The sequence below is a fragment of the Oncorhynchus keta genome, chromosome 19 (genome assembly GCF_023373465.1).
Source record: "Oncorhynchus keta strain PuntledgeMale-10-30-2019 chromosome 19, Oket_V2, whole genome shotgun sequence".
NCBI classification, from domain to species: Eukaryota; Metazoa; Chordata; class Actinopteri; order Salmoniformes; family Salmonidae; genus Oncorhynchus; species Oncorhynchus keta.
In genome coordinates this window covers 70,481,762-70,586,448 of record NC_068439.1, presented here as the reverse complement: position 1 = coordinate 70,586,448, position 104,687 = coordinate 70,481,762, and the positions used below count along the sequence as shown (strand labels likewise).

The following is a 104,687-nucleotide window of genomic DNA, read 5'->3' as shown; positions in this document are numbered from 1 at the left end:
GAAAATAGCTGTGCAGCAACGCTCCCCATCCAACCTGACAGAGCATGAGAGGATCTACAGAGAAGAATGCGAGAACTTCCCCAAATACAGTTATGCCAAGCTTGTAGCGTCAAACCCAAGAAGAGTCGAGGCTGTAATCACTGCCAAAGGTGCTTCAACAAAGTACGGAGAAAAGGGTCTGAATACTTATGTAAATGTGATATTTCTTTTTTTTCTTTAAAAAAAAATGGCAAAAATTGCAAAAATGTCTAAAAGCCTGTTTTTGATTTGTCATTATGGGGTATTGTGTGTAGATTGATGAGGGAAAAAATAATTGAATACATTTTAGAATAAGGCTACAATGTGGAAAAAGTAAAGGGGTCTGAATACTTTCCGAATGCACTGTGTCATCAATGATACTATGTTGCATTTAGATGACAACTAAACCCAAAATCTGACATTGTTTTTCCATTGTGCCCAGTATGTGTGGGAATGCAGGGAATTATTTTCAGATTTTCTGATGATTTTACCATCTTTATTTCCAACTATGAAATGATTTATATTTTGTTCTCAGAATACTTGGGGAGCCAAATAAAATCACCACTTTTTGTGGAACCCTTCCTTCCCTCTGTAGTGCCCTAAGGGCCTTGGTCAAAAGAAGTGCCCTAAATGGGGAATAAGGTACCATTTGGGACGTAGCCTCTATTACCCTCCGTCAACACGAGGGGACAGCAGCTTGTGACAGCTAACCTCTGGCCACAGAACAGACTCCTACCGCTGTGCCTCCTGCAGCAATGACACACGGACACACGCCGTAAAGATGATTGGGTACAAGACCCTATTACCCTCGCAGCTAGAGAGGGAGAGGGAGAGGAAGGACGAGTGTGTGTGTGCGGGGGGGGGGTGCAGTAAATGAGTAGTGTGCATCCAGCCGTAGCGAGGGGATAATGGGAAAGCAAAGAGGATCATTATCTCTGACAGCCTGCGCTGCCATGCACCTTATTCCCCTCCACAACTCACAGGAAATAATGGACTGGATGTTTGTGTATGGTGTTGGTGGGAATCTGAACTCCCTTTTCACTTTGTTAATCTTCTCTAAGTCTCCTTTACAGACAGTTGAAGTTCTACACATTCTTTTAGGCATAAGCTTTGGTAACTATGTTTCAGTAACTACTCTGCATTCCACTGAATTATTTAACAAGCTACAGATAATTAGCATGCAAAAAAGACTCAATATCAATCAGCCCGTTTAGCTTTGGAAAATATAATAGATTATTATTTTTTGTCTCACAAGGCAAATGGGTTCTAAAAGGACACAAGATAGCAGAGAATGGCTTTTTCCAGACATATCGACGCTATCTTACTATGCAATCGTTCTGATGGCTTATTATTAGCAGCTAGTTATCATCAGCACTTTTTTTCTCATCGAAACCTTTGGTATGGAAAAGCCTCCGCATCAGTTTTTAAAGGAACTTGTCACAGGACTGACAGTACTTGCGCTGTGTTTGTGCATTTTTATGGCACCTCTACTCTACCCTACCCTTGTGTCTTTCCGCCCACCACAGCAGCAGTCAATGAGGCATTTGCCCCAGGAATCTGGATCCACAAGCTGTCTTTCTCCAATAGTTTGGGAATACCTTTACTGCTTGTGCTCGCAGTAGCGAGAGAGAACAGATGAGAGGTGGCGATAAGGCTGTCAACGTCATTAGCCTCCTCCCTCCCTCCCTCTCTTTCTCCCCTCCACTCTCTCCCTCCTCCTCCTCCCATCCTTCCTCCCCCTCTTTCTCCACTCTCTCCCCTTCACAAGGCAGCCAGTAGAATGTCCTCAGGATTCTCCCCCCACCCCACTAACAAGAATAGGGTTTAGGGATAAAACATATTAAACATAGTCCTGCAGGCTGTAACCAGCCCGGGTGTCTTTTGGAGGGACTCTGGATGGAGAGTAGAACTGCTGCGTTCCCTTGTCTTCATGTAGAGGCTTCTCCTGCTGGATGTCGTCAGCTGCTTGGACCTTACCCTGGGACCCTTTGTCAACCCACTGTAGCTGCTCTTGGCTCGACTGCTCATTAGGCGACGTCTGCTGTTTAAAGTCCTTCTGCTCCCGTTGCTGTTGATCGTGCTGCATCAGGTCACAATGTATCAGGTCGCGCTGCATCAGGTCACACTGTATCAGGTCGCGCTGTAGTTGCTCTTGGTTTATCTGCTGCTGCAGTAGTTTGTCAGGAAAGGTGGTAGAGGTGGAGGTCGAGGTGTAGTCTCTTTTTCCGGGACACGACAAACAAAATATGACCCCACCGGCAAGCAGGAAGCCGGCAGAGACAAAGGTCACGTACACGGCCCCCCCAGGCTCGTATTTACTGCTCTCGGGCACGTTGGAGTCCAGGAAGGTGGTGATGACCTCGTTGGTGAACCAGGAAGCGGGCACCAAGCAGAGAATGCCAGCCAGGATTAAGCAACCCCCCGCGGCAATGGCCGCGTGCCCCTTTGCCCGGTGACTGCCCCCCCAGCGGGTGCACTTCAGCCCTAGGACGGCAAGACAGAGGCCCAGGCAACCCATCATGCACGACAGAACCATTGTCGTCCTGGCGGTCTGCAGGTAGGCGGGCAGCGACAGCACGGAGTACTTCAAGGTGCAGCTGAACACGCCGGTGCTGTACCAGGTGCAGTCCATCCACAGCCCCTGCATCTGGGAGATGGCAGTCATGATGTTGGAGCCCACGTCGGCACTCACCTTCCAGTTGGGCAGCAGCGTGGCCACGGTGGCGCCCAGGACGCCCAGCAGCGCCAGGGCAAAGGCGAGGATCTGCATGGTGGAGGACGCCATCGCCGAGTTGCGAGTCCCCTCCTCTCCGGCACAGCGGCACCGTCACCCTGTGGTGGCCCGAGCCTGGCTCCCTGGCTCCGTCTCTCCCTATCGCCCCTGTGCAGCCTCAGGTCCTGACAGCAGATAATTCCTCAGTGCAGGCTTCAGTGGGCTGTGATAAAAATCGAAATGAGAATTGAACTGAGCGAGCAAGCGTGACGATCAGACGGAGGAGACAGGGGCTGGATAAGGCAGGTGCTGTATGAGGCAGGGGCTCTTTTTTTCTCCCTCTTTTTAGGGGGAAGCGTGTGTGAGTGTGCGCTTTCTGTTTGTCTGCATTTTAACTCTGCATCCCTGGCTTTGTGTGACTGAGTTTTGTGGTGTTCATTTAAAGACTCAATTATGTGCATTTAAAGCTGCAGTGTCCTTCCTCTGAAAGAGGGTTACTCTTTTACAGCAGGCAGCTACTTCACTTCACTTTAGCTATGAGGTACATGCTGCCTCTGTACATAAACTCAATTTACAATATATGTCATTGCAGCATATATAAGCTATTTCAATAATCTTTTAGAATAATTAGTAATTTCTCCTATTCTTTAGTTTGTCTTCTATGGTGGTGACATTCTGACATTAAAGACAACATAAATGCATTGTTAAAGTGAATCGTTTGTTTGTAATTGCAGTGTTTTGAGAAAAGAAGCCTCCTTACCTTTTGTGTGTCTCGGACAGTGTGCCGTGGTGCGTCAGTCTCTTCTCAATGTTTTCTGGGCACAAAAGAGATGGAAAAAACACCTAACAAAACAATAGGCTAAGCAGCTCAGTGATTCGCACCTCCTCCGTCCTCCTACCATCTCCTTAGCAACACAACATACAATTCCATCCTTTTCAGTGTCCAGTAGAGACATGGCAGTCGCACATTCTTGTTGCCTGTGAGCTACAGTACCTCTAAGGAGAACTAAGTGGTGAACTCAGAGAAATACTGCAAAACTGAGCAGCAATGTGCTGTGAGAGTGGTTAAACAACTGGACTAGTATAACCTGAAGGTCATTGATTCAGATGAACAGCCGCAGAGCTAATGTCCTCTCAGCAAATGAGTAGTAATGATAAAAGACAGCAGTAAGCCAATTTTCTTTATCACGGCATATTTAAATGTCTGACTGAAATTTGCAGTTGAAGATATTGTTGGTCCCCTTTAATTGGTTCAATATATCATTTAGACAGCCAAGAGTTTTGAGGTTTGATTTGTTATTGGTGTTCGTTCGATGGTGGCTTTTTGCGGTGTTTTGATGGCGTCACTCAGAGCACAGTATAAACGGAAAGATGGCGAGGACCTGCATCCCCATCCTTTAGCCTTGCAGCTGAGAGGAAGGTGCCGCCTTTCAATTGACCGCATGAAGTATGGCCGACTGCAACACACAGATAAGACAGTGTGAACCGCCCCCTCCATTTGTAGAGATGGAACACACACAGCGCTGGTATCCCAACAACAGTCACAACCTATCCTTGAAGTAATCCTCTATCTATATATCCACACACTGTGACAACAGAGGGGAAAGCACCCCATAGTGGCAGACCTGCCCCAACAGGAACGATTACCAGAGGGATAAACAGAAAATATACATTTTCCTACCCACTCCCCCCCTATCCGACTCTACCAAACTGCCTCCTCCATTCCAACCCCTCATTTTAGGAGAGAAAGACTACATTCATTTGAAAAAAGGGGGAAATATTACTGGAAGAGAAGAGATCATTTGACCTTAGCCAGTCTGCCTACTCCCATTAACCCATTACCATGATATTTTCCAGCCCAGACGATGGCAGGCAGCAGGCTCCCTCCCAGGCCTATACCTACCTAGCCACCCTCTGAGGGAGGGAGTATAGAGGGGAAATGCCACTGTGGTTATTACACAGCTGTAGTCCTCATTAGGAGACTCTTAGCTCTATGTATACACCCCTCCATCCATTCCTCTGCATCCCACCTCTACTCAGCAGCATAAAGAGGTCATTCTCAGCATCCCAAATGACACCCTATTCCCAACATTGTGTACTAAGTAGTGCACTATATAGGGAATAGGGTGCGATTAGGGACACATAATAGATCCCAGAATACACTGCCCCAAACAGCAGAAGCATCCGGAAGTGAATGACAGCAGGAGTGACAGCAGGAGTGGGTTTAACTCACGACCAATTTTGGGCTTCCCCCCTCAGACAGACAGTTACATTGAAGTCATTAAAATTGCAGAATTGTAGGCTGTGTGTGTGATGTGAGAGGACATGGCTGGCTAATATAAGCGGTGCTCCATGCATTTGTTATTTCTTCTTCCAGGCACACAGAAGTTGGGCTTTGATACAGAGCCGGTCTACTTTTAGTCTCAAAGGAAAAACAGTCTTGTGAATTTTACACACTGCATCTATCACACTAGTGTTCCTTATTGCTTTGTACAAAAAGTATATGTCTTTTACTACTCAAAATAGTAATATCAGGAAGTAACAAAGATCTCTTTAAGACCTGACCAGATAATCAGTTTTATCACCATCATTGTATTACCCAGTATTAGACAGTTATTTAGACCTAGAAAAAAATACTTGGATTTCAGTTTAAATCAGTTTCTTCCCAATTCTCCTCTATTATGTTACCAAGAGTTTACTATGCAAGCTACACAGGCAGGTAAGGTCATGTACTTTTTTTTTTCGGGAGAGTGACCCTGAGGAAAAGAAAACATACAACAAACTACTAACAGAACATCACTGAACATCTCTCATATGAATGGTATGTGATGTCTGGATATAATTCATATCTTTGAGATTGATGTCCTTTACCAGCCTGTTGAGTCATGGGACTAGACCAGTGTATGTGATGTAGTGTTTCTGGTGCATGGTTAGCTCTGAGAAGCAAGGGTAGCATGGTGAGAGGAGGGCTGAGTCGCAAATGGCCCCCTATTCACTTTAGAGTGCACTACGGGCCTTGGTCAGAATTAGTCCACTATAAAGTGAATAGTGAGTCTCGAACACAGCCAAGGAGGGAGATGGGAACCAATGCAGCTCTAAGAATAGTAGAGTTATTCTAGCTCTGTGGTCTCCACTAGAATAGTAGAGTTATTCTAGCTCTGTGGCCTCCACTAGAATAGTAGGTTAGTGTTATTCTAGCTCTGTGGTCTCCACTAGAATAGTAGATAAGTGTTATTCTAGCTCTGTGGTCTCCACTAGAATAGTAGATTAGTGTTATTCTAGCTCTGTGGCCTCCACTAGAATAGTAGATTAGTGTTATTCTAGCTCTGTGGCCTCCACTAGAATAGTAGAGTTATTCTAGCTCTGTGGTCTCCACTAGAATAGTAGATTAGTGTTATTCTAGCTCTGTGGTCTCCACTAGAATAGTATAGTGTTATTCTAGCTCTGTGGTCTCCACTAGAATAGTAGATTAGTGTTATTCTAGCTCTGTGGCCTCCACTAGAATAGTAGAGTTATTCTATCTCTGTGGTCTCCACTAGAATAGTAGATTAGTGTTATTCTAGCTCTGTGGTCTCCACTAGAATAGTATAGTGTTATTCTAGCTCTATGGTCTCCACTAGAATAGTAGATTAGTGTTATTCTAGCTCTGTGGCCTCCACTAGAATAGTAGAGTTATTCTAGCTCTGTGGTCTCCACTAGAATAGTAGATTAGTGTTATTCTAGCTCTGTGGTCTCCACGAGAATAGTATAGTGTTATTCTAGCTCTGTGGTCTCCACTAGAATAGTAGAGTAGCGGCTCCGGCGCGGGACGTGGACCCCACTCAGTAAATGTATTAGTCCCCTTTCCTTGCGTCCCTAGATAGTCCACACTCGCCGCCAACCATGGCCTAGTATTCCTCACCCAGAACCCCACTAGACTGAGGAGCAGATCGGGACTGAGGGGAAGCTCGGGACTGAGGGGAAGCTCAGGAGTGAAAGGAAGCTCAGGAATGAAAAGAAGCTCAGGAATGAAAAGAAGCTCAGGAGTGAAAAGAAGCTCAGGAGTGAAAAGAAGCTCAGGAGTGAAAAGAAGCTCAGGAGTGAAAAGAAGCTCAGGAATGAAAAGAAGCTCAGGAATGAAAAGAAGCTCAGGAGTGAAAGGAAGCTCAGGAGTGAAAAGAAGCTCAGGAGTGAAAAGAAGCTCAGGAGTGAAAAGAAGCTCAGGAGTGAAAAGAAGCTCAGGAGTGAAAGGAAGCTCAGGACAGAGGGGCTCTGGCGCCTCTGGGCTGAGGGGCTCTGGCGCCTCTGGGCTGAGGGGCTCTGGGCTGAGGGGCGCTGGCGCCGGACAGGCGGGAGACTCCGGCAGCAGCGCCGGACAGGCGGGAGAATCCGGCAGCAGCGCTGGACAGGCGGGAGACTCCGGCAGCAGCGCCGGACAGGCGGGAGACTCCGGCAGCGCAGGAGAGGCGAGGCGCACTGTAGGCCTGATGCGTGGTGCTGGCACTGGTGGTACTGGGCCGAGGACACGCACAGGAAGCCTGGTGCGGGGAGCTGCTACCGGAGGGCTGGGGTGTGGAGGTGGTACTGGATAGACCGGACCGTGCAGGCGCACTGGAGCTCTTGAGCACCGAGCCTGCCCAACCTTACCTGGTTGAATACTCTCGGTCGCCCTGCCAGTGCGGCGAGGTGGAATAGCCCGCACTGGGCTATGTAGGCGAACCGGAGACACCGAGCGCAAGGCTGGTGCCATGTAAGCTGGCCCAAGAAGACGCACTGGGGACCAGATGCGTAGAGCCGGCTTCATGGCATTTGGCTCGACGCTCAATCTAGCCCGGCCGATATGCGGGCTATGCACCCGCAATGGGAACACCGTGCGCACCACTGCATAACACAGTGCCTGCCCGGTCTTTCTAGCCCCCCGGTAAGCACAGGGAGTTTGCGCAGGTCTCCTACCTGGCGTAGCCATACTCCCTGTAAGCCCCCCCCCCAATACATTTTTGGGGCTGATTCCCGGGCTTCCATCCGCGCCGCCGTGCTTGCTTCGCCAACCTCATTCTCCTGTAACCTTCCGCACACTGCTCCATCGAATCCCAGGTGGGCTCCGGCACTCTCCCTGGGTCGACCGCCCACCTGTCTATCTCCTCCCAAGAAGTATAGTCCATACTGTACTCCTCTTTGGGCTGCTCCTGTTGCCTCTTCTCCTGCTGCCCCTTTGGGCGGCTACACTCCCCTGGTTTAGCCCAGGGTCCTCTCCCGTCGAGGATTTCCTCCCATGTCCAGAAATCCTTAATACGCATCTCCTCTTTGGGCTGCTCCTGCCTGTTGACACGCTGCTTGGTCCTAGGGTGGGTGATTCTGTCACGGTTTTCATGTGGTGAAGGAGAGTCGGACCAAACTGCAGCGTGTATATTGCGATCCATGTTTAATCACACAACGTAAACACAAATAAACACAAACACTACAAAACAATAAACGAAACCCGAAAACAGCCTATACTTGTGTCAACTAACATCGAACAAGGACATCAAAACACCCAGGACAATCACCCACAATACAACCAAAGAATATGGCTGCCTAAATATGGTTCCCAATCAGAGACAACGATAAACACCTGCCTCTGATTGAGAACCACTTCAGACAGCCATAGACTCTCTTAGAACACCCCACTAAGCTACAATCCCACTAAGCTACACACCACATACAAAAACCCATGTCACACCCTGGCCTGACCAAATACATGAAGAAAAACACAAAATACTTCGACCAGGGCATGACAACGAGAATAATAGATTAGTGTTATTCTAGCTCTGTGGTCTCCACTAGAATAGTAGAGTAGTGTTATTCTAGCTCTGTGGCCTCCACGAGAATAATAGATTAGTGTTATTCTAGCTCTGTGGCCTCCACGAGAATAGTAGATTCATGTTATTCTAGCTCTGTGGCCTCCACTAGAATAGTAGAGTAGTGTTATTCTAGCTCTGTGGCCTCCACTAGAATAGTAGAGTAGTGTTATTCTAGCTCTGTGGCCTCCACTAGAATAGTAGATTAGTGTTATTCTAGCTCTGTGGCCTCCACTAGAAGAGTAGAGTAGTGTTATTCTAGCTCTGTGGCCTCCACGAGAATAGTAGAGTTATTCTAACTCTGTGGCCTCCACTAGAATAGTAGTTATTCTAGCTCTGTGGCCTCCACTAGAATAGTAGAGTTATTCTAGCTCTGTGGTCTCCACTAGAATAGTAGATTAGTGTTATTCTAGCTCTGTGGTCTCCACTAGAATAGTATAGTGTTATTCTAGCTCTGTGGTCTCCACTAGAATAGTAGAGTAGTGTTATTCTAGCTCTGTGGTCTCCACTAGAATAGTATAGTGTTATTCTAGCTCTGTGGCCTCCACGAGAATAATAGATTAGTGTTATTCTAGCTCTGTGGCCTCCACTAGAATAGTAGAGTAGTATTATTCTAGCTCTGTGGCCTCCACTAGAATAGTAGAGTAGTGTTATTCGAGCTCTGTGGCCTCCACGAGAATAGTAGAGTAGTATTATTCTAGCTCTGTGGCCTCCACTAGAATAGTAGAGTAGTGTTATTCTAGCTCTGTGGCCTCCACAAGAATAGTAGAGTAGTGTTATTCTAGCTCTGTGGCCTTCACGAGAATAGTAGAGTTGTGTTATTCTTGCTCTCTGGCTTCCACTAGAATAGTAGATTAGTGTTATTCTAGCTCTGTGGCCTCCACTAGAATAGTAGATTAGTGTTATTCTAGCTCTGTGGCCTCCACGAGAAGAGTAGATTAGTGTTATTCTAGCTCTGTGGCCTCCACTAGAATAGTATATTAGTATTATTCTAGCTCTGTGGCCTCCACGAGAAGAGTAGATTAGTGTTATTCTAGCTCTGTGGCCTCCACGAGAATAGTAGAGTAGTGTTATTCTAGCTCTCTGGTTTCCACTAGAATAGTAGATTAGTGTTATTCTAGCTCTGTGGCCTCCACTAGAATAGTACATTCGTGTTATTCTAGCTCTGTGGCCTCCACTACAATAGTAGATTAGTGTTATTCTAGCTCTGTGGCCTCCACTAGAATAGTAGATTAGTGTTATTCTAGCTCCGTGGCCTCCACTAGAATAGTATAGTTGTGTTATTCTAGCTCTGTGGCCTCCACTAGAATAGTAGAGTAGTGTTATTCTAGCTCCGTGGCCTCCACTAGAATAGTAGATTAGTGTTATTCTAGCTCTGTGGCCTCCACTAGAATAGTAGATTAGTGTTATTCTAGCTCCGTGGCCTCCACTAGAATAGTATAGTTGTGTTATTCTAGCTCTGTGGCCTCCACTAGAATAGTAGAGTAGTGTTATTCTAGCTCCGTGGCCTCCACTAGAATAGTAGATTAGTGTTATTCTAGCTCTGTGGCCTCCACTAGAATAGTAGATTAGTGTTATTCTAGCTCTGTGGTCTCCACTAGAATAGTATAGTGTTATTCTAGCTCTGTGGTGTCCACTAGAATAGTAGATTGGTGTTATTCTAGCTCTGTGGTCTCCACTAGAATAGTAGATTAGTGTTATTCTAGCTCTGTGGCCTCCACTAGAATAGTAGAGTAGTGTTATTCTAGCTCTGTGGCCTCCACAAGAATAGTAGAGTAGTGTTATTCTAGTTCTGTGGCCTTCACGAGAATAGTAGAGTTGTGTTATTCTTGCTCTCTGGTTTCCACTAGAATAGTAGATTAGTGTTATTCTAGATCTGTGGCCTCCACTAGAATAGTAGATTAGTGTTATTCTAGCTCTGTGGCCTCCACGAGAAGAGTAGATTAGTGTTATTCTAGCTCTGTGGCCTCCACTAGAATAGTATATTAGTATTATTCTAGCTCTGTGGCCTCCACGAGAAGAGTAGATTAGTGTTATTCTAGCTCTGTGGCCTCCACGAGAATAGTAGAGTAGTGTTATTCTAGCTCTCTGGTTTCCACTAGAATAGTAGATTAGTGTTATTCTAGCTCTGTGGCCTCCACTAGAATAGTACATTAGTGTTATTCTAGCTCTGTGGCCTCCACTAGAATAGTAGATTAGTGTTATTCTAGCTCAGTGGCCTCCACTAGAATAGTAGATTAGTGTTATTCTAGCTCTGTGGTCTCCACTAGAATAGTATAGTGTTATTCTAGCTCTGTGGTGTCCACTAGAATAGTAGATTGGTGTTATTCTAGCTCTGTGGTCTCCACTAGAATAGTAGATTAGTGTTATTCTAGCTCTGTGGCCTCCACTAGAATAGTATAGTGTTATTCTAGCTCTGTGGTCTCCACTAGAATAGTATAGTGTTATTCTATCTCTGTGGTCTCCATTAGAATAGTATAGTGTTATTTTAGCTCTGTGGTCTCCACTAGAATAGTATAGTGTTATTCTAGCTCTGTGGCCTCCACTAGAATAGTAGAGTAGTGTTATTCTAGCTCTGTGGCCTCCACTAGAATAGTAGAGTAGTGTTATTCTAGCTCTGTGGCCTCCACTAGAATAGTAGAGTAGTGTTATTCTAGGTCTGTGGCCTCCACTAGAATAGTAGATTAGTGTTATTCTAGCTCTCTGGTCTCAACTAGAATAGTAGAGTAGTGTTATTCTAGCTCTGTGGCCTCCACTAGAATAGTAGATTAGTGTTATTCTAGCTCTGTGGCCTCCACTAGACTAGTAGATTAGTGTTATTCTAGCTCTATGGCCTCCACTAGAATAGTATAGTGTTATTCTAGCTCTGTGGCCTCCACTAGAATAGTAGATTAGTGTTATTCTAGCTCTGTGGTCTCCACTAGAATAGTATAGTGTTATTCTATCTCTGTGGTCTCCACTAGAATAGTAGATTATTGTTATTCTAGCTCTGTGGTCTCCACTAGAATAGTATAGTGTTATTTTAGCTCTGTGGTCTCCACTAGAATAATAGAGTAGTGTTATTCTAGCTCTGTGGCCTCCACTAGAATAGTAGATTAGTGTTATTCTATTTCTGTGGTCTCCACTAGAATAGTATAGTGTTATTCTATCTCTGTGGCCTCCACTAGAATAGTAGATTAGTGTTATTCTAGCTCTGTGGTCGCCACTAGAATAGTATAGTGTTATTCTAGCTCTGTGGCCTCCACTAGAATAGTAGAGTAGTGTTATTCTAGCTCAGTGTACTCCCACGAGAATAGTAGAGTAGTGTTATTCTAGCTCTGTGGCCTCCACTAGAATAGTAGATTAGTGTTATTCTAGCTCCGTGGCCTCCACTAGAATAGTATAGTTGTGTTATTCTAGCTCTGTGGCCTCCACTAGAATAGTAGAGTAGTGTTATTCTAGCTCCGTGGCCTCCACTAGAATAGTAGATTAGTGTTATTCTAGCTCTGTGGCCTCCACTAGAATAGTAGATTAGTGTTATTCTAGCTCCGTGGCCTCCACTAGAATAGTATAGTTGTGTTATTCTAGCTCTGTGGCCTCCACTAGAATAGTAGAGTAGTGTTATTCTAGCTCCGTGGCCTCCACTAGAATAGTAGATTAGTGTTATTCTAGCTCTGTGGCCTCCACTAGAATAGTAGATTAGTGTTATTCTAGCTCTGTGGTCTCCACTAGAATAGTATAGTGTTATTCTAGCTCTGTGGTGTCCACTAGAATAGTAGATTGGTGTTATTCTAGCTCTGTGGTCTCCACTAGAATAGTAGATTAGTGTTATTCTAGCTCTGTGGCCTCCACTAGAATAGTAGAGTAGTGTTATTCTAGCTCTGTGGCCTCCACAAGAATAGTAGAGTAGTGTTATTCTAGTTCTGTGGCCTTCACGAGAATAGTAGAGTTGTGTTATTCTTGCTCTCTGGTTTCCACTAGAATAGTAGATTAGTGTTATTCTAGATCTGTGGCCTCCACTAGAATAGTAGATTAGTGTTATTCTAGCTCTGTGGCCTCCACGAGAAGAGTAGATTAGTGTTATTCTAGCTCTGTGGCCTCCACTAGAATAGTATATTAGTATTATTCTAGCTCTGTGGCCTCCACGAGAAGAGTAGATTAGTGTTATTCTAGCTCTGTGGCCTCCACGAGAATAGTAGAGTAGTGTTATTCTAGCTCTCTGGTTTCCACTAGAATAGTAGATTAGTGTTATTCTAGCTCTGTGGCCTCCACTAGAATAGTACATTAGTGTTATTCTAGCTCTGTGGCCTCCACTAGAATAGTAGATTAGTGTTATTCTAGCTCAGTGGCCTCCACTAGAATAGTAGATTAGTGTTATTCTAGCTCTGTGGTCTCCACTAGAATAGTATAGTGTTATTCTAGCTCTGTGGTGTCCACTAGAATAGTAGATTGGTGTTATTCTAGCTCTGTGGTCTCCACTAGAATAGTATATTAGTATTATTCTAGCTCTGTGGCCTCCACGAGAAGAGTAGATTAGTGTTATTCTAGCTCTGTGGCCTCCACGAGAATAGTAGAGTAGTGTTATTCTAGCTCTCTGGTTTCCACTAGAATAGTAGATTAGTGTTATTCTAGCTCTGTGGCCTCCACTAGAATAGTACATTAGTGTTATTCTAGCTCTGTGGCCTCCACTAGAATAGTAGATTAGTGTTATTCTAGCTCAGTGGCCTCCACTAGAATAGTAGATTAGTGTTATTCTAGCTCTGTGGTCTCCACTAGAATAGTATAGTGTTATTCTAGCTCTGTGGTGTCCACTAGAATAGTAGATTGGTGTTATTCTAGCTCTGTGGTCTCCACTAGAATAGTAGATTAGTGTTATTCTAGCTCTGTGGCCTCCACTAGAATAGTATAGTGTTATTCTAGCTCTGTGGTCTCCACTAGAATAGTATAGTGTTATTCTATCTCTGTGGTCTCCATTAGAATAGTATAGTGTTATTTTAGCTCTGTGGTCTCCACTAGAATAGTATAGTGTTATTCTAGCTCTGTGGCCTCCACTAGAATAGTAGAGTAGTGTTATTCTAGCTCTGTGGCCTCCACTAGAATAGTAGAGTAGTGTTATTCTAGCTCTGTGGCCTCCACTAGAATAGTAGAGTAGTGTTATTCTAGGTCTGTGGCCTCCACTAGAATAGTAGATTAGTGTTATTCTAGCTCTCTGGTCTCAACTAGAATAGTAGAGTAGTGTTATTCTAGCTCTGTGGCCTCCACTAGAATAGTAGATTAGTGTTATTCTAGCTCTGTGGCCTCCACTAGACTAGTAGATCAGTGTTATTCTAGCTCTATGGCCTCCACTAGAATAGTATAGTGTTATTCTAGCTCTGTGGCCTCCACTAGAATAGTAGATTAGTGTTATTCTAGCTCTGTGGTCTCCACTAGAATAGTATAGTGTTATTCTATCTCTGTGGTCTCCACTAGAATAGTAGATTATTGTTATTCTAGCTCTGTGGTCTCCACTAGAATAGTATAGTGTTATTTTAGCTCTGTGGTCTCCACTAGAATAATAGAGTAGTGTTATTCTAGCTCTGTGGCCTCCACTAGAATAGTAGATTAGTGTTATTCTATTTCTGTGGTCTCCACTAGAATAGTATAGTGTTATTCTATCTCTGTGGCCTCCACTAGAATAGTAGATTAGTGTTATTCTAGCTCTGTGGTCGCCACTAGAATAGTATAGTGTTATTCTAGCTCTGTGGCCTCCACTAGAATAGTAGAGTAGTGTTATTCTAGCTCAGTGTACTCCCACGAGAATAGTAGAGTAGTGTTATTCTAGCTCTGTGGCCTCCACTAGAATAGTAGATTAGTGTTATTCTAGCTCCGTGGCCTCCACTAGAATAGTATAGTTGTGTTATTCTAGCTCTGTGGCCTCCACTAGAATAGTAGAGTAGTGTTATTCTAGCTCCGTGGCCTCCACTAGAATAGTAGATTAGTGTTATTCTAGCTCTGTGGCCTCCACTAGAATAGTAGATTAGTGTTATTCTAGCTCCGTGGCCTCCACTAGAATAGTATAGTTGTGTTATTCTAGCTCTGTGGCCTCCACTAGAATAGTAGAGTAGTGTTATTCTAGCTCCGTGGCCTCCACTAGAATAGTAGATTAGTGTTATTCTAGCTCTGTGGCCTCCACTAGAATAGTAGATTAGTGTTATTCTAGCTCTGTGGTCTCCACTAGAATAGTATAGTGTTATTCTAGCTCTGTGGTGTCCACTAGAATAGTAGATTGGTGTTATTCTAGCTCTGTGGTCTCCACTAGAATAGTAGATTAGTGTTATTCTAGCTCTGTGGCCTCCACTAGAATAGTAGAGTAGTGTTATTCTAGCTCTGTGGCCTCCACAAGAATAGTAGAGTAGTGTTATTCTAGTTCTGTGGCCTTCACGAGAATAGTAGAGTTGTGTTATTCTTGCTCTCTGGTTTCCACTAGAATAGTAGATTAGTGTTATTCTAGATCTGTGGCCTCCACTAGAATAGTAGATTAGTGTTATTCTAGCTCTGTGGCCTCCACGAGAAGAGTAGATTAGTGTTATTCTAGCTCTGTGGCCTCCACTAGAATAGTATATTAGTATTATTCTAGCTCTGTGGCCTCCACGAGAAGAGTAGATTAGTGTTATTCTAGCTCTGTGGCCTCCACGAGAATAGTAGAGTAGTGTTATTCTAGCTCTCTGGTTTCCACTAGAATAGTAGATTAGTGTTATTCTAGCTCTGTGGCCTCCACTAGAATAGTACATTAGTGTTATTCTAGCTCTGTGGCCTCCACTAGAATAGTAGATTAGTGTTATTCTAGCTCAGTGGCCTCCACTAGAATAGTAGATTAGTGTTATTCTAGCTCTGTGGTCTCCACTAGAATAGTATAGTGTTATTCTAGCTCTGTGGTGTCCACTAGAATAGTAGATTGGTGTTATTCTAGCTCTGTGGTCTCCACTAGAATAGTAGATTAGTGTTATTCTAGCTCTGTGGCCTCCACTAGAATAGTATAGTGTTATTCTAGCTCTGTGGTCTCCACTAGAATAGTATAGTGTTATTCTATCTCTGTGGTCTCCATTAGAATAGTATAGTGTTATTTTAGCTCTGTGGTCTCCACTAGAATAGTATAGTGTTATTCTAGCTCTGTGGCCTCCACTAGAATAGTAGAGTAGTGTTATTCTAGCTCTGTGGCCTCCACTAGAATAGTAGAGTAGTGTTATTCTAGCTCTGTGGCCTCCACTAGAATAGTAGAGTAGTGTTATTCTAGCTCTGTGGCCTCCACTAGAATAGTAGATTAGTGTTATTCTAGCTCTCTGGTCTCAACTAGAATAGTAGAGTAGTGTTATTCTAGCTCTGTGGCCTCCACTAGAATAGTAGATTAGTGTTATTCTAGCTCTGTGGCCTCCACTAGACTAGTAGATTAGTGTTATTCTAGCTCTATGGCCTCCACTAGAATAGTATAGTGTTATTCTAGCTCTGTGGCCTCCACTAGAATAGTAGATTAGTGTTATTCTAGCTCTGTGGTCTCCACTAGAATAGTATAGTGTTATTCTATCTCTGTGGTCTCCACTAGAATAGTAGATTATTGTTATTCTAGCTCTGTGGTCTCCACTAGAATAGTATAGTGTTATTTTAGCTCTGTGGTCTCCACTAGAATAATAGAGTAGTGTTATTCTAGCTCTGTGGCCTCCACTAGAATAGTAGATTAGTGTTATTCTATTTCTGTGGTCTCCACTAGAATAGTATAGTGTTATTCTATCTCTGTGGCCTCCACTAGAATAGTAGATTAGTGTTATTCTAGCTCTGTGGTCGCCACTAGAATAGTATAGTGTTATTCTAGCTCTGTGGCCTCCACTAGAATAGTAGAGTAGTGTTATTCTAGCTCAGTGTACTCCCACGAGAATAGTAGAGTAGTGTTATTCTAGCTCTGTGGCCTCCACTAGAATAGTAGAGTAGTGTTATTCTAGCTCTCTGGTCTCAACTAGAATAGTATAGTAGTGTTATTCTAGCTCTGTGGCCTCCACTTGAATAGTATAGTGTTATTCTAGCTCTGTGGCCTCCACTAGAATAGTAGATTAGTGTTATTCTAGCTCTGTGGCCTCCACTAGAATAGTATAGTGTTATTCTAGCTCTGTGGCCTCTACTAGAATAGGGCAGGTGTCACGCCCTGACCATAGAGCTGTTTATTCTCTATGTTGTTTGGGGCGTGATAGTGACTAGGGTGGATCATCTAGGTGATTAATGATTTATGTTGGCCTGGTATGGTTTCCAATCAGAGACAGCTGTTTATCGTTGTCTCTGATTGGGGATCATATTTAGGCAGCCATTTCCTCATTGTGCTTTGTGGGATCTTGTCTATGTATAGTTGCCTCGTAGCACTGTTAGCTTCACGTGTGGTTTGTGCTTTATTGTTTTGTTTGGTGAGTTTCGATTTATTAAAATATCTGAAACTCTACGCACGCTGCACCTTGATCCAATCATTCCAACGAACATGACAAAAGATCCCACCACCAAAGGACGAAGCAGCGTGGTCAGGAGGAGCAGGGATCCTGGGCCCAAGAGAAAAGTGAGTGGAGGACATCATGGACATGGGAGGAAGTTATGGCAGGGGACAAGACCCTGCCATGGAAGCAGGCAAAGGCAGCGAATGAGGATCAACGGCGACTCCGAAGTTCACGACCACGATGGAAGCCCGAGAGGCAGCCCCAAAACATTTAGGGTTGGGGGAACACGTGTTGGTCGGCGAAGCCGAGGGACGAGCCTGAGAGCGAAGAGGAATAATGGGATAGACTGAACGAGGAGTATTGTGAGATAGTTGAGGCGAGTGGTGAGGCAGAGTGGATGTTTTGGTGTCTGGAGGAAGACAGTTGCCATGAAGAGCGTATGGACTAGTCAGGAGATACGCAATGTGTCTCCAGGGCGCATCCACAGCCCGGTGCGTTCTGTGCCAGCTCCTCGCACTTGCCTTGCCAAAGGGAGCATCTAGCCAGGACCGGTTGTGCCAGCTCAGCGCTCCTGGTCTCCAGTACGTCTCCTTGGTCCAGGATATCCTGCGCCGGAACTACGCATTGTATCGGCAGTGCACACTCACAGCCCAGTGTGTCCTGTGCCAGCGCCCCGCACTTGCCGGGCTAAAGTGAGCATCCAGCCAGGACGCGTTGTGCCAGCTCTAAGCTCCAGACCTCCAGTGCGCCTCCACGGCCCAGTATATCCTGCGCCGGCCATACATACTGTGTCTCCACTGCGCCTTCACAGTCCAGTACGTCCTGTGCCTCCTGTCCGCACTCGCTCTGAGGTGCGTGTCATCAGCCCGGTGCCACCTGTACTGGTCCCACGCATCAGGCATCCAGTGTGCCTCCACAGTCCAGTAAGTCCTGTGCCTCCTCCCCGCACGTGCCCTGAGTTGCGTGTCATCAGCCCGGTGCTACCTGTACCAGTCCCACGCATCAGGCCTCCAGTACGCTTCCACAGTCCAGAGCTTCCGGCGACAGTTCCCAGTTCAGAGCTTCCGGCGACAGTTCCCAGTCCAGCGCTTCCGGCGACAGTTCCCAGTCCAGCGCTTCCGGCGACAGTTCCCAGTCCAGCACTTCCTGCGACAGTTCCCAGTCCAGCGCTTCCGGCGATAGTTCCCAGTCCGGAGCTTCCGGCGACAGTTCCCAGTCCGGAGCTTCCGGCGACAGTTCCCCGTCCGGAACCTCCGGCGACGTTTCACGGTCCGGAACCTCCGGCGACGTTTCACGGTCCGGAACCTCCGGCTACGGTCTACGGTCCAGACCCTCCTGAGACGTCTACGGCCCGGAACCTCCTGAGACGGTCTACGGCCTGGAACCTCCTGAGACGGTCTACGGCCTGGAACCTCCTGAGACGGTCTGCGGTCCGGAGCCTCCTGAGACGGTCTGTGGTCCAGAGCCTCCTGAGATGGTCTGCGGTCCGGAGCCTCTAGCGACGGTCTGCGGTCCGGAGCCTTCAGCAGGGGTTCTCAGTCCATAGCCTCCTGTGACGATCTACGGTCCGGTTCCTCCGGCGATGATCCATGGTCCGGTGCCTCCAGCGACGTATCTGTGAGCGGAGTGGGTACTTCGCCCCGCACCAGAGCCGCCCCCGACGCCCTATGTCATCCATCGTAGATGCCCACCCGGACTCTCCCCTATTGAGTCAGGTTTTGCGGGTGGAGTCCGCACCTTTGGGGGGCGGGGGGGTACTGTCATGCCCTAACCATAGAGAGCTGTTTATTCTCTATGTTGGTTGGGGCGTGATAGTGACTTGGGTGGGTCATCTAGGTGATTAATGATTTATGTTGGCCTTGTATGGTTCCCAATCAGAGACAGCTGTTTATCGTTGTCTCTGATTGGGGATCATATTTAGGCAGCCATTTCCTCATTGTGCTTGTGGGATCTTGTCTATATATATAGTTGCCTAGTAGCGCTGTTAGCTTCACGTTTGGTTTGTGCTTTATTGTTTTGTTTGGTGAGTTTCGATTTATTAAAATATGTGGAACGCTACGCACGCTGCACCTTGGTCCAATCATTCCAACGAACATGACAGCAGGAGTGTTATTCTAGCTCTGTGGCCTGGCCTCCACTAACTGGAGTAGTAGCCGTTGATGTGTAGGCTAGTTCTTATTGTCGCATTCTACTACTCCTTGGTTCCATTAACTTTGTGGCTTGTTTGCGTTTCACTCCCATAATTACTAAGGGACAGTAGTACCTGGTACTGATTAGATGTTGTTATCGCTCTCCCTAATATTGCTCATCAAGTTAGAAGTTCAAGTGTCAAGTTGTATTAGCCGTATGTATAGGATACACATGATACACACCGTCCTACGGAATACTCCTACATCATCACCTCAGGTTCATTGAAAGAGAGCCATTGATAATGTTTAACGGTGGAGGAGATGATAACTGAGGACTATTGTTTAGCGGTAACAGACTGTTATTCTGTTGTCACTTCCAAGGCAGAGTAAAATTAGATATCCAGCGATAAATTTGTAATGATGGTTTAAAAGGCGGCCCTACCCAGAATTATTTAAATAAATTTGTAATGATGGTTTAAAAGGCGGCCCTACCCAGAATTATTTAAATAAATTTGTAATGATGGTTTAAAAGGCAGCCCTACCCAGAATTATTTAAATAAATTTGTAATGATGGTTTAAAAGGCGGCCCTACTCAGAATTATTTAAATAAATTTGTAATGATGGTTTAAAAGGCAGCCCTACCCGGAATTATTTAAATACATTTGTAATGATGGTTTAAAAGGCGGCCCTACCCAGAATGATTTATATAAAAAGTTATTGTTAATGTCAACTGGCGAGCACAGTTCCAGCTTACAACGTTTTCACTGCCTGTTTAAAGTTTGTTTTAAAAAGAAATGTTGAAATTGGTCAGACAGCCAAGGAATTTTTATTGTGTTGTAATGAAAATAGTCATACAGTAAAACCGGGCAATTTAGAAGCGTCATTAGTCTGTTATTCATTACAGGTTGCTATTGTGCTTGTTGTTCCCTCTTTAAAGCCTTGTACATACAAGCTCATAAAAAACCTGTGTTGAGCTCATTCAGCAAATCTATTTTTAAAGGGAAAAAGCTACAGTATGAGCAGCCGGCAGACTAACAAAGACCCAGTAAAGTTTTTTTGTGAATTCACTGATGTTTACTGTGATGACAAGCTGTCCAGCAATGAGAAATGTTGCATTGTAGTGCTGTTAGAATACTAATGTGTGATACTACAGATTTAGAATCTTAATTTGATTACTCTTTTGTTGCTGAGGATTTTCCTGCACGGCAGGAAAGGCAAACTTGTAGTGTATTCAAAGTTTAAAAAGGCTTCTAAAGTTTGTAATTTACATTTTAAAATGTCAGACTTGATTTGCCATAATGAAAAATGTATCAACAATTATTCTTCACATAATAATTCCAGGCCCCCAGTGTCCAGTCTGGAGCGTGAAGCCACCAGCTCTGCTGGTCGGCTACTGTGTAGCAACCTAGCGCTGCCAAAAGCCCTGGTCTGCCCTAGGAAGCTGATGTAAAGTACGATTGACAGAACGGTCCCCAAAATAAAAATAGATGGCCGTTTTGGGCTCTGAAATGTGTTTATTATGATCAAGTTTGATCTTGCCAGTGCATTATTTTGAAGTTCCCTACAAATGGAGATATTTTAATTCAATAGTAATCCATTTGAACTACTACATCTGTTGTCATGCAGGACCACGTGCTTATACAGACCAATCACAGGCCGGCAGGCTACCAGGATTACATCGACCATGATCCTTTGCTAGTTATGGTCACTTTCACCATGATCCTTTTTTTGGTGCCATTCGGCCCCATTTAGCAATATGGTATATATACATATACTTCATGCGCCATCGGGAGTTTTACAAAGGAATATGTGTCAGCGCTATCACCATCTTCTGGTTTTAATGTCTATTAATAATTCACATTTCCTGTTGCCGCAGGATTATTTTCCTGCTGTAGCAAACTGGCTCAAATTAAGATCCTACATCTGTAGGCATCTATTTCTTGTTACTTTACATTTTCATTGCCTCATATGAAGTTAGAATAGCAAAACTACATGACCAGAGAAGGGGAAAAGGTAACATCTTATGTAATAAGGATTAGTTAAAGGTTTCACCCTACCACCTTAATGCAATAGCCAGAACACCAGGAGAAATGGAATTTCTGAGTTGAGAGTTCATTCAGTAGGCTGAGATATTTTTGCATGAGTACAGCCAGGAGGCATCAACCCTACCTAAATCATCAAACAGACAGGAATATAAATGACCTATTTATTCCCACAGTCAAGAGGCAATGGCTTCGCTATTACCTGTCAGCAGTTGGATTGATGCAGTTTTTTCACCACTAAGGTACTGCCATGAAATGATCAATGACAGGTTCCTAAGGTAATTGACTATTTTTACACAGCCTAATACAATCAATGTGGATAGTTAAATAACTAGCTGTTTAGGAATGATATTCTTTCTGAAAATGTTATTAATTGTCATGACATCCGAGTAATGGAATGAGGAGGTAAATGATGGAAACCATGTCCGGCTCCCTGATTGGATAAGCCATAATGCGGGAGGAATTTTGGTTAGAATGGGGAGTGCAAATAAACAACCTGTCAACAAAGTTCTTAGAACAACGATGATGGAAATCTACCCTGTTTTTTGAATCATGTCCAAATTGCTAACAGATGTGGTAGAATACACAAACTGTCACACATAGACATGTCTCAGTCCAACTGTAGATTACTGTAAATAGCTGTGGTTCATCTAACAACATCTACCTAATACGTTTTAATCAACCTCACATGACTTAGAGAAGAAAGAGGGAAACACTTTCAGCACGCACTTACCGCTATTCTATCCATCCAGTGTTCATCCAGCAGCACAACTCACAATGGAACCACATTTCTCCTGTGTCTGAGAGATTGTGTTAGTGTGTTTGCACACACAAACACATGTGTGTATGTGAGTATGTCACCTCAGCGAATGCTAGTTGAAACTTGGACAAGACAAGCCATCCCAGGTAGAGGGGGGGGACTTCAGCCCCAGGCGTGATGAATGTCCGTTGTTGAATGCAGTCCTGAGGCAACCAGCTCTCTGCCCTTTGACAGTATCCCAGTATCACACCACACCGTCCGTCTGTGATGGAGCTAGACTCCCTGTTCTCTATGTCTCTCTCTCTCTCTCGTTCTCGCTCTCTCTCTTCCTCTGTCTCTCTTCCTATCTCTCTCTCTCTTCCTCTGTCTCTCTCTTCCTCTGTCTCTCTTCCTATCTCTCTCTCTCTTCCTCTGTCTCTCTTCCTCTCTCTCTCTCTCTCTCTCTCTCTCTCGCTCTCTCTCTCTCTCTCTTCCTCTGTCTCTCTCTTCCTCTGTCTCTCTCTTCCTCTGTCTCTCTTCCTATCTCTCTTCCTATATCTCTCTCTCTCTCTCTTCCTCTGTCTCTCTCTTCCTCTGTCTCTCTTCCTATCTCTCTCTCTCTCCCTCTTCCTCTGTCTCTCTCTCTTTCTCTCTCTCTCTCTCTCTCTCTCTCTCTCTCTTCCTCTGTCTCTCTCTTCCTCTGTCTCTCTCTTCCTCTGTCTCTCTTCCTATCTCTCTCTCTCTCCCTCTTCCTCTGTCTCTCTCTCTTTCTCTCTCTCTCTCTCTCTCTCTCTCTCTCTCTCTCTCTCTCTCTCTTCTCTCTCTCTCTCTTCCTCTGTCTCTCTCTTCCTCTGTCTCTCTCTCTGTGCTGTAGATCAAATCAAATCAAATGTTATTTGTCACATGCGCCTAATACAACAGGTACAGTGAAATGCTTACAAGCCCTTAACCAACAATGCAGCCTCCAAGAGTTTCTGAATGTCCTCTTCACTTCAGTTTGCTCCTCAATTTATGCACCTTGGTTTGAGAACGAGGTAGCGGCAGTGTTCCCTTCCCTTTGGACTGATGGTCCAGGAGGCCCCAGGAGGATCCCAGTCATATCATGGGTGAATGGCAGGCAGGAGTCGGCTGAGCCAATAACGGCTGAAGAGACCCAGCTGCTGTGCTGGAACACCCCAGAGAGGAGGGCACGGCAGCCTGCCTGTCTGTGAATGTTGCTGCTGTGCTGTGGTCTTTGTGGAGCTGCAATCCCCCTCTATTGTTCTGGGTAGAGAAAAGAGCACGAGGCTGACAGACAAGAGAGTCTAGTGGTACTGGAGGCACTGACTAGGCAGAGGGAGAGGGAGCTCTGAGAGGAGGAGGAGGAGGAGGACCCAGGCACTGCTGACTCTTCTGTGATGACTGCCTTCAACAGTGTGTCAGTGGAGCTGCTGCCTGCAGGCTGTAGCCTATGTGTGGTCGCCAGAAACTGCTAACATCCGATTTTCAGGGATACAATATTTTCAACCTAACTTTCGTTTCCCCTGAAAACCAGATGTGGGGACTCAGGTCGTCTTTTTACGCCTGCTACGTTAGGTTAGTGGGCTGTGGTATCTGTGGAGCCCAGCTTCCAGTCCTCCTGCAGTCTGCCCCAGAGATAGATCCAGCCATTCCTCTGTCATCCACTCGTCATCTAATCCCCCCGTTGCTGAGACCAACACTTCAGTCTCCCTTCCAAGCCCTTTTTCGTGAAGAGTAGGCAGTAGACACATTGAAGTGTGTTCCACCTCTCTCAGGCTCTCAGGCAGCAGTGTGTTCTCTCTCTCCTCTCTCAGGCTGTCAGGCAGCAGTGTGTTCTCTCTCTCCTCTCTCAGGCTGTCAGGCAGCAGTGTGTTCTCTCTCTCCTCTCTCAGGCTGCCAGGCAGCAGTGTGTTCTCTCTCTCCTCTCTCAGGCTGCCAGGCAGCAGTGTGTTCTCTCTCTCCTCTCTCAGGCTGCCAGGCAGCAGTGTGTTCTCTCTCTCCTGTCTCAGGCTGTTAGGCAGCAGTGTGTTCTCTTTCTCTCTCTCAGGCTGTCAGGCAGCAGTGTGTTCTCTCTCTCCTGTCTCAGGCTGTTAGGCAGCAGTGTGTTCTCTCTCTCCTCTCTCAGGCTGTCAGGCAGCAGTGTGTTCTCTCTCTCTCCTGTCTCAGGCTGTTAGGCAGCAGTGTGTTCTCTCTCTCCTCTCTCAGGCTGTCAGGCAGCAGTGTGTTCTCTCTCTCCTCTCTCAGGCTGCCAGGCAGCAGTGTGTTCTCTCTCTCCTCTCTCAGGCTGCCAGGCAGCAGTGTGTTCTCTCTCTCCTCTCTCAGGCTGCCAGGCAGCAGTGTGTTCTCTCTCTCCTCTCTCAGGCTGTCAGGCAGCAGTGTGTTCTCTCTCTCCTCTCTCAGGCTGTTAGGCAGCAGTGTGTTCTCTCTCTCCTCTCTCAGGCTGTCAGGCAGCAGTGTGTTCTCTCTCTCCTCTCTCAGGCTGCCAGGCAGCAGTGTGTTCTCTCTCTCCTCTCTCAGGCTGCCAGGCAGCAGTGTGTTCTCTCTCTCCTCTCTCAGGCTGCCAGGCAGCAGTGTGTTCTCTCTCTCCTCTCTCAGGCTGCCAGGCAGCAGTGTGTTCTCTCTCTCCTCTCTCAGGCTGCCAGGCAGCAGTGTGTTCTCTCTCTCCTCTCTCAGGCTGCCAGGCAGCAGTGTGTTCTCTCTCTCCTCTCTCAGGCTGTCAGGCAGCAGTGTGTCCCCTCTCTCCTCTCTCAGGCTGTCAGGCAGCAGTGTGTTCTCTCTCTCCTCTCTCAGGCTGTCAGGCAGCAGTGTGTTGGAGTGGCAGTAGGTTCAGGGGGTGGAGGCTTGTGTGTGTGTGTGTGTGTGTGTGTGTGTGTGTGTGTGTGAGGTGGGCTGTCTTTATGGTCCTTCACACAGGTGTTACTGTGGCAACAGGAAAATAACTGGCTTGCCATCACACACAGTCTCCTGTTTTCCCTTTAAAGCAATCTGTTACTCATTATGCTAGTGTACACACCTTACCCCCTCCATCTCCCCACAGTCTCTGTCTGTTTCTGGTGTGTGTGTGCACCCATTCGCCTGTCTGTCCACTGTCCGTCCATCTGTCCATCTGTCTGGCCCAGGGATACTGTGTCTCATCCTTTAGATCCACAGTGACCAACGACCAAACTAAGAGGAAAACATATTTTCCCCCTGTAATGTCTACTACTCCCTTTGTTCCTTTTCATGTGACAAAGACTGGCGGACACCCCACACCCACACATGATTAACATCGCCCACAGACCTGTGAACAGAAAGACCTAGAGAGAGGGCCAACAATTATGAATCATTGTGTTGGTGGTGCTGAGAGACTGAATAAAATAAGCTCCCCCCTCTCTCTCTCTTTCTCTCTCTCGGAGGGGGGGGGCACAGGCTCTGCAGATAGCATATGAACAGGTCATAAGTCATATCTAAATGTTTAGAATGACAGGAAATTTAAAACGGAAAATGTTCTCTCAGACACATGGCAAAATGTGTAGAACAGTAGCTGTAAAACTGCTAAATGTGTAGAACAGTAGCTGTAAAACTGCAAAATGTGTAGAACAGTAGCTGTAAAACTGCAAAATGTGTAGAACAGTAGCTGTAAAACTGCAAAATGTATAGAACAGTAGCTGTAAAACTGCAAAATGTGTAGAACAGTAGCTGTAAAACTGCAAAATGTGTAGAACAGTAGCTGTAAAACTGCAAAATGTGTAGAACAGTAGCTGTAAAACTGCAAAATGTGTAGAACAGTAGCTGTAAAACTGCAAAATGTGTAGAACAGTAGCTGTAAAACTGCAAAATGTGTAGAACAGTAGCTGTAAAACTGCAAAATGTATAGAACAGCAGCTGTAAAACTGCAAAATGTATAGAACAGTAGCTGTAAAACTGCAAAATGTGTAGAACAGTAGCTGTAAAACTGCAAAATGTATAGAACAGTAGCTGTAAAACTGCAAAATGTGTAGAACAGTAGCTGTAAAACTGCAAAATGTGTAGAACAGTAGCTGTAAAACTGCAAAATGTGTAGAACAGTAGCTGTAAAACTGCAAAATGTGTAGAACAGTAGCTGTAAAACTGCAAAATGTGTAGAACAGTAGCTGTAAAACTGCAAAATGTGTAGAACAGTAGCTGTAAAACTGCAAAATGTGTTGAACAGTAGCTGTAAAACTGCAAAATGTGTAGAACAGTAGCTGTAAAACTGCAAAATGTGTAGAACAGTAGCTATAAAACTGCAAAATGTGTAGAACAGTAGCTGTAAAACTGCAAAATGTGTAGAACAGTAGCTGTAAAACTGCAAAATGTGTAGAACAGTAGCTGTAAAACTGCAAAATGTGTAGAACAGTAGCTGTAAAACTGCAAAATGTGTAGAACAGTAGCTGTAAAACTGCAAAATGTGTAGAACAGTAGCTGTAAAACTGCAAAATGTGTAGAACAGTAGCTGTAAAACTGCAAAATGTGTAGAACAGTAGCTGTAAAACTGCAAAATGTGTAGAACAGTAGCTGTAAAACTGCAAAATGTATAGAACAGTAGCTGTAAAACTGCAAAATGTGTAGAACAGTAGCTGTAAAACTGCAAAATGTATAGAACAGTAGCTGTAAAACTGCAAAATGTATAGAACAGTAGCTGTAAAACTGCAAAATGTTCTTGCGAAGCTGTGGTATGCCACTGTCCACTGTCTGAAGGAGGAGGAATCTGTGTGAGTCACACATAACACTGAAACTCAGGGACAGGATACTCAGCTCCTGATGCCTGCGGTGTGGCTGTGGTTGTTGTGTCTAGCTCTGGTCCACAGCCCCACAGTCTCTGTGGTGTGGCTGTGGTTGTTGTGGCTAGCTCTGGTCCATAGCCCCACAGTCTCTGTGGTGTGGCTGTGGTTGTTGTGGCTAGCTCTGGTCCACAGCCCCACAGTCTCTGTGGTGTGGCTGTGGTTGTTGTGGCTAGCTCTGGTCCATAGCCCCACAGTCTCTGTGGTGTGGCTGTGGTTGTTGTGGCTAGCTCTGGTCCATAGCCCCACAGTCTCTGTGGTGTGGCTGTGGTTGTTGTGTCTAGCTCTGGTCCATAGCCCCACAGTCTCTGTGGTGTGGCTGTGGTTGTTGTGTCTAGCTCTGGTCCATAGCCCCACAGTCTCTGGTGTGGTGTGGCTAGCTCTGGTCCATAGCCCCACAGTCTCTGTGGTGTGGCTGTGGTTGTTGTGTCTAGCTCTGGTCCATAGCCCCACAGTCTCTGTGGTGTGGCTGTGGTTGTTGTGGTCTAGCTCTGGTCCATAGCCCCACAGTCTCTGTGGTGTGGCTGTGGTTGTTGTGGCTAGCTCTGGTCCACAGCCCCACAGTCTCTGTGGTGTGGCTGTGGTTGTTGTGGCTAGCTCTGGTCCACAGCCCCACAGTCTCTGTGGTGTGGCTGTGGTTGTTGTGGCTAGCTCTGGTCCACAGCCCCACAGTCTCTGTGGTGTGGCTGTGGTTGTTGTGGCTAGCTCTGGTCCACAGCCCCACAGTCTCTGTGGTGTGGCTGTGGTTGTTGTGGCTAGCTCTGGTCCACAGCCCCACAGTCTCTGTGGTGTGGCTGTGGTTGTTGTGGCTAGCTCTGGTCCACAGCCCCACAGTCTCTGTGGTGTGGCTGTGGTTGTTGTGTCTAGCTCTGGTCCACAGCCCCACAGTCTCTGTGGTGTGGCTGTGGTTGTTGTGGCTAGCTCTGGTCCACAGCCCCACAGTCTCTGTGGTGTGGCTGTGGTTGTTGTGTCTAGCTCTGGTCCACAGCCCCACAGTCTCTGTGGTGTGGTTGTGGTTGTTGTGGCTAGCTCTGGTCCATAGCCCCACAGTCTCTGTGGTGTGGCTGTGGTTGTTGTGTCTAGCTCTGGTCCATAGCCCCACAGTCTCTGTGGTGTGGCTGTGGTTGTTGTGGCTAGCTCTGGTCCACAGCCCCACAGTCTCTGTGGTGTGGCTGTGGTTGTTGTGGCTAGCTCTGGTCCATAGCCCCACAGTCTCTGTGGTGTGGCTGTGGTTGTTGTGGCTAGCTCTGGTCCACAGCCCCACAGTCTCTGTGGTGTGGCCGTGGTTGTTGTGGCTAGCTCTGGTCCATAGCCCCACAGTCTCTGTGGTGTGGCTGTGGTTGTTGTGGCTAGCTCTGGTCCACAGCCCCACAGTCTCTGTGGTGTGGTTGTGGTTGTTGTGGCTGGCTCTGGTCCATAGCCCCACAGTCTCTGTGGTGTGGCTGTGGTTGTTGTGGCTAGCTCTGGTCCATAGCCCCACAGTCTCTGTGGTGTGGCTGTGGTTGTTGTGGCTAGCTCTGGTCCAGGGCTCCATAGTATTAGGGCTCTATATCCTACTCTAGCTACTGGATGGAGCACGAAGGAGGAAGTGGAGGAATATTTTGCGTCCTACTTTATGCTCTTCTTCTGTAAATTACTGCTCACAATTTCTAATATATTCTCTCATTCAGCATGTATTAGTGCCGTTGCAAAACATTGTTCAACAAGAATTTCTTATTGGACAAGTTCAGGTAGTCGCTCCCCGTTTAGGTTAATTTTCTTTCATTTGGTGTCTAGTGGATAAGACCTGGATGAGCTAATAATGTAATAACAAAGCATCTATTATTTATCAATCAGGACAACTCTAGTATAAGAGACTGTTTTTTTATTCAACATTACAGCATTTTACCTTACCTGTACAATTTGTGTTTATTGAACCCTTATTTCACCAGGTAAGTTGACTGAGAACACATTCTCATTTACATCAATGACCTGGAGAATAGTTACAGGGGGGAGGAGGAGGGGATGAATGAGCCAATTGTAAACTGGGGATGATTAGGTGGTCATGATGGTATGAGGGCCAGATTGGGAATTTAACCAGGACACCGGGGTTAACATCCCTACTCTTAAGATAAATGTCATGGGATCTTTAGTGACCACAGAGAGTCAGGACACCCGTATAAACGTCCCGTTTAAATGAAAATAATAAACATTTGAGAATAAATTACAGTTCAGATACATCTGAATAATGATAAAACATTTGAACAATTCTTAAAGTGATACATCAAATCACTTGAAACAAGAAAGAGATTTAAAGCTTTGAACTTAATAAAATCAATTAAATCGAAATGTGACACTTAGTCTTTGTTTTTATGTGGATATTAACACATGAACAAAATAATATTAAGACAAAATATAAATAGAATTCAGGCAATTCCAATTTTTAATTAACAACTGCGTTTGCTAAAAAAGACATTAAAATGTAATGTTTGTGATTAAGATACTGCATCATATTCACAAACAAGAGTAAGGAGGAATGTTATTGAACATAGGCAACTGTGCTGAGAGCTTAAAGAGTGAAGCAAAACAAAGGACGCTCATACAGTGCATTCGGAAAGTATTCAGACCCCTTTCCTTTTCACACATTTTGTTACGTTACAGCTTTATTCTAAAATTGATTCAATTGTTATTTTTTCTCTCACCAATCTACACACTGGCCTCCATCATTCTTAAATGGAAGAAGTTTGTAACCACCAAGACTCTTCCTAAAGCTGGCCACACGGACAAATTGAGCATTTGGGGGAGAAGGGCCTTAGTCAGGGAGGTGACCAAGAACTCGATGCTCCAGAGTTCCTCTGTGGAGATGGGAGAACATTCCAGAAGGACAACCATCTCTGCAGCACTCCACTAATCAGGCCTTTATGGTAGAGTGGCCAGACAGAAGCCACTCCTCAGTAAAAGGCACATAATAGCCATTTGGAGTTTGCCAAAAGGCACCTAAAGGACTCTCAGACAATGAGAAACAAGATTCTCTGGTCTGATGAAACCAAGATTGACATTTTGGCCTGAATGCCAAGTGTCACGTCTGGAGGAAACCTGGCACCATCCCTATGGTGAAGCATGGTGGTGGCAGCATCATGCTGTGGGGATGTTTTTCAGTGGCAGGGACTGGGAGACTAGTTAGGATCGAGGGAAAGATGAGCGGAGCAAAGTACAGAGAGATCCTTGATAAAAACCTGCTCCAGAGCACTCAGAACCTCAGACTGGGGCGAAGGTTCACCTTCCAACAGGACAATGACCCTAAGCACACAGCTTGAGTGGCCCAGCCTTAGCCTGGACTTGAACCCGATCGAACATCTCTGGAGAGACCTGAAAATAGCTGTGCGGCAACGCTCCCCATCCAACCTGACAGAGCTTGAGAGGATCTGCAGAGAAGAATGGGAGAAACTCCCCAAATACAGGTGTGCCAAACTTGTAGCATCATACCCAAGAAAATTCAACGCTGTAAACGTTGCCATAGGTGCTTCAACAAAGTACTGAGTAAAGGCTCTGAATTCTTAAGTAAAAGTGATATTTCAGGTTTTTTTAAAGTATACATTTCATAAGATTTTGAAAAACCTGTTTTTCTTTGTCAGTATGTGGTATTGTGATGTCATTGTGGAGTATTGTGTGTCGATTGATGAGGGGAAAAAACAATTTAATATATTTTAGAATAAGGCTGTAACATAACAAAATGTGGAAAAAGCGAAGGTGTCTGAATACTTTCCAAATGCACTGTATATACTGTCACAGTGTGATCTTGAGGCCTTTGCTCCACTAGGAGATAAAAGGATAAAGTCAAGTAACTGTGATCAGAGCTCAGGTCTTCAGTCGTAGCCTACTCACCAGTCAGAGTAAACACATTAAGGAGATTCATCTTCTAGTCCATAGTACCTTGACCAGGCACTAATGTAGTCAGTGTGATGAGGGTTGAGACAGGTACAGGAGTGTACCTTCTATAGTGTTCATCAGCTCTCCGGGTGAAGTTTCCCTTGGTACAGATCTAGGATCAGCTGTCCCCCAATCCTATTGTTAACCATTAATGGGGAAAACTGACCCAAGATCAGCGTCTAGGGGCAACTTCTAGGGCCCCTATAGTGTTGGAATGGCTGCCTTCTGGATCCCCATAACTGTGTCATAAAAGCAGTTCTCATTGACCACAGAGGTCAGGCTCTGCACACTGAAGTCCCTCCCCAGCAGGGCATTAAGGTCCACACACTGGGGGTCATTATCCTGCCCTCCTGGACCCTGCAGACTGCTAGCCCTCCTCTGGGCAGCAGGATGGGGCTGGTGGGGCCCCGGTCTGAGGTGCTCCTGCTGGGACGCAGCACTCCTCGGCCCGGCCTCCTCTGTGAAGTTGAGTCTCTGGAGCTGGGCCTCCAGGGTGCTGGTCAGGGAGCACAGCCGGGCCCTCTTGCCCAGCGTGGCGCCCTCCAGGCTGGGGAGGCCCATGGTGGAGCGGCTGTGAAGCTGGGGCTCCGAGTGGGTGTCTCCCGGGCAGGGTTGGGTTGCACCACTGGACACACTGCCGTCATCAGAGTGGTGCTGGTGGCCTGCAGTCCTCATGGCCTGCAGTTCCTGTTGTCTTCTCCAGGAGCTGGCTCTGACCGGTGCAGGCTGGGTCCTACGGAGGGAACCTAGGTACTCTCTAGAACCTCTCTCTGATAGGAGGGGCCTACAGGTCCAGTCTCGAAGGGAGCGAAGAGCTTTCACTACACTGGCCTTATTCTCCAAACCACTGGAAAAGACACATATAGATCCATATGAGATCAAGTCAATTAGGCACTGCCATGTTAATTCCAATGTATATATTTTGTTCTTCTGGCTTTTTCATGACAGATAATACATTCATTATCTCTGTCATTTTCAATGTCACCTGCTGCAGAGCTGGAACACGGTCTCTGGTCTCCCCTCCACCTGAGACTTGGTATGGACCAGCTCCCAGATACATGGGCTCTCTGTTCCTGCTGCGTTCCCCAGGCGGACCTGCACCGCCGACACAGGGACGAGCCAGCGGAACTTGAAGGCCTCCAGGTCCCCTGAGCGTGACGTGGTCTGGAGCACATTAACTCATTAGAACTCCAATGACGTCATATCACATGTATACAGCATGAAGTCACCAGTACAGTTTATCAGACGTGTTTGAGACTCACCATCCTCTTTCTCATCTTGCTGCGCTCACGGTACACCAGGATCACCGCTCTCTTGAAAACTGAGCAGAGAGGAAGGAGCAACTCGATTTTAAGTCAGATATTTTTGATTATTGTAATAAACACACATTTGAACATATTTGAACACCATATCATCCAGTCAGTAATTCTGGTTCAACTCTTCATTGTAAAAAGTCCCACTCACCAAACAGCATTAGCTCAGGATGTTTCCTCATGCGACCCAGGGAGGGGAGAGGGTTGAGCCATTTTAATGAGGAGTGGATGAGGAACTCTCCCATGGAGATCTCTGTAACCTGGAGAGGAGAGAGGATGACACAGTCTGGGAGGTTAGTGGTTTAAAGGGTTCACTCTGTGATTCATGTAATTGTATAAAAATACTATAATATAATGTATATACACTACATGACCAAAAGTATGTAGACACCTGCTCGTCGGACATCTCATTCCAAAATCATGGGTATTAATATGGAGTTGGTCCCCCTTTGCTGCTATAACAGCCTCCACTCTCCTGGGAAGGCTTTCCACTAGATGTTGGAACATTGCCGCAGGGACTTACTTCCATTCTGCCATAAGAGCATTAGTGAGGTTGAGCACTGATGTTGGGCGATTAAGTCTGGCTCACAGTCTGCGTTCCAATTCATCCCAAAGGTGTTCGATGGGGTTGAGGTCAGGGTCTGTGCATAGAATGTCATTGTATGCTGTAGAATTAAGATTTCCCTCCACCGGAACTAAGAGGCCATCTACTTTGTCTCACAGATCACATGTCTCACAGATTATTTCACATACACTCAGAATTTTACATACACTAAATTGACAGCTTGGAAAATTCCAGAAAATTATGTCATGGCTTAAGTAGCTTCTGATAGGCTAATTGACATCATTTGAGTCAATTGGAGGTGTACCTGTGGATGTATTTCAAGGCCTACCTTCAAACTCACTGCCTCTTTGCTTGCCATCATGGGAAAATCAAAAGAAATCAGCCAAGAAGAAGAATTGTAGACCTCCATAAGTCTGGTTCATCTTTGGTAGCAATTTCCAAACACCTGAAGGTACCACGTTCATCTGTACAAACAATAGTACGCAAGTATAAACACCATGGGACCAAGCAGCTGTCATACCGCTCAGGAAGGAGACGCGTTCTGTCTGCTAGAGATGAACGTATATTGGTGCGAAAAGTGCAAATCAATCCCAGATCAACAGCAAAGGACCGTGTGAAGATGCTGGAGGAAACAGGTACAAAAGTATCTATATCCACAGTAAAACGAGTCCAATATCGACATAACCTGAAAGGCCGCTCAGCAAGGAAGAAGCCACTGCTCCAAACCCGCCATAGAAAAGCCAGACTACAGTTTGCAGCTGTACATGGGGACAAAGATCATACTTTTGGAGAAATGTCCTCTGGTCTGATTAAACAAAAATAGAACTGTTTGGCCATAATGACCATCGTTATGTTTGGAGGAAAAATGGGGAGTCTTGCAAGCCGAAGAACACCATCCCAACCGTGAGACACGGGAGTGGCAGCATCATGTTGGGGGGGGTGCTTTGCTGCAGGAGGGACTGGTTCACTTCACAAAATAGATGGCATCATGAGGCAGGAAAAGTATGTGGATATATTGAAGCAACATCTCAAGACATCAGTCAGGAAGTTAAAGCTTGGGTCTTCCAAATGGACAATGACCCCAAGCATACTTCCAAAATTGTGGAAAAATGGCTTAAGGACAACAAAGTTAAGGTATTGGAGTGGCCATCACAAAGCCCTGACCTCAATCCCATAGAAAATCTGTGGGCAGAACTGAAAAAGCATGTGCGAGCAAGGAGGCCTACAAACCTGACTCAGTTACACCAGCTCTGTCAAGAGGAATGGGCCAAAATTCCCCCAACTTATTGTGGGAAGCTTGCGGAAGGCCACCCGAAACGTTTGACCTAAGTTAAACAATGTAAAGGCAATGCTACCAAATACTAATTGAGTGTATGTAAACTTCTGACCCACTGGGAATGTGATGAAAGAAATCAAAGCTGAAATAAATAATTCTCTCTACTATTATTCTGACATTTCACATTCTTAAAATGAAGTGGTGATCCTTACTGACCTAAGAAAGGGATTCTTTACAATGATTAAATATCAGGAATTGTGAAAACCTGAGTTGACATGTATTTGGCTAAGATGTATGTAAACTTCTGACTTACACTATACAGTTGATGTCATTTAGCAGACTGCTTTACTTTTATCCCAAACGATGTATAAGCAACTTACAATCGCATGATTGCATACATTTTCATATGGGAGGCCCCAGCGGGAATCAAACCCACAACCCAGGCGTTGCAAGCACCACGCTCTACCAACTGAGCCACAGAGAACCTATATCTTTTGTAATATCACTCATATAATGGTATGACTGGTGGCTATGCTCTACCTCTTTCTCAGGACCACTCTGCTCTGCCACCAGCTGGTCAAACACAGTTCCGTAATCCTCGTAGATCTTCTGCATCTCATTGATGTGACTGGCCACTTTCTCCATGGCTCTCAGAGCCTCTGATGGAGAGAGAGAGAGATAGAGATAGAGATAGAGATAGAGAGAGAGAGAGAGAGAGAGAGAGAGAGAGAGTGTTACAGCACACACCAATAGAGCTCAAGCCTAGCACATCAGACAGACCTGGCAATGGGTGTGTGCTGTGTGTCTTGTGGTTACATACATCCCTGTATGAGTCTATGCATGCTCATACATAAGCCCTGTCATATGTAGTCCTACCTGTGAGGTGGCTGTGCTCCTCACTCTCTGAGTCGGTCAGGGAGACCAGCTGTCTGAGCAGCAGGGGGTACTTGAGCACCCTCTGGACTGGCTTAATGAGGTAGGACTCCAGGGTGGATGAGTGCTGCTTGGTGGGGTTTCTCGCCTCCAGGAACTGCTTGAAGGCCCGGTCCGTCTTCGCTGTAAACCGGAAATTAGGACTTAGGCTAAGTGTGTGGATGAATCGCAAAAGCAGGTATTGATTCCCTGTCTTTGCACTGGCTTTTCAGATGGAATTTATGATTAACTGAGTAGACGGGATATGTTGGTCTAGTGTAGATGAGAAAGCAGGCTTTTGATCCTAAAAACTTTCACTAACTTTTCACTTAGATGGCATTTTCTAGCCTATGGTTGAACAGGGTACTACTGTAAGTGGGATGTTCAGATCTAATGTACATGAGGTAGCATAGCTATCAGCCTTACCTCGTTCCAGAACCTTTTGGACTTTGATGTGGTTGGCACAGAAGCCGCTGTAGAGCTTGAAGTGGTCGGCGTAGTAGAGAAAGGAGCCCCCCAGCGAGAGAAGAAGTTTCTGGATGCAGAAAGAAAAAGAAGAGAGAATACACAGTCACTTCCTGTAAACATCCAACAGGCCTACCTCTGACTAACACTGCAGTCAGTAGGCTAAGTAACATCCTGTTAATGAAACGTGAAGCTTTCCCACTAGACCTTCAATATGTGTTCCAAATGGCACACTATTCCCTACATAGTGCATTACTTTTGACCAGAACCCTATGGGAATAGGGTGCCATTCACACATAGGGAGGCGATTCACACATATCACCAGACTTGTTGTGGATATACTGTACCTTGAATTGTTCCGGGGTCTCCAGGGAGCTGAAGTTGGGGGAGGAGGCGATGCGCTCCTCCAGGGTGTGTAGGAACACTCTCTGGAAGTCCAGCATCTCAGGCAGACTGCCAAACAGAGACTCCATCTAGTGGAGGGAGGAGATGACAACAGTTAGAAACGAACCAGAGAACAGAAGATTATTGATCCTTAGAAAGTCTTTATGGGCACCATTTAGCTACTGTACATACACTACATAGCAAACTAAAATGCTACAAAAGTACAGAATAGAAGATGGAACCATGCTCATGTGATGGATAGACTTGTCTGAGATCTGAAGACTTGAGTTAACTCCCTAACACCCGGGTTCAAACCCCGGTTGTCACACTAACATACAGCTTACTAACAAGTCATAATCAAATAAGCACATACTGTAATGTAATGTTATTGTATTTGACATGTGCTTAGACATGTAAAATTGCCTATATTTAGACATTTTACATGTAGGCTATATTTTTTATATTGCCTACACCCATCTGTACTGTACCTCATCGTGGCTGAGGAAGGTCTCACTCTGTAGAGGCGTTAGGTAGATGTCAAACAGAGAGCCCAGGTCCTGAGGGACAGAGACAGAGAACAAACTTCATTAGACTGTGACTTCACCACTAACCGACAATAACATCATCACTATCAGAATAAAACATAATCACTATCAGACTGTGACATCATCACTATCAGACTATAAGATCATCACTATCAGACTATGACATCATAACTACTAGACTGAAACCGCATCATTATCCGGCGATGACATCATCACTATCCGACTGTGACATCATCATTATCCCACTGTGACACCATCACTGTCACATCATCACTGTCAGACTATAACATCATCACTATCAGACTATGACAACATCACTACTAGACTGAAACATCATCACTATCCGACGGTGACATCATCACTATCAGACAGTGACATCATCACTATCAGACTGTGACATCATCATTCTCCTCAGCCTGACACATGGCGTTAAAGAAGAGGGTAAGTAAATATGCATTACACTAAATGCTACTAGAGATCATTAACAAATAGCCACTTAGAGACCATTCATTAACGGGCAGATCATTAATAAAGAGAGACCATCAATTATAAACCCCCAGAGAGGATGTTCCAGGATTCTCTTAGATAGGGCAGCAGAATGTGAGGGACCCGTGTTCATAAAGTGTATCAGAACAAGAGTGCTGATTTAGGATCAGATCCCCTCTGTCCATTCATTACTATCTAAAAGGCAAAAGTGATCCTAGATCATAACTCCTACTCTGATACGTGTTGTGAATAGGCCCTGACCTCTCTTTTGTGTAGAAGTGCTGATCTAGAATCAGGTTCCCCTTGTTCATATCATCTATTCATCCTTATCTAAAAGGCTAAATGGATCCTAGATCATAACTCCTACTCTGAGACACTTGGTGAATAATGGGCCAGGTATGTACCTTGACGTAGGACTTCTCTGTGTCCACCAATTCCTGTATGACCTTACAGAGCCTCTCAGAGATGGACATGTGTCTGGGGCAGGGGGGCTTCAGGGTCTGGGGAATGGGGGGCTCCATGGAGTAGGGGTTCCTCTGGCCCTCCACCACCACTGCCCCCGCTGCCCCACGGCCCTCTGGGAAGGTCTGGTTCAGCGAGCACACCGTCTCAACATTCTGAGGAAACAGAAGAGAGATGAGTCAGGAGAGATTCTCATTTCAGCTCTGAATATCAAATGACTGCCCTTTACTCTGGGGAGTTAAGTTACAACTCAGCCCTGAATCTACTGCGACAAGCACCTAATCATAATGCCAGTTAAAATCATCGACCCCTTCTGTAGTTCCGAGAGCATGTCTGTCAAACCTCTGTATTTGGAGAGGCAGAAAGTGCACAGAGAGCCAGGTCTATATCCTAAATTACATCCTATTCCCTAATAGTGCACTACTTTCGACGAGGGCCCATGGGTTTAAGCCAGGCTGCTGTATCATGGGCAAAACAGGATCAGAGAGATTTGGACACTGTGGGTAAACACTGCTATTAAGTTTTTCATAAGACATGAGACAGAGCAATTAACAGCATGATATCTGATACATAACCGGGAGTCTAGTTACTGAAACAGCATGTCACATCATATACTTCCATCCATCCACATTGACACCATTTTCACTCAAAGATGTTCAGTAGATTTGCCAAAGAAAGGCAGCACAATCGGCGGTAAACACACACACACACACACCAGGCAACCCCCGGTAGCAGGAAGGATCCCGAGCCAGAGCTTTGCCCATTTGTCATCATAATTTCTCCTGTCAGGCTATAATAAAGTGCTGACAAACTGATAAATCCCTCTGGTTAGGACTGTTGTGCTGTGCTGCAATCCAGCTTTAAAATACCCTCTAAAATAGAAGCAAACGTGGACAAAGAAGGTGAAAATAAGCATGAACATTTATGGGCTTATTATTTCCTGTAACATGTGTTCTTTGTGTATCTCTCAGGAGCGTGTTGCCTATGTATCCTATAAGTTGTACCTACAGTAAGACCTGAACAGTAAAAACTCTCCTTCCCAAGCAATAACACCAGAACAACACTAGCTACAGTACCAATGCATAATCAGTGCAGTACAATACAGCAGGTCAATTCAAATTGAAGTCAGTCAATTCAGGAAATAAACTCAAATTCCAATTCAGTAATTGCATCTGTTTTCAATGATTTCTCAATAAACTGAAAAGGAGAAGCTAATTATTTGAAATGTTTTTTTGAATTTGAAATGTTTTAACTCAAATCACTTCCTGGATTGAGTGACTTCAATTCGAACGGACTCCAACCCTGCAGTAAAGTAACTACAATAGTGAGAGGCATTACATTACAGCAGCTACAGTAGAGAGAGGCACAACATTACAGCAACTACAGTAGAGAGAGGCACTACATTACAGTAGCTACAGTAGAGAGAGGCACTACATTACAGTAACTACAATAGAGAGAGGCACTACATTACAGCAGCTACAGTAGAGAGAGGCACAACATTACAGCAACTACAGTAGAGAGAGGCACTACATTACAGTAGCTACAGTAGAGAGAGGCACTACATTACAGTAACTACAATAGAGAGAGGCACTACATTACAGCAGCTACAGTAGAGAGAAGCACTACATTACAGTAACTACAATAGAGAGAGGCACTACATTACAGCAGCTACAGTAGAGAGAAGCACTACATTACAGTAACTACAATAGAGAGAGGCACTACATTACAGTAGTTACAGTACAACCAGCAGAGTGATGCTGTTGGCTGCCTGCTCGCGGGCCACACAGGAGATTACCTCATCCAGCAGCCCAGCCAGCATGTCCTTCAGGGACTGTCTGAGAGACGGCAGGGAGAAAGTCCCAGGGATGTCCCCCACCCCCACATCATCCTCCTGGGACAGAACCCAGCACATAGCCCCGCTGGGGGAGCTAGATAGAAACAACATGCTACACGCCTGGCTGGGCGTTCTGACCTCCGCTGGTAGCCATTCATCCCCGGAGTTTGTCGAACCTGAGCCAGTACTCTCCTGGCCACTCATCTCATTTTAGCAGGTGCTCTGATCACCAACACAGGACACGGCATCAAACACACCACTTGCTGCTCTTAACCTGAGACACACACACACACACACTCCATCTCACCTGGCCGAGCTGCACCGTCCCATCAGCGGGTTGTGGTTGTTGTGACAGCTCCTGAAAGGGAGACGTTACAGAGCATTCTGGAAGCTCCTGGGGCAGCAGCACATCTGAGAGATAAGCAGACAGGACAGTATGATTCAAGATGGGCCAGAATGCTTGTGCACAAACACACACACACACCAACACACACACACATACAGGTGCTGAGAGGGAATTCCTGGTTTAAAGCACTGGAGGCAGTTTTACAGCAGTCCGTTGGATGAATGGTGGATGTTCTGTACTGGCGGGGAGGTTAAGTGCACCTGACTGGTGTCAACCACCATCGATCTGGCTTCACTACAAGCCCAGCAGGCAAGAGCAATTCATTTGGCCTCACACCTACTCTCGCAGGGGTCTTATACAGCTTACTTGGCCTCACACCAACAGGAATAAACAAGTTTTTATCATCTGTTTGAAACAGAATAGAGACTATCATTATACACTGAGTGTACAAAACATTATGAACACCTGCTCTTTCCATGACATAGACTGGTGAATCCAGGTGAAAGCTATGATCCCTTATTGGATTCCTTATTGATGTCTCTTGTTAAATCCACAATCAGTGTAGATGAAGGGGATGAGACAGGTTAAAGAAGGATTTTTAAGCCTTGAGACAACTAAGACATGGATTGTGTACGTTGTCAAGAACTGCAACGCTGATAGGTTTTTCACACTCAACAGTTTCCTGTACCTCAATATTAGGAAGGTGTTACCTAATGTTTGGCACACTCAAGTGTAAATTCAGTATCAGTTTTTCAACAATATATATAAACTTTGTTTGTCAGTGATTTAACGATGGCCTATGCTCATGCCAGTAATCAGTGATCTAATCAGATACTATTGCATGATGTAATGAAGACAATAATGATCCTAGCTAGCTCCATCATGGAGTGACCGTGCTGCGCTGCCCAGACCAGTCAGACATGCCAGCTGTCTTCACATCCTCTTAATTGAATCAGCATGAGGCATTTGAATGTCTCCAGCCAGGCCTAAACACCCTGTAGAATTGGCTGGGCAGCATGGCATTCCCCTCCACAGACACACTGGCTGATTAATGATACTGCTGCCTGAGGCCCTCTAGTGCTGAAAAATGAAAACCTACCGGTAGAAGACACTGAATGCCCTCCAGTAAACCAAATGTTGAGTTAGTTCAAATAGGTTAAGAAGTACCCCAATGTCAATAATAGTATCTGTATGAATATGAGGAATGTGAACTTTAGAATCTTTAGAACAAGAAGTCCCGTTTTAAAACGTAGTCAATAAAGCGTTGAATTGGGAGCTTTAAAACCTGTTGGGGATAGGGCTGTCTACTGCCCCCGCTGGAGTAATTGCGTGCTCATAGTAAACATAATATTTTTTTGTCAAAAGTTGCAAATAAAAAAAAATATTATTGAATAGAAAACACTCTAAAGCTTCTAAAACCGTTTAAATTATGTCTGTATGTAAAGCAGAACTCTCAGGGCAGTCATTCTCCCAAACTCTCTCTTGTCATCAGAAAAGTTGGCCCAACTTTGACGTCATCGCCCCCACCCTTCCCAAGCACTTACAGGTCTGGGAACAGTCTCTCTGTCTTCAGCGCGATCTCAGCTTTCAATGGGGCTTCTCATTGTGAGAATCGCGTGCTCACGAGAGTTTTGGCGGGCCGAAACCTTTCGGTCACGTGAAAAAACAGGTCACTTTTATGCGCGCTCTGCTCCGGTCCTGTCTTTTTTCCAAGATCGATTATACAATGCATGCGTTTCTGTTCGTCCTCACGATTGCTGTACACCTTTATAACATGTTTAAAGCTTGATTATGAACTTAGTTTGATAAGTTTAGTCGACATATAATATGTAAGTTTGACGTTTTGGTGCGCATCCACTTGACTTTTGGCTACATTTCAACCGAAATGTGTCGTGTTTGAGAACCGAAAGACACAGACTGCAAAACTAAACGCTGTTTTTGGTAAGTATAATTCCTTCCAGGTCTTCTGATGGAAGAACAGCAAAGGTAAGGGAATATTTATGTGGTAAATTTGGGTTTCTGTGGACTCCAAGATAGAGGAGCCATAATGCTACTTTTTGAACGCCGACTCATAGTATAGCCTAGTGAACGAAACCTGTAACGTTAAAAATAAATGTAACACAGCGATTGCATTCAGAAGAAGTGTATCTAACTATATATATGTAGAACATGCATATTTAGTCAAAGTTTATGATGTGTATTCCTTGTTAGCTGACGTTATCTGCCGGAGCTATCGTCATTTTTCAGGACATTTGAGTAGCATTTTTTGAACGATGCATCATTGTAAACAGAGATTTATGGATATATATAGCATATTATTGAAAAAACATAAATGTACTGTGTAACATGTTATATTACTGTCATCTGATGAAGATTTCAAAAGGTTAGTGCATTATTTTTCTTTTAATCCTGCGTTTGTTGATTGCATATTTTTTCAACTTGGCTATGCAAATTAGCTGTGTCTTCGGTGGTGGTTTGACATAAATATGTGCTATGTTTTCGCCGTAAAACATTTTAGAAATCTGACTTGCTGGGTAGATAAACAAGGTGTTTATCTTTCATTTGAGCCATTGTACTTGTTAATGTGTGGAGGTTAAATATTTTTAGGAATTTTTTTGCGTTCCATGCGCCACCTTCCAGCTGAACGTGGGGGGGGGTGTTCCCAAATTGGAACCCTAGTCCCCTTCTGGTTCAGTGTGAGGGCCTTCTTGTTCTATACTAGTATTCTTTATTAGCCCAGCACCTATGTTTTTAAGGATGTGCGTATGACCACAAACTTTTCTATAGAATGTGCTTTCTATACCTGTAGGCCAGGGGCCACAGTGGCTGGGTGGCGGTGGTGCTGGCTGCCAGGGGCCACAGTCTGACCAGACAGAGGTATGGTCCTCAGTGGTCGTGTCCTCTCGTCTGAGCAACAGATGGAGGGTCTGGTGGCTGAACAACAGGTGCGCCAGACCCATGTCCAGGGAAGACACACTGGTCCCATTCAGAAACAGGATCTCATCCCCCGCTCTCAGACCTGAGGGAAAGAGACATTACTAATCAGGCTGTTAGTGTTTGTCACTAGGTAAGATACATCATCTGTATTGTGTGTTCTATTCCTGAAATAAAGTCTGTTTATTTATGTTAAATAATGAATTGAATTAAACTGCCTTCTTGAACCACCTTTACTATTGCAGTTTTACATTCCTAGGACAGTAGTGGTCCAGACAATTTTTTACATCTTGGTCAGAGCGCCAGCACACCATAACTATGAATTGACGTACCTTCAGTGAAAGCCAGTCCCTCTGGAGTGACCTCACTCACATAGACATGGCCTTTCCTGGTTCCGTCTACATGGCCCATCACAGCAAAGCCTACAGGTGGGATAGGTCAGAGGTTAAAACAGTAACACATGATATTATACTGTAATAAGGTAACCGAAGTGTAAATAAGCATTTTTTTGCAAACACACACACACAGACACAAACAAACGCACACACACAATCCCCACTACACACAATCCCTACTCACCAAAGTCCACTGCTGTGTCTGGGCGGGACAGTTGTATGGTGAAAACATTGAGCGGAAAGACCTCTAGCTCATCATACACCTTTCAGAAGAAGAACATAGAAGAGTGAAGAAGAACTCATCAACACATAATCAATGTACTTCCTAAAGGGGCAAGAAATGTTGTCTCTGAAACAAAATGATAATAATCCTGGAATTATGGTTTAATATTGAAATGTATTGACTCCGAGATAACACAATAAGTGACTGAATAAATCAATGAATGCTTACCAGTGAATTGCTACTGTATAGCTGGGGCCTTACCAGGTCTCGTAGTGGGTCTGTGAGTGCTGGGGAGCTGGTCTCCGTGTCCTGACCCACCAGCCTTCTCACACGCAGGCAGTGCTGGCTCGGGTCCAGGTGCCTGTCCTAGTTCAAGACCCAAGTGAATGAGTCAATGTGTGACCCAAGTGAATGAGTCAATGTGCGACCCAAGTGAATGAGTCAATGTGCGACCCAAATGGCTCCCTAATCCATATGTAGTGACCTACTTTTGATCAGGAAACAATGAGGCTACGTCCAGAATGCCATATTATTCCTTATGTTGTGCACTACATTTGCACTACACCACTGCACTACTTTTGACCAATACCCATAGAGGGCTGTATTTAAAAGTAGTGCACTATATAGGGAATAGGGTGCCATTAGTGACATCGCCTCAGTGTGTCAGAAATGTTCAGTGTCTTCAGCTACGGTAGCTAGCTACACTCCCGCACAATCACTAACACTCTTCATGTTCCCAATCAGCTAAAATGATGCTGTAGTGAATGAACTTTCTATGGAGAGAAAGCATGAATTATTGAGGAATCCAGAGCAATTAAACTAGTAGCTGTTCTGTACAATTCTCTTCTATCATTCCCGGTTTGCCTTTAACATCCATATCAGTCACTGGAGAATTCACCGCAAAATGCTGACTTCAGAGTTAGGAGAGTGTTTAAATGTATTAATAATGAGGCGATAGATGCATTATGCTTACCTTACAGGCCAAAGATAGCACATCTGATACGAGGAAATCGGGTTTGATGTGCAGAGTAACTGTTTGGCTTTCGGGCATATTCACACAGACTGGAGGTTCCAAACTGCTGAACCAAGGGTTTCCTTTAGGTGGTGCTATCAACTGCACTTTGGCAAGAGCGTCCAATCTCTGTTACGGAGAGACAAAGAGGGAGGAGTTCATTTAGGTTTCTTAACTGATAATAGGTATTTTATAAATAGGTGTTTTATATTTAAATAATTAAATCAGGTATAAAACATCTCTCTTGGCATTGTGGTGAAAAGTTCTGAATTCTGTGACTTTTGCCACAAGATATTATTCTTATAATATTAATACACAATGACAAAAAAAAACTCACATTAACAAAATCTATCAATCGTAGATGTTTAATTAAAACGCCAACAGAAATGTGTGTTTTCATGCCAGTCTCAGCTGACCTATGTGTCTATCGAACTAAAGCCAAAAGACATTGAAAGCACACAACAACAGGTCTGTGGGGGGGGGTCCCATTCTCTGGCCGTACAGAGGGCTGTCACTAGGTGACTATGGAATTCTCCGTCGGCCTAACCCCCCCATCCCCCAGACCCTCGAAGGGCTCTTTGCCCTCCTCACGCCTGCCTGTTTGCATGAAGCAGGGTCAACATACCAGGATGCTGCTGTGACAGCTGTGCTAACCCCGACCCCGTGTGAATAGAAAGCCCCCCTCCATTCCTCCATCCCACCCACCCTCACTGTCCCCCATTAGGCTGAGATTGATCAACAACAATACTCCTCGACTCGGTCCCAAATGGCACCCTATTCCCTATATCGTGCAATGCCCATAGGGCTCTGGTCACTATGTGCCCTGGTCAAAAGTAGTGCACTATATAGAATATAGGGTACCATTTTGGATGCACTTCTCCCTAACACCTGGTTCTAGAGCAAACATAGGGGCAGTATTTGGAAACTTTCTTCAACAAAGAGGAAAAAGGTTGATGTATCAAATGTATCCATGACAACCTAAAGTTATTGAATAGAATATTGCAATGTGGTTAGCTAGTGAAAGATGAAGTGTTCACATATTTCCACTGGTTGCAGAAATGATGAGTTAACATGTTGGAAAATGTTTTCTGGACAAAGTGCTTGCTGTACCTCAGAGCTGCTGTGGTTGAGGACATGGCCAGTAGGCACTCCAACACTTTGTCCTTCAACAACCTGCAACATGGAAAACACACACATTCATAAGTGACCAAGGAGCAGAATGCACACTAAAAATAACTACCTGGTCTATATTTACATATCTTTTAAAATGATCTCTCTAAAACCAAAGGTTTTGATACTATTCAGATCCAGACTGAGACCTAAATCAGCCTCGGGAGGATCTATGGGAAGAAATAATGGGTTTGGTGATGTTGAAATTACAGGTCTGGGAGTCAGGCAGATGGAACGGCCCTCATCAGGCTGGCGGGGATGGAGACTGTCTCCCCTACACCAAGATACCAGTCTGCCCTCAGCAGAGATACCTCTACCACCACCAGCAGCAGGCAGGACCACCACAGAGACAAGATACCTTACCTGTGTCAACAAATGCCAACAGCTTACTGGAACTAAACAACAATCGCAGTACAAAGGACTCAAAATGCTTGAATGAGCATTCAGTCATTTTACATCTGTACCTTTTCTGACTGGCTGATTTGACTCGCTGACATTACAGCTCTCTGGAAGCGATTACAAGGCTCTTAAAGTGATCAACCCCCAATCACCATACAATAAAATCAAACTGCTGTGCTAGCAGAGAGAAGGGGGTAGAGTAGATCCCCTTTGGTAAATGTGGGGCTGTAGGACGTTTAGTGGGACAGCACGGCGGTTTACACAGACCATCTGTTTGTCGCCATTGGGCTGGCATGCTGCAGCTGACAACAATTAACCACATGTGGCTTCTAATGTCTGTTCCATCTCTGTTCCATTGAGTGGTCGAGCTGGCCTCTATAGTGAGATTAAGCTTTCTCTGACTCAGCCTCATAACAAAGAACTTCACTGCTGGGAGATTTCTTCCTATCTGCCCCATGACTACGGAGGGAATCATGTACGGATTTGGGCACTACTGTACGTTTGACCTGTGTACAGAGATCAGAGGCCGTCATGTTATACACTGAGTGTACAATACATTATGCTCTTTCCATGACAGAGACTGACCAGGGGAATGCAGGTGAACGCTATGATCCCTTATTAATGTCACTTCAATCAGTGTAGACCAATGGGAGGAGACAGGTTAAAGAAGGATCTTTAAGCCTTGAGACAATTGAGACAGAATGTGTATGTGTGTCGTTCAGAGGGTGAATGATCAAGACAAAAGATGTAAGTGCCTTTGAACGGGGTATGGTAGTAGGGTGCCGGGCGCACCGGTTTGTGTCAAGAACTGCAACGCTGCTGGGTTTTTCATGCTCAACAGTTTCCTGTGTGTATCAAGAATGGTCCACCACCCAAAGGACATCCAGACAAGTTGACACAACTGTGGGAAGCATTGGAGTCAACATGGGCCACCATCCCTGTAGTCACTTTTTACACCTTGTAGAGTCCATGCCCTGACGAATTGAGGCTGTTCTGAGGGCAAAAGGGGGTGCAACTCAATATTAAGAAGGTGTCTTTAATGTTTGGTATACTCAGTGTATGTGTGTGTGTATTATATTACATAGTGACCATCTATTACCGTGATAGTTCTGATTACCCAGGCACCCCTGGGCATTACCAACGTATGCTGCCTGGATCAGCAGCATATGGACATGTGAGTTAACAGACTCCAGGTGTGACTGTGAGATGTATCTTTCAGAATGTCAACACAGAGCATGTGCAAGGGGGTGAAGTGGGCTTACTATGTACATCCTATCATCATATTATACAAGTCAATCTGTCTAATGTAATGTCCCACTGACTGGACAGAACTAAACAATGATGGTGGGGCAGAGAGGCCCAGTGTGGCTTGTCCTTCACAGGAGTCCTAAGGATAACAGATCCTATCAACATCCCAAAATAGACCACTCTCTGAAGGCTAGCTGTTTATCAGACAGAGACAGAGGGAGATGCAGGCACTAAAGCTGGGATATGGGCTGGGGGCTTGGACAAGGACAGTGGTTGGGGCTGCAGCAGGGGCTGGAGCTGGGGAATAGTGCTGGGGCTGATGCTGGGATAGGGGCTGGGGAATAGGGGATTGGGCAGGGACTAAGACAGGGGCAGTGGCTGGGACAGCTGGGGGCTGGGACAGCTGGGGGCTGGGATAGGGGCTGGGACAGCTGGGGGCTGGGATAGGGTCTGGGACAGCTGGGGGCTGGGATAGGGGCTGGGACAGTTGGGGGCTGGGATAGGGGCTGGGACAGCTGGGGGCTGGGATAGGGGCTGGGACAGCTGGGGGCTGGGATAGGGGCTGGGACAGCTGGGGGCTGGGATAGGGGCTGGGACAGCTGGGGGCTGGGATAGGGGCTGGGACAGTTGGGGGCTGGGATAGGGTCTGGGACAGCTGGGGGCTGGGTTAGGGGCTGGGACAGTTGGGGGCTGGGATAGGGGCTGGGACAGCTGGGGGCTGGGATAGGGGCTGGGACAGCTGGGGGCTGGGATAGGGGCTGGGACAGCTGGGGGCTGGGATAGGGGCTGGGACAGCTGGGGGCTGGGATAGGGGCTGGGACAGCTGGGGGCTGGGATAGGGTCTGGGGCTTGGACAGTGGTGTTGGAGAGTACTGACTTGACTTCAATGACTGATGATGAGAATTTCAGCAGGTTGCTAACTACTGCCCCTGACCGGGGAAAACAAAACAACTCCCTCAATCATTGCCTCAGTTTGGAATGTTCCCAAACGACGTACAGGAAAGATAGCTTTACGATGAGCAGGAAAATGTTGCAAGTTCAACCCTGTTCGTCTGGCTAATTTATGGGTTGGCGAGGAGTCAGTTAGTGCTTGAAACACATTCCACTTCTTCTCTGCTGGATTTATCAAACATGCTCTCTGTTCAAAAAGCCTCCAGAAACGTGCTGTCGGGTCCGGAGCCAAGAGGTCTCTTGTAAAAGATTGTTTATACAGGTGATAAAAAGGAGAATCGGAAAAAAGGCAAACATGGGCGCCGCAGCAAATGGGGTAGCAGGGGGTAACCCGCACAGATCTGTCCCAGCTGACAGGTTATGGGGTTGCAGGGGGTAACCCGCACAGATCTGTCCCAGCTGACAGGTTATGGGGTAGCAGGGGGTAACCCGCCCAGATCTGTCCCAGCTGACAGGTTATGGGGTAGCAGGGGGTAACCCGCACAGATCTGTCCCAGCTGACAGGTTATGGGGTAGCAGGGGGTAACCCGCCCAGATCTGTCCCAGCTGACACGTTATGGGGTAGCAGGGGGTAACCCGCACAGATCTGTCCCAACTGACAGGTTATGGGGTAGCAGGGGGTAACCCGCACAGATCTTTCCCAGCTGACAGGTTATGGGGTAGCAGGGGGTAACCCGCACAGATCTGTCCCAGTTGACAGGTTCAGTTAACCTAATAAAGGCTTTGCGAGGGTAATCCAGAGGTTTATCGAGTACAGAACATTATCTGCCTCCTCAATGAGTTATTCTTTACTTTGACCACTCACGTGGGAGTGGGAGGTTCTTGGGAGGTTGTAGGAAGGTTGTTGTGAAGTTGTAAATAGGTTGTAGGGCGTTTGTAGGGAGATTGTAGGCAGATTCTAGGGAGGCTGTAAGAAGGTTGTAGGGACGTTTTAGGGAGGTTGTAGGAAGGTTGTATAATACCTGGGACATGGACTGCCTCTTCTCCTTGCTGCGTTTGGTCAGGGTGTCCAGACCCTTGAGGGAAGAGAAGATACCCCTCTTGTTCCGTGTCTCCCGGGAAAGAGATTGGCAACGCCTCCGCAGGGTGGCCTCGTCACGGGTGCAGATCTGAGAACAGACATTAAAAGACATCACTTCTGTGGTTAGAGACTTATTTTATCTGTATAAAAAATCTGACCAGAGAACAGGCTGATGTTTTTTGATCATAATAAATATATGTGGAAGGACCACCAGAGGGCAGGCTGGGCTCATGGATAGTAGCCCAACAAGGCATGGGAGACAAGGTAACCAGAGGCAATTAAGCACAGCTGACGGTACTAATGACATACTCTCCTTCCCCTATAAGAGAGAGAATGGAACCAGCAGAGAGAGAGGGAAACTATCTCTGGAAGATGGCCACCGAGAGAGAGGAGCTATCCAGGAAGAACCACTAAGATGGTGACAATCCCGTGACTTTTTGTTGTAGCTTAAAGATAATCCTATTGTGTTCCTGTTTCATCTGGAGAAGAAGATAGTGACGCCCAATTACTTGGTCCGCTCACATTGGTGGAGGATGCGGGCATTAGGTGGACGAGTGACACAAGGATAAGTGAGTAAATCAAGTTTCTTCCAGTAGACCCGGAGGAACCATTCAAGAACGATGGATAACGCCCTACTACAACAATTGATCACGGCACAGCAGACGACCATAGAACTCCTGCAACAACAGCTGAGCCGACGAGAAGACGAGAAGAGTTAAGCCAAGAGCGGCTGCTCACGCCATCTTACCTCGTCTCTCCAAGGAGGATGATATTGAGGTCTTCCTCATGACCTTCGAAAGGACAGCCACCTTGGAAGAGTGGCCGCCCACAGAATGTGCGAGAGCATTAGCCCCTCTTTTGACCGGGGTGGCTCAGGAAGCCTATTTTGACCTGGATTCCCGCGAAGCTGCGGACTATGGGCGACTAAAAACCGAGATCCTGTCCCGGTACCAGCTGACTGCCAGAGATAGGGCTGTAAAGTTCCATCAATGGACCTATACAGCTGATCAACCCGTCCGTGCCCAGATCTTCGCATTAATACGACTGACGAAACTGTGGCTAGAACCTGGAAAGGGAGTAGGACATGTGATAGAGACTCTCGTAGTGGACAAGATATTGAGAGAATTACCCAGTGACTTAAAAAGGGTTGTGGGGCAAGCCAACCCGTTGTCAGCCGACGACATAGCCCAGGCGGTGGAAACATATCGGTCTACAGGGGAGTTGTTAAAAAGTGACAAGGAGGAACGGAAGGACTCTTCCAATCCCGTACCACGACTCACCCCGGCGCGCCCGCCACCGAAACGTCCAAGCCCCCCCCGGAGGTGGGAGAAGTCAGCCACCACACAGCAGGGTCGGTGTTATAAATGTCAGTCTCCCAACCATTATGCCCCACAATGTCCTAGCAAGGATGAGCCCATGGTCACGGAGTCATCACTGCCTACCTCCACACATCCCGTTTTGAGGGGGCAGGATCAACACTGTTGGTTAGCAGAGATAGCCCCAGCCTCAGAGATTCCGGTGCGAGTCGAAGGACAAGATGTCGTAGCTATTCTCGACTCGGGAAGTATGGTTACGTTAGTAGAGGAGCGGATGGTGACCTCCGCAACACTGCTACCAGACAAAGTAGCCGTATCCTGTATCCATGGAGACACCCACTATTACCCCACTGTGAATCTGCCTATTCTCACTCCAAAAGGAAGGTGTACAGTCAGGGCAGGGAAAGTGCCGCAGCTGAAGGTGCCATTATTGATCGGGAGAGACTGTCCCCTATATAAGGAGCTTCGGCAGATGACGTTATGCACGGGAAGAAGGGGGACAGGAAAGAAGAGAAAATCCAAGCCCGAGGTAGTAGTCCTACAAGGAGACGTAGCCGCGTCCTCGTCCTCTGCAGCAGGGGAAGAAATAGCGACCCAACGTTTACGACAGATATTCCAAGAAACCACCGATGAAGACACATGTGAAGGGCTATACACAACGCAGGAAGGAAGGAGCAACCAGGCGCTAAGGGATATATTTGAAGCTCCATCCGAGGAGGGAACCTGGAAGGGATTCTCCTCGGTCACCCCTGATGGGGATGTGGAACAACCTCCACATCCCTCTACCGAGGTCGACCTGCCCCAGGAATTAAAGGGACAGTTTGGCACCTCTCAGCATAGAGACCCAGACCTAAGGGAGGCCATGAGGAAGGTGAAGGTGATCGACGGGAGGAACGTCGACGGATCAGGTGAGCCCCCTCTTCCTTACTATGCAATCAGGCGGGGTCTCTTATACTGGGTCGTACGACGAAGGGGGGAAAACCAGGAATTACTAATGGTGCCTAGGCCATACAGGGATACAGTTCTACAGTTAGCCCATTCCCACGTCCTAGGAGGACACCTGGCACGAGACAAGACTATTGACAGAATCATGCAGAGATTCTATTGGCCCCGGGTCACCCGGGATGTGGCCAGGTATTGTAGGACGTGTGATCAATGTCAACGTACAGCCCCACGGCCACACCTACGTAACCCTTTGATTCCTCTCCCCATCATAGAGACTCCCTTTGAACGCATAGCTATGGACCTCGTAGGACCCCTCCCAAAATCCGCCAGAGGACACGAGTACATCCTAGTGGTTATAGTTTACGCTACCAAGTTCCCGGAGGCCATACCCCTGCGTAACATGTCGTCAAAGGGAATTGCCAAGGAGTTATTCCTGATGTTCTCTCGTGTGGGCCTCCCCAAGACTATCTTAACTGATCAAGGAACCCCGTTCATGTCCCGGTTGATGAAGGACTTGTGTCGGTTATATCAGGTTCAACAGATACGTACAAGCATATTCCACCCTCAAACAGACGGGTTGTGTGAATGCTTGAACAAAACGATTAAAAGCATGTTGAGAAGAGTGGTGTCCCGAGACGGAAAAAACTGGGACATGCTTCTCCCACACTTAATGTTTGCCCTGCGAGAAGTACCCCAGGCATCCACTGGATTCTCTCCGTTTGAATTGCTCTATGGCAGACCCTGTCGAGGAATCCTCGACTTAGCCAAGGAGACCTGGGAGACCCAACCATGCCCCTTTCAATCCACAATAGAACACGTTACCCTGATGAGAGACCGCCTGTCAGCAGTGTGGCCCATAGTCAAGGAGCATATGGAGAAGGCCCAAAGGACCCAAGGCCGGGCCTATGATAAGTATGCGACCCCGTGAGTTCACCGTGGGAGAGAAAGTGATGGTGCTTGTGCCCACGGCCGAACATCGCTTGCTGGCGCAGTGGAGGGGGCCCTACGAGGTAATGAAAAGGGTCTCACCGGTCAATTACCTCATCAAGCAACCTGACAGGAGGAAGAAGGTCCAACTCTATCACATAAACCTGCTGAAGACGTACCATGGACGAGAGGAGGAGGTGGCTTTGATGGCCCTGGAGGGCAAAAGAAAAGAGGAGGCTCTACCACAGGTGCGCCGTGGCCAAACTCTCCTACCGGAGCAGTCAAGACAGCTAGACAAGCTGATTATGAACTTTGGTCTAATATTCTCTCCATTCCCAGGACAAACAGATGTCCTGTTCCACCATATCCACACTGAAACCGGCAAGAAGGTGCATATCCGCCCTTACAGGATTCCTGAGGCTCGCAGAGTCATCGCTAAGAAAGAGGTGAGGGAGATGTTGAGGATGGGCGTGATCGAGCCCTCGACGAGTGAGTGGTCCAGTCCCATAGTCCTGGTCCCCAAATCCGATGGTAGTATGAGACTCTGCAACGACTTTAGGGCCGTGAATGCCATCTCTACATTCGATGCGTATCCCATGCCCCGTGTGGATGAACTCTTGGAGCGCTTAGGAAAGGCCAAGTTCATCACTACCCTGGATTTGACGAAGGGATATTGGCAAGTGCCGGTGGCTCCAGAGGATCGCCCAAAGACTGCCTTCGCCACCCCAGAGGGGCTTTTCCAGTATGTGAGGATGCCCTTTGGACTGCACGGTGCCGCTGCAACCTTCCGACGCCTCGGATACAGGGCTTGGGGCCGTACTAGCTCAGGGTAAAGGTGAAGCAGAGAAGCCGATTCTCTTCCTTAGTAGGAAGCTCAGCGATCGGGAACAGAGGTATGCGACCGTAGAGAAAGAGGCCTTAGCCATCAAGTGGGCCCTCGATTATCTCCGGTACTACCTACTGGGTCGGAGGTTTGCATTAGTTACTGACCATGCGCCCCTCACGTGGATGGCTGGTAAGAGAAAAAATAACAACAGAATAGCCAGATGTTTTTTGTCTTTACAACCGTTCTCTTTCCATGTCATCCACAGGGCCGGATCGAGGAACGGGAATGCAGACGCGCTGTTCCGACGCGACCAAGACGGTGCGTCTGGCGCCCGACCCTCCGGTTCGGTCCTGGGGGGGAAGGTATGTGGAAGGACCACCAGAGGGCAGGCTGGGCTCATGGATAGTAGCCCAACAAGGCATGGGAGACAAGGTAACCAGAGGCAATTAAGCACAGCTGACGGTACTAATGACATACTCTCCTTCCCCTATAAGAGAGAGAATGGAACCAGCAGAGAGAGAGGGAAACTATCTCTGGAAGATGGCCACCGAGAGAGAGGAGCTATCCAGGAAGAACCACTAAGACGGTGACAATCCCGTGACTTTTTGTTGTAGCTTAAAGATAATCCTATTGTGTTCCTTTTCATCTGGAGAAGAAGATAGTGACGCCCAATTACTTGGTCCGCTCACATATAGCAGCATTCAATAACATTCTTAATCGCTTTCTTAAATGGGGATAAATAACGAGTTTTCAATGGAACTGTTCCAGAGAACGTGTGAAATGTTAATGTCCCAAGTGGAGGGTTGATATGGGTGTAAAGCAGTAGATCACCAGGGCATGAAAGGAGGAGACAGAGAAGATCCCCAGGCGTCCCAGGGTGGTTTTGGAGGGCCGTCCGGCCACGGCCAGGAGACTCTTAGGGTTGGGGAGCTCACTGCCCTGCAGGCTGGCCAGGTAACAGCGCATCCGGAACAGGTCGATGTTGAACTTCTCCAGGTTCTGCTCCCATTGCTGGATCTGGGGAGAAACAGACAGACAGACAGACAGACAGGGTCACATCACAGTACACAGGGTTAGAGTCACTCTCAAGGTGACAGGATGACTTCTCCACCCTCTTATTGACAACGAGAGACCAGGCAAGGCAAAAACACATGCTCACAGTCACACCCAGAACCATATACAGTACATAGAGAGAGTTTGGCCAACTTTGACACAGTTCACCATGTTAGCAACCTTATTTCCAAAACTGTTGGTGATGTGACATTACACAAAGCAAAACAGCAGCGAAGGGTAGCCTAGTGGGTAGCCTTGTGGTTAGAGCATTGGACTAGTAACCGGAAGGTTGCAAGATCAAATCCCAGAGCTGACAAGGTAAAAATCTGTCGTTCTGCCCCTGAACAGGCAGTTAACCCACTGTTCCTAGGCCGTCATTGAAAATAAGAATTTGTTCTTAACTGACTTGCCTAGATAAATAAAGGTTAAACATTTTTAAAACGTTTTTAGTAATGAGATGTGGCTCTGGTCCCACCATAGCACACAGAGGGCGACGAGGTGACTGAATGGCATCAGGCAATCAAAAGGGGCGTGTCTAACTGCAGAACAAGTCACATGGCTCATTGGAGCTATGCCACATAATCACATTAAATCGCCCTTATCCAACACACCCAGGGAAGAGGAACGATCATCTTCATTGGTGTGCTACAGAATAAAACGTCCTCCTCATCTTCATTGGTGTGTTACGCAATAAAACATCCTCCTCATCTTCATTGGTGTGCTACGGAATAAAACGTCCTCCTCATCTTCATTGGTGTGTTACGGAATAAAACGTCCTCCTCATCTTCATTGGTGTGCTACGGAATAAAATGTCCTCCTCATCCGCATTGGTGTGTGTTACGCAATAAAACATCCTCCTCATCTGCATTTGGTGTGTGTTCTGCAAAATGTCCCCCTCATCTGGGTTTCCCATTACAACAGACTTCTATGTGGAGTGGACCGAATGTGTTGTACTAGTCTGTTAGACTGAGAACATCTGGAATACAAATGACTTTCCTTATGTCATCTTGCTTGGGTCTGAAAGCATAAAACCCCAGTTTCAACAAACTCTGCTGCCAACACATCTGGGCTCATGTCAGTATGTTCCACAACCACAAGGAACGGTGTAATAACGTAATGATTTCAGCCATTACATGAACGTTCTAACTCGCAGGCTATGCGGACAGAAACAAGAAGATGTCATGCAGGTGTATATGTGTGGCTCTTCAGAGGGAGAATAGTCTGGTTTCCATGGAGCTCAGACACTGATGACTTAATAGGCCAATTTAACTAACTGCATGTTTGAATGGCTAGGACTAACAGTGGCCTCTGATCTTGACACACACACACACACACACACACACACACACACACACACACACACACACACACACACACACACACACACACACACACACACACACACACACACACACACACACACACACACACACACACACACACACACATCCCAGTGCCTCACCTGGCTCTTGATGGCCTTCCTGTTCCTCTGGTCACTGATGACAGACAGCTGCAACTCAGCCATCTTCTTCATCTTGCTGTCCATGTCTATCTTCTGCAGCAGGGTGCCAGTCTGGCTCCTCAGTAACCGCACCGTGTCCTCCTTCCCCTGTCTCTTAGCCAGCAGAGAGGCGCTTGCAGAGTGGATGGCTGTCACCCAGTTCTCCAGGTCTGTCTGATTAGCAGCCTGCGGGGAGGAATGAGGCCAGATGACACAGTGCCATGGGGCAGGGGAACATGGGGCCAGGTGACACAGTGTCAGGCTAAGGGAAGGGCAGGGGAACATGGAGCCAGGTGACACAGTGTCAGGCTAAGGGAAGGGCAGGGGAACATGGGGCCAGGTGACACAGTGTCAGGCTAAGGGAAGGGCAGGGGAACATGGGGCCAGGTGACACAGTGTCAGGCCAAGGGAAGGGCAGGGGAACATGGGGCCAGGTTAGCAGTGCCAGGCTAAGGGAAGGGCAGGGGAACATGGGGCCAGGTTAGCAGTGCCAGGCTAAGGGAAGGGCAGGGGAACATGGGGCCAGGTTAGCAGTGCCAGGCTAAGGGAAGGGCAGGGGAACATGGGGCCAGGTTAGCAGTGACAGGCTAGGGGAAGGGCAGGAAAACATGGGGCCAGGTTAACAGTGCCAGGTTAAGGGAAGGGCAGAGGAACATGGGGCCAAGTGACACAGTGCCAGGTTAAGGGAAGGGCAGAGGAACATGGGGCCAAGTGACACAGTGCCAGGTTAAGGGAAGGGCAGAGGAACATGGGGCCAAGTGACACAGTGCCAGGTTAAGGGAAGGGCAGAGGAACATGGGGCCAAGTGACACAGTGCCAGGTTAAGGGAAGGGCAGAGGAACATGGGGCCAAGTGACACAGTGCCAGGTTAAGGGAAGGGCAGGGGAACATGGGGCCAGGTGACACAGTGCCAGGCTAAGGGAAGGGCAGGGGAACATGGGGCCAGGTGACACAGTGCCAGGTTAAGGGAAGGGCAGGGGAACATGGGGCCAGGTGACACAGTGCCAGGCTAAGGGAAGGGCAGGGGAACATGGGGCCAGGTGACACAGTGCCAGGCTAAGGGAAGGGCAGGGGAACATGGGGCCAGGTGACACAGTGTCAGGCTAAGGGAAGGGCAGAGGAACATGGGGCCAGGTTAACAGTGCCAGGCTAAGGGAAGGGCAGAGGAACATGGGGCCAGGTGACACAGTGCCAGGCTAAGGGAAGGGCAGAGGAACATGGGGCCAGGTTAGCAGTGCCAGGCTAAGGGAAGGGCAGAGGAACATGGGGCCAGGTGACACAGTGCCAGGCTAAGGGAAGGGCAGAGGAACATGGGGCCAGGTGACACAGTGCCAGGCTAAGGGAAGGGCAGAGGAACATGGGGCCAGGTGACACAGTGCCAGGCTAAGGGAAGGGCAGAGGAACATGGGGCCAGGTGACACAGTGCCAGGTTAAGGGAAGGGCAGGGGAACATGGGGCCAGGTGACACAGTGCCAGGTTAAGGGAAGGGCAGAGGAACATGGGGCCAAGTGACACAGTGCCAGGCTAAGGGAAGGGCAGAGGAACATGGGGCCAAGTGACACAGTGCCAGGTTAAGGGAAGGGCAGAGGAACATGGGGCCAGGTTAGCAGTGCCAGGCTAAGGGAAGGGCAGAGGAACATGGGGCCAGGTTAGCAGTGCCAGGCTAAGGGAAGGGCAGAGGAACATGGGGCCAAGTGACACAGTGCCAGGTTATGGGAAGGGCAGGGGAACATGGGGCCAGGTGACACAGTGCCATGGGGAAGGGGAACATGGGGCCAGGTGACACAGTGCCAGGTTAAGGGAAGGGCAGGGGAACATGGGGCCAGGTGACACAGTGCCATGGGGAAGGGGAACATGGGGCCAGGTGACACAGTGTCAGGCTAAGGGAAGGGCAGGGGAACATGGGGCCAGGTTAACAGTGCCAGGCTAAGGGAAGGGCAGGGGAACATGGGGCCAGGTGACACAGTGCCAGGCTAAGGGAAGGGCAGGGGAACATGGGGCCAGGTTAACAGTGCCAGGCTAAGGGAAGGGCAGGGGAACATGGGGCCAGGTTAGCAGTGCCAGGTTAAGGGAAGGGCAGAGGAACATGGGGCCAGGTGACACAGTGCCAGGTTAAGGGAAGGGCAGGGGAACATGGGGCCAGGTGACACAGTGCCAGGCTAAGGGAAGGGCAGGGGAACAGGTGACACAGTGTCAGGCCAAGGGAAGGGCAGGGGATCATGGGGGCAGGTGACACAGTGCCAGGCTAAGGGAAGGGCAGGGGAACATGGGGCCAAGTGACACAGTGCCAGGTTAAGGTAAGGGCAGAGGAACATGGGGCCAAGTGACACAGTGCCAGGTTAAGGGAAGGGCAGAGGAACATGGGGCCAAGTGACACAGTGCCAGGTTAAGGGAAGGGCAGAGGAACATGGGGCCAAGTGACACAGTGCCAGGTTAAGGGAAGGGCAGGGGAACATGGGGCCAGGTGACACAGTGCCAGGCTAAGGGAAGGGCAGAGGAACATGGGGCCAAGTGACACAGTGCCAGGTTAAGGGAAGGGCAGAGGAACATGGGGCCAAGTGACACAGTGCCAGGTTAAGGGAAGGGCAGGGGAACATGGGGCCAGGTGACACAGTGCCAGGCTAAGGGAAGGGCAGAGGAACATGGGGCCAGGTGACACAGTGTCAGGCTAAGGGAAGGGCAGAGGAACATGGGGCCAGGTGAACAGTGCCAGGCTAAGGGAAGGGCAGAGGAACATGGGGCCAGGTGACACAGTGCCAGGCTAAGGGAAGGGCAGAGGAACATGGGGCCAGGTTAGCAGTGCCAGGCTAAGGGAAGGGCAGAGGAACATGGGGCCAGGTGACACAGTGCCAGGCTAAGGGAAGGGCAGAGGAACATGGGGCCAGGTGACACAGTGCCAGGCTAAGGGAAGGGCAGAGGAACATGGGGCCAGGTGACACAGTGTCAGGCTAAGGGAAGGGCAGAGGAACATGGGGCCAGGTGACACAGTACCAGGTTAAGGGAAGGGCAGAGGAACATGGGGCCAGGTGACACAGTGTCAGGCTAAGGGAAGGGCAGAGGAACATGGGGCCAGGTGACACAGTGCCAGGCTAAGGGAAGGGCAGAGGAACATGGGGCCAAGTGACACAGTGCCAGGTTAAGGGAAGGGCAGGGGAACATGGGGCCAGGTGACACAGTGCCAGGTTAAGGTAAGGGCAGAGGAACATGGGGCCAAGTGACACAGTGCCAGGTTATGGGAAGGGCAGGGGAACATGGGGCCAGGTTAGCAGTGCCAGGCTAAGGGAAGGGCAGAGGAACATGGGGCCAAGTGACACAGTGCCAGGTTATGGGAAGGGCAGGGGAACATGGGGCCAGGTGACACAGTGCCATGGGGAAGGGGAACATGGGGCCAGGTGACACAGTGCCAGGTTAAGGGAAGGGCAGGGGAACATGGGGCCAGGTGACACAGTGCCATGGGGAAGGGGAACATGGGGCCAGGTGACACAGTGTCAGGCTAAGGGAAGGGCAGGGGAACATGGGGCCAGGTGACACAGTGTCAGGCTAAGGGAAGGGCAGGGGAACATGGGGCCAGGTTAACAGTGCCAGGCTAAGGGAAGGGCAGGGGAACATGGGGCCAGGTGACACAGTGCCAGGCTAAGGGAAGGGCAGGGGAACATGGGGCCAGGTTAACAGTGCCAGGCTAAGGGAAGGGCAGGGGAACATGGGGCCAGGTTAGCAGTGCCAGGTTAAGGGAAGGGCAGAGGAACATGGGGCCAGGTGACACAGTGCCAGGTTAAGGGAAGGGCAGGAAAACATGGGGCCAGGTTAGCAGTGCCAGGCTAAGGGAAGGGCAGAGGAACATGGGGCCAGGTTAACAGTGCCAGGCTAAGGGAAGGGCAGGGGAACATGGGGCCAGGTGACACAGTGTCAGGCTAAGGGAAGGGCAGGGGAACATGGGGCCAGGTGACACAGTGCCAGGTTAAGGGAAGGGCAGGGGAACATGGGGCCAGGTTAGCAGTGCCAGGCTAAGGGAAGGGCAGGGGAACATGGGGCCAGGTGACACAGTGCCAGGCTAAGGGAAGGGCAGAGGAACATGGGGCCAGGTTAGCAGTGCCAGGCTAAGGGAAGGGCAGAGGAACATGGGGCCAGGTTAGCAGTGCCAGGCTAAGGGAAGGGCAGAGGAACATGGGGCCAGGTTAGCAGTGCCATGCTAAGGGAAGGGCAGGGGAACATGGGGCCAGGTGACACAGTGCCAGGTTAAGGGAAGGGCAGGGGAACATGGGGCCAGGTGACACAGTGCCAGGTTAAGGGAAGGGCAGGGGAACATGGGGCCAGGTGACACAGTGCCAGGCTAAGGGAAGGGCAGGGGAACATGGGGCCAGGTGACACAGTGCCAGGTTAAGGGAAGGGCAGGGGAACATGGGGCCAGGTTAGCAGTGCCAGGCTAAGGGAAGGGCAGGGGAACATGGGGCCAGGTGACACAGTGCCAGGTTAAGGGAAGAGGTACATGGGGCCAGGTGACACAGTGCCAGGTTAAGGGAAGGGCAGGGGAACATGGGGCCAGGTGACACAGTGCCAGGCTAAGGGAAGGGCAGGGGAACAGGTGACACAGTGTCAGGCCAAGGGAAGGGCAGGGGATCATGGGGGCAGGTGACACAGTGTCAGGCTAAGGGAAGGGCAGGGGATCATGGGGGCAGGTGACACAGTGCCAGCCTAAGGGAAGGGCAGGGGAACATGGGGCCAGGTGACACAGTGTCAGGCCAAGGGAAGGGCAGGGGAACATGGGGACAGGTGACACAGTGCCAGCCTAAGGGAACTGCAGGGGAGCATGGTTGTCATTGCTCTGCTTTCTCTCTCCATTCCCAGATGGGGATCCTTAAGTGCCAAACAAAAGCCTCTTGACACATTCATCACTTTCGCTATAAGGCTTCACTCCCTCAGTGCCTCAGTGCAACAGGCCAAGGTTTCCCCGTTGCCATGGTGATGTTGGGTAGATACAGCCCTGCGGTGTGATTTGTGTGTCTGGTAAACACTTGGTAACTGAATCAAATGAATGTTACTCTCTGGGAAAAAGAAGGTGCTTTCAACGCTCATAAAACTGAGTGTAATGCACATTCAAGAGAAAAGACATTCCCTCTCGAATGTGGAAAAATGAGGCAAACAACCCTATTCCCAAACAGACACACTGGATGCATCCAAAATGGCACCCTATTCCTAACATGCACTACTTTTGACCAGGGCCCACAGGGTACTATATAGGGAAATAGGGTGGCATTTAGGATGCTATCTGTAAATAGCACACCCAACTACCTCATCCCCACATTATTACTTACCCTCTTGCTCTTTTGCACCATAGTATCTCTACTTGCACATCATCTGCACATCAATCACTCCAGTGTTAATGCTAAATTGTAATTATTTCACCTCTATGGCCTATTTATTGCCTACCTCCCTACTCTTCCTCATTTGCACAAACTGTACATAGATTTTCAGTTTTTCTTTTATTTTGTGTTATTGACTGTACGTTTGTTTATGTGTAACTCTGTGTTGTTGTTTTTGTCGCACTGCTTTGCTTTATCTTGGCCAGGTCGCAGTTGTAAATGAGAACTTGTTCTCAACTGGCCTACCTGTGTCAAGACTTCTGCCGAAGTCGATGCCTCTCCTTGTTCGGGTGGTGCTCGGCGGTCGACGTCACTGGTCTTCTAGCCATCATTGATCCATTTTTCATTTTCCATTGGTTTTGTCTTATCTTCCTACACACCTGGTTTCAATCCCATTCATTACCTGTTTTGTATTTAACCCTCTGTTTCCCATCATGTCTTTGTCAGAGATTGTTTTATGTTCAGTTCGTGTTGTTTTTGTATTTGGTGCACGACGGGTCCTCGTACCCAGTTTGTTTCATTTGTATTTATGGTTTTGGAGTTTTGTTTTATTAAATTACTCCAGTTACCAAGTTTAATTCTCCTGCGCCTGACTTCCCTGCTACCTATACACACGATTGTGACAACCTGGTTAAATAAAGGTTAAATAAAAATTTTAAACATTTAAAAATCATACACGATTAGTCGACTCAGATCAGTCAGTAGGGAGGTTTTTCCCAACACTGCCATTTCACCCTCTTATAGAACATACACTGTAACAATGGAGCTGTAAAGCTGACACTACACCCAGACAGGACATAACCAACACCAACGCAGTCATTACCAAGCAAAAACAACAGCACAGCAAATCCTAAAAAGCAGATGTCCAGCCTAGTCCACACTTGTGCTTGTCCCATAGCAGGAGCTGTTACAAACCCTCTCAACAGACTGCAGTCTGAGTTGAAAGCACAACCCTGTCAACGGGGCCTGAGAGACAGGAGCAGGAAATACAGCAGAAACCCATTAAACCCCCCAAAAATGTTTCCTCTCAGCCATTCACACTGTGCTCTAAGAAAAATAGAACATCCTACAAATAAACAAGAGACAAGCTCAGAGTGTTATAATGTCCTATTTGTAAAGGCTAAATCAACACGATGATGTACTGCAGATTCAAACATTGACGGCACAACCGTCTGTGTGGAACTAACCTCATCCCCAGGCTATTGTGCAGAGTTCACAGTGCATACGATAGCGCAGGGGTATTCCATTACTATTTTGAGAAGGTCCGGTCACACATTTCCTAGGTGGCAAAGGTCCAGATGGATAATGTCATTTAACAGCGTGGTAACAAACCCCCACCTCACAATCCACGCGACCCCAAACTGTTCACACCCCTCTTGTTGGCGGAGAGAAAATGTTGCAGTTTTAAAGCTAATTTAGCTAGCTAATAAGCTAATAAGCAATTCTACACATTTTGCTATGGGACAGAGATTATTTTTTTCTGTTTTAAAGCTAATTTACTGCAATTATATGCAATCTTCCCTGTCTTATGTGTGTTTAAATGATACCAGGGGTCGAAGCCTGACCGAGCAAAAAATAAAATATGTATATAATAATAATCTTTTTTTAAATCACCCTGTTCTGGGTCCAGATCCGCTCTGCGGTCCGCTAGCTGGGTGTGGAGGCTATAGCTCATATAGCTCCTGTACATCCGAGCTTGGAGAGAAATCTGTGTGAGCCTCGGGTAGAACGTACCTGCAACAGATAGACATCTCCGTAGCCGTTGCTCAGGCAGAAGACGTTCTCCTTCTTGGGGTGTTCAGGGATCGCCTGGACTATGCTGTCCTCAGCAAGCAGGGTGTAGCACGAGGACAGCTCCTGCTCGAGACAGCTACTTTTCCCATAGGTCTCATAGAGCAGGAGGGTACACCCTGTATGCACCAGGGAGGAGAGGAGGCTTCAGCTAACACACAGCTTTAATGGGGAATACCTACAGAACATATATCTAACAACGTGCATGCAACCTTTATTTAACCAGGTTGTCCAATGGTGGTCAGAAGACTTCTTTCCCAAGGGAGACCTAGTCAGCATCCCAAATGGCACCCTATTCCATTTATTGTGCACTAGGGCTCTGGTCAAAAGAAGTGCACTATATAGGGAATAGGTTGCCATTTGGGATGTACCCCTATTGTCTGTATGTATTACAGGTTATTTCCAGTGTGTGTAGGTGGAAGGCGGAGGGAGCCCTACCTTTGAGCGTGACCCAGTACTGCCGCCACTTCCTGCGGGCCACAAGCTCCAGCTTCCTGTCCTTATGCAGGGTGAGGAGGGGTTTGATGGAGAGCCAGCCGGCCCTGCGTACCACACCTTGCTCCTTCTCAAACAGCAGGTCCAGCTGTTCCAGAGAGCCCAGGGAGCCACTGCCACTACTCTCTCCCTGTTCCCCCACTCCTATTCCCCTTGCTCCTCCCATGTCCTCCCGCTCTCCATCCTCTGAGGGCTCTGTCCGCTCCGTGCCGCTGTTGCCTCCTGTCTCCAGCTCCTGCATGAAATTTTCATAGATGTTCTGCCGCAAGGCGTCACTGTGGCTCTGTTGGACCCTGGAGGCCCCAGAGCGGACTGACAGGGTCTGGGTGTGGAGGGAGTTCCATACTGGACCAGTTACCTGGGACCTGGAGTCACCTAACCTAGGATTCACTCCAATGATAAAGCCTTCACTGGCCTCACTACCATAAGGCTCCTAGGGAGAGAGAGAACGAGAGTAAGAGAGCGAGAGAGAGAGTAAGAGAGAGAGATCAGGATGGTTTTGAGGAGGAAAACAAGTCTGAATAGTTAACTAACTAGACCTTTGTGTGTAAAGTTAAACGATAATCTTACAATAGCACAAGATCAGGGACACAGAAGAGGCACATTTTCATCTATTTCTCGACTACCAATTCCTGAACAGTAGGCAATTGTTGTCTATTTATATTAGAAAACAATATGAAATGTATCGTGAGATACTCTAACATGATATTGTAAAATATTTTTGCAACAATCAGTCCCCTATAATAACAGGCTGGAATTTCCCTGGTACGGGTAACATTCTCGTGACTTGCCCCGCCTAAACATGTTAAAGGATTCTTGTGACCAACAAAATAACAAAACCAGGAACTAGTCTTAGATTGCGACCCAAAAGGAATCAGGCCCACAGATGAAAGGGTAAAATAGTTCTAGTGTAGGTATCTTTGGGTGTGAATGAGTACTCTCGAGTCTTGACCCACTGACCTAAAGCTCTTACATGCTGTATCTATTAATTCATTTCCATTCCTACTGGAACAAGACAAAGCCCATCTTAACATCCCTGGTTCAGTAGAACGGCGACCTTAATCTCTCATTAATAGCGAACAATAAACACTTTCTCCTGTCAGAGAAAGGCTCCTCTTACATAGCCAGGAGGTGGGGTCTCAGCCTGCTATACAATACAGAGAAAGGTAGAGGGCTCCTCTTACATAGTCAGGATGTGGGGTCTCAGCCTGCTATACAATACAGAGAAAGGTAGAGGGCTCCTCTTACATAGTCAGGAGGTGGGGTCTCAGCCTGCTATACAATACAGAGAAAGGTAGAGGGCTCCTCTTATATAACCAGGAGGCGGGGTCTCAGCCTGCTATACAATACAGAGAAAGGTAGAGGGCTCCTCTTACATAGCCAGGAGGCGGGGTCTCAGTCTGCTATACAATACAGAGAAAGGTAGAGGGCTCCTCTTACATAGCCAGGAGGTGGGGTCTCAGCCTGCTATACAATACAGAGAAAGGTAGATGGCTCCTCTTACATAGTCAGGAGGTGGGGTCTCAGCCTGCTATACAATACAGAGAAAGGTAGAGGGCTCCTCTTACATAGTCAGGAGGTGGGGTCTCAGCCTGCTATACAATACAGAGAAAGGTAGAGGGCTCCTCTTATATAACCAGGAGGCGGGGTCTCAGCCTGCTATACAATACAGAGAAAGGTAGAGGGCTCCTCTTACATAGCCAGGAGGCGGGGTCTCAGTCTGCTATACAATACAGAGAAAGGTAGAGGGCTCCTCTTACATAGCCAGGAGGTGGGGTCTCAGCCTGCTATACAATACAGAGAAAGGTAGAGGGCTCCTCTTACATAGTCAGGAGGTGGGGTCTCAGCCTGCTATACAATACAGAGAAAGGTAGAGGGCTCCTCTTACATAGTCAGGAGGTGGGGTCTCAGCCTGCTATACAATACAGAGAAAGGTAGAGGGCTCCTCTTATATAACCAGGAGGCGGGGTCTCAGCCTGCTATACAATACAGAGAAAGGTAGAGGGCTCCTCTTACATAGCCAGGAGGCGGGGTCTCAGTCTGCTATACAATACAGAGAAAGGTAGAGGGCTCCTCTTACATAGCCAGGAGGCGGGGTCTCAGTCTGCTATACAATACAGAGAAAGGTAGAGGGCTCCTCTTACATAGCCAGGAGGTGGTTCTCAGCCTGCTATACAATACAGAGAAAGGTAGAGGGCTCCTCTTACATAGCCAGGAGGCGGGGTCTCAGCCTGCTATACAATACAGAGAAAGGTAGAGGGCTCCTCTTACATAGCCAGGAGGCGGGGTCTCAGCCTGCTATACAATACAGAGAAAGGTAGAGGGCTCCTCTTACATAGCCAGGAGGCGGGGTCTCAGCCTGCTATACAATACAGAGAAAGGTAGAGGGCTCCTCTTACATAGCCAGGAGGCGGGGTCTCAGCCTGCTGTACAATACAGAGAAAGGTAGAGGGCTCCTCTTACATAGCCAGGAGGCGGGGTCTCAGCCTGCTATACAATACAGAGAAAGGTAGAGGGCCCCTCTTACATAGCCAGGAGGTGGGGTCTCAGCCTCCTATACAATACAGAGAAAGGTAAAGGGCTCCTCTTACATAGCCAGGAGGCGGGGTCTCAGCCTGCTATACAATACAGAGAAAGGTAGAGGGCTCCTCTTACATAGCCAGGAGACAGGGTCTCAGCCTGCTATACAATACAGAGAAAGGTAGAGGGCTCCTCTTACATAGCCAGGTGGTGGGTCTCAGCCTGCTATACAATACAGAGAAAGGTAGAGGGCTCCTCTTACATAGCCAGGAGGTGGGGTCTCAGCCTGCTATACAATACAGAGAAAGGTAGAGGGCTCCTCTTACATGGCCAGGAGGCGGGGTCTCAGCCTGCTGTACAATACAGAGAAAGGTAGAGGGCTCCTCTTACATAGGCAGGAGGTGGGTCTCAGCCTGCTATACAATACAGAGAAAGGTAGAGGGCTCCTCTTACATAGCCAGGAGGCGGGGTTTCAAACTGCTATACAATACAGAGAAAGGTAGAGGGCTCCTCTTACATAGCCAGGAGGTGGGTCTCAGCCTGCTATACAATACAGAGAAAGGTAGAGGGCTCCTCTTACATAGCCAGGAGGCGGGGTCTCAGCCTGCTGTACAATACAGAGAAAGGTAGAGGGCTCCTCTTACATAGCCAGGAGGCAGGGTCTCAGCCTGCTATACAATACAGAGAAAGGTAGAGGGCTCCTCTTACATAGCCAGGAGGCAGGGTCTCAGCCTGCTATACAATACAGAGAAAGGTAGAGGGCTCCTCTTACATAGCCAGGAGGCGGGGTCTCAGCCTGCTGTACAATACAGAGAAAGGTAGAGGGCTCCTCTTACATAGCCAGGAGGCGGGGTTTCAAACTGCTATACAATACAGAGAAAGGTAGAGGGCTCCTCTTACATAGCCAGGAGGCGGGGTCTCAGCCTGCTGTACAATACAGAGAAAGGTAGAGGGCTCCTCTTACATAGCCAGGAGGCGGGGTTTCAAACTGCTATACAATACAGAGAAAGGTAGAGGGCTCCTCTTACATAGCCAGGAGGCGGGGTTTCAAACTGCTATACAATACAGAGAAAGGTAGAGGGCTCCTCTTACATAGCCAGGAGGCGGGGTTTCAAACTGCTATACAATACAGAGAAAGGTAGAGGGCTCCTCTTACATAGCCAGGAGGTGGGTCTCAGCCTGCTATACAATACAGAGAAAGGTAGAGGGCCCCTCTTACATAGCCAGGAGGCGGGGTCTCAGCCTGCTGTACAATACAGAGAAAGGTAGAGGGCTCCTCTTACATAGCCAGGAGGCAGGGTCTCAGCCTGCTATACAATACAGAGAAAGGTAGAGGGCTCCTCTTACATAGCCAGGAGGCAGGGTCTCAGCCTGCTATACAATACAGAGAAAGGTAGAGGGCTCCTCTTACATAGCCAGGAGGCGGGGTCTCAGCCTGCTGTACAATACAGAGAAAGGTAGAGGGCTCCTCTTACATAGCCAGGAGGCGGGGTTTCAAACTGCTGTACAATACAGAGAAAGGTAGAGGGCTCCTCTTACATAGCCAGGAGGCGGGGTTTCAAACTGCTATACAATACAGAGAAAGGTAGAGGGCTCCTCTTACATAGCCAGGAGGTGGGTCTCAGCCTGCTATACAATACAGAGAAAGGTAGAGGGCTCCTCTTACATAGCCAGGAGGCGGGGTTTCAAACTGCTATACAATACAGAGAAAAAACGCAATGTCATATAACACCATCGTTATCACCTGATTACATCCTCTTGTCCACTGTCGACAAATAAAGGCTGTTCACGGCAGTATTTTAACTCAAGTAATGCTGGAAAATGCTTGGTCATGTGTGACTCTGGCCTAATTTAACGTTCTCCGGCGACAAAAGAAGCAGGGAAGATTTCCTTTCTGACCTTTGAAATCTTTCCCCTCAAATCCGACACAAAGCCTTAAGGAGACGTACATAACATCTGTCATAATGATGGAAGGTTCTGAAACGTTTGTTAGTATTTAACTGTCATAGGATGATGTTTGACAGAGAGATATTCCTGTGACACTGCAGTGTTCTGCTTCATCTGATTGGTTCTAAGAGCCAACGGCCATCAGCCAATCACGTTGACCAAAACAACCTGAACAATGAGATTACCATCACACATAGTCAGCCTGCAGTCTCATGTCATAGATAACTGGCAACAGGTCATCTGATAAAGAGTTTACAGTACATGTCCAGTCTTACTCCCTTTCCCCCTTCACTATGTACCCTCCCCTCCTCCTTCCCTCTCCCCTTTCTTCCCCTCCTTCCTAACCTGTAGTCTTCTCTTCTTCCTGCTTAGACTTCCTGTCCAGTCGCTGAGGCGCCGAATTCGGCTCTTCAGGTTGTCCTTCCTGCTGTTGCTGACGACGATGGCGGTAGGCTCGGTGACGACCCTCCTGCAGGGCAGCGTGTGACTGTGAGCGGAGGAGTAGCACTGGTCGCCCGACTCTGAGCTCTCCTCCTGGTCGCCCACATCCAGGGTCAGCACCGAGGCCAGCGACGCCCGGCGCTGGGGGATGTCCTGGAAGTGAGGGGTGGGGTATGTAGCCACCATGCTGAGGTCAGATAGGGACACGGGAGGGGAGATGAGGCTAAACTGACTCTGCTCCGGGTAGAGAATCATAGAATCTCCGATGCCACTGTCCTCAGTGCGGCCCAAAGAGCAAGAGTTATACCCTCGGCTTGCATATTGTCCATTACTATCCATGGTCTGGAAGAGGAGGTTGGGGTTGAACCCCGGGGACATGTCCTCAGTACGGGCGGATGAGAAGGTGTTGTAGTCGCAGCCCGTCTCCTCAGTGCGCGTGGAGGAGTAGGTGGTGTAGCCACTACTGTTGTCCCTCGTTGCGGTCTGACTACATGTGAACACATTATCGTTGAGCTCTGTGGTGTTCCCCCAAGGAGAGTCGTACCAGGAGCCCTCGGAGCTGAGCGAGCTACCCTTACTGGTCCTAGTCAGAGAGGGCTCTGGGGCTGCTACTGCATTGTGGCTGTGGCCTGACAGACCCTGGGGCTCCAGAGGCATCCTCCTGGCATTGGTGAACTCCACACGCATGCTGCCGTCCTTACTGAGGAGCACCTTGGGGCTGCAGCGGCTCTCTATTGGCTCACACAGAGAAGTCATCTCAGGGGTGCGCTGCCCGTTAGCACCGAGACCGTTCACATTCTCCCCGCTACTCTCCAGGAAACCATAGCCGTTATGACCTCTGCTTTTCCTGGTCACTTGGGAACTGTCCCCTCCGCCACAACACTGCGGAGAGCTGGACTTCAGCTTGGCTCCTGGGGGCCCTCTCAGTCCCCAGCCCTCCTTGGTGATGTGGTGCTCGTAGTGTTGCGGCAAGCCATAAGGCTGGTTGTGAGTGATCTTCTGCTGGGGCAGGCAGACCCTCCCTCCCTTGCCTCTGGTTTTGTACTCCTGGCCGCCCCCCTCGCTGCTCCTCCGCCAGCTATTGGGGGACAGGACTTCCTCCTGGATGGAGTGGAACTTTAGAGAGCAGGGTTTGGGTTTCCCAGGGACGTTGAAGTTGCTGTACTGGCTGTCAGTGTTTCCCATTCTGATCTGTAGTAGGGCAGAAGACAAAACATCAGCATGAGAGATAATCAAGAGAGAATGCCAATAATCACACTTTCATCCACAGTAAAGTGATATCGTATAAAATAGAAAAGTCAGGACAGCTGTGGTGGAAACAGGAATTTGTTCATTCGACTTGGCGGGGTCTTTTTGTGTCGCTAAAATGAATTATGCGGGAAATGGTGGTGGAAATGACTTTTTACGCAAATATTGATATAATAACCATCATATCAAAGTCAAGCGATGATATGGTGTGTGGTCCTCCCACTACGACTCGGAAAACCATGCAGTTTATTTGGCAACAAATGAAATAAGTGATGATGAACTTCACAGGGTGGTGAAAGTGTACGGTGATGAGCTTGTTGCTCCTTTCCAATAAATATTGAAGGTGTTATTCTGGTGACATGATGATCAATGCTTGACTGCCGTCTGACAAATAGTTCAATGGTTAAAAAAAGGTTCAATTAAATCAAATGAAATCACATACATTTTAATAAAACTAAATTAAATCATGAGGTTAAATTAAAACAAAAGCACATAAAAACAACAAACTACAGTATACACACACCAGCTGTAAAGTTATCTTACCTCTTGGTGTCTATCCTCAGGACAAACTCAGACACTATTCTGCATAGTCCGTCTCAGCAGCGCTAGCTGGGCTCTGTCCTGTTGTGTGAGCTCTTCAGAACTCAGCACCTCTCTCACACTCACACACACAGCTGCTCACTCGCTTGCTCTCTCTATCTCTCTCTGTCTCCAGCTCATCTGTAGGGAAACAGAGGAGGGAGGGACTTCAGTTAGTTCCACACACACAGTCTGCCTTGTATGTGAGCCCACTGTGGTTAGGAGGACCCCCTTTGCAACCCCCACTCTAAATCTAAACACCCCTTGTTCCTTGGCTTGGCCACCCCCCCACTCCACTCAGCCTCCTTCCATGACGTACTGCTACTGAGCTGCTGAACAGACTTTTTAAAAGCGGACTTCATTCTGTCGCCTGTTTATTTTGGTTCTCAGGAATTCCGAGCAATTTCCTTTCCTTTTTAAAAACAGAAACCCTCGACTCTAAGACCGTTCAGTTTAAGTTATCAGACAAGGCTATTTCAACGTCACCGTGAGCAACGTCTCTAAGTCAGATTTAAACTTTTTTTAAATAACACAAGTTAGAAATCTCCCAACAGCTCAAGATCAAGCCAAAAAGGATGAAAGAGAACATATCTATAAGGTAAAACAATTACAGACATTTTGAAATACAATGACATCAACCCCAGTGTTTCCTGAAACAGATAAACCCTCAGAGTATTGTCCAGAGTTCTCATTTCCTGAGAGAGACAGAGAGGGGTCAGAGGTTGGAGTGGCCTAAGGTGCACCGTGTTCCATCAGTAAACTATAGCAGCACTATGCCTGTCCTGTCCTGGCCTCATTCATACTGAGGAGGAGAGGAGAGAAGGAGAGGAGGAGGAGGACAGAGCCCTTGGTTACACAAAGCAGGGTGAGAATACATCACACCGCTGACCCTAAACACATCCACAACCTTTGACCCCTTCAATTACACCCAACAGGAAGCAACGATCGGGAAACTTCGAACGCCTAGTCTGATGGCAGAGAAAATAGTAACTGGTTGACTCCAGTCATTAGGCTACATTCTAGAATGTTGAGAAGGACATAAGAACAGCAAAGTCATTATCACATCTGTCATTCAGAGAAGCAGAGGGACAGATTGTATTCGGCACTCGCTGTCTGTGTTAAAAGGCTGATGGGCTGCGCTTTCAGCCAGTCAATGGTCTGCCACTTGGCTGGGACCCTAGACTATGGGCCTGTGCGGTGGGCAGAACTGTGGAACCGGCGCTTTGTGACACAGTTGTCGGCTTGCGCTGCAGACAAGGAGGCCATGAATGGTTAAAGGTGCAAGCTCCCTTGCAGGGGAAGCCCCATCACCCCTATGTCACCCTTGATCCTGGCATTCTTCAATCACAATGAGCCCTTGGTGCAGAACTCCACAACGGCCATATTTATAAGCTGCAGACCATACTATTTAGACCAAATTTTTCATAGCTGTCTATTTACAACCACAAACCGATGCTGATATTAAGACCGCACTCAATGAGCTGTATAGGATCATAAACACACATGGAAATGCACATCCAGACGTGGAGCACCAAGTGGCCGGTGATTTTATTGCAGGGGAACTGAAATCTGTCTTTTCACATTTTTTTACCAGCATGTCACCTGTGCAACGAGAGGCAAAAACTCTAGATCACCTTTACCCCACACACAGAAACACATACAAAGCTCTCCCTTTCCCCATTTGGCAAATCTGACCATAACTATCCTCCTGATTCCTGCTTACAAGCAAAAACTCATACAGAAAGTACCAGTGACGCGCTCAGTACGGAAGTGGTTCGATGAAGCGGATGCTAAGCTATAGGACTATTATATGTTCCAGGATTCATCCAATAACATTGATGAGTACCACATCAGTCACTGGCTTAATTAATAAGTGCATCGATTATGTCGTCCTCACACTGACCGTACGTACATATCCCAACCAGAAGCCATGGATTACAGGCAACATCCACACTGAGATAAAGGCTAGAGCTACCACTTTCAAGGAGAGGGACACTAATACGCTTATAATAAATCACACTACGACCTCAGACAAGCCATCAAACAGTAAAAATGTCAACACAGGACTAAGATTGAATCGTACTACACCGGCTCCGACACTCGTCGGCTGTGGCAGGGCTTGCAAACTATTAAGGACTACAAAGGGAAGCACAGCTGCGAGCTGCCCAGTGACACAAGCCTACCAGACGGGCTAAATGACTTCTATGCTCGCTTCGAGGAAAGCAACAATGAAGCATGCACGAGAGGACCAGCTGTTCCAGACGACTGTGTGATTAAGCTCTCCGTAGCCGATGAGAGTAAGACCTTTAAACAGGTCAACATTCACAAGGCTGCAGGGCCAGACGGATTACCAGGACGTGTACTCCAAGCATGCGCTGACCAGTGTCTTCACTGACATTTTCAACCTGTCCCTGACCGAGTCTATAATACCAACATGTTTCAATCAGATTACCATAGTCCCTGTGCACAAGAACACCAAGGTAAGCTGCCCAAATGACTACTGACCTATAGCACTCATGTCTGTAGCCAAGAAGTGCTTTGAAAGACTGGTCATGACTCACGTCAACAACATTATCCCAGAAACCCTAGAACCCACTCCAATTTGCATACCACTCCAACTGATTTATTTATTTGTTCTATTTCTATTGTTATTTATTTTAGCTAAAAAATATATATATTTTTCCATTTTAAAAAATATATTTTTTACTTTGTATATTTTCTTTATTTCTATTTTATTTTTATTTATGTTTTACTTCAGTTTAATTTAGTAAATACTTTCTTAACACATATTTTTCTTAAAACTGCATTTTTGGTTAAAGGGCTTGTAAGTAAGCACTTCACCTGTTGTATTCGGCGCATGTGACAAATAACATTTGAGGAGATGGAGAGCTGGCACAGACAGAGAGCAACCTGTCAGCGTTCCAAATGGACGTTAAAAACCTGGCACAGACAGAGAGCAACCTGGCAGCGTTCCAAATGGACGTTAAAACCTGGCACAGACAGAGAGCAACCTGGCAGCGTTCCAAATGGACGTTAAAACCTGGCACAGACAGAGAGCAACCTGGCAGCGTTCCAAATGGACCGTTAAAACCTGGCACAGACAGAGAGCAACCTGGCAGCGTTCCAAATGGACCGTTAAAACCTGGCACAGACAGAGAGCAACCTGGCAGCGTTCCAAATGGACGTTAAAACCTGGCACAGACAGAGAGCAACCTGGCAGCATTCCAAATGGACCGTTAAAACCTGGCACAGACAGAGAGCAACCTGGCAGCGTTCCAAATGGACGTTAAAACCTGGCACAGACAGAGAGCAACCTGGCAGCGTTCCAAATGGACGTTAAAACCTGGCACAGACAGAGAGCAACCTGGCAGCGTTCCAAATGGACGTTAAAACCTGGCACAGACAGAGAGCAACCTGTCAGCGTTCCAAATGGACCGTTAAAACCTGGCACAGACAGAGAGCAACCTGTCAGCGTTCCAAATGGACGTTAAAACCTGGCACAGACAGAGAGCAACCTGTCAGCGTTCCAAATGGACCGTTAAAACCTGGCACAGACAGAGAGCAACCTGTCAGCGTTCCAAATGGACCGTTAAAACCGGGCACAGACTCTTCTCTTCATCAACTTTATGTCGTTAGAACCCATCTGCTGCAGCCGAGAACTCCAAACTAAAAATCTACTGCTATGAGCTAATATTGTAATAACACACAAGCTGAAGCTTACTTTATGACTACAGTACATATGAATCATCAGACTGAGAATGGAATTATTCATTGTAAATGGACACGTTCACAGAAAAATGCAAAATGATTAAATAAACTATCAGAAAGTTGTTTAAAATAATACCGTGTATGTAGAGTTGATAAAAATCATTCTTTAACCAGGCTCCTCCCCTTCATCTACACTACTTGAAGTGGATTTAGTAAGTGGCATCAATACACTTTCACCTGGATTCACCTGGTCAGTATAAATGAATCACCATTTATGGCCATGATGAGTTCATATTCCCGAAGTAGCCATAAACAAATGACCATGCACATCTCTCATTTAATTTGGCCTATTAGATAGGCTATTAATCTCTCATTTAATTGGGCCTATTAGATAGGCTATTCATCTCTCATTTAATTGGGCCTATTAGATAGGCTATTAATCTCTCATTTAATTGGGCCTATTAGATAGGCTATTAATCTCTCATTTAATTGGGCCTATTAGATAGGCTATTAATCTCTCATTTAATTGGGCCTATTAGATAGGCTATTAATCTCTCATTTAATTGGGCCTATTAGATAGGCTATTAATCTCTCATTTAATTGGGCCTATTAAATAGGCTATTAATCTCTCATTTAATTGGGCCTATTAGATAGGCTATTAATCTCTCATTTAATTGGGCCTATTAGATAGGCTATTATAATTTCTACTTTTTGCTCTCCTTGCTCTGAGAACGGGAGGATGGTTCATAACATACAGTATAATTTAACAGGTGAACAGACAGTTGATATTTTGCAGTGAAGTGTGTAGACTACCACTGTAAGTATAGCCTACTCTAGTGAAAAAGTATTATAAGAGTATACGTTTCAGAATTCGCAGGCAATGTTGCATATTTAGGTTCGGGAAAACAGTAAATGCAAAACATTATTGAATTCAAACTGTCTACATGTGCACAACAATTTACAATAGTTTTTGTATTTCAGAAGCGGTCAGATAGTTTACAGCAAATGGTACTGCAAAAGAAAACATTCTGCCAACACCTCCAAAGACATTTGATCAAGTTCACCATTGTTATTTATTTTAAATACTGTCTTGGCCTAATTCCAATACTTCTGAAGTATACAGCAATTAAGGACGTAATTGTCAAATCTTAATATTTTTGTGCGTGAACAGTCTTTTCAGAAATGGCACGCGCAGATATTTAGTATAAATTTTACGCAACTGTTATAAATGAGGCCTCAGGTGCTTTTGTCAGCAGTAGAATGAATGACTAGCGACGTGGCTGGGAGAGGTTTGAAATAACAAACAGAGGTCTGTGAGTAGAAGTTCAGTCACAAGAGTTGAATCAAAGATTATTCCCCAACAGTGAAATAATGAAATGGATTAACCGCCACCTTTTAACTCGAATATAAATGCATTGGTATTCTTTGTTACAGTCAGTAAGTAACTATTTTAAAGGAGTGTCACCTGAGTTTTCACCAGGACTATTGTTAGGCTGAGCAGGTGGGTTTTGGACCATGTACAGTTTATGTTGCTTCTACATACTAGCCTCTTGTTGCCAATGTTTGCTGACTGAGTTAGCAGCGTGCACCGCTCCTCATGAACAGTAGTGAAGCCTCACTTACAGTAGCAGCCTGGTCTCTGCACATGAGACAACATTTTATTTAAAAAATGTAACAGAGTTGTAGAGTTGATCAGGGCGTCTCATGGTAGCAACACTTTCAAAACATTTTCAGTGTGGGACCAAATCCTTTATATGTTCTTGAAGTTCTCCTACGTGAGAGCTCCTAAGAGCTCCTTCTCAGTCAGAGATGACTTTGAGTGGTACATGTGAAGAGGATAAGATGCATCAAGAGGTGTAGTCCCAGGATAATGGGTTCATTTTTCCACTAGGTAGTCATCACAGGCACGCAGCCCAGCAGCCTCATCCAGCCCAGATCCAGTGGTAAACTGCCTTGATGTCTTTGTGGTTCCAGTGCAGAAGAAGGGCCCTCTGTGTTCAGCTGGCTGAACTGCTGCCATGCGGAATGTGCGGTGGATTTTCTACCTAATTATCTCCTATTTTCTCATGCAAGCCGGCACTTTTTCACGATGGAAGAATGCGATATAGGCTTAGCTGTCCTGGGTTTTGTTGTTTTTCGCTAAGCAGTCTCGCGCACAACATTAGGACTGGGTGTACCGAGGATGAAGAGGCCTTGTAATCCCACAATGGAGACCCTATATACATATGGCATTATAAGGCACGAGAACAGCCCTGATACAATCTTATTTCACTCATCTAAAATTCAATTATGGCAGACCGAACTATTCAACTATTAAAATGCTCCTGGCCAATAAACATAATTGGGTTCACATTTTATTTATAATAAAGAGTTTACTGTTGACCTCGAAGAGGTCAGACATTGAAAATAATTGTTTTAAATAAATGCTTTGATTAAAAAGAAAAAATCTGATTGGGGTGGTAATATTAATCAATACATTTCTCTTTGGGAATCATCTTGATAAAAGAACAGTGGTTGATCATTATCTTGTTGTTAACATCATGGACAGTACACTATGTTCTACCCAATGTTGATAGAAATTGAGACTGGAGTGGAGCGCTGCTCTTTTGTGCTGGCTATGCCAAAAACACGTGACTGGCTCGAGGTAGGTGAAAGCCCACATTTTGGGAACGGAAGAACCCATTGAGCGTCATAGAGTATATGATGCTGAAAGTCAACATGGAGAGGAAGGGAAGGGTGCTGTCTGAGCAGCATACCTTAACCCAAATTAAACAAGGCAAATATTGTTCTTGGCAAAACACCATCTTGTTTTTTTTTCACACGTCAGGGAAAAGCAAATGGCTGTGGATAAAGCTGAGCAAAGTGTTTGTGTTTCAAGTCATTTCAGGGGCTGGCATTAGCCCAGTGGGGACTCTCTGACAGCAACAAAGAGCCAGACTTTAAAAGACCTGAATATGAATTAGTCATACACAATTTATTTCTCACTTGAACAGTTTACCCTTTAATGTGCGACAGTCCGGTATCACATCATCAACTTGTATCGATCACATTTTTACTAACATGGCTGAACATTGTTCTAAAGCTGTATCAGTGGCACTAGGTTGTAGTGATCATAACTTGGTTGCCTCATTAGGAAAACAAGCTACTGATGGTCCTACAGAGGGTTCAAGCAGGACTCTGATTGAACCCTTGTGGGTGAGATTAAGAATGTGGTTAGAAGTGTGTAAGGATGATCCTGAAATGTCCCTAAATTTGTTTATGAAATTATTTCTGAGTATAGCTGATAAGCACGCCCCTTTAAGAGAATACACTGTGAGGTCAAACGATGCCCCATGGATTGATGATGAGCTGAGAAATGTAATGATTCAACGTTATTATGCCAAAAAAGTAGAAGATAAATCTGGCATTCTAGGAGTACGGCTTTAGAAAAAACGACAGATGATTGGTTAAAGAGAATGGATGACAGGAAGTTAGTTGGTGCAGTGTTGCTAGATTTCAGGGCTGCTTTTGATGTAATTGATCATGAACTGTTACTAGGTAAACTCAAATGTTAGGATTTTAAGTCGCAGCTCTGTACTGGATGGAAAGCCATCTATCCAGGAAAAGGCATAATGTGTCCTTTAATGGCAGCTTTTCAAACAGTAAAGATACCCACTGTGGTGTTTCTCAAGGAGGCTGTCTAGGCCCACTTCTCTACTCTAGCTTTACTAATGATTTACCTTCAGTCATGAACAAAGCAAGAGTGGTAATGTATGCTGATGACTCTACAATGTATAGCGCAGCATCAGAACGTAATGAGCAAACAGATGTACTGAGTAGTGAACTAAGAACTGATATGTTGAACATTTCTAAAACTAAATGTATTGTATTTGTTTCAAGTTATGCTTGCTGATGATACCCAATTGAATTTGTCGATGAATAGATAGCATGTAGAGCAAGTGAAGAAAACGAATCTACTAGGCGTCATGTCGCACTCAGCTTTATCATGGTCCGAACACATAGGTAATATTGTTAAGATGGGTAAGGGAATTGCTGTTACAAGAAAAGGTTCAGAGTATGTAACATCTAGCATTCTGAATCAGGTAATTGAATCCCTGGTCCTATCACACTTAGAGTACTTATGGTAATCTGCAGCAAAGAAAGATGTATAAAAAGCTGAATATTATCCAAATGCATCAGAATCTCTCATGGCTTCACGTTGAAAACAAATGACTATCCAGTCTTCTGATTGTCTTTAGGCATGTTATATATATATTTTAAAACACAGTGTTTTTCAGGCAAGGTCGTACATACTAGCAACACGCATAACCACCAAACCAGACAGGCATATTCAGGGCAGCTAAGACAACCTAAGCCAAGGACAAATAACCTTAAATATACAGTTTTATATAGAGCCATTGCTGAATGGAACTCTTTACCCATCCATATTTCTCAGGCAACAAGTAAATCCACCTTCAAGAAAAAAAATGTGATAGACCATATGACTGGACAGGAAATAGAAACAACATCTAATGTGATAGACCATATGACTGGACAGGAAATAGAAACAACATCTAATGTGATAGACCATATGACTGGACAGGAAATAGACAGAACATCTAATGTGATAGACCATATGACTGGACAGGAAATAGAAAGAACATCTAATGTGATAGACCATATGACTGGACAGGAAATAGACAGAACATCTAATGTGATAGACCATATGACTGGACAGGAAATAGAAAGAACATCTAATGTGATAGACCATATGACTGGACAGGAAATAGAAAGTACATCTAATGTGATACACCATATGACTGGACAGGAAATAGAAAGAACATCTAATGTGATAGACCATATGACTGGACAGGAAATAGAAACAACATCTAATGTGATAGACCATATGACTGGACAGGAAATAGAAAGAACATCTAATGTGATAGACCATATGACTGGACAGGAAATAGACAGAACATCTAATGTGATAGACCATATGACTGGACAGGAAATAGAAAGAACATCTAATGTGATAGACCATATGACTGGACAGGAAATAGAAAGTACATCTAATGTGATACACCATATGACTGGACAGGAAATAGAAAGAACATCTAATGTGATAGACCATATGACTGGACAGGAAATAGAAAGTACATCTAATGTGATAGACCATATGACTGGACAGGAAATAGAAAGTACATCTAATGTGATACACCATATGACTGGACAGGAAATAGAAAGAACATCTAATGTGATAGACCATATGACTGGACAGGAAATAGACAGAACATCTAATGTGATAGACCATATGACTGGACAGGAAATAGAAAGAACATCTAATGTGATAGACCATATGACTGGACAGGAAATAGAAAGAACATCTAATGTGATAGACCATATGACTGGACAGGAAATAGAAAGTACATCTAATGTGATACACCATATGACTGGACAGGAAATAGAAAGAACATCTAATGTGATAGACCATATGACTGGACAGGAAATAGACAGAACATCTAATGTGATAGACCATATGACTGGACAGGAAATAGAAAGAACATCTAATGTGATAGACCATATGACTGGACAGGAAATAGAAAGAACATCTAATGTGATAGACCATATGACTGGACAGGAAATAGAAAGAACATCTAATGTGATAGACCATATGACTGGACAGGAAATAGACAGAACATCTAATGTGATAGACCATATGACTGGACAGGAAATAGAAAGAACATCTAATGTGATAGACCATATGACTGGACAGGAAATAGAAAGAACATCTAATGTGATAGACCATATGACTGGACAGGAAATAGAAAGAACATCTAATGTGATAGACCATATGACTGGACAGGAAATAGACAGAACATCTAATGTGATAGACCATATGACGGGACAGGAAATAGAAAGCATCAACTGAATGTTAAATGTGTTTCCTGTCATTTTAATTGTCTGTATTGTCTACTTGTTGAATGTTTGTTAAGTCTTGATTTGTGGTTGTTTGTAATGTCTTGTTAATTGGTGTTGGACACCAGGAAGAATAACTTGCGTTACTGCGTTAGCTAATGGGGATCCTAAAACTTACATTTTTTTTTTACAGCCAATCAGAGATTCTGTTAAACTTGCTGCTCATATTGGAGTGCTTCAAGCTATGTTGTCGTGCAGTCGGTAGCTACACAGTTCATAATATGCATCCTCTCTCGTTTATGAGACGTAAAGTCTATGCCTACAGCACTCTTAGATATTTCCAAAACATAGACATGGATTGCCAGGCCAGACATCTGTCTCGTATAATCAGTACCAGTCAAAAGTTTGGACACACCTACTCATTCAAGGGTTTTTCTTTATTCTTACTATTTTCTACATAATAGTAAAGACATCAAAACTATGAGATAACACATATGGAATCAGGTTGTACCTCAAAAAGTATTTTACATTCTTCAAAGTAGCCACCCTTTGCCTTGAAGACTGACAGCTTTGGACACTGTTGGCATTCTCTCAACCAGTTTCATTAGGTAGTCACCTGGAATGCATTTAAATTAACAGGTGTGCCTTGTTAATTTGTGGAATTTCTTTCCTTCTTAATGCGTTTGAACCATATATACATTGAGTCCAAAGAGGAAATCAGCAGCGAATACCTCATGATAATGTGGATTACTGTGTTACCCACAGCTGTAATTTAGGTCGTCCTCTGTCTCCATGGTCTCCCCCACTGGGCCCAGTGAGTATATTGAAAGCTGATGGGAGAAGGGAAGGGAACTAGAGTATAGGGGGGTTTGGGTAAGGGGTAATGTTTTTTTCCTGACTGGGCTGGAAAAAACAGCCTGCGATACGCACTGCGGTCCCCATCCTCCAGCCACACTGGAAACTCGTGGCTTCCATTAGGGTCTCTCAGCGATGCCATTTCACAGTAAATTTGATCTTATCAATGTTCCATTTGGGATAATGACGGTCCATTGCAAACCCTTACCCAACCTAACACACCAGTATCCCTTCTTTATTTTTGAGTGTGCGCATGGCATTAGAACATTATTAAATCTCGTCCAGCCGCAGCGCTGTAACCCCCTCTAAACAAGGCAGCCGCTTACCCAGACCAGACCACAGATGGGCCAGGTTTGTTTCCATCTCTGAAATAAGTGTAAAGTTGACCCCATGAAACATGTTAATTGTTCTATTCCTCAATGTGCATTGGGAGATCTTTACCCAGGGAAGCACGTCATCTTTTCATATCTTATCATTTCATTCTGCCAAGTGTCAGAATGATGACACAAGCTCTTTTGTTTTCTCTTGAAGTGCTCTCAGAATACATCGCCTACCTCCATTCTTACTCAAAAGTAGATTGGTGGCTAGCTGACTAACATTGCTTTGTGCGTGGAAGGTGTTGTGCAGAAGTGAGGGACAGGAACGGCACCTACAGTGGCTGCTCTGTTACACGAATCCAGTGTCCTCTGCAGCATTATTGCATCATAAACAGGCTTTTCCCATTCCCATTCCCATTCCCATTCCCAGGCCTCCCTTTTCTTCTGAGAGTCCAAGAACATGGCTTTTTGTTTCCTCATGTCTTTATGGGCCTGACTGGTCCACAGCTGCGTTTCATTACCGATCTAATAGTCCTACCTTTATGCTCTCCAGTCTCGTCTACCCCCTGTTCCCCCACAAGATAATTCCCATTGCTTGCCCCCTCACCACCAGCCCTCAAACACGGTGCTTACACACACAGGCACGCACAAAGGCATACAGGCATATATATATATATATATATATATATATATATATATATATATATATATATATATACACACACACACACACACACACACACACACACACACACACACACACACACACACACACACACACACACACACACACACACACACACACACACACACACACACACACACACACACACACACACACACACACACACACACACACACACACACACACACACACACACACACACACACACACACACACACACACACACACACACACACACATTTCCGGGAATACCCACATTTCAGAGCACAAAAGGTTCCTCTGCTTGTTTACAAACACAGACATGCATATATTTATAGCCTCCATGCGTCACTTAAAAATCCATCCTCAAACTCATTTTCTCTTAACGTGGACAATGTCCACGAATGTCACAGTTGTTCTTATTCTGCTCTTTCTGGTCTCCCAGGGGACTCATCCATCTCCCTAACCCCAGCAGAGGCATATTCCCCTGTGAGAGGAACAGGGAGACAGCCATCACTATAGAAAAAAACGAATAATAATGTTGATTCAACATACAATTGTAAGGCAGACAGCTGCAATAGGATTGTGAGTTTGCTCAACAAAATGTTCACACGCAAACTTTTTGTTGTGAGTTTGCCCAAGAACATTTTTGTTGAGTGAACACACAAACCTATTGCAGCTGGTTGCCCTACAATTGTATGTTGAATCGCTATCTTTTTTTCTTCCAATGTTTGGAGTGTACTACTTTTGACCAGGGCCGAAATGTGGTTGTGCATCATTAGTTTTCCTCTTGTTATGTCAGTCACTGACAGTCACTCAATTCGCCCATGTAAGCAACAAAAAAAACGTGATTGGTAAGTTAGTCTAGCCAGCTATCTAAACTTAGTAGTAATCATGGCCAAATTACCAACCAGGCACGAAGGTCATGTGCCCAGGGGCCCCACATTGATTTTGTTAGTCACTCGCTCAGATATTGTATTGACATTGCATGAATAATGGCAAAATGTGTAGAATTTCAGGAAATTAGCTTTAAAATGACTAATTCTTCTCTCCGCCCCATGGCAAAATGAGTAGAATTGCATGACATTTTTTATAAAATAGCAACATTTTCTCTCCGCCTTATGGCAGAATGTGTAGAATTGCAGAAAACTTGCTTTAAAACTGCAACATTTTCTCTAAGCCCCGTGGCAACATGTAGAAATGCAGGAAATATGTTTAGGGCCCCCAAAAGGCTGCTTCCCACAATGGATATCTGGGAACCTTCCATGACCCAAATAAAAAATGCAAGGGTTAGAAGGGGGGGTGCGTGTGTACTGTATGTGTGTTCATGCATGTGTATGAACAAGTATATGAACAAATGTATGTGAGTCAGATACACATCTTTCCCCTGTGTGTCAGTTTTTCCCACTACCCCACATTCCTTCTTATTTCTTCTCCATCAGCACTGTTCAGTGGTATCTCTCTCAGTTGATGTTTTGTCATCGTGTCCTGCTCCTTTCTGGCTCCAGTCCTTATTGTTTTCCATTCTGTGTGGCCGGATCTCCAGCCTCTCCCAGTGTTGGATCCCCAGCCTCTCCCAGTGTTGGATCCCCAGCCTCTCCCAGTGTTGGATCCCCAGCCTCTCCCAGTTTTGGATCCCCAGCCTCTCCCAGTGTTGGATACCCAGCCTCTCCCAGTGTTGGATCCCCAGCCTCTTTCAGTGTTGGAACTCCAGCCTCTCCCAGTGTTGGATCCCCTATCCTTTCCCAATGTTGGATCCCCAGCCTCTCTCAATGTTGGAACTCCAGCCTCTCCCAATGTTGGGTCTCAAGCCTCTCCCAGTGTTGGATCTTCAGCCTCTCCCAGTGTTGGATCCCCAGCCTCTCCCAATGTTGGATCCCCAGCCTCTCCCAGTGTTGGATCCCCAACCTCTTTCAGTGTTGGAACCACAGCCTCTCCCAGTGTTGGATCCCCAGCCTCTCCCAATGTTGGATCTCCAGCCTCTCCCAGTGTTGGATCCCCAGCCTCTTTCAGTGTTGGAACTCCAGCCTCTCCCAGTGTTGGATCTCCAGCCTCTCCCAGTGTTGGATCCCCAGCCTCTCTCAGTGTTGGATCCCCAGCCTCTCCCAGTGTTGGATCCCCAGCCTCTCCCAGTGTTGGATCCCCAGCCTCTCCCAGTGTTGGATCCCCAGCCTCTCCCAGTGTTGGATCTCCAGCCTCTCCCAGTGTTGGATCCCCAACCTCTTTCAGTGTTGGAACCACAGCCTCTCCCAGTGTTGGATCCCCAGCCTTTCCCAATGTTGGATCCCCAGCCTCTTTCAGTGTTGGAACTCCAGCCTCTCCCAATGTTGGGTCTCAAGCCTCTCCCAGTGTTGGATCTTCAGCCTCTCCCAGTGTTGGATCCCCAGCCTCTCCCAATGTTGGATCCCCAGCCTCTCCCAATGTTGGATACCCAGCCTCTCCCAATGTTGGATCCCCAGCCTCTCCCAATGTTGGATCCCCAGTCTCTCCCAATGTTGGATCTTCAGCCTCCCAGTGTTGGATCCCCAGTCTCTCCCAATGTTGGATCTTCAGCCTCTCCCAGTGTTGGATACCCAGCCTCTCCCAGTGTCGGATCTTCAGCCTCGCCCAGTGTTGGATCTTCAGCCTCGCCCAGTGTTGGATCTTCAGCCACTCCAGGGTTGGATCCCCAGCCTCTCCCAATGTTGGATCCCCAGTCTCTCCCAGTGTTGGGTCCCCAGCCTCTCCCAATGTTGGAACCCCTAGCCTCTCCCAATGTTGGATCTTCAGCCTCTCTCAGGGTTGGATCTTCAGCCTCTCTCATTGTTGGATTTTCAGCCTCTCTCAGGGTTGGATCTTCAGCCTCTCTCAGTGTTGGATCTTCAGTCTCTCTCAGGGTTGGCTCTTCAGCCTCTCTCAGGGTTGGATCTTCAGCCTCTCTCATTGTTGGATTTTCAGCCTCTCTCAGGGTTGGCTCTTCAGCCTCTCTCAGGGTTGGCTCTTCAGCCTCTCTCAGGGTTGGATCTTCAGCCTCTCTCAGTGTTGGATTTTCAGCCTCTCTCAGGGTTGGATCTTCAGCCTCTCTCAGGGTTGGATCTTCAGCCTCTCTCAGTGTTGGATTTTCAGCCTCTCTCAGGGTTGGATCTTCAGCCTCTCTCAGTGTTGGATTTTCAGCCTCTCTCAGGGTTGGATCTTCAGCCTCTCTCAGGGTTGGATCTTCAGCCTCTCTCAGGGTTGGATTTTCAGCCTCTCTCAGGGTTGGATCTTCAGCCTCTCTCAGGGTTGGATTTTCAGCCTCTCTCAGGGTTGGATCTTCAGCCTCTCTCAGTGTTGGATCTTCAGCCTCTCTCAGTGTTGGATCTTCAACCTCTCTCAGTGTTGGATTTTCAGCCTCTCTCAGGGTTGGATCTTCAGCCTCTCCCAGTGTTGGGTCTCAAGCCTCTCCCAGTGTTGGATCTTCAGCCTCTCCCAGTGTTGGATCCCCAGCCTCTCCCAATGTTGGATCCCCAGCCTCTCCCAGTGTTGGATCCCCAACCTCTTTCAGTGTTGGAACCACAGCCTCTCCCAGTGTTGGATCCCCAGCCTCTCCCAATGTTGGATCCCCAGCCTCTCCCAGTGTTGGATCCCCAGCCTCTCCCAGTGTTGGATCTCCAGCCTCTCCCAGTGTTGGATCCCCAGCCTCTTTCAGTGTTGGATCCCCAGCCTCTCCCAGTGTTGGATCCCCAGCCTCTCCCAGTGTTGGATCCCCAGCCTCTCCCAGTGTTGGATCCCCAGCCTCTCCCAATGTTGGATACCCAGCCTCTCCCAGTGTTGGATCTCCAGCCTCTCCCAGTGTTGGATCCCCAACCTCTTTCAGTGTTGGAACCACAGCCTCTCCCAGTGTTGGATCCCCAGCCTTTCCCAATGTTGGATCCCCAGCCTCTTTCAGTGTTGGAACTCCAGCCTCTCCCAATGTTGGGTCTCAAGCCTCTCCCAGTGTTGGATCTTCAGCCTCTCCCAGTGTTGGATCCCCAGCCTCTCCCAATGTTGGATCCCCAGCCTCTCCCAATGTTGGATACCCAGCCTCTCCCAATGTTGGATCCCCAGCCTCTCCCAATGTTGGATCCCCAGTCTCTCCCAATGTTGGATCTTCAGCCTCTCCCAGTGTTGGATCCCCAGTCTCTCCCAATGTTGGATCTTCAGCCTCTCCCAGTGTTGGATACCCAGCCTCTCCCAGTGTCGGATCTTCAGCCTCGCCCAGTGTTGGATCTTCAGCCTCGCCCAGTGTTGGATCTTCAGCCACTCTCAGGGTTGGATCCCCAGCCTCTCCCAATGTTGGATCCCCAGTCTCTCCCAGTGTTGGGTCCCCAGCCTCTCCCAATGTTGGAACCCCTAGCCTCTCCCAATGTTGGATCTTCAGCCTCTCTCAGTGTTGGATCTTCAGTCTCTCTCAGGGTTGGATCTTCAGCCTCTCTCATTGTTGGATTTTCAGCCTCTCTCAGGGTTGGATCTTCAGCCTCTCTCAGTGTTGGATCTTCAGTCTCTCTCAGGGTTGGCTCTTCAGCCTCTCTCAGGGTTGGATCTTCAGCCTCTCTCATTGTTGGATTTTCAGCCTCTCTCAGGGTTGGCTCTTCAGCCTCTCTCAGGGTTGGCTCTTCAGCCTCTCTCAGGGTTGGATCTTCAGCCTCTCTCATTGTTGGATTTTCAGCCTCTCTCAGGGTTGGCTCTTCAGCCTCTCTCAGGGTTGGATCTTCAGCCTCTCTCATTGTTGGATTTTTAGCCTCTCTCAGGGTTGGATCTTCAGCCTCTCTCAGTGTTGGATTTTCAGCCTCTCTCAGGGTTGGATCTTCAGCCTCTCTCAGGGTTGGATCTTCAGCCTCTCTCAGGGTTGGATTTTCAGCCTCTCTCAGGGTTGGATCTTCAGCCTCTCTCAGGGTTGGATTTTCAGCCTCTCTCAGGGTTGGATCTTCAGCCTCTCTCAGTGTTGGATCTTCAGCCTCTCTCAGTGTTGGATCTTCAGCCTCTCTCAGTGTTGGATCTTCAGCCTCTCTCAGTGTTGGATTTTCAGCCTCTCTCAGGGTTGGTTCTTCAGCCTCTCCCAGTGTTGGATCTTCAGCCTCTCTCAGGGTTGCATAAGAGAGGAGTGAGGCTCTCCTGACTTCTCTCCTGCATCCCGATTCTCCACCTTGCACACTTTCTCATTTGAATTTGACAATAATGGAAAAACTCACTCCAGCCAATGTTTACAACAATCATATCCATGACGGGGAGCGTGCAAGTGCACACTTCTGGAAAAGGTTGGAGAATTAGGACTCAGCCTCTGTGGTTCCTGGTAAGCACAGCTCTGTGACTCTCCCTCCATGTCTGAACATTCACACTCCCTGGAACGGCGGCCTCTCATGTAAGCCAGGAGAGAAGTGTTCCCATCAAACAACAGAAGATGTCACAACCTGATCTGTTTTACCTGTCCTTGTGCTTGTCTCCACCCCCCTCCAGCTGTCGCCCATCTTCCCCATTTATATTTATACCCGTGTTTTCTGTCAGTCTGTTGCCAGTTCGTCTTGTTTGTTCAAGCCTACCAGCGTTTTGTCTCAGCTCCTGGTTTTCCCTAGTCTCTCTTTTTCTCATCCTCCTGGTTTTTGACCTTTGCCTGACCTGACCCTGTACCCGCCCGCCTGACCACTGCCTGTCCCTGAGCCTGCCTGCCGTTCTGTACCTTTGCTCCACCTCTGGATTACCGACCTCTGCCTGACCCTGAGCATGCCTGCCATCCTGTACCTTGGCCTCTGCTCTGGATTAACGACCCCTGTCTGCCTTGACCTGTCGTTTGCCTGCCCCTGTGGTTACAAGAAACATTGTTACTTGACACAGTCTGCACTTGGGTCTTACCTTGATTCCTGTTAGAAGAGACTGAAGTCAGAGGAGAACTTGGTGAAGTGCTGCTGCACTTTTCAGTAATCAGTACACAGCTTATAAATACATTTTGAAATCTTTGTATTCCTCAAAGCAGGCAGCAGAAATACAATGCATTTGGAAATAATGTTTTTCATCAAGGATCTCTCTGTACTTTGCTCCGTTCATCTTTCCCTCGATCCTAACCATATTCCCTGTTGTCCTTTTGGAAGGTTCTCCCATCTCCACAGAGGAACTTTGAAGCTCTGTCATAATGACCATCAGGTTCTTGGTCACCTCCCTGACCAAGGCCCTTCTCCCCCAATTGCTCAGTTTGGCTGGGTGCCAGCTCTAGGAAGAGTCTTGGTGGTTCCAAACTGCTTCCATTTAAGAATGATGGAGGCCACTGTGTACTAGGGGACCTTCAATGCTGCAGATATTTTTTGGTACCCTTCCCGAGAGCTATGTCTCCACACAATCCTGTCTTGGAGCTCTACGGACAATTCCTTCAACCTCATGGCTTGGATTTTGCTCTGACATGCACTGTCAACTGTGGTCCCTTATATAGACAGGTGTGTGCCTTTCCAAATCATGTCCAATCAATTGAATTTACCACAGGTGGACTCCAATGAAGTTGTAGAAATAAATGAGCAAACATTTCTAAAAACCTGTTTTTGCTTTGTCATTATGGGATATTGTGGGTAGATTGATGATGGAGAACATTTACTGAATCCATTTTAGGATACGTAACAAAATGTGGAAAACGGAAAAGGGTCTGAATGTTTTCTGAATGCACTGTATGTGTATGACACTGTGTTTACTGTGTCTGATAGCCCTCCTGAAGTCTCTGCTGTAGGCTATCCGATGAAACTTCAGTTGGATGTTCATTCCCAGGTTTTACACTACAGTACTACAGCGTCACAGGAACACATGTGGACGGGATGTTTGACCTTCTGAAACCTGTTAGTCAGATAGGAATGGAGCCCTGCTATTGGTGAGACCAGCTGAGAGGAAACAGCCCTACCCCGTCACAGGAAGTGACCTCGTCCTGTGCGGGTATGTTTTATGTACAGTGTATTATAGTCAGTGTGTGTGTGTGTGTGTGTGTGTGTGTGTGTGTGTGTGTGTGTGTGTGTGTGTGTGTGTGTGTGTGTGTGTGTGTGTGTGTGTGTGTGTGTGTGTGTGTGTGTGTGTGTGTGTGTGTGTGTGTCTGTGTGCGTGTGTGTGTGTTCGTAAGTCAGCAGTGCTAGTGAGAAAGTCTTAAGAGAATGTATTTGTCAGCCCTCCCCACTCAGTGACTGGTCAACAGTATTACTAAGCTGTGTTCACAGTCAGAGGTGTTTCAAACAACATTGTTTTCATGGTTGTGGACCTCTGGCAGCCATACTGCCATGTTAAGGCTGCACTGTCTACAATAGAAACTAGGGAAATAAAACAGAGAATACAATTGATGGATGTGGTTTTAGCTGCTCTACACCACATTGACACATCTACTTGAAAAATGTTCTTATTCCTCTACGCCTAAAATGACCAGTGACCTTCTGGACAGATAGTATTCAACTTTAAGCCATTAAATCCAATAATTTTTATACCACTTGGTCTTTCTTTTTTATATCACAGAGCCCTTTCTCCTGTTTTGGGTTGGTTGCACTGGAATGAAAACACTTATTTTCTTTTCATTTGGCATCTAAAAGGCAGATCAATACTGTTAATGAAATCCTTTAGTTTTTTTGTATCGCTTTGGTACTATTTTCACAAGAATGTGGTCAAATTTCACAACTCTTAGTACAAGACTGAAAATCATCAAAAAGGCAGTTTTTTCAAAACGTTCAACACATGATCAATTGACGAAGTCCAACACACAGAATCATACAGTAACTTTTTCAGCAAACCTAATCAGTGTTTCATCTAGAAATACCTTTCATATAAAGTAAGTTTTCTTCAAGGATCTCTCTGCACTTTGCTCCATTCATCTTTGCCTCAAATCCTGACTAGTCTCTCAGTCCCTGTCGCTGAAAAACATCCCCACAGCATGATGCTGCCACCTCCAGACATGACGCTTAGCATTCAGGCCAAAGAGTTGGCCAAGACTCTTGGTTTCATCAGACCCAGGGAATCTTGTTTCTTATGGTCTAAGAGTCTGTAGGTGTCTTTTGGCAAACTCCGAGCGGGCTGTCATGTGCCTTTTACTGAGGAGTGTCGTCTGTCTGGTCACTCTACCATAAAGGCCTGATTGGTGGAGTGCTGCAGAGATGGTTGTCCTTCTGGAAGGTTCTGCCATCTACACAGAGAAATTCTGGAGCTCTGTCAGAGTGACCATCGAGGTCTTGGTCACCTCCTTGACCAAGACCCTTCTCCCCCGCTCTAGGGAGAGTCTTGATGGTTCCAAACTTCTTCCATGTAAGAATGATGGAGGCTCTGTGTTCTTGGGGACTTTCAATGCTGCAGAAATGTTTTGGTACCCTTCCCCAGATCTGTGCCTTGACACAATCCTGTCTCGGAGCTCTACGAACAATTCCTTTGACCTCATGGCTTGGTTTTTGCTCTGACATGCACTGTCAACTGTGGGACCTTATTTAGACCGGTGTGTGCCTTTCCAAATCATGTCCAATCAATTTACCACAGGTGGACTCCAATCAAGTCGTAGAAACATCTCAAGGATGATCAATGGAAACAGGATGCACCTGAGCTCAATTTCAAGTCTCATAGCAAAGGGTCTGAATATGTATGTAAATAAGGTATTTCTGATTTTTATTCGTAATACATTTGGAAAAATGTGAACCTTGTATCTTGCATTGTTTGCTATTCGATTAACTGGTAGTTAAAACATCGAAATTATATCATTATGTTGTGTTTTGGTGATTAAACCAATGTTCTCATTACATGCCACAATAAATGTATATTTTGAATCAATGGTTGTGTGGAGAGATGTTTACAATCCAAATGAATGCACAAGGACAGGTTTTGAATGAAAGACTGGCTGTGTTGTGTGACCAGCTTGGAGTTTTGTACTAAGAGTTGTGAAAATGTACCACATACTTGTGAAACTAGTACCAAAGCAACAAAAAATAAATACTGAATTGACTCCAAGCCCAAAGTACTTACTTGCATTCTTGTGTGCGGATCTGTGCGTGAGGGAAGGCATCGGGTTTGCCTGTGGTATCCCTGTGTTTACATGGGGCTTAGCCTTAACCAGCACATCCTGCTCATTAGTGTGTGTGGTGTTGCACAGCGATACACAGCTCGGACTCAAGTGCTAAGCTATTGCTGGAGCAAACCCAGGTTGCCTCATTCTGCCTCTGACTAGAGATGAATGGGCCAAATCTAAACGTCTGAAAACGTGTGCTGAATACACACCCACAGTGTTAACTCTTCCCCACCGTATAGTAACTGACAGACTGATCATGCCATCATGGATGCGTTGAATGCCTGAATAAAGTAATGAATAAATAGCATAACATAATGTCGAAAAATCACATTTTTTGGGGTTGCAAATGAATCTTCTGTTTTGATTTTGGTCAACACATCAGTTCTGAATGCAGTGGTTTCAAGGACCTTTGAGTGGAATCCCAGCCACTGCCTCTATAGAAATGCACAACCTGAAGGTGCTGCAGCATTTAAAAAGATTCTCCAGTTGTTACTATTTCCCTGCCGGTAACTGTTATCAGCACTTCACAATCCCTTTAAGTTGCACACTCCACTCCCCATCCCCCATATGACCAGAGCCTGAGAGACTGGGGGGTACCATAAACTGGCCTCTCACATCTTTCTTTCACCAGTACTTTTGTATACTTTTTATCCAGTAGTTCTGAATTTAGTGCTCACGAGCCAAAAGGGTCCCCAAAAATTGCGTACTACGTCACATGTGGAGAAATGTGCACACCACGCAATTGCTCTCTCTCTCGGTCTGTTGTGTGTGCATCTTGCTAGCTGTCACAGAAATGGCAAGGGGCTGAAGCTCATTGGCTAGAACTCTAATTGCTAGAGGTCAATTTTGTTTGACATTCGATATCCCTTTGGGGCTAGTTAGGGACCATCAGTAAATTACACAATGTACATGGGACAATATTTTTAAAGGACAATATTTCCAAATTTCAATTAATTAAAAACCTAAAACCAATGTACAAAGGCTTGCCAGGTGTGAACACACACACACACACACACACACACACACACACACACACACACACACACACACACACACACACACACACACACACACACACACACACACACACACACACACACACACACACACACACACCAAACACCCACAACTACTTCCACTATAAGACATGCAGATGCAGTATAAAGAAGTGAGCATCACTATGGAGACTGCTCTATCAATCATCAGAGAAAGTCAGAATGCATCAGAGAAAGTTAGCACAGGACTGGCCAAACATTGATGGGCCCTGGTAAAAAGTTGTGCACTAAATAGGGAATAGGGTGATATTTGGGATGCTGTCTGTGTCCTCACCTCAACCCCCATCATGTTTGCTAACAACAGAATGCTCAGGTACAGTGATGGATCGATGAGGTCCAACGCTAATTGACAGCTAACTTAGTTAACCATTCATTAACTGGTGTTGGATAAATTGACAGGTTGAGGCCTAGGGTGGAAATGGGCTGGAGGTAGCTAAAGAGAGTCAGATTAGATTTAACACCAGGTCAAATATAGTCTGATTAGTAGATACGGGTTCAACTTTGTTTTGGGAACAGATGATGAATAAGTGAATAAGAGAAACACTGCTTACTCGTAAAATATATGGGCAGTATTTTAATTGAGATCCAACTAGCTTAACTCAGATTTAACTCCCATTGACATCAATGAACGATTTACGCAAAAAATCTGAGTTGCATGTGTTTATCTGAATCTGTCACATTATGAGTATGAATAAAAACACCAGGCCACATTTGGCCTCATATTCAGACTTGTGGACAAATCAAACGGGACCAGACCACACCAGACCAACACAGTTTTATCAAGACAACCAGACCACACCAGACCAACACAGTTTTATCAAGACAACCAGACCACACCAGACCAACACAGTTTTATCAAGACAACCAGACCACACCAGACCAACACAGTTTTATCAAGACAACTAGACCACACCAGACCAACACAGTTTTATCAAGACAACCAGACCACACCAGACCAACACAGTTTTATCAAGACAACTAGACCACACCAGACCAACACAGTTTTATCAAGACAACCAGACCACACCAGACCAACACAGTTTTATCAAGACAACTAGACCACACCAGACCAACACAGTTTTATCAAGACAACTAGACCACACCAGACCAACACAGTTTTATCAAGACAACTAGACCACACCAGACCAACACAGTTTTATCAAGACAACTAGACCACACCAGACCAACACAGTTTTATCAAGACAACTAGACCACACCAGACCAACACAGTTTTATCAAGACAACTAGACCACACCAGACCAACACAGTTTTATCAAGACAACTAGACCACACCAGACCAACACAGTTTTATCAAGAGAACCAGACCAACACAGTCCTATAAATAGACCCTCAGGTGCATAATATTACACAGGTCTCCCTACTCAAAGTCTCCCCTCTGCCCTTCTGAGTGGTTTGATGGGGTCCAGAGGAGGAAGCAGCTGTGGGACCACACCAAACGTAACATGGGTTTCAGGGGCCCCACCCGTCTGCCCACGCTGGGAGCACAAAGCCCCCTGTCAGGCACTGCCGGGATAGGGAGGAAGCAGGCACTCTCCTTCTTTCTGACAGAGCTGTTCCCTGGTTGCTGGGTTGCTGGTTCCAGGCGCCCAACCTCCCACCCTACCTGCCTGTTCTACTCATATCGGAGCTCCTTTGTGTTCTCATGCTGCTGCCCTCTCAGTCCTCATCCCACCCACCACAACCCAGGTTGTGTCCCAAATGGCAACCTATTCCCTAGTGCTCTACTTTTGGCGGAAGCCCTATAGGCCCTGGTCAAAAGTAGTGCACTATATAGGGAATAGGGTGCCATTTGGGGGACAACCCCAGTCAAACTTCCCCCCATGTAACCCACCCCCAGCATGTCCCACCCCAGCTACCAGCCTGGGAGATGAGCTAAGGCAACATGTCTTAATGATATTTGAAGACCTCTGTTCATACACAAACTGTCTGCCGACACTGACAGCTAGGCAATTGTTTTGAAATGAATAAATGTACTGGCAGAGCGCAAGGGGAAATGATTTCCGGGAATGTCTAGTGTTATTTGATCAGGCACTGCAAAGTAGTCAGTCAGTCACCCTCGGGCTTGGGAGAGATACAGCAGGATCATGTAAAACCAGTTTCTTTGTGTCTGAATAAAGAAGCTCAAAATAACACAGACTAATATGTGTGAGAGATGAGAGATGGATGTTAGGAATGTCCTCTTCCTGTCTGTACCCTTTCACCATCCCATGCAGCCAGACACCTGTGGCCAACAATGGGCCCTTTTCTTCTCTCTCTGTCTTTCTCACCCTGTTCCTCTGACCCTGATCGTGTGTGTGTGTGTGTGTGTGTGTGTGTGTGTGTGTGTGTGTGTGTGTGTGTGTGTGTGTGTGTGTGTGTGTGTGTGTGTGTGTGTGTGTGTGTGTGTGTGTGTGTGTGTGTGTGTGTGTGTGTGTGTGTGTGTGTGTGTGTGTGTATTTGGGGTCTCCCAGCCCAAGTGTTGTATCATGGTCCTCTGTAGCTCAGTTAATAGCAGAGTATGTGAGTAGAGCTGAGTGAGGAGTGGAGCATGCCCAATTTGACTGGAGCGAGGAGTGGAGCATGCCCAATTTGACTGGAGCGAGGAGTGGAGCATGCCCAGTTTGACTAGAGCGAGGAGTGGAGCATGCCCAATTTGACTAGAGCGAGGAGTGGAGCATGCCCAATTTGACTAGAGCGAGGAGTGGAGCATGCCCAATTTGACTGGAGCGAGGAGTGGAGCATTCAGCATGCCCAATTTGACTGGAGCGAGGAGTGGAGCATGCCCAATTTGACTGGAGCGAGTAGTGGAGCATGCCCAATTTGACTGGAGCGAGGAGTGGAGCATGCCCAATTTGACTGGAGCGAGGAGTGGAGCATGCCCAATTTGACTGGAGCGAGTAGTGGAGCATGCCCAATTTGACTGGAGCGAGGAGTGGAGCATGCCCAATTTGACTGGAGCGAGGAGTGGAGCATGCCCAATTTGACTGGAGCGAGGAGTGGAGCATGCCCAGTTTGACTGGAGCGAGGAGTGGAGCATGCCCAATTTGACTGGAGCGAGGAGTGGAGCATGCCCAATTTGACTGGAGCGAGTAGCGAGATTCCCAAAGGCTGGAGCGTCGCCCGCTCCAATAGAGCTCCCTTCATGAGCTCAGGGCATGCATGACGCAGCATGCATTTGTATTCAGTCTACTTCAACTGTTCTGCCTTATTATTATTGGACCATGCTGGTCATTTATGAACATTTGAACATCTTGGCCATGTTCTGTTATAATCTCCACCTGGAACAGCCAGAAGAGGACTGGCCACCCCACACAGCCTGGTTCCTCTCTAGGTTTCTTCCTAGGTTTTGGCCTTTCTAGGCAGTTTTTCCTAGCCACCGTGCTTCTACACCTGCATTGCTTGCTGTTTGGGGTTTTAGGCTGGGTTTCTGTACAGCACTTTGAGATATCAGCTGATGTACGAAGGGCAATATAAATACATTTGATTTGATTTGATTTACTTGTGTGCTGCTATAGCCCCTTGCTTTAGCTACTGTCATGGAGTTTGCTAAATGTTTTCATAAAGAAACAAACAAAAAAAAAATAATCAAGGTGACTTAGAAAGATGAGGATCAAGAGTAAGAGGGGGAGTGCAATGATGTTGTAACAGTCGTCGGTGGAAGAAGGTGAGGACCAAAACACAGCGTGGTACGTGTTCATCTTATTTATTTTAACTGAACAACATTAAACAAAGAAACAAAAAAAAGCACAACCCAAACAGCTCCGTCAGGTGCAAAACACACTAAACAGACAATATAATCACCCACAACTCAAGGGTGAAAACAGGCTGCCTAAGTGTGGTTCTCAATCAGGGACAACGATAAACAGCTGCCTCTGATTGAGAACCATACCAGGCCAAACACAGAAATACCAAATCATAGAAAAAAGAACATAGACTGCCCACCCCAACTCAAGCCCTGACCATACTAAAACAAAGACAAAACAAAGGAACTAAGGTCAGAACGTGATAGATGTGTTGTCCACAACTAAGGAATAATTGTGGAATCTGTAAAGACATCCCAAAAGTATGATGCTGTACTTACTACATGCTAACAGAAAGGAACGGGGTGGGTTGATAACTAAGTGTCATTGTAGCAAAGTATTTATAAACTGAGATCTCTTAAAAGTTCAAAACCAACTGGTAGGTCCAGGTAGTCACAAAAATAGATGGGTGTTGGTTAAATTGTGACTTTAATTCAGGTAATTCAGAGAGGCAGTTTTTTTTCTGTGAACTAGGAGCAGTTTTTTGCGAAGCCGTTGGAAAGGATGTGGAGTGCCGGGGAGCATTGTGCAGCGCTCCATGAGCTCAACTCTCATCACATACTCTGGTTGGTAGACCATGGTGCTTGCAACACGAGAACTGTGGGTTCGATTCCCGGGATAGAAGGACACCGCAGCTGAGTGTCCTGAGGAAGAGTGAAGGAGAGAGGGAGACCTCAGCAGAGTGTCCTGAGGAAGAGTGGAGAGAGGGAGACCTCAGCTGAGTGTCCTGAGGAAGAGTGAAGGAGAGAGGGAGACCTCAGCTGAGTGTCCTGAGGAAGAGTGAAGGAGAGAGGGAGACCTCAGCAGAGTGTCCTGAGGAAGAGTGAAGGAGAGAGGGAGACCTCAGCTGAGTGTCCTGAGGAAGAGTGAAGGAGAGAGGGAGACCACAGCAGAGTGTCCTGAGGAAGAGTGAAGGAGAGAGGGAGACCTCAGCAGAGTGTCCTGAGGAAGAGTGAAGGAGAGAGGGAGACCACAGCAGAGTGTCCTGAGGAAGAGTGAAGGAGAGAGGGAGACCTCAGCAGAGTGTCCTGAGGAAGAGTGAAGGAGAGAGGGAGAGCACAGCAGAGTGTCCTGAGGAAGAGTGAAGGAGAGAGGGAGACCTCAGCAGAGTGTCCTGAGGAAGAGTGAAGGAGAGAGGGAGACCACAGCAGTGTCCTGCGGAAGAGTGAAGGAGAGAGGGAGACCTCAGCAGAGTGTCCTGAGAGAGAGAGAGAGAGAGAGAGAGAGAGAGAGAGAGAGAGAGAGAGAGAGAGAGAGAGAGAGAGAGAGAGAGAGAGAGAGAGAGAGAGAGAGAGAGAGAGAGAGAGCATGAAAGAGAGACCACAGCAGAGTGTCCTGAGGAAGAGAGGAGGAGAGAGGGGGCTCTGGGCTTTGTCTCTGTCAGTAGTACACATACTGCTACTGACACAGTGTGGATATTTGAATCACTGCCTTCTTAAGCCTTGAGACAATTGAAAAATTGGATTGTGTATGTGTGCCATTCAGAGGGTGAATCGGCAAGACAAAATATTTAAGTGCCTTTGAATGGGGTATGGTAGTAAGTGCCAGGTGCACCAGTTAGTGCCAAGAACTGCAACACTGTTGGGTTTTTCACGCTCAACAGTTTCCCGTTTGTATCAAGAATGGCCCACCACCCAAAGGACATCCAGCCAACTTGACACAACTGTGGGAAGCACTGGAGTCAACATGGGCCAGCATCCTTGTGGAACACTTTTAAAACATTGTAGAGTCCATGTCCTGACGAATTGAGGATGTTCTGGGGGCAAAGGGGGAGGATACAACTCAATATTGAGAAGGTTTTCTGAATGCTTGGTATACTCAGTGTATGTATGATGTATTATGTTTAGAAATGAAATATAGCCTATGAGAAATTTGACATTATTAGGACGTAGCCTACAAACGACAATGGAAAAGGTGAACAGTCGGTTCTACCGTTAAACTGCGCATCGGATCACCTAATACTTGAAATAGTTTATCTATTTACTATGCTACTGTGAAGTGGGTCCAGTTAAATGAGAGGTGGGACAAATGGTAGCTTATCCTAACTTGTTGTAGGCCTATAGGCTATTCTCGCGAGTTTGAAACCACCACAGTCAGAAAAGGTGAGGAATTTATTCTGCTATGATCATGGAAATGAAATAAATATAGGAAATAGATGCCTATTTCTAAGTATTTTAGAATGCAAATATAAAATAAATTGATCTTAGCTGTTCTCACTAATGGCAAATGACTGCATCTTGTTATTATTTTGAAGAAAAATGTAAAACGCAACATTCAACAATTTCAACGATTTTACTGAGTTACAGTTCATATAAGGAAATCAGACAATTGAAATAAATTCATTAGAATGTCTATGGATTTGACATGACTGGGCAGGGGCGCAGCCATGGGTGGGCCTGAGAGGGCATAGTCCCACCCACTTGGGAGCCAGACCCCCCCACTGGGGAGCCAGGCCCAGCCAATCAGAATTAGTTTTCCCCCACAAAAGAGCTTTATTACAGACAGAAATACTCCTCAGTTTCATTAGCTGTCCGGGTGGCTGGTCTCAGACGATCCCGCAGATGAAGAAGCCGGATGTGGAGGTCTTGGTCTGACCGGTTGGACGTACTGCCAAATTCTCTAAAATGACGTTGGAGGCAGCTTATGGTAGAGAAATTAACATTCAAATCTCTGGCAACATCTCTGGTGGACATTCCTGCAGTCAGCATGCCAATTGCACACTCCCTCAGCTTTTGAGACATCTGTGGCATTGTGTTGTGTGACAAAACTGCACATTTTAGAGTGGCCTTTTATTGTCCCCAGCACAAGGTCCACCTGTGTGATGATCATGTTGTTTAAATCAGCTTCTTGATATGCCAGACCTGTCAGGTGGATGGATTGTCTTGGTAAATGAGAAATGCTCACTAACAGGGATGTAAACACATTTGTGCACAACATTTTAGGGAATTAAGCTTTTTGTCCGTATGGAACATTTCTGGAATCTTTTATTTCAGCTCGTGAAACATTGGACCAACACTTTACATGTTGCTTTTATATTTTTGTTCAGTATATATTTAGATACCTGTTTATTGTTATGAATAAGAGTCATCATATATTTAGCTACCTGTTTTATTGTTATGAATAGTGTCATCATGTATTTAGCTACCTGTTTTATTGTTATGAATAAGAGTCATCATATATTTAGCTACCTGTTTTATTGTTATGAATAAGAGTCATCATATATTTAGCTACCTGTTTTATTGTTATGAATAAGAGTCATCATATATTTAGCTACCTGTTTTATTGTTATGAATAAGAGTCATCATATATTTAGCTACCTGTTTTATTGTTATGAATAAGAGTCATCATATATTTAGCTACCTGTTTTATTGTTATGAATAAGAGTCATCATGTATTTACCTACCTGTTTTATTGTTATGAATAAGAGTCATCATATATTTAGCTACCTGTTTTATTGTTATGAATAAGAGTCATCATATATTTAGCTACCTGTTTTATTGTTATGAATAAGAGTCATCATATATTTAGCTACCTGTTTTATTGTTATGAATAAGAGTCATCATATATTTAGCTACCTGTTTTATTGTTATGAATAAGAGTCATCATATATTTAGCTACCTGTTTTATTGTTATGAATAAGAGTCATCATATATTTAGCTACCAGTTTTATTGTTATGAATAAGAGTCATCATATATTTAGCTACCTGTTTTATTGTTATGAATAAGAGTCATCATATATTTAGCTACCTGTTTTATTGTTATGAATAAGAGTGTCACAAGGCTACTACTTGGCAATTGCTTTCTTGCAATGCATTACATCAACCACTAGAAACAGTATGTACGCATAGTCTACAGTTTGCGGGAGGATAAGCACATTTTCAAGTTTAGTTTTTATAAATGCCAACTTTTGCATGAAAACTGTATAAATGAGGCCCCTGCTATCTTTTGACTGCACCACACCATTCACTTACCTGTTCACATTGACACGTGTTCCTCCTTCTGTGTGCATATGATGGCAAGGTAATGAGGATGCTTGTTGCTTGCAATGCTTGTCTCTTTTACTGATTTACAGAGCAAGAAATTTAGCAGGAGAGTCACCTTATGTTGGCCGTAAAAACGTCTCTTTCTCTTCAGCCTCTAATAAGCGGCTGGAACCCCCCCCAACGTGGCTTGTTGTGCTGCTGAAGCTGAGTGTGTGAGGGGCTTGGGCAGACTAAAGAGCACACAAAAGGCCAACTGGAGTCCAGGAGTGCAGTGGTAGACAGAGCAAACACAGCACACCACCACCAGCACAGGGTGGAAGGCTGGGGCATGCTGCCGACTGACGGGCACAAAGAGAGCGCTGTCATGGAAACCCAAAGCCCATGGTGACTAACCACTCCACTGCCTTGGCTTTATCCATCTGTAGGTACACTGCATCTGCACACACACAGACTTGTATTTGGATGCCGCTAGATTAGAGGGTTTACTATTTCTGGAGGGTGTTGTTCTTAGGAAAGAATGTATATAATGATGTGGATTAGTCAAGGATTTATGCTGAGAAAATAAATGATGATGTTTTTGTGCTTAGGAGTCTGGTGCCAGCTTTACATTACTAAAGCAAATTTGCCTTAGCGAATTGGTCGATGTTATCTATTGATTGCAGCCATTTGGACCCCGTGTTTGACTTCAATTAAGCGTGAACGCAGACCATTTACATCTGGTTATCTGGGAGCAAACCTGGCTGGCCCAGCGTTGACCAGGCCTGGTTGTTGATGTTGGTTGGTTCACCTGATTATTGTTGTCAGTATGTAAGCATATGTTGGTCTGGCATAGCTGTTGGAATGTTGCATGGGGTCCAATATCCCCTTCTTTGACTGGTGTCCAAGACCAGGGACTGGCTCTTCGTTTGCTTTGGGCTGACCAGTTTTCTGACTGAGTTTAGCTGTCAACAAAGGACCAGGGAGTAAACAGTTTGGTTTCCAACTTCTAGCATGTGTCAGAGAACGCAACAATTATGTCAATCAGGGATTCATCTGCAATTGAAATCTTGGGCAAGCCGCCTAAGCTTTTTTTCAGGTCGCCTAAGTCCCAAAAATGTTGAAATACATTTTTGGGATAGAAAAAGAGCTTCAGTGTAAATGTAAATGACTAAACCAGATATAAAGTATGTAGAAAAGATAACGGACCTAGATATTTTAGCTCAGAGAGAATTCTAAACTCCCAAAACAATGAATTTAGCAGTACATATGTTGTTTTATGTTTGAGCAAAAGAACATGGTAGAATATGTAGCATCGCGGGAAATTTGCTTTAAAACTGCAACGTTTTCACTCAGCTGCATGGCAAAATGTTTAGAATTACAGGAAATTGGTCTTAAAAATGCAAATATATGTCTACACCAAGATGGGGGCATCTAAAATCTTCTCTCAAATTTAGCCTCGCCGACCGCTCCCCCCTGCCACGCCCCCCACCTAAGCCCTTTTTTGATCCAGAAAAAAAACCTGGTCAATGTTTGTTATTCTTGTGTAAAAATGTAACTTTTTGTTATTTTTGTTATGTCTACTTTCTTCCACCAGACCAAATAAATATTATAATGAAATGTGACCCAAAGTTTCTCTGCAAAGTTACGATAGCTTTGACCACAAGTCGCCCAATATCCTTACAAGAGGGGTTTTTTCACGTCGAATTAAATAAGGTTGGACAATGGCCCTACTGTCATGGCTGTCATGGAGAATTCAATAAAAGTGTTCTGAATAATCTCAGAGGGTCACACATGAAGACTTTCTCTTGTTTGCTCATTTGACAGCAGTCTTTATGGCCAAGAAGTCACCACCTCAATGGCCATATGGTCAATGACCAGCTGTTACAGCCTTATTATACACTGAACAAAAATATAAACACCAATGTAAAGTTTTGGTCCCATGTTTAATGAACTAAAATAAAAGATCCCAGACATTTTCCATACACACACAAATATGATTTATCTCAAATTTTGTGCACAAATGTGTTTACATCCATGTTAGTGAGAATTTTAGGTGTGGCACATCAAGAAGCTGATTAAACAGCATGATCATTACACAGGTGCACCTTGTGCGGGGGACAATAAAAGGCCACTCTAAAATGTGCAGTTTTGTCACACAACACAATGCCACAGATGTCTCAAGTTTTGAGGGAGTGTGCAATTGTCATGATGACTGTAAGAATGCCCACCAGAGCTGTTGCCAGATAATTCCATGTTCATTTCTCTACCATAAGCCACCTCCAATGTCCTTTTAGAGAATTTGGCAGTACGTCCAACCTCATAACCGCAGACCACGTGTAACCACGCCAGTCCAGGACCTCACATCCGGCTTCTTCACTTGCAGAATTGTCTGAGGGGAGGGGGGAGATGCTGAGGAGTATTTCTGTCTGTAACAAAGTGATTTTGTGGGGAAAAACACATTCTGATTGGCTGGGCCTGGCTCCCTCTTTGGGTGCACCCTTGCAGAGTCATGTGAAATCCATAGATTAGGGCCTAATGAATTTATTTCAAGTTGCTCATTTCCTTATATGAACTTCAACAGCAAAATCTTTGAAATGGTTGCATGTTGCATTTATATATTTTTTCAATATAGACAGACCAGGGGCTTTATGTATCAAGCATCTCAGCGTAGGAGTGCTGATCTAGGATCAGTTTAGCCTTTTAGATCATAATGAATAAGGTGATGTGGAAAGGAGGGACCTGATACACTTACACACATGGCCCCAGCTATATCTTACGAGTGAGCTTCTCAGCTCCATGAAGTATCAATATCAAACGTATTTGGCATTTCAGATAGAAACTGTTTGATCTATTAAAAATAAAAAAAATCCCACCACATCACAACATTCTGTAGATGCATTTGTCATGAATAATTCCTGTCTTGTGCTCTTAATGATTAGGCCTACATGGACAATGGGATCTTTACCTATGAACAGGAGGAGGTACCTTCAGTCATGTGTGAAGACTTGTTTCCCCATATGTTGTCTAATGACTTAACGACATTGTGTTGGAGCAAGTTAATGAATAGTGGGCTGGATGGTTTGTTGGTTTCTAAACCTGGCTTCATGCTCATGTGCTTTGCTAATGACAGAATTAAGGGTGCGTTAATGTTATCTGACCGTTACAATTCCATTGATCGCAGTCAAATAAGGTAACCCGACGGGCCGCAGATGGTTCTATTATTCTTTTTACGTCGTTTGTCATCTGAATCCGACTGGACTTTGTGCAGCTGGCTATACACTCCCATCCCCCGGCGAATGGCTCGTACTTAAAATATCCTCCATTCAGGTTGCAAAGGCGTCGATTTCCTCTTTAACTAGCTTTAATGGCGAGACTCCAAAAGAAAAACTGGAAAAATATGCGTACTGTCTTAATAAAGCACAATTTTCCACCACCATGCTAGAGTGGCTAATGATACTTCCTGATGTTCGGTCAATCAGGTTGCAGCAGTCTGTTACCCCTGGCTGAACGCTATATGCAAGATCTGGAAGTAGCAATAGCTGGTGGTGGAACAGTTTTTTCCTGCCGGCTCGCCATTAAAGCAGGTTGAGGAGGAAAACGATGCGCCTGCAGTCTGAATGGAGGATGTTTTATGTACAAGCCGGTCCCCAGGGACACATGTGTATAGCTAGCCGGCTGCATAAACGCATGCTTCCCAGACTAAAAAGTTGGGAAGAGTTTGTCCATATATTATGACATTTTGTGACGTTTTTGATCATTTTGGAATTCGGTATCGTTTTTTTCGGCTGTTCGGGCACACATTTTTTTCTGGAGGCAAGCCGAAGTCTTACGCCCCTTCTTCTGTGACTGGTCAACAGTAGGGATTATTCAATAATGTCTTTGTTGTCATTCAATGAGAGACGACTACTTTTCATGCAAATTTTTAAAATGATAAATACGGCACCAAACAGTTAAATTAGATGTAAAATTGAGTGACTAAAATCTCCTCGGCAAAAACGTGAAAAGAAATGACAGATTTCTTGAGGTAGTTTAAATGAATTCTGACTATTTTGAGGAATTGTATACTGGCTATGGCATCTTTTCCCTTGTTTTTCAAGCAAAGGCCTTTTAAGGGAGTGTGCGACTCCTTCGGTTCGGCTAGGCGCCTGCCTAACTGAATCATGCTGACGCTTTCAAGAATCCAGTTGGACACAGATGACAAACGACTGGTCGGGCTACCTTATGTGTCATAGAAATGCATTGCTAGAGCTCTTTTTAGTGAGCATAAACTATCTGAGTATAGTTGTAATGGCATCATAACATGTCATATTTATTGCATCCAGTCAGACAAATAATTCAGACTGTCAGACGCAATAGCCTCACTGTCCAAAAACCACAGTAAGACAAGAGCCACAGTTATTCATAGTAAGTCTTGGTTTGGCCCCTACAATTACATCCATATCACCCACCAGGGCCACAAGTGCCGCTATGCCATCTCCTCTGCTCTCTGCTCACACACAAGACATATCGATGTCGATTAACATAAAGGTGTTACAAAATAATCTGCGTATGCGTAGTAGTCAGGCACTAAAATAGAACTTTGTTCTATTTGTGACATTGACTCGCTGCAAGTCCCGCCTCTCCCATCTCCTCATTGGTTTTTAGGAGCATATACCCACATGGGTGATTGAAAGGTGAACTGAGGTCCATACTCCAGTCCAGTTGGTGGTGGTAATGCACCTTAAAGTTGGTTGCCAACCGCCATATAAAGCCCAAAGAAGATGAAGAAGCCTGGAGGAGAGATTACTAGAAACAAACTCTGTCTACCCTTTTACCTGTGGATTAATTGTCAGAGTAGAGAACATTGTGCATTTCAGGTAAAATAACCCAATGTTTATATCCTAGGACAAATTAGCTAGCAACAGCAAGCTAGCTAGCTAAATTGCCATAATGTTTAATCGACCTGTGTCCAAATTAATATAGTTGGATATAGTTGGTTCAGAGTGCGTGTCCTGATCTCATCTGGTGTGGGTGGATAAAATCCACACGAACACATGAGCGGTCTGGTCAGCATGTAACACGACTTTTACTAAATTAATGCCTCCATAAATGATTAATAAACAGATGTCAAGTGATTCTTACAAACAGGACCAGTCACATGCAAGCCAAGCGCACTGTGACATGTCATACCACGCTGAAGTAGCTCGAGGAGTAAACACTTTTGGGGAAATGTTGATACCTTTAATTGGAACGCCTTTATTTTATCCACACCCGTGAGAATATGCTATACTGCTAATTTGTGGATACTATTCGACAATTGCGTGAAAACAATATAAATACTTCTAGACTAACCAACAATGTGTCCGAAAACAAATTCCGGAGAGACAATACAATTGTTATCTGATCAACGCTGAAACAATCAAATCAAGATAATTTACAAATAGTTAAACTCACCCGTTTTAAACCCACGGTAGCCTAAATCCGGAGGTTGCACGGTTGGGAACAATTGCAGTTACTCCATAATTTCTGCACGAATTACAGATCTTCAAAAGACACAACACGATCTAAACAACTCCTGGAAATTCAAATGCTGTCCAAGAAATGAACAGTAGCCTAGCCTATCCTTCAACAAATGTACAATAGTATGCTCATCAATACATTGAGGGAGGAGTACCTCAACCATAGTAGTTGTATTGGTGGAAACCACACCCCCGCCAGTGGGACGGATGCGCGCTTAATTTTTCTATGGAGAATGAACATGCCATAATACATTTCCTAAGGAATAGTAACAACATTAATAACATATCGTTTCTCTAATTCATATATGCCTCATTCTTAATCCTTCACTTTTCTCCATGGTGTGGAATCCTGCTCCCACAAACTGACATAGTCCTAATTTGTCTTCATTACCTCTTCCAAAAATGTTAAGAAAAAAGATTGCAGTCAGAGTGCAGTATAACTGCAGTATGCTGCAAATACTATGTCCAA

The 104,687-nt window shown here is 46.1% G+C and overlaps 2 protein-coding genes across 4 annotated transcripts; both read right to left on the bottom strand.

The window, feature by feature from the left end:
- Window positions 1-1,760: 1,760 nt before the first annotated feature.
- On the bottom strand, window positions 1,761-22,031 carry LOC118397828 (claudin-20-like). Its single transcript, XM_035792703.2, has 3 exons — window positions 21,881-22,031; window positions 3,492-3,546; window positions 1,761-2,954 (listed from the first exon to the last, which is right to left on the bottom strand). The coding sequence occupies exon 3, from the start codon at window positions 2,801-2,803 to the stop codon at window positions 1,859-1,861; it is 945 nt and encodes a 314-aa protein (XP_035648596.1). The 5' UTR covers window positions 2,804-2,954; window positions 3,492-3,546; window positions 21,881-22,031; the 3' UTR covers window positions 1,761-1,858.
- A 6,496-nt stretch (window positions 22,032-28,527) lies between these two features.
- On the bottom strand, window positions 28,528-104,397 carry LOC118398802 (rho guanine nucleotide exchange factor TIAM2-like). Of its 3 annotated transcripts, none has more exons than XM_052471222.1 (25): window positions 104,154-104,397; window positions 69,431-69,607; window positions 67,544-68,830; window positions 62,675-63,164; window positions 62,180-62,355; window positions 55,047-55,271; window positions 53,363-53,548; window positions 48,459-48,605; window positions 44,839-44,901; window positions 43,690-43,857; window positions 42,945-43,082; window positions 42,678-42,756; window positions 42,431-42,520; window positions 41,968-42,183; window positions 39,126-39,229; window positions 36,927-37,139; window positions 35,980-36,048; window positions 35,455-35,580; window positions 35,069-35,177; window positions 34,607-34,786; window positions 34,271-34,389; window positions 32,041-32,149; window positions 31,839-31,897; window positions 31,562-31,740; window positions 28,528-31,423 (listed from the first exon to the last, which is right to left on the bottom strand). In XM_052471222.1, exons 3-25 carry the CDS (start codon window positions 68,822-68,824, stop codon window positions 30,778-30,780), a joined length of 5,172 nt encoding a protein of 1,723 aa, XP_052327182.1. In that variant the 5' UTR covers window positions 68,825-68,830; window positions 69,431-69,607; window positions 104,154-104,397; the 3' UTR covers window positions 28,528-30,777. The 3 variants fall into 3 exon arrangements, with proteins under 3 accessions (XP_052327182.1, XP_035650414.2, XP_052327183.1); XM_035794521.2 differs by having other exon boundaries at window positions 42,978-43,082; XM_052471223.1 differs by lacking the exon at window positions 44,839-44,901.
- Between the last annotated feature and the right edge of the window lie 290 nt (window positions 104,398-104,687).

What these genes read in the sequence shown, in the direction of transcription:
- LOC118397828 (XM_035792703.2), bottom strand. Translation starts at nt 2,803, where the DNA reads ATGGCGTCCTCCACCATGCAGATCCTCGCCTTTGCCCTGGCGCTGCTG.
- LOC118398802 (XM_052471222.1), bottom strand. Translation starts at nt 68,824, where the DNA reads ATGGGAAACACTGACAGCCAGTACAGCAACTTCAACGTCCCTGGGAAA. An exon ending in TCCTGAGCTAATGCTGTTTG is followed by an intron (nt 31,898 to 32,040) that starts GTGAGTGGGACT and finishes CTCTCTGCTCAG; the next exon opens with TTTTCAAGAGAGCGGTGATC. An exon ending in GCAAGATGAGAAAGAGGATG is followed by an intron (nt 31,741 to 31,838) that starts GTGAGTCTCAAA and finishes AATGTGCTCCAG; the next exon opens with ACCACGTCACGCTCAGGGGA.